Source organism: Henckelia pumila, chromosome 3, assembly GCF_033568475.1.
Source record: "Henckelia pumila isolate YLH828 chromosome 3, ASM3356847v2, whole genome shotgun sequence".
NCBI lineage: Eukaryota > Viridiplantae > Streptophyta > Magnoliopsida > Lamiales > Gesneriaceae > Henckelia > Henckelia pumila.
Window position 1 is genome coordinate 194826614 of NC_133122.1, and position 144179 is coordinate 194970792.

At 33.3% G+C, this 144179-nt stretch overlaps 9 protein-coding genes, 1 long non-coding RNA gene and 1 other non-coding gene across 12 annotated transcripts; 5 read left to right on the top strand and 6 right to left on the bottom strand.

Moving 5' to 3' along the window:
- Positions 1 to 512: 512 nt before the first annotated feature.
- On the bottom strand, positions 513 to 11373 carry LOC140886094 (probable LRR receptor-like serine/threonine-protein kinase At1g56140). Its single transcript, XM_073292599.1, has 24 exons — positions 11004 to 11373; positions 7595 to 7772; positions 7355 to 7426; positions 7152 to 7223; positions 6990 to 7061; positions 6483 to 6554; positions 5956 to 6027; positions 5762 to 5833; positions 5563 to 5634; positions 5396 to 5470; positions 5221 to 5292; positions 4921 to 4992; positions 4750 to 4815; positions 4316 to 4381; positions 4144 to 4188; positions 3935 to 3999; positions 3064 to 3440; positions 2710 to 2902; positions 2458 to 2622; positions 2145 to 2263; positions 1765 to 1981; positions 1445 to 1676; positions 1201 to 1351; positions 513 to 1114 (listed from the first exon to the last, which is right to left on the bottom strand). The coding sequence occupies exons 1-24, from the start codon at positions 11137 to 11139 to the stop codon at positions 740 to 742; spliced, it is 3108 nt and encodes a 1035-aa protein (XP_073148700.1). The 5' UTR covers positions 11140 to 11373; the 3' UTR covers positions 513 to 739.
- Positions 11374 to 36411: 25038 nt separating this feature from the next.
- LOC140892714 (auxin-responsive protein SAUR71-like) lies at positions 36412 to 36996 on the top strand. The gene has a single exon (XM_073301677.1). The coding sequence runs from the start codon at positions 36467 to 36469 to the stop codon at positions 36815 to 36817; it is 351 nt and encodes a 116-aa protein (XP_073157778.1). The 5' UTR covers positions 36412 to 36466; the 3' UTR covers positions 36818 to 36996.
- Positions 36997 to 41861: 4865 nt separating this feature from the next.
- LOC140890936 (nucleolar complex-associated protein 3) lies at positions 41862 to 50976 on the bottom strand. The gene is made up of 13 exons (XM_073299112.1): positions 50756 to 50976; positions 50469 to 50638; positions 50220 to 50386; positions 49388 to 49596; positions 49176 to 49278; positions 48862 to 49025; positions 48372 to 48510; positions 47687 to 47863; positions 47486 to 47613; positions 46593 to 46913; positions 45727 to 45866; positions 45538 to 45635; positions 41862 to 42518 (listed from the first exon to the last, which is right to left on the bottom strand). Exons 1-13 carry the CDS (start codon positions 50911 to 50913, stop codon positions 42042 to 42044), a joined length of 2451 nt encoding a protein of 816 aa, XP_073155213.1. The 5' UTR covers positions 50914 to 50976; the 3' UTR covers positions 41862 to 42041.
- Positions 50977 to 66030: 15054 nt separating this feature from the next.
- LOC140892789 (uncharacterized) lies at positions 66031 to 67637 on the bottom strand. Its single transcript, XM_073301785.1, has 2 exons — positions 67380 to 67637; positions 66031 to 66714 (listed from the first exon to the last, which is right to left on the bottom strand). Exons 1-2 carry the CDS (start codon positions 67566 to 67568, stop codon positions 66184 to 66186), a joined length of 720 nt encoding a protein of 239 aa, XP_073157886.1. The 5' UTR covers positions 67569 to 67637; the 3' UTR covers positions 66031 to 66183.
- Positions 67638 to 82384: 14747 nt separating this feature from the next.
- On the top strand, positions 82385 to 83860 carry LOC140886659 (uncharacterized). The gene is made up of 3 exons (XR_012151622.1): positions 82385 to 82512; positions 82905 to 83094; positions 83727 to 83860. It is a non-coding gene; the product is annotated as an uncharacterized lncRNA (long non-coding RNA).
- A 17857-nt stretch (positions 83861 to 101717) lies between these two features.
- On the bottom strand, positions 101718 to 102215 carry LOC140890275 (uncharacterized). Its single transcript, XM_073298037.1, has one exon. It carries the CDS (start codon positions 102213 to 102215, stop codon positions 101718 to 101720), a length of 498 nt encoding a protein of 165 aa, XP_073154138.1.
- A 3805-nt stretch (positions 102216 to 106020) lies between these two features.
- Positions 106021 to 109514, top strand: LOC140892704 (style cell-cycle inhibitor 1-B). 2 transcript variants are annotated; one of them, XM_073301664.1, is made up of 5 exons: positions 106021 to 106154; positions 107884 to 108122; positions 108214 to 108318; positions 108744 to 108793; positions 108966 to 109514. In XM_073301664.1, the coding sequence occupies exons 2-5, from the start codon at positions 108068 to 108070 to the stop codon at positions 109197 to 109199; spliced, it is 444 nt and encodes a 147-aa protein (XP_073157765.1). In that variant the 5' UTR covers positions 106021 to 106154; positions 107884 to 108067; the 3' UTR covers positions 109200 to 109514. The 2 variants fall into 2 exon arrangements, with proteins under 2 accessions (XP_073157765.1, XP_073157766.1); XM_073301665.1 differs by lacking the exon at positions 106021 to 106154 and having other exon boundaries at positions 107852 to 108122.
- A 391-nt stretch (positions 109515 to 109905) lies between these two features.
- LOC140891377 (putative pentatricopeptide repeat-containing protein At3g23330) lies at positions 109906 to 113327 on the top strand. The gene has a single exon (XM_073299838.1). It carries the CDS (start codon positions 110349 to 110351, stop codon positions 113253 to 113255), a length of 2907 nt encoding a protein of 968 aa, XP_073155939.1. The 5' UTR covers positions 109906 to 110348; the 3' UTR covers positions 113256 to 113327.
- Positions 113328 to 113516: 189 nt separating this feature from the next.
- TRNAT-AGU (transfer RNA threonine (anticodon AGU)) lies at positions 113517 to 113590 on the bottom strand. The gene has a single exon. It is a non-coding gene; the product is annotated as a tRNA-Thr (tRNA).
- A 534-nt stretch (positions 113591 to 114124) lies between these two features.
- Positions 114125 to 127994, top strand: LOC140886367 (ATP-dependent zinc metalloprotease FTSH 12, chloroplastic). The gene is made up of 19 exons (XM_073292912.1): positions 114125 to 114635; positions 114748 to 114932; positions 115792 to 116018; positions 116968 to 117251; positions 117743 to 117820; positions 117895 to 118140; positions 118231 to 118371; positions 118468 to 118635; positions 120325 to 120437; positions 121953 to 122169; positions 122387 to 122458; positions 125111 to 125230; positions 125325 to 125441; positions 125521 to 125697; positions 125812 to 125931; positions 126034 to 126108; positions 126688 to 126795; positions 127033 to 127113; positions 127664 to 127994. Exons 1-19 carry the CDS (start codon positions 114234 to 114236, stop codon positions 127739 to 127741), a joined length of 3009 nt encoding a protein of 1002 aa, XP_073149013.1. The 5' UTR covers positions 114125 to 114233; the 3' UTR covers positions 127742 to 127994.
- A 497-nt stretch (positions 127995 to 128491) lies between these two features.
- Positions 128492 to 131054, bottom strand: LOC140891273 (peroxisomal 2,4-dienoyl-CoA reductase [(3E)-enoyl-CoA-producing]-like). The gene is made up of 5 exons (XM_073299687.1): positions 130763 to 131054; positions 130308 to 130467; positions 129964 to 130133; positions 129665 to 129887; positions 128492 to 128827 (listed from the first exon to the last, which is right to left on the bottom strand). Exons 1-5 carry the CDS (start codon positions 130946 to 130948, stop codon positions 128673 to 128675), a joined length of 894 nt encoding a protein of 297 aa, XP_073155788.1. The 5' UTR covers positions 130949 to 131054; the 3' UTR covers positions 128492 to 128672.
- Positions 131055 to 144179: the final 13125 nt, after the last annotated feature.

Consider the following 144179-nt stretch of genomic DNA (forward strand, 5'->3'; position numbering starts at 1 on the left):
AAAAAAAAAACAGAAGCATTTTTTGTGTTTGGATATATGTTGAAAAAACTAAAAGTGCTTTTGTTTTAATTTTTAAATAGAACTAGAAACAAAAGACCAACCAAAAATTCTGTCTTCTAAAAAAATGAAGTGCTTTTTTAAAACTACTTTTGTAAACAATACGTATTTAAAAAAACACTTTTTAAAAAAAAAAATGTTTTTAGTCTGTTGGCTTCTCCAATCAAATGGACTCTTTAAAGAATGGATGCTCTCAAGTCTCAACATATATGCATATGACCTGATTGGCTGATTCAATGATGCAACAATGTATGTTTCACAATAAATTCTCATAATAAAAATAATAATAATTTCACGCATCAATAAATCATGATATATAATTATCTGAAACAACTCGATAATTTCACAAGAAACCAATCTATTACCACACATGTAACACAATTTAGACTTTATTGATAAGAATCGATCCTATTTAACTAATAGCTTTTGATTATTTGGTACTCAGGTCTCAAGTTTGGATTAAAAAAAATCTCTTCCCAACGGAAAGCGAAAAAAGAATATAAACTATTTCATACGGATGTCTTACAATACATTTTATTCTTTTATGTACACGATCATGTTTTGTACATATTAATAGCTCTCCAATTCTTGAAAAATCATCCTTCTATATATTACAAAACACCCATGAAAACATTAGGAGAAGACAGAAATAGTGTGGAAAATAATTGGAATCGAGAATCCATCATCTGCCCTCACCAATAACCTCATGAAGTATGGGTTTAGCAGGATCTGTGGGTGAATAAGTAACTGAGCGCCCCGACACCATGGTCGTGCTATTTGTCGAATTGAAACGGCTGTTATCCGTGTCTGATACAAATGTTGTCTCATCATTAAACTTCCAGTCTGTTAGATAACTAGGCTTTGTGGCAACAGAAGGCACCTCGACATCTCCAGAAAGCATGGCAACCACACGAGACATAGAGGGACGTAGGCCAGGGGATGCTTGAGTGCATAGAAGAGCTACACCGATGATTGTTCTTACTTCATCAGGGTTGAAAATGTGTAAAGAAGGGTCGACCAGCTCGATTTCTTTGTCACTTTCATGAAGGCTCCATGCCTGAAATTTCGCACTCATTAAGGGAAGCTATATTCGGTCTGCTGATAATATGCACAAAGGTTTGAAAACTATAAGAAGAACAATACCCATTCAAGAAGATATATCTTATCTATTTCCAAACTCGAGTCAGAGTTTGGCCTTCCGCTGATTATCTCCAGAGCTACAACCCCGAAGCTGAATACATCGGCCTTTTCTGTGAGATGTCCGCGCATGGCGTACTCCGGAGCAAGATACCCACTGCCAGAGTTTTTTCATTAAAAAACAATCGAGTTGAGAGACATGCTTTGCCTTTGGGTCCTAATTATTAAGAGAGAGAACTTAGAATCTTACATTGTTCCTGCAACTCGAGTGCTTATATGGGTCTGTTTGTCATCATACAATTTGGCGAGGCCAAAATCTGAAATTTTTGGAGTGAGATCATGATCAAGCAGAATGTTGCTGGCCTTCACATCTCTGTGCACGATTTTCAGGCGAGATTCTTCGTGTAGATAAGTTAGACCCCTGGCCACTCCCAAGCATATGTCATAGCGTGTCGGCCAATCAAGATATAAACTTTTAGTCCCTGTTCCACAAACAGTCAACTTAAATTCCAGTTCAAAAGCTAGCTCTAGTTTAAAATATAATATGAACCTTCAAACATCGTGTTATACCGATTCCAAATAGTAGTTGATCAAGACTCTTATTTTCGAGATACTCGTATACAAGCAATCTCTTATTCCCTTCAATGCAACATCCATACAATTTAACAAGGTTACGATGTTGCACAGCAGAAATAGTAGCAATCTCGGCCACAAACTGACTCTTTCCTTGATGCGATCCCACAGACAATTGTTTAACCGCAACTTCTCTTCCATCAGCAAGTGTTCCCTATTAGCCGATGAAAGAACGTAACTTAAGTTTCTCTGTTCAAGAATAAGATATATTTGTCCACAATTTCATGATTGTGGTGTAAAAAAAAACAAATAAACATAATGTGAACAAGGAAAAACAGAACAAGACATATTGAGGTGACTTAAAATATCATTTTTACCTTGTAAACGGGTCCAAATCCTCCCTCCCCCAGCTTATTGACAGGACTGAAGTCATCTGTTGCAGTTTTAAGTTCAGTATAACTGAACGTGTAAGGCCGTGTATCAATCCCCAATAACTCTGCAAATTCATAGAAACATGTTGCTATCTTTCGGTTTGGCACAATGATGAACTCTTGATTTGGCTATTGATTTTCTTCCATGATTTTAAGCCTATTAATTACTTTTTTTATTGAAAAAACAGGAAAACAGATGCAGGCATCTGATTTGTCCCACGTTGAACTTAAATAGTCTACTGCATTCTTCCGTTCATACCTTCATCCTCAAAGTCTCTCTGCATTTTCCTTCTCCAGAAAAGGTAGGATATCGCAAGAATTGAAAGCAAGCTTGCGGCTCCAACTGCAGCAGAAATCCCCACGATAAGGCCAGTTCGGTTCTTCTTCGGAAGGGGAGGTTCGTTTGAAACAGATGGAACGAAATCTGTATACCATATGGTGGTTAATTGACATGAAGAAATTAAGGTAGAAATTTTACATGGGTAGTCATGTTATAGGGAGTTGTACCTACCTGGAGTTACATTTATTGCTTGTATTAAAGGTCCATAAGTACCCTGTGCAGGTACACAGCAAGTTCCTTTTCCAGCCCAAAACAGATGGATTTCGAGATAGTTTTCCGAAACTTTGGCTTTGAATTCCTTCGGAACAGCTCTTAAAGAGCCAACCTCTTTTTGTATGTCAAAGTCTTTCAACTCTAGATTCCCCTGGAGAACATAAATAACGGAAACAACTAAGGAAAACGGGCACCCATCGATTCTCCCTTCTTTTTTTTTATTTTATTACAGTGGATAAATTATAACTTAGTTCATTAAAAACACGGAAAGAATAAGATTCTTTAGCGGTTTCTTTTTTTATTTTGTAATACCTGGACATATATATCAAAAACACGTCGTCCAAGACTCTTCCAAGTCCTACTACCGAAGATTTCTATCTCTGCAAACTGGAGTTTCACGGTGTAGTTACCATTCTCTAGGCCTAAGCCATAGTATCTTAACGATCCAGGAGAAAGTCGAGCGGTTTGGAACAACTCCGGGTCCAAAGTATTTGTAAATTGGTACAAAGAGGAGGTTTGATATCGTGGATTCGAACTATCAGAAGGCAGGCCAGCATTGCTCACTGCCCATCTGCCGGTACTGGTCATGTAATATGTTGCTGGACCAAGAGTTTCATTATCCCTTTCGTACACAGTCTGGTCGGAAGAACGAATTGGTGGGCCCCCACATTTAACTGAAAAGCTGGAATCTACAAACCACCACAAGAAAAAACGAATACATTTCATTGCCAAAGCAACTTCTTAACATTTGCACTACACTTGGTGATTCATCACAACTTTTGCAGGTGGCAGACAAAACACATCTCCTTCTAAGTACAAAGCAATCGAACAACTACACACTTGACAAAAAACAGTCTAGGAAAAAGTATATTTCCACGTTTAAGAATTATATTGTGAACTACTTAAAACATGAATTTGGAGAACTCGGTTTCTTATTTATATCATTTTTGGATTTCTTGCTTACTCTCCATTTTTCACATCAGAAGTAGGCTGCAGGACATCTCGTATTAACTTCATATAAGTCAATAAGTCTAGCATATCTCAAATTGAACCAAGTCTCTTCCATCCCACACAAAGTTCATAATATTGAATTCACCAAGAAAAATGGATTCATCATCGAACACTTGGAATATTTTGTAATCCGTAACCTCCCTGTAGGTTGAACAAGAAATATGCCACTTACAAATAGGTGATCCTCGTCTGCAAGGAAAATTCCTCTGAAGGCAATCCAATCCAGAAGGCAAAACACTAAAAATCAGAAGAGTGATTAGCAATGATGTGTACGACCAAAAAGATACACAGCAGAATGACCCCAAAAAAAAAAAGGATACACAACAGATGCATAAAAACCAAGGGACAATGTCACCAGAAGCAGTATCTTAAATTATTCACCTTTGGTTGGAACCACCAATCGTGAAGTTGTTGCCAACTAAATTACTACAACAGAAAAAGATAACTATGTCAATGCCAGAAACGGAAGAATTAGAAGGCCACAAAAAAAAAGACCAAAATTGTGAAAAGGAAGAATGTAGAATTTGCATATTTTGGATTTGGCCAATCATACATCTGTAGATTTTGCTGGCTGACCCAAGAAGGAAAGCTCCTAGATAATTCATTGTATGATAAATCTCTGCAAGTAAGCACAAAAGGTTGTAAGGCGTGCATTAATAGCGTTGATAAGTTATACTTTTGCTCTATAGCACAAGGTTTAAATATTGTTGGACCACGTAAAGTAGTATTGCTGTTTGTTTAGAAGCATATTTTGCTTAAGGTTTCACATTTAGGAATGTCAAATATGGAGTTTAAATCTATGCTCAACCATCCAAACATGCTACTGAATACGCAAGTTCTGAACTATTAGCCCGCTTATAATGAGCATGATATAACCAATTGCATCTTGATTGCCACATAATGGTAAGGACTAGAATCAGTGGCATCGAAATGACTTGAAGGAAGACCAATTTTATCTAAGATATTAAAATCTATAAATGAACTAACACATTTTGGAGTGATGAAATCTTTTGGGCTGGCAGCACTCCAGTGAACTTGTTGGAACCCAGAAACCTGAGGATGGCAGAAGGTCACCATAAGTTTCTAATTTTGTTTATTATATTTTATTGGTTAGGAATAGTTGATAGCTGAGCTCGCGATCACAAGTAAATATCTTACAAGCTAGTAATTCTTTGAAGATTGAGAAGAAATTCCGGTAGTCCTCCCGTCAAATTGTTGAAGCTCAAGTCCCTGAAACATTTTTTTTAAAAAAAAAATTGAAAGGATGTCAAAATGTAAGGTTTTGATCATGATTCAAACACAAAGCATACAACATGCTACAAAAAATTATAGTTGTATCAGGGTAATCCCTTCTACAGCATTGATTTGCTGCTCTGAGGACTAAAATATGCTCGGCTGGAGTGACGTTGTTCAGTCTTGAAATGTTTTTGCAAATCATCCTAGAACAGGGATACTTACAGGAGTTGCAAATTGCCGAATTGCCCAAAGAACGAAGGTATAGAACCAGAAACATTATTGTTCCGCAAAACTCTGTGCAACAAGCCATTAATGTTTAGAACTTGCACCCGATGAATCACAGTCAATAACACACCAGGCCATAAAATTGTTTGAAATTATGCCTTTGTTTCCTTACAATGAGGCCAGACGAGTAGGCGTATTTCGTAGGAAATCCAAAGAAGAACTCCCATTAGATATATCGCTTATTCTCCTGAGCATCAAATTCGAACAAATAGATTAACTTCTGCTTAACAAGAAGGAAAATATTCTAAAACACAGGGAAAAAATTTTGGCTCGACTCACAAGTCCTCCAAAGAACTTAAATTGGAAAAGGATGATGGTATTGAACCTTGAAATGAATTTCCCTGAAACCTCCTGTAGAATTTTGTAAAAAGAGCAAGTAACAAATTGTAAAATGGTCGCAAAGTTATTAGCTATTGAAAGTACCAAGAGGTAAAGAGGTTAAATTATCAAGCCAGAAGACAAGTCCAAGTTTTCTCACAGAGCAATGAGTTTCGTCCAATTTCCGATGAAGTCAGGTATCTCGCCGGTAAGGTCATTGTCTGATGCCCAACTGAAACCCCAACATTTATTTCCAGTAAGTGTGATCTTAGAGAGTTGGATAAAAAAAACATAGATTGCATGCATCCGGATCAAAGATGAAAAAGGCGACGGATCATAAATTAGTGCTCTTACACTCTCGCCAAGCTCGTCAGATTAGCAAATGATGGGGGTATCGGACCACTAACACCGGCACTATCAAAGTATCTGGCAAGATGGAAAAACGAAGAAATAAGAAAAAAGTTGACCATGATATTTTTAGGTTGCCACCCAGAGATACATAGGCTTCACATAAAACAATGAAATAAGATAAATAGACAGGGTGTTGTTAGCACTCAGCTATGAAAAAAGCAATCCTTTATGTCTCAACAGATAAAACTTGCATGTTTTAGCTAAATTTTCGTAAAATAGAAATTTCCCAAAACCATTTCTGTCGGCAAGCGTGAAATCCTAAGTCCGCACCTGTTCCTCCATTCCATGAGAGTATTGCAACTTAAGTCAATGCAATATTAATTCATGCAATGAGCGCCAATGGAAACGAAAGAAACATGGAACTTTCCGAAAGTGTTCAATCGTCACTAATATCGTAGATTTAGCCAACTAACATTAAAACAAGTCAAAAACAGTACCATTCAAAAAATGGTGAGTGTTTCAGAACATACATCTGTTCTAATCTTGATAAGTTTCCAAGTTCAGGTGGTAAAGGGCCAGAGAAGTTGTTTGTGCCGAAGGCTCTGCACGTTAGACATAAAAAAATTAACCCCGTATATATGAATAAAAAGTACGTTAGGATTTTCCGATTCTCTAAGCAAATAAGTTCTCCATTATATTGCTGGATAAATTTTGAAGTGCTAGAAACATAGTGTTCAAAAAATGCAATACAAACATGATTTACATGCTTCGACTATTAACTGCAGCACCTATTTACACAAAACCATAGAACTAAAACTCATGTTAATAACTCTTTTTTAGATTACAATCATCGGCTCTTTATATAACTGAAAATATGAGAGATTTGATAGGAAATATTTTCTAAAACTAAATAGAAATGAGCACATATCAAAGATAAATCAAAATTAATCGTATCACATACGATTCTAAAATTGCTCCATGAACACAAGGAAATTACTTCACGGCTCAAACATTTATAGACACTAAAGAGGCCTTACATTGATCTTAGGTCAGACAGTAGACCGAGTTCCTTCGGAAGCTCCCCCGACAATGCATTTATGCCAAGACTCCTAATAATATCAAACGATAATTTTTAAACTTTGTCCAATTAAAAACTGGCAGTTGACAAACAAGATGTAAAGCATGTAAAGGTTGCTCACAAATACTGCATGCGAGTGAGAGTACCGATGGTTGCAGGGATGGGACCTGTTAAATAGTTTTGACCCAAATTTCTGCAAAAAATGAGAAAATGCCCGTTTTAGTATCAGCATAGCACAGAAACAAAATGAGATGTAGTTCTTATGGACCAAAAAAAGGGTTATATAGTTCATTTTTCAGAAACAAATTCAGGAGTTAGCCATACAAATCAGTGAGATAAGTCAGATTCCAGATCTCATCAGGAAAAGGACCAGCAACATCCAATGCATAAACTCTCCTGTTCGATCAATAAATAAGATCATTTAGTCGGTCAGTTTTTGCACTTGGGATGCATAGGACGATATATATCTATCAAACTCAACCAAATAAACAGGAAAAAGGTGACATTGTTCTCAAATGATTTAATTTTCATGCTACGTTAAGTAATCTCAAAGTTTTCACTTACAGAGCAGTAACATGACAGGTAGCACCATTGTCAAAGGTACAAGTACATTTGATACCCGGATTAATGTTCGCTATTTGAGTTGAGTCAATTGCAATTCCGCTACATAACTGGCCACTAATGTTCCACTGATCTGAAGCCGAAATTTGCCATCTCCGGAACAGAGAGTTTATAGCTATTTCTGCACAAATCAGATGAGATCTATTTCATTTCGTTGTAAAAAGTATGTTCTTGATAAGGTCATTGAAAACAAAATGAGCAAGCAGATTATTTTTTCCAGAAATTAATGGCTCATTCGTCAGTGAAAATTTCCCAGCTGATTCCCCTTAACAATATGTCTACGGTTCATCATCACAGGACAATTATGTACACAAACATAGTAGTACTCAGAATATCTATGATAACTCTTCAGTCTTCACTTCTCCGTAAAAATACACAATTTTGTCACAGTGAGACCTTCAGACATGTGAATTCTCCTGACAAAGATGGATGACCAAATTCTTCCCATTGGATTCTAATAACATATTGCAACTAGATTTTTTTGAACAAAATTAAAGCTCTCTGTTATCATTGTTCGGTCACAACCCATGAAAGAAAATATCATTGCGCTTCACAATCACAACGTAAGTTGTCCAAAAATCGTCTTTAGCCATTGGAAATAGTGATCCTAAAAATCCTGAGGCACAGCAAATTGCTGCAACCAGCATAGTGATTAGTGCATGGTACAGGATCACAAGGTTTGCTTGTGTTGTTGCTTCGATTTGGTTATAGATAAAGTTTGAACCAGACCAAAATTTTCAATTTTATTCAATAATGAACCAAATCAAACAATGAATTATTAATAATCAAACCTAGATTCTTGGATAAAGAATAAAATAAAATAACCTATTTCTCTGTTTGGTTGGGTTTGAACTATGGAAAAAAAAAATTCAAATAAATATTTTCTTATTTTTAAAATAAATTCTAAATTCTGGTTATTATAAGACATATCAATATGTACACAAAGACCAAAACATTTGACAAAAATCACCATCATTAATTTTTTTTTCTATCAAACTAATTTAACGTATTTTTATGAAAATTTATATCTTTACATAATTACCATAATGATAACATAAATTAAGGGTTAGTCTGTGTTACATCGGGAGTATTACTCAAACTGAACTTTAACATTTTCTTTCACTTCTTGTCTTTATTATTATCCAAGTAATCTGATATTTATGGAAATATGGATAAATAATTAAAATTATAAATTTTCCTATAAATATGTTTTATTTTATTTTATTTACAAACTCTAGCCCTATAATAATATCTGTGCTTTTAAATATATCTATATATATACATATATATGTATAACATACATTAATATTATTCATAAAAAGGTAAAACATTGATTAAACTTTAAAATACCAAATTTCTAACTAAACTAATATAATATTGGTAGGACCCATATCATTAAGCAATCACTTCTCCACCGAATTGAACAATATCAATGTTTTTAAATAAACCAACTTATACTGTAATAAACCTATAACAGAATATTATGCGTAATATTTTGATTTGTTATTAAAATTTCCTTTCAACTGAAAAATCTGAAGAAAAAAAAACTTCATACATCAAATTCAATTTCTTGTGGAAGTATTAAAATATTATCAAATTTCATCTTTTATATTAGCTCTACCTACTTTACAATGACATCAATTAAATTATGATACTATTAGGATAAAATTCTTAGTTTTGGTAATAACAAACAACATCGAGCTGTTTTAGGAACCATATGCTCTTTTATTGTAATAACAGGTTTCGAGCTAAATGTCCTAAACCCAAGCTCTATTCTCCGATCAAGGTTCTAGCCGGACTACTTGGTTAACGAGCTAGACTTCCTTTATAGAAGATACTCAACAGTTTTTGTACTTCAAGCTGCTTCCGAGAATTAATTTAACATTCATTATTTAATAAAATAGTCTATTATCATAACTTTATCAGCATAATTTTGTCATAAGAAACCTAAATCATATAAAATAATCTATATAAGTTTTTATTTTAATTAATTTTGGAAACATTATATATATATAATTTTTTAAATTTTTTTTCATATGCACGCATCGCGTGCTAAAGACACTAGGTATAATTATTTTTCTGGTTCAAGTATCAAAGTATTTTAGTTAAAACTTTGATATCTTAAATTTTGGTCAATGTTTTACATTTTCATGAATATTATCAATATGTGTTTATACATACATACATACATACATATATATATATATATTTAAAAACATTAGATATTATTATAGGGTTATAGTTTGTAAATAAAATTTATTCAATACAAAAAATTATAATTTTATAAATATTAGATATTCTTGGATTATAATAATAATAAATAATAAAGGCAAGAAGTGAACGAAATTTTAGAGTTTAATTTGAGTAATAGCTAATGTAAGATATTTAGTCACTAAATTTAAATAGACAAAATAGGGGACAATATGTAGGAGAGGATTGCACTAAGTAGAAACCACGTTATTATAGAACATTTTAATGTATTTTATTTGATTGCAAAATTAAAAGGGAAAATTGTTAAAAATACCGGCCTGTTTGCTTTTGGTTTGGTTTCTCCCCCCCCCCCCCCCCCCCAAGTACTCTAAACCTTGAAACAAATTTAGTTTTCTTGGTTTGGTTGACTTAAAAAAATGGTGGAATCGTGATTGACTAAAAACCAATCAAAGTCGAAATGGTTTGATTTTCAGTTTGGTCTGATTTGGTTCGGTTTCGGAACACCCCACTGTCTCCCACGCCTAACCTCAATGTCAACGGTAGGTTTCTTCCACCACCAAACAAAATTGAAAAGAGGAATACATATTATATATACAAACAACTTGACAACATTCGAAAGCTACTTTACTAAAAAATTGGGTCTCGAACTCAAGACTTCGTCCCGCATTTGAGACTTTGGTGTCAGATGAGTGTACCGTACGTCAGCGTTTAAAGACAATATGCCAATATGTAATTTGTATGATCCCACAAAACTGTCTGATGATTATCACAAAATCTTCGAAACTAACTATGGTTGAATTCATTAATCATCTGTTAAAAAAATTTATTTTGCTTTTATATTTTGATTCAAAGATTTGAAGGTACATATGTATATATATATACTTTGATAAATAAACATTTTTATATCATATATATCTTTGTTAATTATAACAAAATATTGGATCTAAAATAACTTAGATACCAGAGGCAAAAAGTTAACAAACCAGAGGAATTATGGAATTGATCATCAAATTTTCAGTGCGGGAAGTCCGGAACCATATAAAATTTCAAGAAATCTTAAAGCCAACAGATGAATTATAAAAATTAAAATTAAAATCAACCAAAATCACAATCCACAGAATACACACAGAATGATGCTAACCTTCCCGAGGATCGATTGTGGCATTAGTACTGACGTTCTGAGCTCGAACTGTGAGCCCGAATGCTGCGGCAGACAACAAGAACAGAAGGGTCTGCACCGGTGGCGCACACCGCCGATTAGATGGCGGCGCCGCCATGTAACAGTGGCACAATTTGGGTGGCAAGAAGAAGAGCTGAAAGAATCGAATGGAAGGTGGAGTGGAGAGATTATTGCATCCACTTTCGAACTTTGGAATTTGGATTAGAGAACAGCAAATCCAACTCAACTTTTGTATCCAAGTTCAATATATATGAATTTTTATTGCTGTTTTTTTAAATATAATTTAAAGAAATGAATTGTTACTGTTTATTTTACTATTTGTGACTGAGAATCTTTAATTTTTTGAATATTTCAATCCACATTATGGTGCTAGCTGCGTGGCCCGTTCCCACGAGGTGCAAGTGCATATTTCTCGTTCAATTTAGCCTCTGAATTTAAAATTATATTATGTATATATATATATATGTGTGTGAAATTCGTCTCATGATCAATTTAAAAATATTATTAAATAAAACATGATAAGATAGGTGTGGTTTAGACTTGTCTTGAGTCTCTTGACCATCTTTTATTTATAAAAGTCTTCCTCAAAATTTAATAATCTGTATATGTATCAGTCAACTAGAAATGTCAAAACGGATTAGTGGTGTAGAGTGGTTTACACTCATCGCGGGACGGATCAATCCGACGGGCCTAACCTATTTTGGCTTTGACAGATTAGTGGTGTAGAGTGGTTTACACTCATCGCGGGACGGATCAATCCGACGGGCCTAACCTATTTTGGCACCTCTGCAGTCAACTTAGTTTCAATTCATTTACATTTTATTACATAGTTTCGACAATGTTTCGAACGCTACGAGTTTCGACAATGTTTCGATAAAATTATGATGTATGGATGTTTAAAATGTTTGGATCGATGTAATTCATTTGCTTTTGCTAAGAGGACGAGTTGAATCATTGCATTAAAAATACTGTAGAAATATAAGTTTCTATAGTTTCAAACAAACATTTATTTGCATTAATTAGCATATGAAGAGTTTTTTTAAAAAAAATTAAAAAATAAATATCTTAATACTGAAAATATCTAAGAGCCATTCTTCTGTCATCTGCACTTATCCCTTTCTCATTTAATTCCTTGTACTTTTCATCAATCGATGCTTGAAAATTTCAGAGATTAATTTTGAAATATTTGTCAAAATTTTGATGAATATATATATATATATATATATATATATAGATTAGATAGATTAAAAGTGAAAAGAAAAAATATATATAAATACACCTCATTGGCCTTGTACGTATCCTCGATTTAGCATCTGACAATTAAACGCCCACATTGAGGGCTTGTCTTTGTTTGAATGTCAAAGATTTTGAACGTAGAAACATATGTACACACGTGCCATGTTCTTTACAAGGCAATATCATGTCATAGTTTACACAATTTGATTTTTTTTTATTAATAATTCTTATTGGATAGGAAGCCCTCTGTATTTTTTAAATATTAGAATCATAATGGTTTGTGTTTGTTTATTCAATACATCTTCTTATTTTATTTATTATATTTTTTTGACTGGTCAAATATATATACATATTTTATCAACATGTCATATTGTTTTCATAGTTAAATTATAGGGCTAACAGTATTGTAGCGATCTTTTCGCCTTCTGCTGCAAAATTGATGGTTGTCTGAGAAGGAGTGATTGTGGTTTTCTATCGTCTTTTGAATTATATAATCATCGAATCAGATGCTATCAACATGGTCAATTCTATTTCAAAAATCAAAGTTTTTCTTTTTTGCATCAGACGCTTTGTTATATCTTTTGTTCGCAACTCATATTTGCGTGCATCGAATTGGACAGTTCAAGTTTGTAAGTGTACTGTCAACCATGTCGCACATCTTCTTGCTTCTCATGGTTTATATCATGGGACAATTTTAGATTTTAAAAAGTCGCGTCATTTGTTTTCGGATCCTTCTTTAAACCACGATTTATTGACTGATTAATAGATTTCATTATCTCTCTTCAAATATATATATATATATATATATATATATATAGTAAGAATACAACATTTTTTTTTGAATTATGTGAACGCAATATTATACCTAATAATAACGATGTAACTCATATATTTTAAAACGTACATCAGCCCAATACTTTAAAACAATATTATTGATCTGAGCAAATGATGCATGCATTATATATAAGTATTAGTTGTAATTTCAAGCATCATACATTTTGTATACAAAGTATAATTAATTTCTAAGTTCTTATTTTTATGTAAAACTTGTTTTCTAATAAAAATAATGATAAGAGTCTTTTTGGTACAAAAAAAAACGACGAATTTAGAACCAACACTGTTTAATACCAAAACTCGTAGTTAATAATTTGAAATGAATGTAAAAATTGCAAAATAAATGTAACATTTGGTCGACAATAGACAAATGCTGAGCAGTCAAAAAAGAGGCCCAAATATCCCGTCAAAAAATAGGCCCAAATAAACAATGGGTCGTGGCTTTAGCGTTATTTTCAAAGCCCAGGCCCGATATCTTTCGTGGTCACCGATTCTATTACAAGAGTGTGGGTCGTGGTAATTCTGTACGTGCCTAAACACAATTGGTCTGTATCTGTTTAAAAAAACATATAACATCCTCTAAAAACAAAATAAAAAACAAAACAAAAAACAAAATAAACGTCAAAAAACATAAAACAAACATATAACGTCTCACGGGGTCAATTTAATTAAAAAGATTTTTGACCGAATCCAATCTAAAAAAAATATTAATTTTTATAACAAAAAAATTACTTTTTGCTCCAGACATGTATCGGCAGCTTGTCTCATATAATCTCCGTTACTTTTCAAAATCTTTTGTTTTTAAAAAACGGGACATAAAACTCCATTGCAAATAGGAAACATATCTCATTTTACAACAGAGTTTTTAGGATTATTCTATGTTACATCTGGATTACTTCTTTTCCATGATGTGGTCAAATGTCAATCATTGGATCATCAACACACATGTCCATTTTCATAAAACAATATGGGTTCCACGTTATCTAATGGTATTGAAATAGGAGGAGAAACATTCTCGATGTAGCATAGACTAACCCGAGTTTTTAAGTGCTTTTAATTTCATTTATAGGGTTCAATGTTTTAAAAAAATTTGTTTTTCACGCGGGTGATAATACAATTTACACCTTTTTTTTTTCTCTTCTTTGGTATTTTTAAAAATTTATTTACCTTTTCATCGCTATATATATCACAATCGATCTGGCCATGCATGCCCCGTTTCGTTTCAAATCAAGTATTTCTTTTCTCTCGGTATGTATTCCAAATTCGAAGAATCAAAATTGTTTGTAAGATTGTTTCTTTTCATTCAATGAACTGAATGTTAATTTTATCATGTTTATTCAATGAAACAAATTTATTGGTGTATGTTAATTACATTGCATAATATTTACTGCAATCCAATGATTATCATTTATTCATTTATCTAAATTTATGAGATTCATGTTTGGCCTAAACAATTTTTTTTTAATTACAATAATGACCATTAGTTTTATCATCAAGATAAGCTGATGTTATAATATATCGAAAATTGTAATGATGTTTTATTATTGAGTGGTTTTTTTGTGAGATGGTTCACGGATTGTGAGACGGGTCAACCATACTGATACTTACAATAAAACGTAATATTATGACCTAAAAAATAATATTTTTTTCATTAATAACTCAAATAAAATATATGTTTCATAAAATTGACATGTGAAATATCTCAGATGAGTTTTCGTGTTATTATATATATATGTGCTTGATGTATACCGAATATATTCATATTTTACGTGAGATTAGACACCTGTACTGGGACAACGAATAAAATGTTTGAGTAAAATAAAAACGGAGAAAGAAAAAAAAAGAAACAACAAACAATTAAAACTTTTGGAATCAATTTGAACATGAAATATAAACAGAACATAAAAATTAATCATATAAACTTATGTGAAAATATGTTACATGTTAATTTTGTGAGAAGAATTTTTTACTCGACCTGATTGATCCTAACGTGTAAAAAAATAATATTCCAAAAAGAGAAACCTACTAAAAAATAAAAATTCGTAGAATCCTAACCCTAGAGCAAAATGTAATGAAATGTGGAGTACGTTTTTTTAGGCCATTTTCCTTCCTAAAAGGAAATCTAAAACCGATTAAAAAAAGATATTTTTTATTTGTATTTTTTCAAAAGGAGACATATTATTTCTCATTCCAACCTCCTGTCTACCCTGCTTGCAGTAGTGTCAATGGTCTAAAACTTGTCTATAGTTTCCTACCACTCTACAATTATATATGAATTATGATTGATGATCTAACGGATATTTATCTGAGAATTGAGCAAAATTTTGGGTTTTAAAAAAAAATGTTCATATGTTGACGCATATCTAATTTAATTATTTTATTTTTTTTCTAGAAAAGGACCCTTAAAATTAAGTGGAAATAAAAGCCTTTTGAATAGGAACAAGAACTAGAAGTGGTCCATTGCCAGTCAAGATGAGTAATGTATACCAACTGAAAAACAAAAATTGGGGACCGAATTGAATTATCTCGCCACCAACTCTTCCTCCACCGTATTGAAGTTACAACAAAATTTTGTAAAACAATTTTACGAGTTTGTTTTATGAGAAGAATTTTTTTTTTGGATCACCCATAAAAAAATATATCTTTTTTTTTTATATCAAACGTTTTACTTTTTATTGTAAATATGAGCAGGTTTGATTCATATTATGGACAAAAATCCATGAAACCTTCTTACAAAAGTGTGTAATTCTTAAATATTAAATATTTCATATACAAGTAATAAATCATGTACTTCTATTTGTGGGATAATGCATTAAAATATCACTATTTCGGTGATTTTCTATTTATGTCTTTCGAATATTCTTTGTGTCATTTATATATATCATCCACACATTACTTTTCATAAAAAAATTCGGGACAAAAATAAAAAATCACGGAAACAATATGGTCATTTTATCATCCGTAATTTGTCTGCTACATACACACTGTCTTTAGCGAATGATAACATCATATAAATATATATATATACACTTTATTCTCTATAAAAATATGAATCATCAAAGTCGTGAGAAAGAAACGATAGGTAGTTTAATTTGATCAACACTTGATCGATAATCATGTATTCAATTCCTCCAATCAATACTTTTTCGGATGAACCTGTCACATAAAGCACAATTTATCTAGTGTTTTGCATGCTAATAGATCGATCCCGAGTTTTACCTAGTTTGTTACAAAAGGAAAGGATAGCAGTTGCCATTCCACTGGAAAAAAAAAATAATAACAATAAAAAGAGCCTTACAGTTTAGGCAAAAGCAAGCTGAGGCTAGGTAGGCCCACGAAAAACACGGAAAATTTAATAATAAAAAAGAAAGCGTATTTTTTCTGGGCCGTTGTCGGGGAAGAAATTAAAGAAGAGAGTAGGGCGATAAATGGGCCTGCTAGGCCCACCAATTTGTGGATATCCGTGTCATGTCCACACTTACACTCAGCTTTTTATTATTATATTATTATTATTCCAGCGCGACGAATAAATAATTATTAAATAATGTTTGAATTGGGAAATTATTAAAAAACAAAAAGTAAAGTGGTCCAAGCGTACGACATGACCGTACGGCGTATACGGACATGCCGCGGTTATTAAATGCAATTAAATGTGGGTCCCGCTTCCCACCCCACCTTTTACTTACTTGGTGTTCCGTACGGTGTACATTTGGGTACAACTTTTACGTGTTGGTTCCTTTCCTTTGACTGTTGGGACAGTTGAACGTGTAAGGAACGAGCCATCAACGAAATTTAATACATCTTTATTTATTTATTTATTTATTTTATTTTTATTTTTATTAATTTATAAACTTAGTGATGCCATATTAATTTTCCTAGTAAAATAAAATGGTGAGAAATTAGTTAGCCATAATTTATGGGATTAGTTTATTATAAAAATGGAATTTTCTATGTTACTTTTGATGTATTTCCCCTCCTCTAATTATAATATGACGAAATTTTAATGTTTGGATCACTTATATATGATGTCAATTTCTATTAAAATATAAGAAACTCGCGTGATCTAATGATATTAATTCGTATGTAAAAAAAATTGCTTTTGATGGATTATATACTAACCCGATAAGGATAAGAAGTAAGAAAGTACGAAGCATAATTGAAAGATCATGTTGTGCACATTTTTTTTAAATTATTTTCTTATTACATTTGATTTCTATCTTTGGAGTTTTGCCTTTCTTAGACAATTGTTAAAGTTGGTAATATTGATTAAATCTGATACGAAATATTCAATATCTAATGATATTTTGTTTCCCTGATATGTAGGTTCTTATTTATGAAAACAATTTGAAGTTCTATTTAAAGGAGTGCATAGGATCGATCAAAGAAGGCAAGAACGAGAGAGACAATCAAGAGAGAAGAGAGTGAAATATAGAGAGCAAAATACATAGAGAAAGTACTGAACAAATTCTAAAGTATTGAAGATCAATCGTTGAAGAATTTCTGAAGTGTTCATCGCTACTACACTGTTTTGCCGAGTAGTGTTGGAAATACTGAAGAACACACGAGTGAAGTGTTGTTCAGAAAGTGTTTCTTTGGTTTTCGTTTTTCGGCTTAGTACTTCCTATTGATGTTTTATTCTAGTTCTTACTAGTTTTTAGGAAGTCTTTTATTTTCTCAATTTGTTGAGAAAAATAGTTTTTCATAAAACAATCACTAGTTGATTTTTGTAAACTAATTTTATTTTTCTAGTGATTATTTCGCCATGAGGCATCGCGCAAGTACTTGATACTTGTGCATAATTATCTGTGTTATTGTTTACTTTTGCTATTAGTTAAATAATCTGCTGCACAGTGTTATCGTAAAGTGTTGACAACACTAACAGATAACACTCACTCAAAAAGTTTTCTGATATTTCTGTGATTTTAGACTGTCCAAACCTAACAATAATATTTGATATATAGTATGTAAACATGCATAATATAATTAATAGGGTTTAGGGTTCTTGCATGTATTATTTTATTTCAAAATAAATTACAAAAATATACATATTCATTATTCCAAAACCTAATTACGAAAATCGAGTTTTTTTTAAAAAAAAAATTATATCAATGAATGCATTGGTGCGTGAGTATATATTATACAAATTGCATAATACCCTAGATATATACTAGCTAACTTTGTTTTTGGTATGACCATGCATTTTTCAAATGACGATTCTATGTTCATCTCAACAAAGAAAATAAATTTTCAAATTATCATAGTACCCTCTATCTCACAAAATAAATTACAACATTAATTTTCTACAATAGATAATGTAATTGCTTGATTGTTTTTTTTTTCCCCTAAAAACCGATGGATAGCAAGTACATGTACTTTTTTGCAAGTTGTATAGCAACATTGGATTTGATAATGGGGCACACAACAAGTGGTATATAGGTTGTACCATGTATGTTTAATTCCTAATTATATAATACTCTCGAATTGCATGCGTTGTGTGCTTATACAATCTATTTTTATATAGACATTATGTGTTTGTACAATTGGTTTTTATTGAATAATTGTAAAAAAATAAAAAAAATATTAAATAATTGTAAAAAAAAATTAAAACAAAAAACAAATAGCTAGTCACACCAACGTACCAATTTGGTGTAGCCTCACACATAATAAAATAGAACAGATAATGTTTGTTGATGCAAATCTTTTTGGTCCCTTTGCTTTCGGCCACTACTTTTTAGAATTTGAAAACAAAAGCGGTGAGTTTGAATGGGATCTGAGGAGATCCACGCCGATTTGATAAGATTGTTCCATTAAAAAGAACTGAATCTATCGATGAATATGTTTCAGTATTATTTCACGAGATGTTATTATGAACAAGACAACTTTTTTTTAATGAGATGAGGATCTGCAGTCGCTACCTTTTCGTGTGCATTGGGTCAACTCTCGAACTAACACAATAGCATGAAAACTACGCTAGCCAGGTAAATCGTATCATGCAAGTCTCGTGCGACAGTTTAGTCAGATAAGATATTGATAAGGAAAATCGAACTCCTGACTTGTGATCAAATGTTCATCCACTCCATCTACTAAGACACCCCATTGGAGACAAACAAGACAGTTTTTTTTTTCTAAGACATGATGTTAAACGATATAGGGAATAACATAATTATTTATAACTATATTAATTATTTGTATAATTTTTAAACAGATGTTTGATGAAATAAATATGCGCAGTCGACTAATGCATTTTCATTACCACTAAACGATGTTGATTTTTCAAACGTAAATTGGCGAGATTGAGATTCACACGGATAGTAGAGCATTATTATAAGTAATTTTATTTTATTAAAAAAATGAATTTAGTAGTAAAAGCATTTAAAGACAAGCATAGGACAAAGGCATTAGAGGTAGGTACTTTGTTACGGAAAATGTACCCCAATGACTTTACTTTCCGACTCCACTTCGTGATCGGTCATCCTTTCACTAAATTACTATAAATAATGCTTAAAGGCATAATGTTAGTTATTATTTTTATTAATTTAATTTTTATATATAATAAATTTATTATAGTTAGGTTGTTCACGGCTCTGTATTATTTTGTTTTTCGTTAAAAAAAAATCTAATAAGGTAGATCTAAAATCATAACTCCGCAATTGCATGGACGTACGAAAACTTCACGAAGAAGAATTTATATATGATCGAGAGCATGGGCGGAGGCACCTATTCCCTTAGGCCCCCCAACCAAAAAAAAATAAAATAGTGTATATATATATATATATATTGGCTTTGTTTGATACTCTCTTTAATCGTCTTTAATGGGTTGTGCATCATCTCTTTTAATATATAATACATTGGCTTCCCAAATAAAATAAGATAATTTATTTTAAGTGCCGATCAAACTCTCTTTTCTATGGGATATTTGATTCATTTCTTCTCTTCAACTCTTCCGAGTAGCCGACCAACACAGTGACACACAATATCCAATTAAGATTTAAGGTCGTTTTGCCTTAAAAAAAAAGATTTAAGGATATTTCGTAAATGATTTCAGGTTTTCTTTTGTGTATTTTTTCTTCATATCGTGTATTTTAAATCATTTTTTCTCAAAAAATTAGATTTTGGTTTCTTGAGAGCATATATTTCTTAATTCTTCTCTTTATTTTTTTATTATTTTAAATCTTTTTTTTATTTAATTATGCGACAACACATTTGATATCAATATTAGAAATACTAAAATTTATTGTAAAAAATGAAATTAGCATTGTTAATTTTTTCGTCTTTGATTATTTTTGTTTGACTATTTCTATCTGTTGAATAATTGGTCAAAAATATTTGTGGATATCAATGTATTTTTACTATATTCATGAATCATAATGTAATTTAATTGATAAAGATAGAGTAGATAGTGTTAAATAAACTAGCAAAAAATTGAATGCAATGAATCTCGTTTCATCTACTAAGTTTTATCCAAAAACTTTGCAGAACATGAGATGCTGCAATTAAAAATCTAATTTGAGCATTTTGATCATGTTCGACAACTTCCTTATATCAGAACTCAGTCGAAACTTATTTAAATGTTTAGATCTTGAGAGAGATTTTGGCCTAGTCCTCCTCTCTTGTTTTTATTTTTTCATTTCTAATAATATCTCTCTTTTCTTTTCTTTTTTTTTTTTAAAAAAAGTCAAAAATCTATCCGCATGTGTTTACACTTCCAATTTCTTCTTTGTTGGCTTCCCTCTCACGTGATCCTGGCTTCGCCCCTGATAGAGAGAAAGAAGTTGTCACTGATTTTGAGTTTGAATCCGGTTGATATAAAAAGTGTTGAAGAAATATGAAAAAAAAAAATAGATATATAGTCTAAAAAAATATATCTAGACGTTAGGATATGAAGATACACGAAGACAATCGAAAAAAAAAAGATAGATACATAGACTAACGAAAAAATTGTCCAAGCATTAGGAGGCGAGTGATCATCTGATCTAATGCTTTTTAGAAACAGTAACTTTATGTATTCTTTAAAAAGAAAAGCTATAACTTTATAAAAGTATATAAAATTAAGAGAATACGGTACAGTAGTTTTTAAAGTAAGTTTGAATATTTGATTCAAAAATCAAACTTGTTAATTTGAAGGGACGAAATCCTCTGCTACACTTGGTGCTACAAACCATGCTACACTTTACTAAAAACAATATCGTTTGCATAAATTATTAAACATTAAATTCATTAAACAATATGGATGAACAAAATATAATTAATCATTGATAAAATTTTCGATTCACCTATTTTTTAAATTAAAAAAATCATCAATAAATTGTTTTAGTCATTTATCGCTTGGGACACAATTTATTGTCTATTTTAATTGAAAAAATAGGTGAATCAAAACGTTTATCAATGATTAATTATATTTTGTTCATCCATGTTGTTTAATGAATTTAATTTTTAATAATTTGTGCAAACGGGATTATTTTTAGCAAAGTGTAGCACGGTTTATAGCACCAAGTGTAACAGAAGATTTCGTCCCAATTTAAAGGGCCAAAATAAATCATTAAAAAAATACTAAATTTGACGTACAGCTGGCTAGGTGGCCCACCTTCTTTCTTTCTTTTAAGAAAAATAAAATGTCAAGTAGGACGGCTCTAGGAGGGTTGAAACGTCACACTTAAATATTTACTTTTAGTCTTTTAGGTTATGATATTCTATTTTGTGTGGGAAATAAAATCAACATTCCTTCAATATGTTAAGTAAGAATGAACTTAAAATCGATATGTGGTCTAGATCTATGGCTCATGGAGTGTCATTGTATCATATTGATTTTTAAGTCTTGTAGTACTCAATATTATAGGGGGAACCGAAAATTCTTCCGGATTAAAATATTTGAACCATAGATCATATTATAAATAAATTATGATTATAATATGTAAACATTTTTACCGTTTTTAAATTCCATATTTCTACGTATTCACATGTAATGCTTTCTCATTACATTCAGCATGATTATATCTTGACATCGTTTGACTCGTGAGATTAGATAATTGAAAGATAAGTTTAATATAACTATTTAAAATCTAATTATTGATGATGAATATCCTCCTTTGCATCTAAACTAGGCCTTGTATATTTATTGGGTATATATGTTTTAAATGATTTGTACATAATATTTTTTTTCATCTTTATAATTTATTTTTGGGGTTAAATTTAAGTTGATTTATAATATATTATGAAATAAAAAATATATATGTATGGTCAAAATAGCAATTCATCATATACACAAATATATACTTTATAAGCTAACTCTAACGGCACTTGAAGCAATATATTGAGAGAGAGTAAATTTTTTAGACGGTTTCACAAATTTATATATGTGAAACGGGTCGATTAGATTCATATTTGCAGTGAAAAATAATTTTTTTGATATAAAAAATAAATTTTTTCATAATTTGAATCGGTTCAAAGAATCATCTCATAAAATTAATTCGTTAAATATTTATATAATTACAAATGATTAATGTACTATGGACGTATTTACCAAGTGAAATTAATTATATATACATAAATAATACTGAGATTATTAAACTAATTTTATAGGATGTGGGATAATGATGGATAATCAATAACATGTTTACTTGGGTTGATCAATTTTGTTATTGAAATTATGATTAAATGACGAGTTACGATTTTGCTCTTTGCTTATAATATATAATTTTATTTTTAGTTTATATTTGTATAATTGAGATTGTGATTTTTATTGAAAATTTTAAATTATTATTAATCAACGTGTAAATTTTTTTAACTGACCAAAATTATTGATTATAAATATTATTTATTTTTTAAAAAAATTAATAAATTAAGTAAAAAAAATTCGATGAATAAGGATAAAATCCAATAAAATGTATTAATCATATCTTAAATTATTAGAATTTTTATCCATGTTTTTTTAATTTTAAAATGTATTTGTCATATATTAAAATCAAATGAAATGTATTAAACATATCTTCAAGTATTTGAAATTTTTATTCATGTTTTATGATTTTTTTAAATGGGGTTTTCATACATTACTTTTTTGGAAAGTAAAGGGTATTAATGTAATTTTTCTCAATTGGAAAGATAATTATTTAAAAATAATTATTTATCACACTTTTTATTTGTGATAAATCATCAAGGTTTAAATTTTAAATTAGGTAAATATATATGAGCTTTATGAGTTAATATGTGCCCTAAAAAAACAAGTAAACATAAGATCAATAAAATTAATAATATAATTATGTGTTTATCATAGCAAGTAAACACAACTTATAAGTTATATGTATACATTGTCTATCAAGCGAAAACAATCATCCAATGCATAGGCATTTATGAAAAGGATCCGATGAAGATTAGAAAAGCTAATCATTGGAATTTGGATGTATTTTATAATAGGAAGGTGTAAAATGATCACAAACTAATTGATAAAATTTATAAGTTTGTATTAAATTACATGGATGACTATGTTACTTCTATTAGTGAGCTTCCTTGTCTAATATATTGCCATCTCACCTACTCCATAACTCACCCCACTTTTACGCCATAAGAACAAATTATTGGTTATTAAATGTTCTTAAAACACTTAATGATGTTTATCATGTCGGAGTACAAAATAATACAACTACTTTTGTTTCAAATAATGTATATATATACACTAGTGATGCTCTGCATTACGTTGTGCGCTTGTAGAAAGGTTATTTGGGTATTAGTTTTTTAATTTAGTTAATTTTTCACAAAACTATGAATAATTATATTGATTTTTTTGTGATTTTTTTGCTACAATTTATAATTAATTTTTGGATAATATGTGGTTTTTCAAAGAACAATATTCAAGTGAATAAATCAAGCATATGCGTAATTTTTACTAGAGATCAAGACACATATGATGTATGTGTAATATCTATACTATATATAATTAAAACTTGATGCATCTATTGTGACACCTACATCAAATTCTATATATGTAGCCTATAAAATACACATTCATTTATATTGTTAGAAAACAAAGACATCGAAATGAAAATTATACTCTCTCTATTATTTGCGGTGTCTCAGGCTTCGGATAAAAAAAAATTACATAGTAAATATTTATTGAAAGAACATGTTGTGCACATGTCTTTTAAATTATTTTTTTATTGCATTTAAATTCCATATTTATAGTTTTGCCTTTCTTAGAACATGTTTTAAAATTGGTAATATCAGATATATCTTGATTCGAAATATATGATTTTTGATGATATATTGTTTCCATGCTTTGTAGGTTCTTATTTATGGAAACATATTGAATATCTATTTATAGGAGTGCTTGGACCGATCTGATAACACGACAATCAAGAGAAAAGAGAGTGAAACGTAGAGAACAAAATACATAGAGAAATTACTGAAGAAATTCTAGAGTATTGAAGATCGATCATTGAAAAATTTTTGAAGAGATACTACTGCTACGTTGTGTTGCCGAGTAGTGTTGGAAACACTGAAGAACACACGAGTGAAGTGTTGTTCAGAAAGTGGTTCTTTGGTTTTCGTTTTTCGGTTTAGAACTTCCTATTGATTTATTATTCTAGTTCTTACTAGTTTTTAGGAAGTCATTTATTTTCTCAAACTGTTGAGAAAAGTAGTTTTTCGTAAAACAATCACTAGTTGGTTTTTGTAAACTGATTTGATTTTTTAGTGATTATTTCGCCATGAGACATCGTACAAGTACTCAGTACTTATGCATAAATATCTGTGTGCTATTTATTTTTTACTGTTGTTTATCTATTCTGCTGCATAGTGTTATCGTGAAGTGTTGACAATACTAAAAGATAACACACACTCGAAAAATTTTCTGATATTTCTGTGATTTCATACTGTCCAAACCTTACAATTGGCGTCAGAGACATTCACTTGACGATACTAAGTGTGATTCTGTTTTTGTGTTTGACAGGACATCACAGTGGAGATACCTTATTCAGGAACTGCTCAACGCCCTCCAATCTTGGATGGATCCAACTATTCTATCTGGAAAGTTAGGATGCGTGTCTACATCAAATCGATTGATGAAAAGGCATGGCAGCGTGTGTTACAAGGCTGGAATCCACCAAGGAGAACTGATGGAGAAGGAGATTTTCTCCTCAAATCAGAAACGGAATGGAATGCCGATGAAACTGCTGCTTCGAATATGAACAACAAAGCTCTTAATGCTATATTTACTTCTCTTGATTCTAATATATTTTCACTTGTAACTAACTGTGTTTGTGCTAAACAGGCTTAGGAAAAACTTCAAATGCACTGTGAAGGATTCGATAGTGTGCGTCGAACCAAAATAAGGATTCTCACTACTCAGTTTGAAAATCTGAGAATGGAAGAAAGTGAGACGAACGATGATTATGAACGCCGCTTGAGGAAGATCGAGAATGAGGCAATTGATCTTGGTGAGGATATTTCAAATGAACGCCTGGTGAGCAAAGTGTTGAGATCACTGCCCGAAAGATTTCAAATGAAGATTTGTGCTATTGATGAATCAAAAAACACATCAATTCTGGGTTTGGATGAATTGATGAGTTCTCTTCGAACATATGAGTTATAGATGAATTTTGAAAAAAAGGACAAAGGTAAGTCTATTGCACTTCAAGTTTCTAATGACTCATACAATGATTTTGTTGATCTGACACAGGGAATCAACAAGTCTGACTTAGGAGATAATTCAATCGCCTTTCTTACCAAACAATTTGGTAATTACTTGAAGAGAATGAGAGATTTTAAGAAACCTGGTCAGAAACCTAAAGTTTTGAATGCTCCTACTGTTGGAAAACCATTGAGGATATGCGGACCAGAACAGAATACCATCCCTTCAAAGAGTCAAAATCACTTTCAGAAAGAAGGAAAAACACTGAATATCTCAAAGAAGTTTGAATCTGTGAAATGTCATGAGTGCACAGGCTTCAGTCACTATGCTAATGAGTGCCCAACCAGAAGATGTATGAAGAATTGTATAATGACTAGATATTAAGGAACAAGACAAATTCTGCTTTAACAAAGGAGAACAGTGAACTGAAAGCTTCAGTGGCTATACTTGAAGTTGTTCTGAGCAAGAAGGATTTAGAACTAGGCAAGGTCAAAGAAGAGCTTGGAAGAGCCAATGCAACTCTTGCAAAGTTTAATTCAAGCAAGACCAAGCTGGATTCAATTCTGATGATGGGAAAAGATGATAGAGCTGGTCTAGGATTTCATAATAGCAAGTTTGAAGTTGGGGAGTCATCAAAAACTATTTTTGTCAAAGAGAACAGTAAATCTGCTAGCGTTCCTATTGCAATTCCAAAGGAAAAACCAATTCCATTGAAGGCACAAGCTCCTGTTCAGAAGAAAAAGCAAAGGAAGCGTAGGTTTGTTTGTCATTACTGTCACAAGCAAGGTCACATCAAGCCTTACTATTTCAAACTCAGGTATGACTATATGTACTGGAATTCCAGGCAAGAACTGTCATCAGTGTTGCCAACACTGAACCAGAACATTGCCAGGAGGAAAAATACTGAGAAAAAGGTTTGGGTACCAAAAGCTAAATCCAGTTGTAATGTTGTTTATACTTCCTTAAAAACTAATGTTGCAGGTCATTGGTACTTCGATAGTGGCAGTTCATGCCACATGACAGGATTGAAGAAGTATCTTTCTGACTATGTTGAATAGGATAAAGGAAAAGTGACTTATGGAGGAGGAGCCAATGGAAAGATTGTTTGAAAATGCACTTTGAATGTAGAAGGACTGCCTAAGCTTCACAATGTTCTACATGTTGAAGGATTAAATGCTAATCTTATTAGCATTAGTCAACTCTGTGATGATGATCTTTATGTTAAATTTGATAAGAATTTATATCAAGTTTTTGATAAAAGTAATTCGTGTGTTTTGACAGGGTCTAGATCATCGGACAACTGTTATCAACTTGGAGAGGAACTTGCTTGCAAATTCACCAAGGTTGATGATTATGGCATCAAAAGTTGGGACATGCCAACTTCAAAGCATTGAAGAAACTGAACCAGTATGATGTTGTACGTGGGATGCCAAATTTAACTTCTCGAGTTCCATATGTGTGTGGAGACTGTCAAAAAGGTAAGCAAACTCATGTGTCACATCCAGTGTTACAACACTGTGGGACAACACGATGTCTTGAACTCCTACACATGGACTTAATGGGACCTATGGAGGTTGAAAGCTGTGGAGGTAAGAGGTATTCATTTGTGTGTGTTGATGACTTTTCAAGGTACTCATGGGTAAGTTTTTTAAGAGAAAATTCTGAAACTTTCGATGCTTTCAAAAAATTGATAAAGCAGATCACTAATCTGTTTGCTTTGAAGGTTATCAGGATTCGAACTGACCATGGTAAGGAATTTGAAAACTCATTGTTTGATCAATTTTGTGAAAAGGAAGGTATATCACATGAATATTCAGCACCTAAGACACCTCAGCAGAATGACATTGCCGAAAGGAAAAACAGAACCCTCCAAAAGATGGCAAGGGTTATGTTAAGCTCCAAAAATATTGCAAGAAGATTTTGGGCCGAGGCTTTAAATACTGCATGTCACATATCCAATAGGGTATATTTAAGAAAATGTTCTACTATGACATCCTATGAAATTCTCATGAGAAAGAGGCCTAACTTAAATATTTTCATATTTTTGGATACATATGTTATGTTTTGAATGACAGGATGTAGTTGGCTAAGTTTGATTCAAAAAATGATAAGTGTTTATTTCTTGGATATGCTTTGAATAGTCGAGCTTATCGTGTGTTTAACTTGAGAACTAGAACTATCATTGAATCTATTAATGTGGTATTTGATGATTATGCTGATCTGAAGGGGAAAACAATTGAAGACAATATTGATGATCTGCTAGATACTGTCTTTTCACAGACTGATTTCAGTGTTGTCAATAGTGTTGTCCCTCCTGAAAAATCACCCAGCACAACACTGAGTCCAACACTGAATAAGAATGAACAGAGTACAGAAGAACAGGATGATTTTGAAGATGAAATACGAGATGCTGGACATGATGTACCTAGCAAGATTCAGAAAAACCATCCTACTTCACAAATCATAGGAGATGCACAAGGAAGGATGCAAACCCAAAGAAAGGAAAAAGTTGATTATCGAAATATGAGCGGGTTAGTGTGCATGACTTTCGCATACTCTCAGGTAAGACATTCTTGCTTTGTGTCTAGTATTGAACCAAAAAATGTTGGTGAGGCTTTAAAAGATGAGTTTTGGGTCAATGCTATGCATGATGAACTTGAACAATTTGTTAGGAATGATGTGTGGATCTTAGTTCCTCCACCTGATCATAGTAATATCATTGGAACAAAATGGATTTTTAAGAATAAAACTGATGAATCAGAAAATATTGTAAGGAACAAGGCTAGGTTGGTAGCTCAAGGGTATACACAAGTTGAGGGGGTGGACTTTGATGAAACCTTCGCACCTGTAGCCCGAATAGAATCTGTGAGATTGTTATTGGCTATTGCATGTCACATGAAAATGAAACTTTTTCAAATGGATGTAAAAAGCGTATTTTTGAATGAAATTTTGAGTGAAGAAGTTTATGTAAGACAACCTAAGGGATTCGAAGATCCACATCATCTTGATCATGTTTATAAGTTGAATAAAGCCTTATATGGATTGAAACAAGCACCTCGTGCTTGGTATGGAAGGCTCACAGAATATTTGCTTGACATTGGATTCAAAAGAGCTGAGGTAGATAAAACACTTTTTGTTCAAAAAGTACAAGGTAACATTCTTATCTGTCAAATCTATGTTGATGACATAATTTTTTGTGCTTCATCTCAAAAACTTGTAAATGATTTTGTTGAAAGCATGACTGCTACCTTTGAAATGAGCATGGTAGGTGAGTTGAATTACTTTATAGGATTACAAGTGAAACAAATGAGTGATGAAATCTTCTTGCTAAAAACTTGATAAAGAGGTTTTGTACTGATCATGTTCGACATATGAAAACACCAATGGGAACTAATGAAAAACTGTGCAAAGACAGTGTTGTTGACAGTGTTGACAACACTCTGTACAGAATCATAATTGGTAGTTTGTTGTATTTAAATGCAAGTCGACCTGATATTATGTTCAGTGTGTGTTTGTGTGCCCGATATAAATCTGATCCTAAAGTCACACATATGAAAGCTGTAAAACGAATTTTGAAGTATGTTGTAGCACTTTAGACTTAGGGTTATGGTACACTAAAGAAACCAATACTAATTTGATAGGCTATAGTGATGCTGATTGGGCAGGGGATGTTGATGAGAGAAAGAGCACCACGGGTGGTTGTTTTTATTTGGGTAACAACTTGGTTTCATGGTATAGTAGGAAGCAGAACTGTGTGTCACTTTCCACTGCTAAATCCGAATATGTGGCAGCGGGAAGTTGTTCTCAATTAATTTGGATGAATCAAATGCTACAAGACTATGATCTTAAAAGTGAAACACCAATTGTGTACTGTGACAACTCAAGTGCTATAGATATATCAAAAAACCCAGTACAGCACTCTCGAACTAAACACATTGACATAAGACGTCACTTCATTCGAGATTTAGTTGAGAAAGACATGATCCATATGGAGTTTGTTGGGATCAATAACCAACTGGCCGATATTTTTACAAAAGCATTAAACTTCAAGAGATTCTCCAGTCTTAGAAAATCTCTCAACATATGTTCTTTATAAGCACTCACGGTTGCTGTCCTTAAGTGTTGCCAACACTGACGGATAACACCAAACATGATTGTGCATTGTTATGACTTTAGGCATACTGCATATTCATATTGTTCTATGTTTTGCACTGTTTGATAATACTGGCTGATACTTTGTAGCTCTTCTGTCAAAGTTATTTTCAGAACACACTTGCCATGAAAATATGCTTTAAACCACGAAGTAGTTGAGGGATGTTCGTGTATTCCATGATCTTGTCCCATGTGAAAAGTGGTTTTAAAAAATTAAAAAGCATGGTTTGATAAAATTTCAGTGACCAATGTCTTGAAAATAAAACTAAAATCGGAAGAAAATTGGAAAAAGCTACCTAAGAGAGTCCAATGAAGACCGTTCTTTTAGTGTGCAGGCTACCACTTCTGAATCAAAATAAAAAGAAAAAACACATGGCTCTGGAAGTGTGACAAATTCAAAAGTATTTTGAAGACTACAATGTTGTTGGAAAGTGTTGCCAATACTAGTGCTTAACACGTGCTGCACACACTTTGCATGCATTATTTTTGATCTAATCTCATTACATTCTATTTTAGACATAAATTAGGTCATGCATTTTGCATTTATTGTGATCATATCGTGCTCAGGGTTAATAGTTCAAAGACGAACAAAAATTGGAAAAATTGTCCAACTTGCTGAAATTTGAATTGATTGAGATTGAATATGTTTCAGTGGAGATAAAACTCGATGTGGAGTTATTTATTTTTGGGGAATATTGATATATTCTTAAGTAAGAGTTTCAGGGTATCCTTAATTAATCAAATTTAATTTCCTTAATTAGAGAGATTTCGTGGTAAGGGGGAGACTTCACGTCCTATTTTGGATGATCCAGATTTCTCATCTGGAGATGATTCTACGGATCAGAATTTTGAGGTGGTTTCTAGGACAAAAACAGTTGTTGCTGAAAATGTCAAATCAAAGAAAGGAGTTTCATCTAAAGGTGATGATTCTTCTGATGAAATTTATACTGATGTAGCTTCTACTGAGAAAGAGTCGTCTAGTGCTGCTATTGTTGATGATACCACAAAGTCAACCACAGAGGCTCCAGTGTCTACTGATGAGGAAATTTCACTGGCCACTTTCATGGCGAATATTCGGAAAACCAAGGCTAAACCAGTTGCACCTTCACAAGTTCCATCTGATGGTGATAAACCAGATGCTGAAATGTTGCAAGAGTTTGAGAATAACCGGCCCCAGAAGTCTGATAGTTCATCTTCTTCAAGTTCTGAAGAAGAAGACTATGAGGATGCTGCTTCTGATGGTTCTGGAAGTTCTGAGGAACAAGTTGTTGATGACAGTGTTGCCAACACTGATGACAACACTGCTGCTGAATCTGACTCTGATATTGATCCTGCTATGGCATACAATCTTCAGTTTTATTCAAAGGAATCTGCTGATGAATGGGAAGCTCTGTCTGGAAAAGACTGTTGGGAAGAAAGAAATATTGATGAAGTGACCTTCGAAAAGCAGAACTTCGTGACTTTCTTGAAACAACATAATTTATTTTCTACTGTCACCACTGCCGGACCATTTTCAAGAAGAGCTGTGTTAGAATTTTACTGCAATCTGAACATGAAGACTGAAGATGAAGAATCATTTAAGTTTGAAAGAGTGTACATCCGAGGAAAGGTGTATGATTTTACTCCTGTTTTGATCAATGAGCACTACAATACTCCTGACATCGATGACGATGCAGTTACTGAGGATATTGATCAAGTCACTAAGGTGATCACTGGAGGGATGGTTCAAAAATTTCCACTGCACCCAGACAGGTTGTCAGCTGCAAAGCTTACTTCTTTCTTTTTTGTGCTTCACAAAATTGCAATCAGGATTTGGACGTCATCTACCAATACAACAGTGGTAACTAAGCCACAAGCCCTTGCGCTGTTTGCCATTGGAACTCAAGCTCCTTTGAACTTTGGAAATTTGGTGTTTGAAAATATTATGACCTTTCGAGAAGGTGGTTGGAAAGCAACTAAGTTTTCGTTTTCTTCATTGATCTATGGTATGCTGGAATCTCAAGGCTTCACGAAAGAGGATGGTGAAGAATTAATTGGAGGAGATGAGCTTATCAAGATCGCACCTAGTTTGCTGAAAGGAAATATGATGATTGATCTACCATGGACTGGTGCTGTACTCAGTGTCGCCAACACTGAGTCTGTTCCACCCATGACCATTCATAACACTGCTGTGATTATGTTGAATTCTACTGCAATTCGTGCTCAAATAGCTCATGCTGAACTAAAAATTGCACAAGCCAAAGCTGATCTCGAGTACTATGAAGCCTTAATGGCTGAGTACAGGATTAAACTTGGAATACCAGGGCCCTCTGGACAAAAAAAGAGAGTAGAATCAAGTGTTGAGCAAGCTGAAGAGGCAGATGATTAGATGTTGATTAATCATAATTGGTTTTAGGATTTTTTTCTTATCCTTATCTTTTATTTTTGTTATTTTGCTCTAAGTTCGAAATATATTTCTGAGTTGATTAGGTTGTGCTCCTTATTACTCTCTGATATGATATTAAACTATTTGCTACTCTGATCTAGTAAGTGTTGAGAGTTGGTGTTGCCAACACGACCGCACAACACTGTGTTCTGAGATGATTAAATTCAGGAGGAGCTTTAGTGCATAAGATAGGGGGAGTTATTTGCACTTGTTTGTATATTTTATCCAGAAAGGCAAAAAGGGGGAGTTTGAAAGAACATGTTGTGCACATGTCTTTTAAATTATTTTTTTATTGCATTTAAATTTCATATTTATAGTTTTGCCTTTCTTAGAACATGTTTTAAAATTGGTAATATCAGATATATCTTGATTCGAAATATGTGATTTCTGATGATATATTATTTCCATGCTTTGTAGGTTCTTATTTATGGAAACATATTGAAGATTTATTTATAGGAGTGCTTGGACCGATCTGATAACACGACAATCAAGAGAGATGAGAGTGAAACGTAAAGAGCAAAATACATAGAGAAATTACTGAAGAAATTCTAGAGTATTGAAGATCGATCATTGAAGAATTTCTGAAGAGATACTACTGCTATGTTGTGTTGCCGAGTACTATTGGAAACACTGAAGAACACACGAGTGAAATGTTCTTTAGAAAGTGGTTCTTTGGTTTTCGTTTTTCGGTTTAGAACTTCCTATTGATTTATTATTCTAGTTCTTACTAGTTTTTAGGAAGTCATTTATTTTCTCAAACTGTTGAGAAAAGTAATTTTTCGTAAAACAATCACTAGTTGGTTTTTGTAAACTGATTTGATTTTTTAGTGATTATTTCGCCATGAGGCATCGTACAAGTACTTAGTACTTGTGCATAAATATCTGTGTGCTATTTATTTTTTACTGTTGTTTATCTATTCTGCTGCATAGTGTTGTCGTGAAGTGTTGACAATACTGAAAGATAACACACACTCAAAAAATTTTCTAATATTTTTGTGATTTCATACTGTCCAAACCTTACATTTATATATAGATATGTATGCACTACATGATATTAATTAGTTTTACAAAATTCATCTCTTTGTTTCGGACAAAGTTTGGGCACGCTTTTTATATGCACGACAGGTTGTAAGTTGAAGAGGACGATGACACTTTTGGAATAATTTATGGATCCGTCATTATTTTTTTAAAAAAATAAAAACTATTTTCAAATACATTTACAATCACATCAGTTCGAACATCAGAAACAACAAACATAGGAATACAATCCACAAAATTCAATATATTTGTGTGTAAATTTTGATTTTTATAAATATTATAATTTAAAAATAAAAAAAGTTTAGATTTCAGGGTTGTTACGATATCGAACAATTGATATAAAATTTGAACCTCGATATCGACGAGTTAAACCGATGAAATTAATCGCTTTTAATTGATTTTTCTGATTCATCTATTGATTTCAATCCAAGGCCATATGTTAGTTACCTCTTAATGTGGGGAATCTGCAACTGTCAAGATTCTGTAGAACACAATCATTAACAGATTTTCTAGCAATTTTTTTATCCATATATTACTTACTTCCCTCTACAGCTCTACTGTATTATTAATTAAAGTCAAACTCATTAAATTGACTCATTTTTATATGCTGGTGAAGTTCTTCATATTTCAAAAACACAAAACAAATTAATTTTGTGAGTTATATTTTGTATTCTAATTGTGTTTTATTGTAAATATAAGCAGAGTGAATTTATCCGCGAGATCATCGCACAAGAGACTCACTCTTTCAAAAAATATAATTCATATTCTAAAAATTTATACCCATTATTTCACGATTCTTTATTTATCAACATACGTATCACACACACTATATATGTCACAAAATGCTAGCATATACACATGTTAAATAATAGGGAATAATTACATATTTGTAAGACATAAATGGAAGAGATAATTAGCAATCGAAATCCTTTATTTTTAGTCGGATTGAGTGATCCTTTAACGAACCTTTTTCGACGTTGTCTCAAATTATAACCACGCTTTATTTTACTTCTTTTATTTGTTAATGTTTGACAGGTGATATAAAATATATGAAAATTATGGATGTATAATATGAATGATAAAAAAAAAATCAGTCGGATATATGTCATTTATGTGTGTGCGTCAGTGTGTGTCTCATATTACACGAGTAGGATATAATAAATTATCGTTTCGTCCTGTCTTGCTAATTCGTTTTGACAGTTTTAATACCCATAAACACTTTTGCGAGCAAATTGTAGCCTAGAGAATTCTAAAACACACATCAAATTTTGCAAAATAAATATTTTGACGATTTAAAATAGAATGACTTATAGAGTGGTATCACTTCTATACTAATCAAACCGGCCTAGACGATGAATATTCTAAAAGGGACCGGACCGCTACCCGCAAGTGTGTCCATGCACTACTATTTCAATTTGTAGGAAATGGGGAAGAAAATTCCACGCACAAATTGGGAATTAAATTCTTCTTCTTGTTTTTTTTTTAAAAAAAATAATATTTCCGTTCACTATATGGTTGAAAGAATGAACATTTTCCAGGTTAGTTCCCAAGTCAAATTAGGCATTAACTGTTACATTCTTTATATGCGAATACTTTGAAACTAACGAAATTAATTAAAAAATTAATGGCCGATAGAGAGTACGTACTTTGCATATATATTCGAAACAAATATGGATTGAATAACATGTTATGGGATATATAGTGGAGAACATATAAAATATATATTGGAAATATTAAACAATCTGTCGAAAATGTCCGTGTGATATTTTTTTAGAAGTACTAATTATGAAAAGTTAATTTGATCCATATTATGATTGTTTAATAAAGTGAACTAAAATACTAAATTAATTAAGTACATTTTAAAACAAATTCTACATCGAACGAAAATTTGGTAGTTAGTTGTATTATTCAACTGGAGAGAAATAGAGTATGAAATTTACACACTATGACTTAGGGAAATATTAAATGACAAGATCGACTCCCTACTCCGTTAATACCGTGCAATTTCAACTGTATTGTCCTTTCCGTATATCACATTCTTCCTTAATTTATTAATAATTATTTGTGTGTGTGTTACGAATTGACTTGACCGTTCGATTAACATGTACAATGAAAAAGATTATAAATTTGTTTTACAAAATTAACCAATGAGATAATCTCGCATGAGTTTTTATGTAATTATGTGTAAACCAGAAATACACTTTATCGAATTTTAATAAACATTACATTTTTATTTTCAAGAAAACATAACACAATTTCAACCAAAATAGTAAGACAAAATTTTTATGCAATCCAACCGTTCATATAAATTCCACAAAAATACTAATCGGATATCAAAGTTCATGCAAACCATAAAAGTTCGTTACTCGACTCCTTACCTATTCGGTTTTCCGTTGCCCACAGGAATATATGCAAGTTGGTAAATTATGAGGTGACGTGAGAAAAGATTTCTTAACATTGCGGGTTCGATCTTCGCGTTGAGCATATTCCCTGCTGAAATATTGTGTGGTATGCTCTGGGAATTGATCATGTTGCTCCCTCCCCCAGGTCCCTGCCGCTCGTGCACATCCCTCGATTTAACCCCCACTGAACCAATGGACCTTTAACTCATGCAAGATAGAGTCTCCTTCAGCATTCAACCCTTTTTAAAAAAACTAAATGTCCGTTACCCATTCCACCCATTTAACATTATCTTTTCCACTCTACCCGAACAAATTGAATTCATATGAGATATTGTATTATCCTGAATTAATAATTGTCATCTTTACCCTTGACAAATGACACATAACATACATATACATATGTATGCATATATAATTTGTTGGGGTTTAATTTAATAAATATCTAATATCTGTCAAAAAAAATATATATCTAATATAATAAAATTGGATTGATGTTGGAATGATAAAAATGGGGGGCAAAAAGACATTTATTTTGTTTTCCCAATTTCAATATAATCGAATTAATATTTTGATTTTACTTTACCCAAAACAACAAACAATAATTGTACCTGGCAAGTACGCCTACCTGTACCCTTCCCCTCCTATATATCTCTACGCTCCCACACTTCTCTCTCTCTCTCCTCTCCTCATTTCACTCTAACCAAATCTCCCACAGATGAAGAAACTGCTGCGAAAGTTGACCAGAGTCGCCGATTCGTCTCACTACTCTCCGCTTCGGGCGGAGTCTTTGAGGCGGCGGGGCGGAGGCGGCGTTCCGGAGGGGCATTTCCCGGTGTACGTCGGAGAAGAGATGGAGAGGTTCGTGGTGAGCGCGGATTTCCTGAATCACCCGATATTCGTGAGGCTTCTCAACAAATCGGCGCAGGAGTACGGTTACGAGCAGAAAGGAGTCCTCCGGATCCCCTGCCACGTGTTCCTCTTCGAGCGCGTGCTCGAGATTCTCCGCGCCGGCGGAGAGGCGACGGACCTGCCGGAGCTCCTGAACCTGATTCCGGACGAATTGTGACAGTGTTTTTCCGATCAAATTTTTATAAACAGTAATTAAAGGTAACTAATTATATTTAGATCGGTTCTTCTTCTTCTTCTTGTTAAATTTCCCCCCGCCCTCTCCTTGATTTTTTTTTGGTTTGTAAATAATTTGTGAGTGGAGGAAAGAAGAACACCGTGGTTTGTTGTTTAATTTCACTGATTTTTGTGCATTTAGATCCAAAAATGCGTGTAATTTTTTTTTTTTGTTGTTGTTTGAATTTGATAATGAAGAAATAAATGCGAAAGGGGGGAATAAAAACGTAGCATATGAAAGGTATGAAGATATGTTTGGAGACGAAGTCGGTAAGATCTAATGTAACGCCCAGCAGCAAACCATAAATACCAGTTATTCTCCACTGTACGGTCCCCGATATTTTTATTATTTCGTTTTTTTTAAAAAAAATTAAAAAAAAAATTCGATTCAATTTATTTATTAATAAAAATAGAAAAAAAATATCACGCGGAAATTCGTCTCCGGGAAGAGCAAATTGCGCAATTTTTTTGGGAGTTTGTATATTATGAAGTTTGGGATTTCAAATATATACTAGAAATAATGCAGGTGTGCACGTTTTGTTTAATTAATTCGCGCGTGTTTAATTAACTGATGTATTCAATGTGAAAATTTATGAAGAAATTTTTTTTTACCCTCAAAATAAGAGAATAAAACTGTTAGGTGAGTGTACTCAAAAAATTGCTAAATGGGGGTTTTTTTTGGAAGTTAATACAATGAATTACACTTTTAATGTGAAACTATACCTTCTACGATATGATTATAATTGTATGAAAATGGTCCTTTTGTCGAACAAGCGTGTTGGGTTTTATCGCGATGAGATAAAAATTTAATGAGATTTGAAAAAGAATTTCCATTTGATTTGAATGAAATGGCTAAAATTTTCTCATTCGATAAAAAAGTATTGATAGGTATAGATCGCAAAAATATTAAGATTCGTAGTTATTATCAATGACTTTAAATTTAATGAAATTGGAAAAGATATTTATGTATCAAATACTGAAAGAACACGATTCATCAACTCAATCAAATATTAACTTACAATTTTGTGTAATAATTATTGATAATACATCAATCAACTTTTATTGAATGAAAATGATAAACACAGCTTAAAGAAAATGTTTGTGTTTAATTAATAAACGTTTGTGCTCATCTAAATCATCTATTTAATTATTTCCTAGAAAGCAAGCATGTCCCTCGAATTTAGAGAATGCAGAGGTTTTTGTATGTTGAGTATATACTATATATAGACCATTTCTTAAAAAATTAAAAGAAAATATCAAAATTTTATGGTCCAAGTCATATTAATCATATTTCATTTAATGAAAAATCTTATCAGTAGAGCGAAGAATATATAATACGTAGAAAACAGAGTGCGAATAATATCACAATCTTAATAACAATGAAATATAAAACCGAAGAAAATATCATGTAGTATGAAGCAGTTCTGAGGCAATCGATATGATAGCAAATTTTGAGAAAATAAGAGTTTGAGTTCCTGCTCTCTTTCAAAATGGATCCAATAATAAATATATATATTTCATTGTGTTGTATGTTTGGATGAACTACGATCATCGAATTTTCGGCACATCGAAAATTATAATTTATTTCAGTTTTATTAGTTTGAATAAAATACCACAATGTTTGGATAAATTTTAAAATAAATGATTATAAATTTTTTTTTTACAAAATTTACATTATTATTTGAATAGGATGAATGAACGAATTCCGAATCCCGAGGAGAAGAGGACGCTGTTTGTCAAACTGAAAAGGGTATTTTGGTCACGTGAAATGTTACGGAGGGAATATTTGGGGCATCCATATGAATATCTTGTACGGTAATGCTTCGTAAAGTCATGGGTAGGGTCTTGCTTAATAGTCTCGTGGAATAAGTAAACTATTTCATTACATTGTCTTTGTTCGCTTTGATATGCTTTTTATCATTCTATGTCCTACTCAATGTTTAAAAAATGGAATTAAACGGGATTAAACATGAAAGACAATGAAAACGTTAAAATTTGGGTAAAAAAAAAAATGGTCAATTTTATGTTGATCATATTAAACGAGATTAGACTATACATGATTTTTTTAAAAAAAATTATTTATTTTAAAAAATTATATCAATTAAAAAATTTCAAAATAAAAATCATTTTCTTCAAAATCAAAGGAGTATAACACCTGGTCCTATTTCTCTCAAAATTTTTCTCTTCAAAATTCAGTGTTATATGCAAGATTTAAACTTTTTGATGAGGTTTAGTTATAGACACTGCTAAAAATATATTATTTTGAATTTTTTGTGCTTTTAAAAATTTGAGAAATTATGTATTACTAGTGAATTTATTATATATATGTGTATTTAACATATATATTAGCATGAGATAATTAAAATTTTAATAAAAATTTATAACGTTTATTCACGTTATAACTTGTATTAAACAAGTTTAAACTTGTAAAATTTCAAACTTTCGACATTTAGTCACGTTTCATGTTTTTTAGAACCTTGATCCTATCTTTCTTGTTGCTCATACTGACCTTTTTCTTGACACTTTGAGCCAAATTTTTGCTCCTACACAAACCTTGTTACGTGACTTACGTCGGCTTTACATATATATGTGTCGAGATCGATGTTCTGATCTACTAATTCCGTTTTATGTTATTTGGGTGAATGCGATTTGTTTGGATGTTGAATATACATTTCACTAAAGCTACATATAGATGAACACATTTGAGAATTCGTGTGAACAAGTGACATTTGAAAGCTTTCGATCCAATATACATGATATCATGTAGTAAAAAGTAATAAATTTGAAATAAAAGATAATATTTTTTATAGATTGAGTTAGATCGAATCGGAAATTCGTATCACATAATTGACTAATGAGTTTTTGTTTATGAAAATTTTGAACGGCTCGGTATGACCAATTTGTTAATTTGTCATTTGTTCCCTACCAAGTTTTGTTATTTCTAATTTTGCTCTCATTAGTTAATTTATTAAAAAATGCTAGATGTACACCTTGTAATGTACACCTTGGTTTACATCCTTACTTAAAATTTTCCTAATTTTTCTCATTAATTGCAAAATACCCATGATAAGAAATAAATATCTAGTTAATCAAGGAAAGTTTTATAATTAATAAGGAAGAGTGTAAACAAAGGTGTACATCGAGGTGTACATCTAGCATTACTCTTATTTATTATATGACTCTGTCATTTTGATAATTATCATATTGCTAAAATTCTATAACGTATAAAATGCCGATACTATCATGTTCCACGATAAATTACAAAAGTGATTTTAATGAGAAGGTCATTGTTAAAATCACTCTAATCACTTATTTATCAAACACTACCCAACTTTGATTTTTAGATTTTCACATTTGTTTTCAAACACTACCAACTTTTGATTTTTCTTAACTTTTTTATAATCTATAAATTAATCACTTCTACAAAAGCACAATCTATTGCAAACACTCTCTTAATAATTGTAAAAATACTATTTGTGTGGCCTCCAGGCCCCAAAGCGCTATCCGAGTTGATGAAATAGGTGAACGATCGATCTATGATTAGAAGTAATTCGATTTTTCCTATATGTCAACATTTTTTTCGGACAAGTCTGTCACATAAGATTTTTTCGGTGTGGTTTACTTAATTAGCATAATTTAGGTGTTATTGCGTTAGTCCGAAAACTTATCTAATGCACACAAAAAAAATGAGAATGTGAATTCCTACATCGTGTAAAAAATACAATTAGTGTGATAGGTATTAGGTGCATTCGTGGATTAAACCATTAAACAAAAAGCCAAAGCTCCAATTAGATGCGACGTTTTTTTATTTTGTTGTTCCATATAATGTCAGTTTGAAAAAGCGTGGCCTTAATTAACGCAGAAGCCACATGCCAACTACTAATCTTAAATCATTTCTTAATTTAAAGTTTTAAACATATCATTAATGTATTCCAAAATTATAAATACATTTGTTGCGACGTCAAATCTTAAAGTATCTGCTGCGTATCCAACACGTTGCTATGAATCTATGATGCATCCACAATCAATACATAATAATAAAACAAAATACATGGCTTGATTATAACAATAATTACAAACACACAAAAAAAAAAAAAAAACAAACTCCGAAATAATTGTTTAAATGGTTAATTTTGTGGGTCAAGTCGGACTCATAAAAAAAAATATTATTTTATATATCAAAAATATAATTTTTCACTGTATATGTGTTTAGTTGCATATATATTTATAATATTAAATTAGATTTTTCGTCTCACAAAAAAATCTAATTTAATATTATAAATATATCTGCAACTAAACACTATTACGAACAGTTCTTGATAGGATCCACATGCCCCATCTATTTCTCTTTTACCCCGATGGGTGGAATCATGAAATGGTGAGGTGAACATTTGTGAGATGGGAGTAGACATCATCTGCTACCGACAAAAGCGTAACTTTTTACGTTCAAAATTTATCAGAAAGTTCTTTTTTTTGTTTCCAATTATACAAGAGAACATGATCCTGTTGAATTAGGTGAAGAAAAAGCCACGGTGTCTAATGTTTTGTGTTTTTGTGCTAGCAAACTTTGTTGGTTTTGGTAATAACAGAACATGCTTAGGTAAAGAGTCGTTACAACTTAAAACAAAGACATAAGAGCGATGGAATTTATCTTATGTTAGGTACCCAACTTCATTATATTGATGTCTTATCAAGCCACAATAGTCTTTCATATACATGTTATTATGTATGGTGTCCTATCCAGCAAGGCTCTTGAGCATCAATGAAACGACGTCCGCTCATTGGATGTATAATTTTCACATGTTTCATCTTATCCAATAAGAAGACACCGATGAAGTGGTGCTCGTATAAATGAGCACAATAAGTATGTTGCAGCATGCATATATACATATATATATATATATATATATATGATTTCACATTTAACGTTCTCTTTCCTCTCATAGAGTTGTGGAACAAGCAAAAGCTTAACGTATCTTAAGAATAATGCATTGTTATATCCTAAATCACCTGTCATACAAAAAAAAAAAAAGGGTTCAAAACTGTAATTAAACCAGTTCATGTTGAATATGTAAAGTTTAATTCCACTAAAAAGCACACGTATCAAATAATGTCACTGATAAATACAACACTTGCGGCCAAAAAATTGATAGCTGCCTATTAAAGTTTTACCTCGCACGTGACCTCGCTTTCCTCTTCTGCTTTTTATAACTTTCATATAGATTCAAACAGAGTGTTGTTTGGTCCAACTCAGACTTCAGTCTTTCGCTCTCTTCAATGTCACGAAGCAGCAAAAAGTGCTCCGAAAGCTTCTTCCTCACCTCATTCTCGGCAATTGGATCCATCAGGTCATGGTCAAATGCAGATTTAACAGGGATGTGATCGATTGCCTTCCGTTTCTTATTGTTAACTCGTTTTGTATCACCAGAGGGCATGATGGATTTGTTTTCAAGTGATAATTCAGCATAAGCTTGTTGGGGAGAGACGTGATGATAGACCAGGTTATTTGAAGAGCTCATATTTGAGATATTCGAAGACATTGTTGCAACTGCTGGATGGTAATGTTTTGTAAGAAGGTTCAGTTCCCAAAGAACTGAAGCAAGAGCACCACTACGGTTGGGGTCTGTTGCATGAGGTTGATATTTCTGCGGTTAAAACTTCTGTGAGAAACATAAAGTGAGGATAGAACAGGAAAGTGCTGACCCCATGACCCAAAATTAGAGTACACATAACAGCTGTAATACAGAAGCCACTACTGAAACTACACCTATTATTAACCATGTAACTCGCGTAAAATCGCAATGCCATATAGGACAACCAGAGAGGTTGTTGCTCGAAAAAACATCAAATAGAATTAATCTAATGCAGCACATTTTCTCGCTAGCGAAGGCCTTCGGGTAGAGAGTAATTTAGAATTTGTTGATTCAATACCCCGGGGGCTGTGTTAGGCTACTGGTTACTTGGCCACAAAATTTAGATCAAAACACCTAGAATTAATATTGGAAAAACAAACTTGAACAACCCAGAGATAAATCTCTGTACATAAACCCTAGCTAAAGCTAGTATTTCCCTAGCCAAACTGCTAGTTACGATCTTCAAAGAAAGCAACCGAATGAATGAAAAAAAACTCCCTTCCTTGTGCCATTTATCTATTGCCCTGTATAAGACACTCTTGGGCTATTTAGATCTAGGCCCACCATCTATACTCTTCTAAGACTCTTGGGCTCTCTTTAGGTTTGGGCTCAAAAATATTAAAGGCCAAAGCCCATAACTGTATTTGAGTCCCTAACAATACCATCCTCCCCAAAAACAGTCTTGTCCTCAAGACTGAAATTTTGAACCAGCTTGGATAACATAAATTTGTCTGTCCAGGTGGACTCCTCAGTTGAGGAATCTTCCCAGCGTCCCAAAACTTGCAGCTTTTGCTCATGCCTTAGTTGCTTGGTCTGTTGAGTTAAAACCAGAGTGACTCGAGAGCCCGTTGGTAACTGATGCGTATAGATGCCCTCCCCTCCCTTGTCAACCGGTTCTGACCCAAGTTGTTTCCACTTCCCTCTTCCTTGCTCTTTCTTTGTCATCACAGTGGCATCTACCAACCTAAAATTTTTCCCATTTGTCCGGAACACGAAGCTGTCCACCTCGATCACCTCAGTTGCCACTCGTATTTGCAACCCATTACATCTCTTACTCCCTCTATATTGACACCCAGCACCTGCCCATACTCTATCCATGTTTGCTTCATCAAAAGATGACCCCCTTATATGCAAGTTATCCATAGAACTAAAAGTCTCATTCTCAGCCAATGTTTGGTTCCGTATCACTATCATGAAGTCCACCTCATCTATTTTCATTAGGGGCAGTCCACCTCTGCAAGCCTCCGTTCCACTTTCCAATCCGTCGTTTACCCTATTCTCATGCCCATCATCATCCTCGACCCTATTTATGAAGTTTCTGTCAGTGGTCAATCCCAATCTCTGAATCACGTACTTAGAATTATAGGTTTGGCTTGTTCCAATATCTTCCCTTGCAAAAACAGAAATTCTAACAAGCATACTAACTAATATCCCAACAATAAGTAGATATGTACCTCCCACTATTGTCATCTGTTGATCTAGCAACTTGAGGTTGCATTCTACTGGTTTTTTAGTACTTAATTCTTCAACCACAGCCTCTGTCCACCCTTGTTTGGGCAGCTTCTTCTCGACTTCTTTAAAACCTATACGCCTTATTTTTCCTTCTTCAATTTCTTTGTACTGTACCCGATTCTCTGTTCTCAAACTTCTGTCAGTTCCAATAGAGGTTGACCCACTGTCACACGAGCGCGTTCTCTTGAAGATTAAGGTTTGTGAGTTAGCGACTTCTCTCTGATGATCGCGCGGCGATCTACTGATATCCTCCATCTCAGGCCTCAATGCCCAAATCTTTATAGCTGGTCCAGGGGCTTCTGCGTGTCTCCAATTATCAGGTTTGGGCCTAATAGAAAGGCAGCCCATGTTTGTTTCTTCAATAAGAGCCCACTTCTGGGTAGTCCAAACCCTAGGTAGCACAATCTGCAAGCCCACGATCGGCTCCCCTTTCTTGGTTTTTCCTTTTCTGGATCTTTCGTAGTCCAAACCCTAGGTAGCACAATCTGCAAACCCACAATCGGCTCCCCTTTCTTGGTTTTTCCTTTTCTGGATCTTTCTTTTTAAGCCATGGGAATCTTTGGATCATCGATCTGATTGCAACTCTTGGATCGGTCTCTGAGGTGAGTTCCACCACGTTCCCTGAAGCCCAATTGCGGAGTACATCAGTGACGTTGCTGTAGGAGAATTCTGGGCGTCTACTCCTAGATCCAAACTCATCCTTGATGAGCTTCGTGTACTCCACCTTCTCGTGTGTGACTTGTTGGCTCTCTTCCTTCAGATACAGCTCCTTCGATGATTCATGTTGGCCAGAGGGTGGGTCAAGGGACGCATGAGAGCCAGGTTGGTGGCCGGAATCCTTGAATCTATCGGGCAGTAACTTATCCACAAGAGAAGTTATGTAGTCTAGCTTTTTGTGGACGGAATCCATTTCCTCCTGAAGCACCGAGATTGAGTTTTCGAGAATCTCAATCCTGTCGTCCGAACGAGTAGTGGCCATGGTAGGTCGGACCAATAGTTAGGCTACTGGTTACTTGGCCACAAAAATTAGATCAAAACACCTAGAATTAATATTGAAAGAACAAACTTGAACAACCCAGAGATAAATCTCTGTACATAAACCCTAGCTAAAGCTAGTATTTCCCTAGTCAAACTGCTAGTTACGACCTTCAAAGAAAGCAACCGAATGAATGAAAAAAAACTCCCTTCCTTGTGCCATTTATCTATTGCCCTGTATAAGACACTCTTGGGCTATTTAGATCTAGGCCCACCATCTATACTCTTCTAAGACTCTTGGGCTCTCTTTAGGTTTGGGCTCAAAAATATTAAAGGCCAAAGCCCATAACTGTATTTGAGTCCCTAACAGGCTGGGTGGGGTGAGTTTGTAATGATGGATATGTCTATCCGTTAATGGTTAATATACTTAGCTTTAAAAAAAAAAAAAAAATCACCCCAAACTTAAACAGGATAATACCCAGTTTCTGCCTTTTTTCCCAAGAGAGTTTAATTCTACCAGAATAGGAGAAAACAAGGGGCTTACAGCTATTGCACCAGCAACAGAACCACCTCCAGCATCATTTTCCAACAAATTACGGCATTTGACATTTTTTTGAAGAAGAAGTTTTATAGTAACCAAAGCTGAAATTGTTCCAAACAAAGAAGATGACATCACAATATGTCAATTACTTATGAATGATGGTCGATGTATATGTTGACAGTTACAACTAACCAGCCATAGACTCAGCTGATCCAAAGCACAAAGAAAACGTAGCCAAGCGCTTAATGAAGGCTGCGGCCCTTTGCATATCATGTTGTCTATCATCACACAGCATTATTTTTAGAGCTTCAGCAAGAACTTCTCCCTCATCCCTGCGGAAAATTTAAGAACATCAAACAAACGAGAAAGTAGCTTAATAAATTAAAACAAAGAAATTATGCTCCTCCCTCCAAAATCTCCAAAGTCTTTCTCCATCCGACCTTCAGATTAGATGTTGTAAGAAAAAAAAATGAAAACAAGCAAGTGAAAAAGGCCCAGTGCACTGTCAACCCCATAATCAGAAGAACAGTATAATTCACGCGAAAATCATTTCCGGAATAAGATGAAAAAAAGAACTAACAGAGGCAGCCATTGCACAACTAAGAAATAACAGGATAGATAGATGGAAGTGCCTTCACTTGTCATTTGAATTGCCACAAACTCATCTAAAAAACTCTTGAATTATTTTCAGGACTTAAGGAGGCAACAACAATAACATTAAATGGAAAAACTAAGCAAGAACAAAAACAAAATCATTAACACTTGACTGATGATTAAACTTCTTATATGTGTCAATGACACTGCACCCTTTATGGTTTCCAATGGTTTAAATGCCTAAGCTAATAATCATTTAAACTAAAGATGACTACGGTTTCCTTCCATCCCCGGCCTATAACCCTCCTTTACAAAGTTACCTGAAAATGTAACTTGGAAAAGGAAAAAAATAAATAAAAGCAATGAAGGGTGACAATGCGGCAATGCCCAAGGATCAGACAATGTTTTTGTAGCAAGGATGTACAATATAGGTAAATTCAAAGAAAAATATTGCAAGTGTATACCTTCCTGGTCGGTACTCTAGCATCAAATTGTAAAATTGGGTAAAGAAGTCTTGCAGATCAACATTAAGAGCATCTAAATTGTTCCTCATCACTTTGAAAGCAACAATGCAGCAGCGCAGCCTTTCAGAAACCGAAAATTGAAAAGAATTCTTCGATGAATCTCCAATCTTGCTGCTATTTCCAGCAAGTTTTCGCAGAAAATTCATGAGATCGGACATAAAATCCAAATCGATTAGATGAGAAAATTTTCCAATCCCATTCAAACATGGAGCAAGCAAGGGATGGCTCCCAAATCCACCAGGCACCAAAGTAGCCTCTGTTCTGAGAAGCAAAAATATTAACATAAGTAAAACAGCACTCACAATGGCCAAATTATTTGCCCAGTACTTAAAAACAATATAGTGGATAAAACTCTATTCTTGGACTAATAATGTCTGATGTGGTACGCACTGAACTTTCACATATAAAACAGCTCCATTTTAGTAGGTGTGGTAACCCAAACTATGATACATCATACTTGTGGTTTTATATTATTAATACAAAAGTATTATACTTGTACGCAGTATATTTCTCACATCTAAAGGAATTCTATTTTAGGTATTATATCCCCAAATATAACACCAACAATAATGAAAACCAACTAAAATTTGAAGTCGGTCAACTTCACAAGAAGCACAAGAAACATTAAATATGCCACAAGAAACTATTTTAGAAGCAGCTTCCTAAAACTAACAGAAGCATTTACACTTCAAACGTTTCTGTTGTGTCAACTGTAGCAATCTAAATACAAAAATCAGATAATGAAGTATCAAATCTCAATGCGAATAAAAAATTAGCAAGTTATGTACAAAACTGTAGTGGTTGCTACCATGTCTCTGAAAACATATGCTTACACTGGCCGCACAGAATGCTTTAAGATGCGGAAGAATGTTTGAAATAAAGCTGATAGTGTCTCTGATTGCATCCTTCTTTTCTCTTGTGGGTCTTGAGCAAATGAAGCAGCTTTGAAGTCTGCATTAACCTGTCATGATCTCCACATAAAACATAAATGAAAAGAAGCAACAACTTTAAAGTTCCGAGGGGGGATGATATACCTCCTCCCTCGTCTTTGACATTGTCTCCTTCCTGGTCTTTTTCCTTTCATTATCGGGCATCTGATTTGACTCGTCAACTCCCTTTCTTTTCCTAGATTTTTTGCCTTTGGATCTGCTATCAGCATCTGATTTTTCTGGTTTTCCAAGATCCTCGTCAAATGACAGAGACATAAAAACCTAAAGGCAGAATTTCAACTTGTTCATTATCGTAAGAAAAATGATGGTTGTGATCAAATAAAATATGATTCTGTGTTTTCTCAAAATAAGATTTATCTGGCTGAAATATCCACCAGTTTCTTACTCATTTCACTTCTGAACTATTTTAGATGGATACCCCCATAACAAGCACAATATGAAATATTAGTGTTAACAAATCAAAAGGGAAAAAAGCATTAAGGACACAGACATACGAAGATAGTTCTGTCTAAAAACACCTAACTATACATAGCGTTTTCTTGGAAGAAACTCATCCACATGAATTCACGCAAAAGTCAGACGACTTGCTCCACACATATGTTATTTTGAACTTTGAATATCAGAAAGGTGGAGATGAAGATGGTAATTTTTCAACTCCTCATAATTTTGCAAGTTCTACTGCAATGTCAGCAACAAAATATGAACAATGTTACATTGTTAACCACTAAGCAAGACTGTAAATTCCAAAATCATAGAATATATTACTCACTTCAATAGAATCAGGATGTAGCAAGCAGTTGTGAGCTTTTACAAGTTCGGCAATCAATTTAACAGCCTCCACGGTAACCTCACCGCCATGTTTCCCCGCATTTATAAAAAGTGATTTAACAGTTGAGCAGCTAAATTTTCTGCACCAAAGCAAGAGGCACATGCACTTTCAGACAAGGGATTAAGCAATACGTGTGGCATAAAAACTAGGGGGCCAAATGGTGAAATGAAGGCTCACTATAAAGAGGGCAGAACGAGAATCGTATTTTGCATGATCTTTGGAAAACACTACTGCGATATCCATTCGCAGGTGATACTTGAAATCAAATCAATCAGAGATGAATAAGAAAAAATAAGGTTTTTGGCATTCTTTATCAGTTAAAGATGTATCACTGACACTATTCAATGGTAACTTGCAAGATGTGAATGAACATCCCATAATGTTCCATTGTAATGATAACACAGTATTCTACTGCAAAACACTATATTACCTTACAACATCATCTTGAGAGCTTATATTGCTCACAACAGCAGCTAACAAGCTCTCACGAAAGTTAAAATGTGGTACTGCTGCAAGCAAAGTACATAAACAATTAGCAGCCACTCGCTTATAAACACTTTGCTGTTGTAGTGCAACCAACTTCTGAATATATGCCTGACAATAAAACAAGTATTATTTTAGAACACTATATTGGAGTCGGGAGAGGGTGTAAGGGTCTTTGCCTTATAATAAGAAATGCGTTCCTGAGAGTGCAGATGCATGCTGGAAATAGGATGCTAAAAGGAAGGAGGGGTAACATCAAACCTTGAGTGCAGACAACAAAGTAGACTCATAAAACCGCATTTTTTTAACAGCCTTTGAAACCTTCATTTCTTGTTCCTTCTCGGTCGGCAACCGGATCCGGTAGCTGCAGCGGGAGGTGACAAAGCGAGGTTATGATTTATGCATACCAAAATGTAGAAACTATTCACAACAAGATGGTAAAGATGATTCTTAAGAAACTGCAACTTTCTCACCCTGGAATGATGTTTTTGAAAACAGCCAATACAGATTTTAAAGCAAGTACGACAATGACACCATCTCCATCCTTGGAAATTTCCAGCATCTCCTTCAGAGACTTAATATTGGATTCTGGATCTGCAAGTATGGCTGTTCCCAACTCTGCAAGTTTATATTTCTTCATATCTCTGGTTTCTTCAGCGGAAAGATCTTTTTGTACCTCATCCTACACACATTAAGTATTGTCACTATAAACAACGGGAACTTGCTCGTAGTAGATTGTTAGACATGGCTATGATTCCTGTTACTACAGTCGAACAATATTAAATTATTAATGAATCAATCACTTGATCTTAAATCGCAGTGGGGCCTTTATCCTATTCAAACAACATACACTATAACCGACGATGCCTAAGATTACTTAAACAACCGCTAGTGATTACTTATTTAACAGAACATTACATGATAAAGTGTGTGGCAATACAATGTGACCAACAGAAGAAGCGCTTCAGAGTTCAAGCAAAAATTAGTCTAATGATAACATTGAAGGAAAAGGTAACAGTGAATAAAAAAATAATCCCATTGTTTTGCGTAAATATGCATCAAATCAACGGCTTGTGTAGCTCTTCAAGCCTCTGTACTGTCAGGGCTTGAAGTTCAAACTAAAACTAAAGTTCAGTCAGGATACCAAGCACATAGAGAAACAGATACCTTATCCGAAACTAAATGAGATAAAAATCATTTTCAGTCATTTAACTTTTCTATGCAACTTCATTTTGGTAAAACCAAGATGCTGAATATTACTATGTCACTACTGCACAACCGAATGAAAAAAATCTGCTTGCATACCAACACTTCGGCTTGGGGTGCTTGCCACACTTCCTCTTTCGATTGCTTCTTTGCCTCTTTTCTCAATTTCTTAAGCTTCGCACGCTTTTCCGCTTTGGTCAGCTTCAAAACACCAGTAATTTCAGCTTCTTTCGATTCGGCGTCATCCCTTTTCGAATCCTTCTTAACTGTCACTTAAACAGAACGATATAGCAGCAATTTAATCAGCTAAAGTAAGAAAATTCACAAATAATTGAATAGAAAGAGCACCTCTTCGATAGTAGAGTTCTCCATCTAAAGTTTTCACCGGGAGCACGTCAACTGGATCCACCTCGAGTTCACTCTCGTCTTTCTCTTTATTTTTCAATTTCTTCCTCAACCGTTTCTCATACAAAGCCTCTAGAGCTCCCTCATTAGCATCAGCCACCCGTGAAACATGCCTAATTTTTTTTTTGTCAAAACAATATCGAAAACAATTACTAAAAACTAATCAATTTTGTAACCTAACTAAGTAACTCAAAGAGTGATGAATGCACCAAACAACCAGAAATGCGTACTTGGTGATAGAATGCGTGTCTAATTTGGAAACGAAACCAGCGTATTCTAAATTCTCGTTGATGAACTGTAAGTCCTCATCCGAAACTTGGATTTCTTCGTCCGGAACCTCCGGTGGCAGCTCCGGCGGTAGAACTGTCTTCTGCTTTTTCTTCCCCATGTTCGCTGTCGATTATCCACGAATTGGGAAAGGCAATTCAGCGGTAGAATGATTTGAATGGGGCAAAACCCCTAAACCCTACCGAAAAGGGCTACTGATAGTGATAGATAAACCAAGGCCCGTTCGGTCCTCCGGGATCCGGTTCTTGTTGGACTCAATATTGGTGACCAAACTTGAACCCGTGAAACATTTAATAATGGGCTGTTATTTTCTTACGGATTTGGGCCTTTTCAATTTACTGTATTTTGAGAACAGGCCCATATGGAAGTTCTACGTAAAGGAGATCTATAAAAAATGCATTCTGTTTTATTTTCATAATTATAATTAAAAATTTTATATGATAAAATATCATATCTGTAGTATTTTTAAAAATTCTATCATTCTAATTTCTATAGTATTAATTCTCTATTGAATAGACTTAAATTTTTGTTGTTTTTTTTAATAAATTAATTTGTTTTTTCATATGAATGTCATTTGCTTAAATTTTCTTTTTTTGGTCATGCAACAGTGACGAACTCTATTATGAGTTATATAAGTCATCGGTGTTCTAAGTGGACGGTAGTTAAAATATATATAAATATATATATATTTTTTAAAAATTTAAAACGATGTATTCATTAAATATATCATATACGCACGGATAAATGTGTGATAACATATCCAAGTTCTACAAACCACATTTTATTGCTTCTTAGTTACTTATTAAAATTATTTTTATAATATGGTCATATGGAAGCATGACGTTTGGTAGAAATTAGTTTTTTTTTAAAAAAAAAATTATAATCTCTCTAATATTAATTGCATAATTTATATATGTGTGTGTATGTGTGACCAAACAAACATTAATTGGCAGTACTAGCTCGTTAGGTAACTCAAATAAATATATAAAATATAATGACATATACCTCATAATATTGAACGAGGAGAAAACCATACATCACTTTCAACAACGAGTACTCGAGTAAATCAAAACCTTTTTTTCTATCATGTATATTTACAGGTGACAAATTTAGTTGTTTCACTTGCAAAATCAATAAGACATAGCTCCGATGAATACGACTTGAACTTGGTAAATGCGAAAATATTTTAGATCTTTATATTTTATAAGCTGTTAAAAAATATTGGGGTTGTCCTTTCAAAAAAAAAAAATATTGGGGTTGCCATAACATATTTAATTGTTACAGAACTTGGTATAATATTTTACAAGATCAAAATATTTCAATACGTTTTATCATGTTCCAAAAGTATATCCCTAAAATTTAATGTTATATATTGGATCTCAAACATATGTTCAAACGTAATTATCTTACACCATATTTACATAATATCGTGTATTTTTTTATAACGACGATAAAAATATCAATATTTTTAATTAAATTTGATTTTATTATTTTATCCAAATATTTTATGTATTTATTTTTGTAAAATAAAACTTTGCAATATATAAGCGTACAAACAACTTATAAGATACAAAACCTCATAGACTATTTAAAATAAATTTACAAGCACCCGCTTAATATTTTCTTATATACCATATTAATTAAAAAAATACTCAAGTTTAATTTGATAATTTCAAGTAATTGTATATGAATTGAGTAATCTTCAGACACTTCTAATTCCATACCTATATTTTGTTTACCAGTTCGAGATCCCAATTTGTAATCCAATCGGCGGAAGAGGACCATACAATACATACGTACCATGTGTGTATATATATATATATATATATATATATATAATATATCGTGTTTTGATTTCTTATGCAATCATCGTGGACATCTACATAAGCATCGATTGATGTGACATTCACTTATTGGATATATAAATGTTACGTCAGTTGGTGTTCATGTATGTGTCCAGAGGAACATCCAATACATACGTACCAAGTATATAGGGATAATAGCCAAAATAGTTATGTAAGTTTGCTTGCTTTGTGATTTGGTCATGTAAGTATTCAATTTGGGTTTGGTCTTGTAAGTTTAGTTATATTTTGGTTTTTAGTCCTTTTTCATTTAAGCAATGTTTTTATAACTGAACCGATGATCAAACCGATCTAACTTTAAAAAAATGGTTCAACTAATTGGACTTTTTAACCGAACAATCGGATTGAAAAATCATTTATATAATATAATATAATTAATAATATATTTTAAATTATAAAACCTAAAGAATTTATATAAATAGAATATATATATATATATTTATCGTAATTTGAAAACTTAAATAACTATAAAAAAATATTTAAAAAATTATAAACTATAATATTAATAAATAATATTCTTAACGAAGAAAATATTTCAAATATTTATGTATATATATAATAAAATATTAAATTAAAGTTTTTAAATAAAAAAACTAATTTTTCAAAAAAAAAAACCGAAAAATCAATTTTCTGGTTCTTGATCAGTTCTGTCAGTTCAACCGTTGAAACGGTTTTTGGAAGTGTTTCGGATCAAATTAGTGACTGGTTCCGGGTCGAACCGGTTGAACCAGTTGGTATATTCCGGTTTTGAAAACATAACATTTAATTGTTGATGTCACAACACACACATCATTATTATATTTCTCAATGTCACTTAAGCATTTTTACATGTCACGTCAGCATTTTCTGATGTCACGTCAATATTCTATGAAAAAAAGACTAAAAAATAATTATAACTTAACTTATAGGACCAAAACCCAAAATTAAATATTTACAGGACCAAAACACAAAATGAACAAACTTAGAGGACCATTTTGACTATATTATCCAAGTATATATATATATATATATGAGTTCTTTTATGGTGTACAACAACTATGTCCAACTTCGTGCCCACCATGTATAAGTCAACTCACCAATTGTGCTGGTCAACTCACCTATTGTACATGGTGAGGACGGAGTTGGACATAGTTGTTGAGCACCATAAGAAAACTATATATATATATATATATATATCGAGTTTTGATCTCATTGGCAATGCATCATGGACGCATACATGGCTACATGAGCACCGACTGATGTGGCATTGACTTATTCGATGTACAAATGTCACGTCAGTAAATGCTCATGTAGGTGCTCATTTTTAAAAAATATAACTTATTTCACCACTATGTTATACAAGCTTGACACATTTACCTCCTCTAACGGGGGTTTTTATGCTAAATTTTTGAAAACATAGGTCTAACATGTTATTAATTTTATATATAGTACATATATATATATAGAAATTTTGAGCTGCCCAACCAATGATGCCCAACTCGTTTCCGACCACCAAAACCCTGTACCGTATTTTAGTTATGCGAAAAAAAAAAAACTAAAACCCAGAAGCAGCTGGAAAGTTTATATATATATATATATATATATATATATATATATAGTGTTCACAGTAATTGTTTAAAACATGGAATATATATACCTATCTGTAACCCCACCAAATGTATACTTACTTGGTAGTGCTACTGTATTCATGAAACCTGGGATTTTATTACTGGGTTTCTTAATCATGTGTTTTTTTTGCAATTTGCTCATAATACAATTAATACGTACGCCATTTATGGATGCTACCTTTTATGGTTGCTTCGTTCCTTTCAGAAAAGGACTCAACTCAAGCGTATATATTTCAGCTATTTTAATTTATTATTATCGTTATTTCCTTAAATTATTTAATTTAATTCGAATAATACCAATTATTTATATTTATAATATATACCATCCATCCAATAATAGAATTATGGATAGATCGACACTCATTGGATAACATGAATTTGGACCATTTTCTTACGAATTTAATTCGAACTCAACTGTTTTATGCATGAGGACGATTATTTATCTCGAAGTACTTTTTAGGATAATGGAAAATTATGTTTAATTAATGGCTTAAAATTAATATAATTGAATAAAAATAAATAAATTACAAAATGTAGCCTGTCGTAAAATTAAATGAGTTGGGATTGGGATAAAGCTACCGCGTACCATTAATCCGTCTGAATAAGGCTTGAATGGCTACCATTCAAATACTAACGTATGAATAACTCTAAAACTATTATTTTATATATTATATATTTTAATTAAAATCAAAATGTCAAGTCTTTTCTTATCTTATTATTATACCCAATTAATGTGTGTTGGCGTTGCCTAAAACTCCGTTGACCTCGGGCGTACGTGGTTTTAATTAAGATGTGGAGTATATAAGAATAGTTTTTATGTAAAAAAAAAAAAAAATTCATTCCATCACAAATATAATTAAAGATTTACCTTTTCATCCATTTTAAATAGTCTAGTTAATAGTTTCTATATTTAAGATTATTTATATATTATTTTGACAATTTACTTTCATCATATATATATAGACATTAACTATTTCAACAATATTTTTATCCTATTAAAACATTCATTAAATAAAGATAAAATTGGAAAATTATTTTTAAAATCTACTTTTTTAATTACTTTTCATAATTTGTGTGAGTAGAATTTTTTACCTATAAAGTATAAACTCGATGTATGAATTTTATTTTAAAAAATTAATCTAATTCAAAAATATTATAATATTTACAAAAGATTTCCATATTTTCACATGTTCACGCATGACGCATGTTAATTTTATTTTGGAAGGGAACTTTTATCTTCATCTTACCATATAATTTCTCCGGTACTCTACCCCTTTCGGGCCAAATTTATAAGAAATACAAATTTAAACCTGATTTTCTCAAATAAAATCTTAAATTCATATATGCTTTAACCTAGGGAAAACTGAAAAGGTTCTAAATGGCCAAATTTTCATTTTTAATGTAATAATAAGGAGGAAAAAAGAAGAAGATTTTTTCCCTTTTTTTCATGCATTTGTGTATGAGAAATATATGTGACTCAAAATTTATAAAGACCTGATTTTTGAAATTTTAACAAAATATTATTTCCCAAAATACGAAATTGTAACAATTCTCCTTTAAAAAAAAAAAAAAAAAAATGTAAACTCCAAGAGTCAACCCCCCATCATCATCATCATATCTTAAATAAACGAGGAGTCCAGTAAATCACGGAATCTCTATATTTGGACCAGGCATGAGGCATCAATTCCTTTAAATAGAAATTATGGATTGTATGTTGCATCTTAATAGTTAAGTGCGTTGATGAGATATTGCTGGCATAAAATTAATATTCTCACAATATATTCAATGTTACAATTGTAATTTGTCTACGTGAATTACGTACATATATTTTTATGTATCTCGTAATAACAGGGAACTTTAAGATTAAGACTTATTAGGACACTAGTCATATGATAAAACGAACAAATGCGACAATAACATATATCGCATTTTTTAGGGTATGGATAAAAACAATTTTTTCAAAGAAATTAAGATAATTTGGTGTTGAACTATCGTTTTAAGAATCGTATTCAGTTCAAACTAATTCGATATCAACTCTGATCGAATCATTATGGCAAAAAGCCCCTTATCATCCATATAAAATAAAATCATTAAAAGTGGGTTGGAATTAATTGATGCTGTCTCTGGTTGATGAGACTCGCATAACCAAATTTTAATTCAGGTAATTGGATCAGTGTGAGAGTAATATCCTTATGTTAGCATGAACACGGTTGTCGCGTCTTAACCAAATTTAATCTCTCATCGTCCAACCAAACTTGAATGTTTGTATTAAGATTTCGGGTTATTACAATTAATTTACATGCCCTAGCTAGCTTAGATCGGTTCTCTTGATGAGGAACGCAGAATTAGAACATCGATATGATTTTTTAACCATGGATTTGAAATTTTTAAATTTTTAAACATATTATGATCAAATGTTCATCATCAACACTGAGTCTTATATCGTTATATTATCCGTAATACCAGTATACCACGGGAAAAGGTAGAAAAATATTTGTTCAACCCATTATACTTAGGGGTGATTTTTCGGTATATCTTACTAAAAATATTGGTATGAAAAAAATTCATACCGATACCGAAAGTAAAATTCTGAAACTTTGGTACGAAAAAAATCCATATTGATATCGTATAAATACCGAAAAAAAATTCGGTATACCGAAAAAATGTCTGTATATCGAAAAAATTTCGGTACGATATGACAAATTCCGGTATTTCGGTACGGTATGTCAACCCTAATTATACCCACAAATCACGATGGAAATATCGTTCAAATGGAACTAGCCCATCACTATATTGACGGGATCACCCATTATTAACTATTATAACATTTAAAACGCTTTGATTATACTTATAATCCCATATATTATTTGTGTGTGTGTTTATTTTAATGAAAAAATGATAAATTAAAGATAAGTCAGAGCGGGAACTATATATATCTGTCGACAAATATAATAAATGGGGGTTTAAATGAATTTTACCATTGGTTTGATCTGAAATGGTAGGTGTGGTAATTTAAAGGAGAGGTGTTAGATAAACAAAAAAATTTATGGAATTTATTGTAAGTTAGGTACATAATGGCTGGGTCGAATAAATGATCATTGATTAGCTTCATGAAGGAAGCAAAAGAATTTAATTGCCTTAAAAACTTTAGGTGGAGTCTGTTTTCAATCATTTATTATAAGGCAGTGAGCTTTAATTCAAGAAATTTATGTCAATTGAATAACATCAAAGCAAAAACTAGTATTCTTTCCTCATAGCTTCACTTATGGAAAATTAATGTGATAATATATATAATGCAGGGATACGTGTCGTCATTATCTGCTACAGAAACCTTGTCAATATATCTGTCTCGTATAGTTACGCTCGTGTGTATTTTCACGCATATTAAAAAAATTATTCGAAAAGTAAATTTTAAAAGAAATTTTCGGTTCTAGCCTTTTAATGTTTTGATCGGATAGAAAAATTGTTTGAAGTAGTTAATGTATATAGCGACAAATGTATATCGGTAAAGGCTAACCAAACTGTTAAATAATTTAGTTTTGATGATAATAACCACTAGCATTACCAGTAATAGCAGATACTTTCAGTAGTAATAAAAAACACGTGAAACGAATTCAGCAGGCTAAGTTCAAATTATATTACTATCAGAAACCAGTAGGCTAAGTCGGGTTTTATCACATTATCCGGAGACTTAATTTCAGTAGATCACTTCAAGAATAAATTACCAGTAATCAACTCATCAGTAGACACCTCATTTATTATCCGTTCTGATCGCATAGTACACTTCATTAATGCCGCGAACTAGCATTTATAGCGCATTTATTGCACACCCTTTTTGAAGTATGATAGATCTGATGTACTAAAAAAACTTACTCCTCACTTGTAGGCACAATAAATGAAAAAGTTAATAGAGTCGTTTATAAAGTTGGATCAAATCTATATATAAAGATCTTTGGCTCATTCGAAGAGTGTACCCAACTGAACACACATATACAAAGACCATTCGCCTTCAAGAAAATATACACCAGTCTCAAATACTCTCGAAGAAAACACTCAGCACACTCAACATTGTTATATGAGATCCTTAGATCATTTTGTGCACCTGATTCATTGTATCTCATGGAGTATACATTTTGTAAACTTTTGGAAGAAGTTCTTTCAAAAGTGAGTGAGTTATAAAAGTGTTGTGTAGACTAAGAGTTTCAATAGGTAGTGAATAAGTCCTACTAAAATGAGTTTGTACCAGTGAGTGTACCAATTGGAGGTGCAATCGAGTCGAGCTCGATTATCATACTACTCGAGCTCGAGCTCGATCGAGTAATGAATTTCATACTCGAGCTCGAGCTCGAAAAATAAACTTATAGTTCGAGCTCGAGTAATTAATAACAATAATATTATATATATTATATATATATATATTATATTTATTTATATAATTATATATATATAGTCGAGTAGCTCGCGAGTTACTCGAACACACACATATACTACTCGAGCTCGAGCTTGAGCTCGATTATATATTCGAGTTATTCAAGCTCGAGCTCGGTTTGATCGAGCCGCTCTCGAGTTACTCACGAGTAGCTTGACTCGTTTGCACTCCTAGTACCAATCAAAGCTTCTAGTGATAACTTATGGAAACAGAAGAAGGGGAGACGTAAAAGATTTTATCATTTGAACTTCTAGAACAAATCCGTCTCTACTGCTTTACTTATCTTTGAGCTACAGCAATTTCAAAAGTATGTTTCCGTACTGTACCAGTAGACTACTGCATTGCTACCAAGAACTAGATTTGCCTGTTTTACTGCTAAAATCAGTTTCAGGCTCGTAAAGGAAAAAAAAAGTTGGGATTGTTTATTCATCCTCCTCCTCTCTAAATATTCCATCCGATCCAAACACAAACTAACTAGATCAAACAACACAATATCACCAATTTGATGTACGGAAGCTTCTCAAAAAGTCTCTTTCCAGTTTTATTTTTTAAAAAAAAAAATTGTGCTTGAATTGATTTTGCCTGAATTATGTGATACATTTATATATCAACTCGAAATATTCTCTATACTATTTAAATGAATTTTGGTGAGACTATTTTTAATATACAAATTAGCAATGATCAAACGGTTGAGGTATTGTCTTAAGGATCGGTTCAATGATTTGATTGATTTAATATAAATAATTAATAATTTGATTAATGTAAGATAAATAATTAGTATAAAGATAAATAATATGATAAAAAATGTGAGATTAAATAAAATACGTTATACATAGATTAATAATATATGAAACCAAACGGTTGAGGTATTGTCTTAAGGGATCATTAGTAGGGATGGCAATTTCCTCCGAACTCGATGGGGAACCCGATATCCGACCCGAACGGAGGAGGGTATGGAGGCATTTTTTTGACCCGATTAAATAAATGGGTAAATGGGTATGGGGATCTCGTAAATGAGGATGGAGGAGGATGTAGTGACATCCTACCCATACCCGACCCGATACCCGATTATATATATATATATATATATAGAGTTTCTTTCAAGTGCCCACCTACTATGCCCACCACCATGCCCATCAATGATGTGGCATTATTCTATTGGATGTGATAAAGATGTGATAAACTGTAGGTCCAATAGAATAGTGTCACATCATTGGTGGGCATGGTGGTAGGCATGGTAGGTGGGCATATATATATATATATACATACATATACATACATACACGTATTAATTTATATTAAATAAATGCTAATTTAACTTTTTTTTGTTGAATTATGTTAGTTGGATGAAATAATAAAAATTATTAATATAAAACTAATGCTATTTTTTAGAAGTTTTATTTTTTATATAAGTCTTTGGTTGTAAATTTTCATCGGTGTTTTATTTTTTTATTATCTTAAAAATTTTGATATAAAAATCTAGTAAATAAGTATAGTTTTATCAAATAATTAAAATTTTTAAAAAATTATTTTTATGGAGTATATACAATAAATGGGTATATGGGTAGGATATGGATATCCGATCATCCGACGGGTATGAGGATGGAGATGAAATTAAATATCCTATGGGTATGGGTATGGGGATGGATTTAATAAATGGGTATGAGAATGGAGGCACGATATCCTACCCATACCCGACCCATTGTCATTCCTAATCATTAGACTTCCGGAAAGCCATTGAACTTGAGCAATGCAACTATTTTTTTTAAGTTTTTATTTTAGTGAAAGAAACTATTTAAGATGTTAGGAAATTGTGATATTGATGTCCTAAGTGTTCTTAAAGGGGGAAAAAAAGAAAATAAAAGAAAACATACTTCGAAAAATTTTGCATTCTCGCGGATAATATTCAACAACAAAAAAATGCATTGATAATAATGGCTTAGTACATAGGGTTTGTGTTATTTGATTAATTTTCATTACTCCCGACATTTATGACGAATAAAACTATGTTTAAAAGTCAACAGTTTTAGGTGAACACTCGCACAATCAACCCGTGTTTGAGAATTATTTATAAATTTGACTGAATAATAAATTAAGAAGTAGAAGTTTGACTAATTAATTTTTACTAGCCAGATTGAAAATTTTCTGAGTCATATAAATGTCCAAATCCAATTACGATTACCCTAAAACTAAAAATAGGCACAAATATTATTTTCAGAAGAAATTGTGTCCGTACAACTGAGATCTGATGTTTATTCGAAATATGAGTTCGTAATTTCAGCTCTAATTTCAAAATTAGGCAAATATTGAGATATTTATAAAAACTATATGTTAATGTGTAGAATCGAGCGCTTGCTGCCAAGGGCGGAGCCAGAATTAAAAATTACCTGGGGCTGGCTCCGGCCAACGTCAAACTATAAATTATATAATAAATTAAATAAAAAAAATCAATATATGTTTTTTGTTTAAAATTAAGTTGATAGTTTTTATTCTTTTAATTTTATGATTTATCCAGTTGTAAATTCCAAAAAAAATTCAAAAAAAAATTATTTTCCAAATTTCACAATTATTCAACTTTTGGTTTTTTTAACTAAAAAATCGCAATACAAGCCCAATAATAATTTTATATCAATATTCTCAAATATCGCAAACAATAGATTATTTTCTCAAAATTCACAACAATATATTTTTAGGCTAAAAATTCAAACTCGAAAATTTATTAAATACATCACATTGTATTAAAAAAAACAAATACATTGTGTTCCGAAATATGTAAATAATAAATCAGTTATATATTTAAATAATCTAAAATTTTAATTTTAATTTAAAATAATTGTTTAGTTATAATATGTTGGTAGCTTAAAACCTTCTGTTAATGGGAAAAAAAAGCCTCAACAAGTAAAATTAAGGAGATTTCGGTCAAATTATGTGAATAAATTGACAGAAAAACTAGCAAATAAATGTTTCAATATAGGATGTATTCAAGTTGAAATTTGAAAATTGTATGATTCATTAACATATTAATTTAATTTAAGAGATTTTATATTTATTTTGTAAATGATATAAGGGCTAGATGAAAATTTCAATTTTTTACATGACATTACAAAACACAAAATAATAATAAAAAAAAGCAACACTATTTTTTTTAATTTAGGTGGGGCTGGAGCCCACCCTAGCCCATAGGGTGGCTCCGCCCTTGCTTGTCGCTTTATCAAAAGTTATAACTGGTGATAATAGTGCAACTCAAATCTTTTAAACCGTACAGCAACCCAAACGCTATGGTTTGATTGTTATACAAGAGCAGGGACAATTATTGCACCCCAACAACCTTTTTTCCAATAATTGCACTCATTGCAATCAATGTGAATTAAATACATGACCTTGGCTCTGATATCAATTGTAGAACCGAGCGTTTGCCGTTTTACCAAAAGCTATAGCTTGTCGTAATAGTGCAACTCAAATTTTTTAAACCGCACAGCAGCCCATGCGTCATGGTTCGATTGTTATACCATCAGGGACAATTATTGCACCCCAACATAATATTATTTATATTTTTTGAAATGCAAATATTAATTTTACACATCTCATATAAATCGAGACGCGATTATAATCTATGCTGACTATCATTTAGGTAGTGTTTGCAACCTTTAAAAATAAGTGATTATGGAGATTTTCTTAACAAATTTTAAAAAAATCTCCATAATCACTTATTTTTAAAGGTTGCAAATACTACCTTAGTTTTTTTTATATCCATCGGAGATTCGAACTTGTGATTATGAAGTTATCATGTGAATAGTTAACGATTATGTCATGTCCACGAGTTTGTCATTTTAAACTCGAATGACCATTGCCCGTTCAAACTACCCAAGCTACAATAAAAGCCACATTTATAAAAACAACGAACTATACTGAAATAATTAAAATGAAAAGGCCTTACTTGCTAGTTGCTCCATGTAACCAAAATTAAGACCTTATTAAATTTTAATCAACCCACTAACGGTGAAGGAATATCAAAGGGTGGTGCCAATAATTACAAAATCAGAAAGTGAATAATTTTTTAAGTCTGAACAAATTAAAGAAAGTTGGAAATAAAATTCTAAAACTAAAATGTATTAGATAAATTTATTTTTTTCTCATATATGTTCATCTCATTACAATTCAAGTCATCTATATTGTCAAATAAAAGTCTTATTTTTTTTTTTCAATTTTAATCTTTTTTAAGTGTGGAACTCATGACGCATTGATTGACGAAGAAATGGGGTTGATAATCAGCACTTTGATATATTTTTTTTAAAAAAAGATTAAAATTATCAAAAATTGAAAATCATATTACTAAAATTAAAATTAGACAATTCATAATATCAAAAGCGTAAACATCAATGACTAAAAGAATAATTTTCTATGAAATATTGGATAAATCACCTCGTTGACGATAAATCACGAAATATATAAATGTGATATTATTTGCATGAGATTATCATGTACTTTTACTTTTATGATCACAAAAAATACAGCTACCATTCCCTGGTATTCCTTTATATAACATAGAAAGAAATCAACATTAAAAGAATCAGGTAACATAGTAAATATTATCAAAGAAACTTAATGTGATTGTTCCATAATTAAGGAAATCAAAAGTAAAAGCAAAATAATAAAGTAATAATTTTTTTTAAAAAATGGAAATCCAACAAAGAAAGCACATTCAAGCAAAGCATTAATTCCAATTAAAGTTTTGGCAGTCAAGTGTGTATATTTCTGAATTTCCAAGTACTTCTATTGAAAAATAATAATAATTAAAGTGGGTGTGAATTGATTCAGAGATGGTAGGAACATAGAAATAATTCCCATTTATTATTTGTTAGGTGCAAATATCAAATGCAATAGAGTAAATGCCGTAGTAATTTGCCTCATCAAGCAACCATACAGCATTTAATTAGTCCCCCTCTTTGACAATGCTTTTATCTGCATTTTCTCCTATCATTCATTTATGGCATAAATAAATGCATCCACCACATCACATAATTTATCTAAGAGCTTAGCTTGTGGATTCAAAAATATCTCACAAAAAATAGTTTCAAAAGGTTATTTTGTTCGAGCTAGGGAATGTTATGTTACGACTAGATATCGAACTCGAAATTTCATCTTAAATTTTAAATTTTAGCGTCAGATAAATTATAAGTCATCGACGTAGATTCCCAAATGAATGTGGATAAGTTAATTGACAACAAAATAAAAACCAAGAAAAAATCTCATCTTGATTCTTGACTAATATAGATCCGTGCATCACATTTATATTGTTATAAAAATTCATATGAGATGATTTCACGTGTCAATTTTATGAGATAAATATTTTATTCGACTCGATCTGTGAAAAAGTATTACGTATTATGTCAAAAAATATTATTTTTCATTGTAGATATGGGTCGGGTAGACTCGTCTCATAGATATAGATCCGTGAGGACGTTTTACTGAAGACCTACTAATTTTCACAAATGAGTTATGAAATGTTCCAATTTGTGAGACAAATCTCTTACCTGACCCGATTTATGAAAAAAAAAACTACTTTTAATGTCAAAAATATTATTTTTCACCTCATATATAAATCAGGTCTATTAATGATATTGTCTTGAGACTTGTTTTTAGATTTAGAGTGTATACAACTCATTGCATATTGATGCATGATTGTAAATGCAAGAATATTTATACATGACAACAAATTCAATTGATATCAAGAAAACCAAGAAAAATTAAATCAAATATTGAACTGTACCATATACATCATTTCTTGTCATGAAATTCAGACTTTATTTCTATCACATGATACAGGAAGAACATTCCGGTCGTACATGAAACATTATAAGACCAGCTTGAACAATGTTTTAAAACAAAATTCATAGCACGAATCTTAGGGAGTGTTTGCAATAGATTGTGGTTATGTAGAAATAATTAATATATAGATTATAAAAAAGTTAAAGAAAAATCAAAAGTTTGTAGTGTTTGAAAACAAATGTGAAAATCTAAAAATCAAAGTTTGGTAGTGTTTGATAAATAAGTTATTAGAGTGATTTTAACAATGTCATTCTTATTAGAATCACTTTTGGAGAATCATAATCAGCGCATGACTAGCTTTTGGATTTCAATTAAGTTAAGCATAAGCTAACACATAATCTAGGTTTAAGAAACACACAAAAATAATTTTTTAAGCCAAAAGCTAACAATCACTTTTTTTTAGTGATTGCAAACACTGTCTTAGGGAGTGTTTGCAATAGATTGTGCTTTTGTAGAAGTGATTAATTTATAAATTATAAAAAATTTAAGAAAAATCAAAAGTTGTTAATGTTTGGAAACAAATGTGAAAATCTAAAAATCAAAGTTGAGTAATTTTTTATAAATAAGTGATTAGAGTGATTTTAACAACGACCTTCTTATTAAAATCACTTTTGGAGAATCATAATCACCACATGACTAGCTTTTGAATTTCAATTAAGTTAAGCATAAGCTAACACATAATCTAGGTTTAAGAAACACACAAAAATGATTTTTTAAAGCCAAAAACTAACAATCATTTTTTTTAGTGATTGCAAACACTCCCTTAGTTGGCAAATGAAATCTTGAAATTTTGAAGACTTTATAGCATCTCCAACCATCCTCTATTTGCATCCTCCATTTTGGAGGATGCTACAGTGATCCTTCATATTTGGAGGATCACTGTTCAAATAGAGGATGGATTTGGAGGATGACATATTTACGAAAATGCTATCCTCCAAAATTATTTTTTAGACCTTGAAAATGATGAATTTATTTTTTAGTCCCTATTTTAAATTATTTCCAGTTTCTACATTAAATATTACTTGGTAAATTGGTCTAATTATTTTAATATAGTTGAAAAACATATTATTTAATTTTTTTATTATATAAATATATATGTTTTAAAAAAATAAAATAGAAAATGGAGTATTTGGTAATATTTAGAGGATATGGGATATGGGTTAGGAGAAATTTTTTGAAAATAGAGATCACGAATCTTTATTTTAGATGATAGAGTATGAAATATAGAGGATATGGGTTGGAGATGACCTTATAAAATAATTGGAACCTTAACAGTTTTACTAAAAGTTATAAATAATATTAATTATACATGCAACTCAAATATTTTAAACCGCATGACATCAAAAACGCTAAGGTCATCGTTTTTCTTGACCGGGACAATTGCCCAACATAATCATTGTTAGAAGCTGAGAAACATGTCGAAGCAAGATAGACAAAAAGTGGCACAAAGTACACGTAAATATATATATTCATTCACAGCTATAGTTTATTCTATATACTGATGCAAAGAAGAAAAAACCCGAATCAAAAATAGTTTATACACAAATTCTGTAAATACCTTATAATTAATAATATCCTTTAAATTATCTATCAATCTTTACAAAAAATCAGAACCACGCATCTAACGGCTAATCTTCAATATTTCAAATACACATATTCAGATCGATACGAGGTTTCTTGACTGCCACAGGCACTGGCACTTCACTGTTGCATCGAGGGCACCTGGGATTACTCTTCGAGATCAACACATAAAGAAGACAACTCGGGCACCCCGCGGCGAACGACCCCGAAAACCTCTCCTCGTGATCGAAATCTCGGTCTTGGATCGAGGACGAAGAGTTCGACCGCGGAGAACAAGATTTAGACATCGACATAGACATAGACATCGACACCGAACGCTTCCTGATCACGGTCTCTTTCTCTGCCCTCTCGAGTGCTGACTTCACCTTGTCGAGAGTGCATATGCTCGAAGACGAAGGAGATGTGGATGCCGACGAAACAAGCTTCAACTCTAAGGTCGATTCGTCGAAGAGGTTCAATGTCTGTTTCGACGTCGGAGGGAAGTTGAGGTCTTGAAACTTGGTGAGAGCTTTGCTGCTAATTTGGGGCTTGTTTTCTGAAGTTGAAGAGGAAGAGTTTAAAGAATTGCACCTTTGAAGATACACCTTGCCCGACTGCACAAACAAACACAACAATTAAGCAATACACAATGACAAATTTTGCACATCGGAAAACCAAATCTATCGAGCTGAATTTTTAAAAAAATTTGGTTTAAGGAAAATCTTGAAATGCTCTAAAATTATTCTTCTCATCTCATCTTCTAAAGGGAAAGTGAATTACAAACATCAAAATCACTTTAACTTGTAAAATCAAATCATCAAATTTAAAATTCTAATTTTCTTTTGGAAAGAAACGGCTTAGCATTAAAGGGCAACAAGGGGAATAGATATGTAATTAATATATATAAAGTTCAATCAGATTCATTTATCATTCACGAAATCTCAATCAACAAAAGAAATTAATGTGGTAGTTAATATTGAACCACGAGAAACTTAAAGGTAAAAATAATTGACGATCAATCACCCCCCAATCCATGAATATTACCACCATATCGCAATAAATCCATTAAATGCACACACTAATTATCTCATAAATCAAAATCAAAATGTAATCGAATATATGATTAGCTGGAATGAACAATTTTTAAAAACACACAGAGAGGCGCTGAATCTCAATAATCATACCCAAATCAAAACCCCCAAAAAAATCATCATCACAAAAAACAAACCAAGGCTAAAAAAAAATCCCGTGTAAATCAATTTTAAACAAATGATTATACCTTCAAATCGAGGCGTTTCTCCCAGCCACAGGGCACTTGTAAATCGAGGTCCAACTCCTTGGAATCCGGTGTGCAGCACCCACCGAGTAAGTCCCGGGTGATCGGGGCCGTCGATTTCCCCGCCGATGTTGACTCCTTGGAATCGCCGCCGTTGATCACTCTGACCAGAGAGCTGACATCAGCGGCCATCCCACGGAAGATTTTGAATTCTCCCAGTTTAACAGAGAGAGAGAGGAGAAATTGGAAGTGATGGGTGAAAAGGAAGAATACAAAGCGAAATGGAGAGTGTGAGATACATATATATACACAAGTGGAAGAAAGAAAAGAGATGATTTTTTGCAAATTGCAATATTCCAAATAATTTAAATGGCAATAATGAAAGAATTTATTAATGTAATCTAGATTTATACGGGGAAATTTTCTTTCTTTTTTTTATGGGAAGGGCATTGATTATTTTATCATAAATATTTTGGAGAAATATTGGGTGCCATTAAATGCATTTCAATTTTTTCATACGGTATTATCCTTGTGTATTTTACTAATATATTATGTTACGTAGAATTCTAACATGATGGTAATGATGGATACAATTTTATATCAATGTTTTCGACGAAAAATAAATGATTAATACTGAAATTCGTCGATCAAAATTATAGATGAAAACGAATTATTTATGTATCTTATACTCTCTCGGCGTCAAATTCTTCATCCGTCCCACTTATTTACACTGAATTTCATTTCTCATATTTAGTTTTGTTTTCCATACTATTTTATCACTCTATCCTTATTAAATTAAAATCATTGGCTATTTGTAAAATCTTTTTTTATCGTATTAAAACATTCATTAAACAATAACAGAATAAGAAAGCATTTTATTAAATTAAATTTACCTTCCCAAAATACTATTACATTTTCTTTTTCATTCCTCCCAAATACATAGTCCATTTTCTACATTTTAATATCATGTATGTATTCATTTACTAATCTAAAATCATCATTAAATACATTAACCACTTCTAACAAGTTTTCGATCCCACAAAAAACATTCAGTAATTAAAAGCAAAATAAAATTTTGGTTCCAAAAATTAATTTTCACACAAACAATGGCGGAGCCAGAAATTTTAGTCTAACCGGACTAAAATTCTAAACCCTCGTATACTTTAATATTTTAAATTGAGCTACCCGGACTAACACCACATTAAACCAAAATTATTCAAAAAATTTATATACAAAATTCAAAAAAAATTCAGGCCACCCGGGCTAAAGCCCGGGTGCCCTTAAACGTGGCTCCGCCACTGCACACAAAAACCTAAAAGTAATAAAAAAAGACAAAAATTTTTATGAGACGTCTCAAGGGTTTTTTTAAATGAGTATCTTATATGAGTTATTCAATAAAAAATATTACATTTTATGTCAAAGGTATTACTTATTATTATAAATATGGGTAAAGTTGATTATCTCACGAATGAGACCGTATTAATCTAAAAAAAATTGGAAGAAGAAGAAGATTTGGAGAAGGAGAATGTGGGAATTTACAAAGAGGCAATAAATGCAAAGAGGAACACAAAAAGAACAGCTGTGAATTAATGCCACGCTCAATACAAAGACCTTTTGGCTTCCTTAGATAACTCATTAATGAATGCTTTTAATTTTCTTCAAAAAATTTCGTATCCCTCTGTGTTTATGATTTATTGTTCGCATTCATTTCCTTTTGTTTTCAGTATTTATTGCTACCCGACTTTAGTTGGGAACTCTAGCTTCTTGCCCCTCTTTCCATCTCTCATTTCTCTTCTAAAATTGAGTTAAATTGTTACCCCCCTCAGCTTGCTATTTCAACTCTTAATATTATTTCAATTTTCTGTTCTATTTCCTCCTTCCAATTATATAGACTTATTTTTTTTACACAGATTAAAAAAAATCATCGAGAAACCAAATTTTGTACAAACTTTCCATTTTATCCCTATTTAATGTATTCAAAAAATTATTAAAAAATTATCAAGATGTAGTTAATAGGAGTATAATAGTAAAAAATTATAAAAAAATATTACTAAATATGATATGTGTCTATATATTTAGAACAAACAAAAAGTAAACGTGACATGTATTAATTCACATTTGTTTAGCATCATATTTGATAATTATGAGATATCTCGTTATTATATAATATAATAGTTGACATGATGAATAAGCAACTTTTTCTATGATTTTGGTCATTTATGTCGTTGGATTTCACTTTTAGTGTGTTATATTGTTTTATTTTGTGATTTTGATAATTTCTCCATCGTGACACTGAACCGATGTCGAAATAATACTTACATGTACGGTGTCACTTCCACATTTTCAATAAAAAAAAATTTGCTAAGGATTGAAATATATAAGAAAGTGAAATCGAACAAAATAAAAGACCGAAATCACAGTGACCTTTTCTAAATATAATTGACATCAAACAAGCTAACTCTCATGTTTTGGAATCATACTTTTAAATTTTATTACTAGTACTCCACTTTCCGTATTTAGTATTATCTATCTATTCTTTTACCAATCTATCTCCATCTTTAAATATATTAACTACTTTTAAAAATTTGTTTTACCTAAGACATTCATTAAATAAAGGTTAAATTGAAGTTTTCTTTCTAAAGTATGATTTTCTATTGACTTTTTAAATTTGTACATGTAGCACATTCGATTCGTCCACGTACCCACAGCCGCTGAAAACCTTACGAGGCCACCGGCCACGAGCTTAAAACATTAGAAATATTTGATAATTTTTTTTTTTCTTGAGCATTGAATTTAACTTCGTTAATTAAATACCTAAATTTTGTTGACTTTTATTACCAAATAGTTAAGAGCTAAGATATTATATATAATGCATCTTCAGGTTTGGCTATGCTAAACTGGATTGTTATTCCGAATCTCACGCTATTTCATACATGACGTTAGTTCACACGATCATCTGAATAAATCCCACGTGTTTTGTTATGAATTCAGATAATCATATGATCAAAATCATGTATAAAAATACATCAAAGTAATATAAACGATGTAATATATAACGAGAGCATATTATATACATTTGCTAATACAATCGTGTTGGTCCATTGTTTCTTTCTTCCCCCACTTTTCTAAATGTTGGTCTCCTAAAAAAATAATTACATCATGAAACCAAAATAATACAAGTAACTATTAAGCTGTCGTGGTCGAGCTAATTATATGAAGTTAAAAGAAAGATTAATTGAGATATATATGTATTAATTCAGATGACATGCACTCATCTCGAGTGTGTTAGAAGTACACCGTAATTATTATTAAAATTGTATAACTTGATATAAAATGTATTTGAAATCCACTTCAATATTTTCCATCAAAATATGTCAAATAATTTGAAATCAAATGATTTGATCAGTATTAAAAAAATGCAATACATATGTGTCTCGATATTATTACCAAACATATGTCCAGATTTAATTACTACAAGGATTTTATAGATTAATTTTGTTGAATTCCATCCCGAAGCATTAATGTTAAGCGGGTCAATCAAATTTTGGAAACAATTCATAGTTTCCTTCCTTCCCGTTTAATGCATGGTTATGTTGATTATTTGTTGGACATTAATTGGAAAATGACTAATCACCATAAATCAATCAATTTCCTCAAAAAATAAAAATCTATACCAAAATTTATATGATTCTTTCATGACAGGTTACACTTCACATCCCCGTATTCTAAATATTTCTCATGTATTTTTCAATTTTATATTTCATCGATCCGTTTCAAACATATAAATTTGTTTGTTTCTCGCAAATTTTGAAAACAAAACTTGTCAAAAAACAACTTTTATTATCTTCATTTAATTGATTCAAAAAATGGTTTTACATTTTCGAAAATCTGTTAATAGAGAAGTATATTGGTAAAACCAAGAAAACATGGTATTAAATTAAATTTTTTTTTGATAATTATTATATATTTGAAATGGACGAAAAAAAAAAGAATATAAGTCTTATAATCGGGATAGGATGGGAGCTAATATTTCAATCAACCCCGCTCCATGCATACTATAAACATTATAAATATTACTGGTGGAAGAGCTCTATAGTCTATAGTCAAACAATATATATTAGAAAAAAATGGGTCCACAAATTGTAATGGCAATGGAGCTTAAATTAAATTGCGTGTAATAAATTAGTGCAATAAAAGAAGGTTTCCCTTTTGACCGAAAATAGAGAGGAGATCGAACTAATATTGGTTGAATGGGGAAATAAAGGCAGGAGTCCAGTTGTGAACTATGTAGATATATATTTAGGAACTGAATTTTGTTAGTTGATTCTTCAAATCTGGACTTGGTCATTTTCAGTTTGAATGAACTTTAATTCGGTGGTTCTCATATATATATATATTTTTTTAAACTATATTTTTTTTAATGTGAGAAGTACTATTCCAGCGATATTAATCATAAATAATACTTACTTTGGATAAGTGCTGGTGCATTAAATTGAAATTGATTAACACGTTTTTTTAGCCCTTACTCGAGATTTGACCAAGACTTAAATTCTTCGTTGTGAGCAGCATCGCGGCATTGCCTCAATTACTGGAAGAGCACACGAGGATGTCTCACGATGCAACCTTGTGATACGAGGTTCGGTTACAGATTAGCCTAACTTGAGACGAAATTTTTTCTTATACTAAACATAAGTGTTTTTCAACCGATGCTTAATTTACTCTGATGTTCCGAGAAAATATATATGGATCAATAAATAGAAATAAGGTAGTCGAGTCGAGCAGCTGTGGAATCCCACGATCTCGAACAAACCACTTGTCCGAAATCAAATAAATGATCGTTAGAAGCTCATTAAGTCAAATTATGTATCAAATATGCGTTGAAGAATGAACACAAGTTACATTATCCAAAAAAAAATAAAGCTCAAACCTAATGCTTATAAGAGAAACGGGTTATCAAAAGTCCAAGAGATAGATAACTTTGTCACAACGGAGGGATAGAGCAATCACTTACCCGACCTCGAAAAGGACACCCACTCCTAGCTCTAATCGTGCTCTATGTGAACTTGACATAAAGAGTTAAGAATTTTTCCCAAAGGCCAAATCCGAATTAAGCCATTGGGCCAACAGACATGCCTCATAGATCTAGAAATTTAGGCCCATACCTTTTTGGGCTTGGTTTACCTCCGAGCCATTTTGTAACAAAAACTATGGTTGACCTAGCTAGGTTGCTATGTAGTTTGGGGCAAACGCTGATCTTGTATGGGCCAATACATAATTTATAAAAATGGGATTGTGAGATATTTATAAGATAAGAATAAGAATAAGAAAGATAATAAAACAAAAGATATAACAGAATAGAATTTAAAATTTCTAACTCAAAAAACTTAAAACGGATTTCGTTTCTACATTATAAATAGCCAGCTTGCACTAGCTTATGATTGTTGCTGTTGCCTCTAAAAATTATTTTCCAAAAGAGAGAAATGTTCGGTGCAAGCATGGAAGAGTTGTAAATATCATCACCCAATTACGGTTAGGGACTTGGCTTAAAATCTTGTTTCAAGATAATAATTATACTTGAGTGTTGTTATTGTGAAGATACACTTGATTTTTGTCAATTCTCCAACCGATTTGTGTCATGAATATCAATTAATATTCAAGGACGGTGTTCATCGATCGATCGGGTCTTAGTTTATACATGTATGTATGCAGGAACGGATCCAGGAATTAAAAATAGAGTGGGTTTAATCTTAATTTAATAAATTATATATTATTATAAGAAAACATAATATATTTTATTTATAATATATTTTGAAACTCATTTGAAATTTTCATGAATTTAGAGTAATACAACAATAAATAAGACTCAAAAAGTTTCATTTTTTTCAACCACTACAATTTATTTTAATGCAATAACAAATAATTTCATTATTCAAGTAATATATTTTTCTCTCAAATCTTAAAAAATATCACTTTTTAATACATTCATATCACACAAGTATTATAATTTTAAAAATTAATCTGAAACAAAAAAACTTTTTATTTGTATCTGTATTTAAGACTTGAGAAGTTGAAGTCATAAGCTGAATTTTATAGAAAAATTTTAAACAATAAGCATACAAGATTTAAAATTTACTACACTATTAATTATTTTTGAAATTAATTATAAATATAATATATATATATATAAGGGATAATTATTTTAAAATCCCTAAACCTAAACATAAATTTTTCCTAACTCCCTACATTCAAATTTCTTAGTTTGCACTCCCTAGTGGTCCCCAATTTTGATTTAAAATTTTATTTAACTAATATTTTGTACTTGACATTGTTTTACCTATCGAACCAGTTCATGTTATGAAAAACTCTTGATTGCGCAAGGTTTCCAGCTGATATACTTTAGATTAGGGTCCAACATGCTTCCGTAAAGTGAATCAAATTTAAATACCTCTTTGACCATAATATCGTCGGGTCATACCTACCAAGTTTTACGAAGTGCTCCTCACACTCCAACCACGCAGTCGCAACAGATGATTTCTGCACAAGCTCCTTCAACGACATCCAGCACGGCCTTAATTCGTTTTCTACCTTAAGACGTATGATATATAAATTTAATTATAAAATATAAGCACGAAAGAACAAGAGACTTTAGAAAATTTATTCAGACATAATATTATTACATAAATCAACTCCTTTGAAGAGGAGAAGACAATTTGTTTAGCTACTCATAGTAGCCTTGTTTTTGAAATACATAAAAAGAAAATTTAATGCAAAAGAGAGAGAAATATTACAACAATTTATTTGTAAAAAAACTGAAGGGAATGATCGATGTCTTCAGCTTCCTTGAACACTTGTATTTATAGCTGAGGTTCCACTCGTTTCACCGAGAAACATCAGGGAATCTTACAGTAGTCTTGTATTTCTTTATGCCATTATTTATGGCATCTTTTACTAGTGGAGGATGCAGATGACTTGTATTTTTTATGTCATTATTAATGACATCTTTTACTAGTGGAGGAATCACATGTCTGCCACTTTCTTTTAACTTTATTCTCCTCACATGCCTGCTTTATTGTTGTCGGGGCATCTTTTGCTTTTGAAGTAGGCCCCTGTGAAAACGCATCTTCAGTGGTCCTTGTCCACCTTTGCTTGTCTCAAAAAAATTCTTCCGATCCGTTCGAGGTCTAAAGGTTTTTCCAAATTCTGGCTCCTTCTGATTTGGGCATTCTGGGCAGATATTCTCTGACCATCGTCCGATATGAGTCATGTTACAAAATTTTCGGCGAGTTTCTTTACTTCCCGGCAGCTTGTTGTTCCACAAAAGATTTCTCTTTTTTTCGAAGAGTTCTTCTGCAAAGGCTGTAGTTTTTCCTGTCATTGTGTTTAACAGGAACGATTCATTCACAGAATTTTGATAAAATTTGAATGGAAACTTGACTTTGTCCATCTTAGTAAGACAGACCCAAATACCCCATGCCCTTCTGGTTGAGATCTCATTTTCCCCGAAAGTGGACACCAAGGGTATTTCTTCAGTTTTAGGATCCTTGATAAATTTATGACTATTTATATTAGGTTTCCTCAGATTGATGAAATAAAAGGGTTCGTGTGATCCTTTCACTGTTGGTTCTGGAGCTGCACTAAAAAAGTATAACTCAAGCACATCTCCTCTGGACAAATGATCATTATTTGCCCATATTTCTTGAACTGCTTCCTGGATCCATTTTGGTAACTGTGATATCTCCGGGAAGCTTGGTGACGTTGTATAAACTGAGGCCAAGGCTCCAAATTCATACCAGAGTTTTACATCTTTAGGATTGACATTGTTTTTGTAAGATCCGGAAAATCTTCAATTATTAATTTCGGGATTAGAGATTTAAATGCCGAATATGAGAAAATATTAATTGGAATATTTATGGAAATTAAATATTTAATTTTCGAGTTGAAAATATTTAATTTGAGAATTTACAGTTTTTGAGATTTAAATTCCGGGATTCTTAAATTAAAAGATTGAAATATGCGATTTGAATATTTATGGAATTTGAGATTTAAATTCCAAGTTTCGTGAATTAAAGAGAATTGAATTCAGAGGTGAAACTCGCGCAGAAGGCAATTTGCAAATATCGCAATTTTAAGGCCGAAATGATTTAATTTTAATCCGAGAAAATTTAATTTGAGAATTTTTAGAGTTTAGAATTAAATTCTAATATTCTTAAATTAATAAGGATTGAAATTGGATTAAAAGATTGGCCGAGGACTAAATTGCAATTTCTGAAGAATTCAGGGACTAAAGTGCAATTTGAATATATATCTGAAATCCCACTTGATAGTCAGCAGCAAAAAACGTGTAAGGCAGTAGGAAATGGGGAAGAACATCAGCTTAGCTTCCACGCCATTTTCAGCCCTTAAAAAGCTTCGATTTTTCGATATCCGTCCGTCAGAATTCCGATTTGAACATATATTTGCGATCACCGCTCCGAGAGCTACCTTTTGGTACAAATTTTATTGAGTTCTTTCATGTTTGATATTTTGGGTTGAATATGGGATGCTATTATTTTTGAATATATATGTTCATGAGTTAGCATCGATGATGTATTCGAAGACGGAACGGAAAAAGACTATTATTCAGATTTATTGTGCATTATTGAAGTTTATTCGAAAATTCTGAATTCTGAATATGTGATGGAACGTGTATGTAAATGTGGATATGTTGAGGAAGATGATGAGAATAGATTGTTATATTAGTTTGGAATTTGTTTCGGTTGTCGGTTTTTATCCGTTGTGCCGTTGATTCGCAAATTGTCAAGCCTTTGTTCTTGTAAATTGAATGCAGCATGATTGGAGTTGGTATTGCATTTGTTTGATTGTTAATAAATTCATTTCAGAATTGATTTGATATAATGCTCGCCGACTCGGGAATTCCGTTTCGAAATTGGAAAATAAATGATCAAGTTTGAAGAAGTTGTGAAGCTACTGTCCTTGCCTTGAATTGTCAAGAATTGGAATAGCTTTTGATATGTTGTTTTGAATGATGATTCCAGCAACTTGAAGTAGTGTCAGACTCAACATTGACAGGTATAAATAGCAGCTATCCAGATTGGATAGAGCCCTCGAGATAGCTGCTAATCTCGAGTAAAATCACATACTTATTTGCTATTGTTTGGCTATGTGTTTATGTGATTTAAATGACTTAGTTGCTTTGTTTGATTATTTGATTACATGTTCAAGATGTGTTTTATAGCTTTTAATGCATACAGATTATGTTGCATTCATCTTGAACTCCAGCCTTAATAGCACAGAGGGCAGCCATCGCCTAGAGTGCAGATGACGTTTGGAGAGCTGTAGTGGGTGGCATGGAATATAGATTTATTTTTAGAGTCAGCTTGACTCATGGCACAGAATGTGATTTATATTCAAAGCCAGAAGACTCACTATAGTTGCACCAAAGTCAGAGGAATAAAATACTTGATGCTGCCTCGAATGGGAGTGTCGGTAGTTTGAGAGCTATTTTATTCCTCGGGATCCCAAAGAACCAAGCTTTATTGATATCAGCTTTGCTAGCCTATCCTTCAAACATGCATTGCATTTATTTTTATAGCATTAGATGAGATGCTCTTTTTATTGCATGTTTTGTTATTTATACTGAGATTTATTCTCACCGGAGTTTTCCGGCTATTGCTATGTTTTGTATGTGTGCATTGCAATAGGTGGGGCAAGAGCTGGTCAGACTTGACATGGATAGCTCGAGATAGAGTCTTAGCACGTGGTGACTCGGGTTTTTAAGCAAGAGAACATGTATTATAGCTGGTAGAACATGTGTTAGCTTGATTTACGTAGAAACATGTTGTACAATTTCATGCTTTGGACTAGTTTGTGTTTCGGTAATAATTGTAAAACTAGTCTACTATGTTGGAGACTTAGTATATATGTCTATACCTGTTTTGAAATTGTTATATCATGCTTATGGTATAGATTTGGCATGCAAATACTTCTATAGAGTTGGTTTTGACAGCAAAGAGTTTTGCTGTATTTTTTTTGGAAAACCATGCTCGCTCGATCGGGTGATAATCACCGATCGAGCGCAACCCCTTTATTTGCAAAACAGGGGAATTGAGTTTATGGCTCACTCGATCGGTTGAAGTTTCCCGATCGAGCGAGGCCATAAATGTTTGGAACCCGAGAGCATGGTTATGAATCCCGCTCGATCGGGTGTTTTTCACCGATCGAGCGAGGCACTGTTTATTAAAATTTTTTTTTTTTACTTTGCTCTTGGTTTATTTATTTGATGCTTAATGAATGTTCATTGTTCATTAATTGCCCTAAGTTGAGATTAGCAACCCGAGGTCCCCACAACAGGTGGTATCAGAGCGTAAGATTTCTTGGATTAAGATAGAAGTTGAGCGGGGTAGATCGAGTCGCATGCATGTATTGTATTGCATAGATGAATGCATTACTTGATGTTATATGAATTGCATGCGAGCATGATTTACTTTTCCAGAAATGCATGCTGTCTTGATTTAAGAATGACATGCTTCAATGTTTATGTGTTTACATGATTATGTGAAAGCCTATAAGCATGTTTTATTTTAGGAAGCATGTTTTATTTCAGTATGCATGAATAAAATTGAGATTATAGCTTTGATACAGATTGTATTTTATAATCTCTGTGTTGTTTACAAGATTTTGTTTTAAATTTTGTAATATTATGCTTCGGGTGAAGTAAGCATCCCAGAAACTTAGAACCCCAGATTGAGCAGAATGGAATTCTTTGGGTGAGGTAAGCACCCAGATTAAATAGATCAGTATATCCCAGGTTCTGTAAGAACCTTTTAATGAGCAGAACAGTATACCATAGAACAGTGGATACTACATTAATATTGATGGAACTATTTCTACAAAGATTTCAGATGTATAATCCATAATGTTGAATGGTACAGAAAATGTTATTGCATGTATTAGTTGATTCAAATGGCTTGATAGATTGTTCGAGTTTTTGTTTAAATACTCAGCATGAACATAGAATTAAGCTAATTGTATATCAACTTCAAAATTAAGCACAAGATGGTGGATTATTACAGAGAAATTTGTAGAAAGCATAGATATGTTAATTTAGTGACAGATGTTGTGAACAGAATGTCAGTAATAGTTCCTTTTCGCAGCAGATAGAAAAGATAATACAACAGAATATGTCTCGAAAGCAGAATATACCTAGCCAACAGTATATGTTACTCTGACAATGTTCAGGCCATTATTGAACTAGAAATAGATGTTTGAGTAACCAAAGAATTTTCTGTAAGCTATAGAAAGGGCCAAGAGATAGTGACAGTCGCAGTAAAGAATAACTGAGGTTTAAGAGCAACAGATGAAGAAATATGAAAGTTTTCCTCAATTGTTTGTAAACCGAGACAGATTAGTCTAGTCAGAATGCCGAGTATGATTATGGTTCTTGCACTCATTTTGGAGGGAGATATCCTAGCAGAGAGTGTAGTGGAATTTCAGATAGATGTCAAAGATGCAATCCAAGCAGATTAAGCGGCTAGTTAAATGAAGATCAATCTCAGAGATATACAGTGGCTCAGATGAATATTGCACTTGGACAGAAAACTACAGGTACCATATGTATTTTTGTTTTGTTATTCCTAACCTGTGTTGTTGTTGATGCAGGATCTATATAGTGCAAGCTAAAAGTTGCAGTGAATAGAGAAATTGAACTACAAATTGAAAGAAAGCAGATTGATTATGATTGTGTTAGTACTTGGAATCTTGATTGATGTTTGCATGTTAGATAACTATGTATGAACCAGGTACAAAATAGCAGAAGTAGCATAAGATTGATTGCTAGAACTGAGTAAGCCAGATTAATCAAAGCAGAAAGTGCATATGAATATGATGTTATACTATGGAATTTTGAATTCAAATTCTTGTTATTTTGGTATGTATTCAGTTTAAATATAGAAAAGTTCCAAAATAAGTATATTCTATGCACGAGTTGTGATGAGCATTAAACCAGCATTGGTAGGTATGCCAATGGTTTTAATTCCGGATATGTGTTAGCTAAGATTGTGAACTGTACCGTCAGTCGAAAATTGGAATTCATAGAGATTTGATCAGCTTAGGTATTTAATAGTCTAGGTTAAATAGCTCAGATAATGATAAGAAAATCAGTTACAGTTGAGTTTTTTTTCTTTGATTATGCTGAAATTATTACATCAGATTGGAGATATAATTCTTGAATTATTGGATCGTGATTGACTCTTTTCTGCATAGAGTCTGTGTTGATTTACTCATTCTGAGTTATGCGATGCAAGTGAGTTGTTTTCACTTTGTAGAGTTTGTTATCCAGAAGATTTGATTTTGGATGACCTTGATTGAGAGATTTTCTCAATCTTGATTTATTTTTTTATTTGAGAATTATGAATCCTTGATGAATTTTTCAGCGTATTCTACAATGACTCGTAACTGATAGATAAGTATAATATCATCCAGAAATTTTGGGTTGATAGTATGAATTGTCAGCAATTTGGGAAACAGAAAAACAGAGAATTGGATTAGTACCTGAATGATTGACTACAAAATTCTGTGTTTGTTTTTTATTTGTATTTGTGAATAAATGCATATCTAACAAGAATTTTCAAGCAATGATGAGCAAGATGTGCTTAAGAAGAGTGCGTAAACACAGAAAGTCGATCAAAGCATTAAGATGCCAGTAGAGAATGTCAGATCAGGACATAAGGTGAAGCTTCAGATTAGAATGAATAGATTTTGTGTAAATACTTATATGATTGTGCTAGATACTTCAGAAAAGAGATATCAGATTCTGAAGTAAATGCTCAATATTAAGTTCATTATCTATTCAATAGGCTTTATGTTAGAAGAAAAGAAAGCAGATGTGACAGAAATGATATGTTTTAGCATCACAAAGTATAAAGAGTTTCAGTTGACTGAGTTGCGAAGCATTAACCAGATGGTCTCAGTAATCGGTTAGCAACTCCAGTATTTTACCAGCTTATGTTTGTGAAACTATCAAGATCAGTACGAATTGTGATACAGACTGTGATAGTTAGTTGCAGATTGCATAGATATGTTCTACAAGATGACCAGATAGTTGCTATGCAGGTCAGAATTATTTTGAAATGACATGGTAAGCCGAGCATGATGGTTTCAGATTGAAAACTTTAGGTTTACTATTGAGTTTTGGTAGAGATTGTCAGAAATTCTGAATACTCTTAGATGTGAGAGTATAGCATATTGTCCTCAGCCTACTGGATAGTTAGATTATACTAACTAGATTTGGAGGATAAAATCAGATTTGACAGATAATCAGATTGGATTATCTAGATTGTAGCATATGTTCAGAATTGTGGTGCAAGATTTAGGCATTACGTGATTATATTGATGATCAGCAGATATCAAATTGATATAGAAAAAGTTGTTTCAGAATCAGTAGCAGATAAAAGAGATATAATTGCTATTCTTTTGCGAGAATATATTTTAGCGGCCTCAGATATCAGGCTAGATTTAATCAGAAAGGTGATACAGAAAGCACAGATTGAGTCAGAAGATACGAAAAGCAGTAGAAACTCTACAGATTCAAAACGTCGATTGAGGTTTCAGATCTGGAAATGATAAGCAGAATGACAGTATAAATGTAAGACATGATGTTTTGTCATGTCAGTATAGAGAAAGATTTAGTAAAGAAGAGAAAGTCGTCATCAAAGTTGAATGACATTGTATGAGATTTCAGACCGAGTTAGTGTTTTCATTAACAGCATTATTCTTCTTTGTTCGATCAGATTGATCAGCTATGTTCCAAGTGTTTAAGTAGAGAAAATATCAGTCAGATATTAGTTATGTACTTTAAACAGCAGAATTAAAGTGAGTAAGAGCCTGAGCTAATGCAAGCAGTCCGAATCAGAGTTTGATTGGAAACAGAGAAGCAATTCAGAAATAGATGTAATTACAGCAGCTAAGCAAAGTACATGACAAGAAACACAGAATGGATGAAAGAATGTAAGACTAGATCTGAAGCAGATAAAGAAGTGAAAGAAAAGAATCAGAACTGTATGACTGAGGTAAGAATCGTTTTTATATTTCAGTCAGTTTAGTATATTGAGGTATCAGATTAATGCAATGAGATTCTTATGAATAAGCTGAAGAATATCAGCTAGAATTTTATTTGAATCTAAATTCGTTAAAGCGAAAGTAGATATGACTTTGAAGTCCTTAGCAAAAGTGATCCAGACTTGGAATCAAGAAGAAGAACAGTTCAGATGTAAGTTACTGTTATGACTTCATAGCAAAGATTAAATATAATAGAAGAAGAGATCAGAAAGACGAATGAGTTAAGATATCAGAAAAGATATCTAGAGCTTATTCTAGCAATAAGTAGTACTTCAGATAGCTATATATATTACCAGATTTCGTAATGTGGATGAATGCGATTTCGAGGACAAAATCATATCTTAGTGGGGGAGAATTGTAAGATCCGGAAAATCTTCAATTATTAATTTCGGGATTAGAGATTTAAATGCCGAATATGAGAAAATATTAATTGGCATATTTATGGAAATTAAAGATTTAATTTCCGAGTTGAAAATATTTAATTTGAAAATTTATAGTTTTTGAGATTTAAATTCCGGGATTCTTAAATTAAAAGATTGAAATATGCGATTTGAATATTTATGGAATTTGAGATTTAAATTCCAAGTTTCGTGAATTAAAGAGAATTGAATTCAGAGGTGAAACTCGCGCAGAAGGCAATTTGCAAATATCGCAATTTTAAGGCCGAAATGATTTAATTTTAATCCGAAAAAATTTAATTTGAGAATTTTTAGAGTTTAGAATTAAATTCTAATATTTTTAAATTAATAAGGATTGAAATTGGATTAAAAGATTGGCCGAGGACTAAATTGCAATTTCTGAAGAGTTCAGGGACTAAAGTGCAATTTGAATATATATATCTGAAATCCCACTTGATAGTCAGCAGCAAAAAACGTGTAAGGCAGTAGGAAATGGGGAAGAACATCAGCTTAGCTTCCACGCCATTTTCAGCCCTTAAAAAGCTTCGATTTTTCGATATCCGTCCGTCAGAATTCCGATTTGAACATATATTTGCGATCACCGCTCCGAGAGCTACCTTTTGGTACAAATTTTATTGAGTTCTTTCATGTTTGATATTTTGGGTTGAATATGGGATGCTATTATTTTTGAATATATATGTTCATGAGTTAGCATCGATGATGTATTCGAAGACGAAACGGAAAAAGACTATTATTCAGATTTATTGTGCATTATTGAAGTTTATTCGAAAATTCTGAATTCTGAATATGTGATGGAACGTGTATGTAAATGTGGATATGTTGAGGAAGATGATGAGAATAGATTGTTATATTAGTTTGGAATTTGTTTCGGTTGTCGGTTTTTATCCGTTGTGCCGTTGATTCGCAAATTGTCAAGCCTTTGTTCTTGTAAATTGAATGCAGCATGATTGGAGTTGGTATTGCATTTGTTTGATTGTTAATAAATTCATTTCAGAATTGATTTGATATAATGCTCGCCGACTCGGGAATTCCGTTTCGAAATTGGAAAAGAAATGATCAAGTTTGAAGAAGTTGTGAAGCTACTGTCCTTGCCTTGAATTGTCAAGAATTGGAATAGCTTTTGATATGTTGTTTTGAATGATGATTCCAGCAACTTGAAGTAGTGTCAGACTCAACATTGACAGGTATAAATAGCAGCTATCCAGATTGGATAGAGCCCTCGAGATAGCTGCTAATCTCGAGTAAAATCACATACTTATTTGCTATCGTTTGGCTATGTGTTTATGTGATTTAAATGACTTAGTTGCTTTGTTTGATTATTTGATTACATGTTCAAGATGTGTTTTATAGCTTTTAATGCATACAGATTATGTTGCATTCATCTTGAACTCCAGCCTTAATAGCACAGAGGGCAGCCATCGCCTAGAGTGCAGATGACGTTTGGAGAGCTGTAGTGGGTGGCATGGAATATAGATTTATTTTTAGAGTCAGCTTGACTCATGGCACAGAATGTGATTTATATTCAAAGCCAGAAGACTCACTATAGTTGCACCAAAGTCAGAGGAATAAAATACTTGATGCTGCCTCGAATGGGAGTGTCGGTAGTTTGAGAGCTATTTTATTCCTCGGGATCCCAAAGAACCAAGCTTTATTGATATCAGCTTTGCTAGCCTATCCTTCAAACATGCATTGCATTTATTTTTATAGCATTAGATGAGATGCTCTTTTTATTGCATGTTTTGTTATTTATACTGGGATTTATTCTCACCGGAGTTTTTCGGCTATTGCTATGTTTTGTATGTGTGCATTGCAATAGGTGGGGCAAGAGCTGGTCAGACTTGACATGGATAGCTCGAGATAGAGTCTTAGCACGTGGTGACTCGGGTTTTTAAGCAAGAGAACATGTATTATAGCTGGTAGAACATGTGTTAGCTTGATTTACTTAGAAACATGTTGTACAATTTCATGCTTTGGACTAGTTTGTGTTTCGGTAATAATTGTAAAACTAGTCTACTATGTTGGAGACTTAGTATATATGTCTATACCTGTTTTGAAATTGTTATATCATGCTTATGGTATAGATTTGGCATGCAAATACTTCTATAGAGTTGGTTTTGATAGCAAAGAGTTTTGCTGTATTTTTTTTGGAAAACCATGCTCTCTCGATCGGGTGATAATCACCGATCGAGCGCAACCCCTTTATTTGCAAAACAGGGGAATTGAGTTTATGGCTCACTCGATCGGTTGAAGTTTCCCGATCGAGCGAGGCCATAAATGTTTGGAACCCGAGAGCAGGGTTATGAATCCCGCTCGATCGGGTGTTTTTCACCGATCGAGCGAGGCACTGTTTATTTAAAATTTTTTTTTTTTTACTTTGCTCTTGGTTTATTTATTTGATGCTTAATGAATGTTCATTGTTCATTAATTGCCCTAAGTTGAGATTAGCAACCCGAGGTCCCCACAGTTTTTTAGCCAAACCCTTGGATATATTCCTGCAATATCAACCCTGTAAGTGTTCGGGTTGATTTCACTCCTTGTATTCAATTTCTCCCACCTCTGTTTGTAAACCTGGAATGGAGAAATAATAGATGGATTAGTATCAATCTTAGATTTGCCCTTGTCAATGTTGGGCCTAAGATTGATCTCTTCCTCTTTTACCCCAGAGGCAGAGGGTTGACTTGATGAGTTTTTCTCATCAATTGTTGCTTCATCCAATTCATCAAAAGCTGATGGTAGATTAACACTTGTGTCTTGGGTATTAGAATTCCCAACATCTTGTTCTACAACCAGTGGTTGTATTTCTTCTTGTAAAACCAATGGTTTAATCGTTTCTTGTTTATGAGAAACCAATGGCTTCTCTATAGCCCTCACAATTGACCCTTGAATAACAGCCCATAATTGAGTTTGAGCTTGCAAACATCCTGTAATACGATTAGATACTTTGATACGATCAGCTTGTTGTAACGTGCCAGCCATTTCCGCATTAATGACTAACTGGTTGAACTCGGTTTGAAGCAACCCAAGGTGTTCCCTGAGGTGCCTCTGCATTTTCATGATGGAGTTCAAGTCACTACCTTCCATCCCTTGTTAAGAAATCTGCAAGAATATTTTCATGAGATTTAATAATAACAATATCAAAAATATAATTCTCATATAAAGCTTGCCATCTTAATAATCTAGCCTTCTCTGGTTTAGATTCAATTTCATTCTTTAATAAAGCTTTTATCTGAGTATTATCAACTTTTAAGGTAAATTTTTTAGCAAGTAAAAATAAAGGCCATTTTTCAAAAGCCTTTTTAACTGCGTAAAATTCCTTTTCGTTGATATGCCATCTGATTCCCTCAGATTCTGTAAAAAGGCCGCTACAGTATCTGCATGGTACTTCTCCATTTGGAGTGAGCTTAGTAAGGACTGCTGCCCACCAATCGTCGCTGGTATCTGTAAATAATACCGAATCATCCTCATCAACTGGTATAGCATTTTTGGGAGTTTCTTGCATATCTCCTTCAGTTGGTTTACCCCTTTAGTATGGTCATCTGTCCATATAAACCTTGCGTCCTTTTTTAACAAAGGACTGAACACCTTCCTGTACATCGCAAGGTTGTTTATGAACATCCCTGCAAAATTAACCGCTCCGAAAAAACTTTGGAGTTGTTTTACGTTTTTGAGTTTATTTGGAAAATTCTGTACCTTTTCCACAATATGGGGCTGTAGAATAATTCCAGATTCATCAATCTCTATGCCAAGGAATTCGATTTTCCTTGTTGCTATGACTGCTTTCTTTTCAGATAAAACCAGTCCTTCTTGTTTACAAATTTTAGAGAAAATCTCTAAGTGTTTAACATGTTCGTCTATGTTTTTTGATGCTATAAGAATATCATCAATATAAACAAACATAAAGTCAAAATAATATTTAAACAGATTATCCATCTTTCTTTGAAATATCTGGGGTACATTAGCCAATCCCATAGGCATAACTTCCCAAATATAGTGTCCTTGTGGAGTAGAAAAGGCTGTGAATTTCTTAATGCCTTCTTCTATTCGAATCTGGTAAAATCCAGACTTACAATCAAAATTTGAGAACACTCTAGCATTTCGTACACAGCTAATTAGATGTTCTCTACTGGGTATGAAGTACCCATCAAACTCCAGGATTTTATTAATACCTTGGTAGTTAATAACTAACCTGGGTTTCCCTCTTTTTATTTCACAATGATTTCTGACCATAAAACCTGGGCTGCTATATGGTAAAACTCCTTCTTTGATTAGACCAAGGTCCAAATGTTTCTTGATAATCATTCTCATATCCCTTTGATCTATTATGTTCATTGGGATAGGCTTATATCTGACGAATTCATACTCTTTGCCTTCTTTTAGAGTAAGACTGGCTTTGAGTTGATTTCTATCCCACCATGCCAAAAGATGCTCGTTGTAACTTTCTTTGAGCCTTTTTTTTACATCTTCAAGGGATATCTTATTTTCTAACTCCATATCTCTGTGATTTAGAGTTACCTTGAGAAGCCCCATATCCTCTGTTTGGAGTTCTTGTTCTGTTGTTATTTTCAACATGGTTTCTCCAAACCTTCGTGGATCTTTTATTTTTGGGTGAAAAAGTTGTCCTTTATCACCACGCTGGCTGCGAAATATTATCGGCAATTGTCGATAAAAAGCAACCTTGAGTCTTTGAACGATAATTTTATGATCACAAATTGTAGTGAACATAAGTCTTCTTGACTCATTATCTTGTGTGTACTTCTTAAACATTTATAAGAAGTTATTTCCTAACAGGATATCAGCTTCTGTATCATGGAAATATATTGGTGGTGTCTTTACCTTGTACCAAGGTGTTTGACCTGCTCCTCCCATAAGGATCTCTGCTTGTTTTATTCCTTTGTAAAGAATTAAAATTCTTCGAGAGAAATCTCGTCCAAAATTTTTTGGCAATTCTTCTTCACATTCTTCAGGGAAGACTCCTCTTTTTGCTGTATAAATTCCTGCTCCCGAATCAATATAAGCTGCAAAGTATTCAGCCTTATATTGTTCATACAACATCCCTATCGGAATGTATATGGAGAAAGGACTTGTTGTCATTTTTTAAAGGAATTACTAAATGGCACTGTAATTTTTAACAGACTGTGTTGTAACTCAGTAATTCGATTAAGACTATTCACCTTTAGTTTTCCTAGGGCCTCAGAAGGTAGAGTATGGTTACTCCTTTTTACCTTTTCAATGCGTTCTAGTAAATCATGTTTATGACTTACTAATTTCAACAGTTACTTCTTCCTCTGTTTGTAAACAGAATTTTCGAATCTGATTAAGGGATTGTCCCTTATCCAATTCTCTTGGTTTTCCATTTCGTAGAATTCTTATTGAATCCTCCAAGTCTTTTCTTTTGCCATGAACTCTATTACTTTTTCAAGGCGTTTCCATGGTTTATGGTCTTCCAGAAATTCTAGGCCAAGAATGAGCTGATCTACTTCTTTTCCTGGAATTCCACAGATTTGAACTTCCAATTCTCCAATATTTATCACTCCTTGGTAAGTTCCTTTTTCCTATTATTCCAAATAGTAAATAGAGTTACAAGGAAACTGGTTCCAATGACTTGTAATTTCGAATACTATTTTCACTTCTTTCCATCCTTCTGGAGATCTAAGTTTTCCTATTATAGAAAACTCTTTTTCCTCTGGTGGAATTTCTTGAATAGGAAACTTGTCCCATCTCCTACTTGTCATTCGGTCTCCTTGGAAAGATAACCTTCGGGGTTCTATTTTAAGGTCTTTGTATAGAACCGGTCTGTCTTGAATTTGAATGTCTGTTTCCTGAATTAAAGGAAACTCGATCCTTTTCGGGTATATTGCTTGAGCGGCTTTCCCAAAGATATCTGGAATTTCAATGAACTCATTTCTAATAAATAATTCAGAATGATGAGTATTAGAAAGAGCATATGAAATTTGATACGTAATAGAATATGACCTATTACCTTCCTTCATTAGTCTTTTTTCTTTGAAGTTTTGATGCAACGTCAAGGCTCGACTAAAATCTCTATCAGCTAAATTGTAGGCTATTCTTGGATAAATAACTCCCATAATTTTTTCTGCACACAAATTTCCCGAGATAGTTCCTAGAACCGCATCTTGTATATTCCCCATTCTTTTATCCCATACTACGATATATATGGGTGAATCTATTCCCTCTTTAAAAGTAGCTTTGATCATAATCTGGATTGCTCCAATATGAATCCAAGACATTGTCTTTGCTACCTCTACTTTTAATTTCTGTAATTCTTCTCGAATTTCTTCAAAGGGAATTAACTGCATCTCAATTTGATTACTGGTTAATTCCATAGGGATCACCATTTCCCTTCTGGATACCTTATAAATCAAATTATGTCTTCTTTGTCTTAGCCCTAGGTTTCCTAAGACTCTTTCAACTTGTCCTGCCAAAAATCCTTAGTACTTCTGTAATGTTGGATTTTCTCTCATAATCCTTTGGACCATATTATGAGATATCGTGGTTTGACTAAAGAACCCAGCCAAACTTTCATGTGTTTCATGCCGAAACACTTCCTCTTTACTCTGATTCTGATTCATCCTCAGAAACTTATTGACTAAACAATATCACTTCTTCGTATATACTTTCATCTGAGGGGATATCCTCAAATTGATATACTTGAACTAGATCTTGAAAAAAAAACCGCATTATCCATATCTGGTGTTGCTTCAAAGATTTTAACTCCCTTTTTCTTCTTTTCTGGAAATTTGTAGATATATGTCCTCTTGCTCCACATGTCCTGCAGTTGAAATCCTTGAAACTTTCACTTGCTCTTGTATGAGTTCTTCTGAAAGTTCTTCTTGATGGTGTTCTTTCCCTGCTTTGTGATGAGCCTGTTGCTGGAGATGTTCTTGTAGGTCCACTTCTTCTACCCGATCTATAGGATCTGGCCTTTTGTTTGGACCAAAATGTTCTTGGTTTTCAAGAATTTTTCATTCTTTTATTATAGGGATTATTTTTGAATTTCTTCCTTTTAAATCCCTGTGATCTGCTTCTAATGATCGTTGGAAGATTATTTTTTTTACAACATAAAGGTGTACGTTTATCTATACCCCTTATTTTCTTGTAGTTCTTCTGTAATGCTGCCATATGACACCATTCTACCAATTTTCCTTTCAAAAAAGAGGCGCGTCTTGCCAATGTATCAAGATTACCTGAAACGTATTCTTTAATCAGCATTTCTCTCCAGGGACTTGACATTTTTGCAAAAAATAGCTGAATAGCTACATTTTCTTCGACTCCCGAATTCCATCTGTATTTAGTGAATAACGTAATGTATTCATCAACTAAGCAGATATCATGTAACTCGAGGCTATACAGAGCTTGAGTATATCTTCTTCTTTTCTCTGTATCTTGATTATTGAAATAGTCTACCCCTATGAATTGTGCTTTAAATAGGGTGGTCATTCTTCCTCCAATCTCGCTGAGGGATTCTCCTACTAAGATAGATTCCTTAGTTTTTGGCATAGTCATCTCCCAAGCTATCTTGACAGATCCCATTAGACTCATTTCTAGAAGTTTAATGAATCCTTTTTTATTGAGATCTAATGTTCCTGCTGCTATTCTCATAGCTGATGTCCAATCATCAATGAGATCTTCTCTGTTTTTTAATTCCAGAACATCAAGGTTTAACATAACCCCATAAGGATGTATCGGGTCTAAAACAATTTTTCCATAAGGAGTTTGATGTAGTGTTATCTTACTCCTTCTCGATCTGGTTCCTGCTGGATGTGAATTTTCTCCCACATGGAACTCACTATGTGGTTCTTCTGTTTTAACCACACATCTTGGGGAATTCCCTATTGGTTGTTCACCTTCAGGGAAATTCATTTTTAGATCTACTACTTTGAGATTCGAAAAAGAATCCGCAAGATCTTGTAGATCCTCAAGATTTAATCTTTCGAAAGTAGTCATCAGATAGTGTTTTTCTCTGATACTGCTTTTATAAGATTAATCATCATTTCATCATCAGTTAAAGGTCTTTGAACCATTTTGGTTTTACCTTTCTGATGTAACAAAGGTTCGGTACCAAACGAGAGTGGTAACCTTCCTCCAGTATTTCCTTTTCTAGAACCAAAAATGTGTTCTAGATTTATGATTTTAGTTTGAAGATCCTTTAGAGTTCCAAGAATTTCTTCTTGTTTCTTAAGGATTTCTTCAATCTGCCGAGGTATTTCATACAGCTGATTGCTGTAATATTGTACCGTCTTTTGAATTTCTCTAAGATCTCCGAAGAGTTTAGAGGAATCTGAAGTAATCTCTAAAAATTGAGAGTTAGAAATCATCTTTCTTTATCCCTTCAAAATTGAGAGCATTAATAACAACCTGTTGTAAGGAATCTATCGTGAATAGATTAACTTGTTTGTAGGATTTTGTATAAATAAAATCCTCTTGATTCAAACATTCGTTTGAAGTCATCTTTTGTGAAAAATCTTCTCCTCAACAAAGGAAAGTATGAATTAACGAATAATAAAACGTCTGAATAATTAACATAAAGCTCTGATACCATTTTTACACATAATTCTTTGTACCGAAATTAAGCATTAAAACATGAAATATAAGCACAGAGATCCTTAGATCTAAGTATAAAACCTTAAGATCTTAGCACAAAATAACCCATATTGAATACAAGAATTAATTATTAAAATAATCAAGTTTTGTGGTCTTAGGGAGTTCAAAAAAAAATCTTAAAGGGAGGGGTTGGGAGAAAGAAAGGTTTGGGTTTGAGAATTTATTCACAATTCACTCTATATATATCTCCAAAAAAATGGGTTGTGCTATAGCCTAGCACAACTCATACATAGATTCGTCCATGTATGTATGTATGCGTGTGGTTTAAATATCGTGTTATTTTGATTCGAATCAGCAATTCGAATTTTCTTGCATTAATTGGTTTTCTTTTCTTCTTTTTTTTTTCATCTCAAACAACACATATAATGGTTTGATGGAAAAACTGTGTGTTTTGTGTGACTAGCGATCAAAAAAACTGTGTCCATGTCATGTATATCCATGTGTTGGTGTTACTGCGTGATGTGTGCATATGTTTTTAGTACACACTATACAATATGTATGTATTTATTCTTTTGGGTGTTTTGGTCCGATACATAATAAATACAAAAGGGTTTCATTGTTCAATTAGAGCATCCGGTTTTGGGTTTGTCCGTAGTAACTAGTAGCTAGGTCTGTGACTCTCTTGTGAGTCGGGTCTAATTCTTCGGTAATTTAATTTAATTCTAATCGTTGTTATTGTTGTTATTATTATTATGACTAATTGTTTATATCACGATAATCTGCCTTCCAATAAGCTTTTAAATATTTCGCCCACCAAAATATTGAAAAGATCAAAAGACTCAGGAAGAAGAAAAAGGATGGATCGATGACCGCCTTTGCCGTGTTTGCAATATTTTCCAATTGCCATCCATTCTTGATCAACGATAAGAAGTCCTCGTTTTCTAACGACGGACGACTGATAGAAAGGACTATCTAATTCACCTCATGCCGTGACAATGGTATGTCTCTATGGTTCTTGCACTCCGTGCTACATGCCTCTCCTCTGTGTGTCGACAAATACAATTTACGGCCTTCCTAGATGTTCACTACTAAAAAATAGTTTTATAGAAGCGGTTATTTTAAGTTTTAGGAGCGGTTTTCAACCGCTTCAACACTTTTACCATCGGTTGCAAATTCGCTCCTCTTATTTACGCCTTTATATCTTATAAAAACGTTTTTTTTCAACCGTTGGTACAAGTTGAACAACCGCTTCTATTGTTGGTTGTAAGTGCGGTTTGAAACCAGTTATATAGGTCGTATATATAGCAACGGTTTGGAAGTGCTTATGTAGTTGTGCATTTTGGAGCATTTTCAAAGCGTTTTAAAAGTGTTAAGGTGTAAGAATAGTCTTAAAACGCTCTTACACTCCACAAATATATGAACAATTTTCGAAATGGTATCGATGCTAGCACTTTAGGAGCGGTTTAATATCGCTCCTACATGCCATCAATATAGGAGCACTTCGAAAGCATTGTTGGAGCTAGAAATGCTGAACGATGTCAAACCGCTTATAAAAATGTTGGGTATAAGAGCGGTCCTAAACCACGTCTACGTGTCACCAATATAAAACCTATTTGCAACCGCTATTGATGCTTATAATTTAGGAGCGGTTTCAAATTGACACTACATAAACTCGATGCCGAAACGTTTTCAAAACGTTGTTGTAGCTAGAAATACAGGAACAATATCAAGCCACTTTTGAAATTTTTTGGTGTATGAATGGTTTTCAACCGCTCTTACATGTGTATATGGGAGTCGGAACTGCGTTGAAGCAATCTTGAGTCCGAATTTATTGGAACGATTTCCAATCTTTATTGAATATACACTAGTTTTAAAAACTCTTTAAACCACTCATGAAGCCGTAAATTTAAAAAGATTATAAGATCGGTTTTATTGCTATTAATATAAGATTTGTTTCAAATCGTTTGTGAATCAGTAGATGTAGAAGTGTTTAATATTCCGGGAATTTAGAGCCATTTAAAAGACATCGTTTAAAATCGCTCTAAAGCCAATTTAGCAATATTTAGTCTTTTATTATATTTTTTCAAACAAATACACATTATTTCAAAAAAATTCATCTAACAATAAAATAAACTAATTAATGTACGTCATCAATTAAACAATAAACATTCATATTAATATTTCAATCCATAAAATAGATATAAAATTTATCAAACAACCATTATTAGCAAAAACAATAATATTCAAATTCTTAATATAAAATGTGTAAGTTTTTCAAATTCAATTAATAAAATATAAATGCTCCTCAAATTCCATCTAATCTCTATCCGACTCTGATAATGAGAGAGATCTACGATCACTTTCGTCGGAATCGAGATGAAAAAAAATTAATATCATGCATTTCTAAAAGAATTTGTAAATTAAAAAAAGAAATAAAAAACACATAATCGTAATAACTTAATGGTTGATAAATCACAATTCACGTACGGTCATGAATTTTAGAGTCGAAAAAAATATTTTGAAAATAAGATTTTTGTGTGCATATAGCAGTGTGCTGACTCTTTGCAAATTTTAACTAACATAGCAAAATACTTATACATACATAGTCATATAAAATAAGAAATATGTGTTTATTCCCCTTGGGGGTCAACCCTTTAAGGAAATACTCCCTCCGTCCCATATATAATGTCTTCTTTGGATTTTTACATAGATTAAGAAAAATTTATTGGAAAATCAAATTTTATATAAACTTCCTATTTTATCCCTATTTAATGTATTAAAAAATGATTGCACAATTTTCAAGGTGTAATTAATAGGGGTATGTTAGGAAATGAGTGTAAAAAAATATTACTAATTATGATATATGACTATATATTTGGGACAAATAAAAAAGGAAACATGGACATTATAATTGGAACAGAGGGAGTATGTGTTTATTGATAATGATCTGAATATGAATTTAAAATATAAATTTAAATATTTGTTTCTCAAAACAGTGTAATTATAAATATTAAAAAAAAATAACATACAAGAACATTTGTTGAAGGTGTTTTATATAATATTTTATAATAAAACATGAAATATAGTATGCATATAAAATGGAAGAGCGAGTTACTTCATCTAATAAATAATACATAACATACAAAATAACAATTAGTTTGTAGCAATTCAAATAACTTTGAAAAAAATTCACCATGATATCATCACATAGTTTAAAATTAATAAATATATATATATATATATATATATATATATATATATATATATATATATATATATATATATATATATATATATATATATATATAAAAGATGAACAAATTACCTCCAAAACACAAAAGAGAAAGCAATGTCAATAAGAAAGGAGAAGTGAATGCAAAGAAAAAAAAGTTCTCGAGAAAAATAGAACTCTCGAGAATTAAATAAATAGAAACGATGGACGAATGAAATGATAAAGATAAGAACGGTTTGAACTTTGAACTACCGCCAAAATTTTGGAGGACTTATCTCTGGTACTTTTGGTAGATGATTACCTTTTAAATTGTTGTTTAATCACAACTGATGTAGCACAAAATTAAAATTGAGATAATTTAAAATATAAAATCAAAATGTTAGGCGGCAAATGTTTTCTCAATACCGCCAAATTACAATTATAAAATTGAGATAATTTAAAATATAAAATTAAAATTTGAGGTACCAAATTCATCATCTTATTATTTTAAAAAAAATCAGATGATGATGATGATGATGATGATGATGATGATGATGATGATGATGATAATGATGATGATTATTATTATTATTATTATTATTATTATTATTATTATTATTATTATTATTATTATTATTATTAACTAATAAAAGAACAAATGGTTTCCCCATTCAAATCACGTCTAGAAATTATTAATAAATTGTTTAAATTTATGTATAGCATTAATTACTTTCAAAAAATATATAGCATTAATTAATTCGGAGTTATTTGTACCAAGTAGTATAATGTCAATAATTACAAATTTTCATGTTACTTATTATATTTATATATGTTATTTATATTTTTTTGAGAATTAAGTTTTGAGCATTAAAATTTTGTTCTATTTTTTAAGAATTATATTGGATAAGTTTAAATAAAAAACAAAATTTTAAATTCACAATAATTCAAGATCTTTTAGGCTATGAAATTTTATTGTAAGATAAAAATCAGTAAAAACATTGCTATAATAGTTTAAATAATAAATATATAATTAGATTTCTTGCGAGACGGTCTCACATATTTATATCCGCAAGACGAGTCAACCTGATCCATTAGAAGAAGTACTAATAGTTTTTAATGAGTTGGATCGATTTTAAGAATATCGTTGCTAAAATATTCATTATGAGTAGTTTCAAGAGTACTCTTTATAATTAATTATATCGATATTAGTGTTTTATAAAAATAATCTACAGTTTATACCAGGTGATATTAAAGTATTCAAACAATTTATAAACCGATCCAAAACAATAGAGCAATCAAAGTGGTTCATACAAAATGATGCTAACAATTATTCTACAGGCACATTTGCGAAACCAATCCTAAGAAATAGTTCAAAAAATGGCTCACAGCACCGGTTTCGCGAAAATCATCGTAAAAAATATTAACTACAACCAGTTTCAAAAGTGTTCCTAATAGTTATACGATGACGATATTAAAAGTATTCAAAAGGTATAATTCCAAATCAATCTTAAGCATATAAAAAAATAAAAGTGGTTAAATCACTATTAAAAATATTCAATATGAGTAGTTTCAATGGTGCTCCTAATAGTTAAATCAATAGGAATAATTTATAGCAGTGGTTTATACGAACCCGTATTAAAAGTATTTAATATATGTACAATTTCTAAAGCAGTGCTTAAAAAAATAGAGCAATAAAATAGGCTTAGCGCACTGGAATTGTGTAAAACACTGTTAAAAAATATTCACTAAGACAATTTCAAAGTGTTCTTAATAGTTATATCAGTAGGAACAATTTTTAGAAGCATTTTTTACAAACATTACTAAATGTATTCAATAGGTACAATTTTCAAAATAATCCTAAAAAATAGAGCAATAAAAGCATTTCACATCACCAATTTTTTTTATAACTGCTGCTAAAAATATCCGATATGAGTAGTTAAAAAATGCTCCTAACGACTATATCAACATGAGCTTTTTCCACCGGCGATTTTATACAAACTGTTGCTAAAACATTTTTAACAAAGGCGTTTACGAAACCGTGCTTAAAATTGTGATATCAAAAACACATTCTAACAATGGTTTATACAAATCGGTGCTAAAGTATGTGTGTGAACAAGAGTGTTTAAGAAACCCTCAAACCGAGCTTAAAATTAAGATTGCTGGAGCACTTTATAGGAATGGTTAATAAAAATCGGTGCTAAAATGTGTTCAGCAAGAGTTTCAACAAAACCACACTTAAAAATATAACATTAGGAGAGTTTTTCAGTAGGGATTTATACATCTGGTCATAAAATGTGTTCAACAAAAGCGTTTAAGAAACCGTGATTAAAAGTAAGACAATATAAGAATATTCTAGGAGCAGTTTATACAAATCGGTGCTAAAATACGTTCAACAAAAGCACTTAAGAAACCGTGATTGAAAGTACGACATTAAGTACGTTTTCCAGCTGCGGTGTATACAAACTGATGCTAAAACATATTCAACAAGAGAGTTTAAGAAATCATGCTTAAAATTACGACATTAAGAACATTTTCTAGCAACGGTTTATACAAACCGATGATAAAATATGTTCAACAAGAGCATTTAATAAACCATACTTAAAAGTACGAAATTAGAAGCGGTTTAGTTAAAACCGATTCTATTGATTGCTTTTCAAGAGAGGTTTTGCAAACGTCCCTGAAAAACCACTTCTAAAAACCATTTTTTTTGTAGTGGTTTAAGTCAATATAAACTGAACAAGAACACAAGAGAATTCAACAAAATTTTAGAAAAAAAATTAGTTTTTACTCTAATTTAAGTAATTGGGGTTGTTTTTACGGATGAAGTTCCACCCTTATTTATATTACTCGACTTTTGGAATGAATGAATAAGATCTAAGCTATCATATGCTAGATATTTAGTCTCCATAATATCTTCAAAATATGTATACTGTGGAATGTTAATTTTAGAGTGCACACATACGACCTTTTACATATACTCATTTAAAGGATAGTTATAGAACATTATAGACAATCTTAAACGATTATTGGATGCCAAAGATATTCTTGAACACTCTAGAGATAGTCTCGTCATTTTTATCAAGTTCTTGAATACAATGTCTGTCGGAACCTTCTAGACTCAAATTAATCAAGTGAGGGGTAGACCATGGTGGAACATTTTGATAGGACTTGATACTTTCTTTAGCCTGAAATGTATGTTGGCTCAGTTTTGGCCAGTGACATAATCCTACATATATTATGATCAATTATGTAATATACTGATATAAATGAAAAACTCATAAATAAGAATGAAAAGACACCTAGAAGTACAACTTTGAATGGTGAAGACCCAATTTGTTATTGGGGAGATGGGTTTGTTAATTTGATTATGCCGGTTTGATAAGATAACATGTGATACTCACTAAAATTAGAGAGTCCAATCCAATATCTGAATCCAACCAAAGCCCAAATTTTCAAGTCGGATTGAACCTGAAACCAAGCAAAGAGTGTTAGAAGGGGTCGGGATGGTGTCTCGGCGTAGTCCCTCAGACGCTAGTCAGAGTCAGAAAATAAATAAGTGAAGAAGAGAGCTAGAGCGCCCCTCAAATGAAAGTGAATGAGTTATAAATGAAGTGAGCAAATCCGATATTTATAAGAGAGCAATTAAGAGACCACACATATTTCGTAGGGGACCACGTGAGTGAGATTCACGCGTTTGTTCATCCGAGACGCGCCCTTCTAAGAAGATCCAAAGTGTGACCTTGCCCTTGAGTCGAGGCTAGAGCTTAAGGGGCCTCGCTCTTGATACGAAGCTTAGGCTAAGGGCTCCCACCTCATGTATGCTCTACCCTAACTACTTTCCTCTTTCATCGTAATCCTCAACTCCTAGGCTCATCCTTGGCTTCCCAACTCCAACGTCTTGTCTACTCTCATGGGCCAATATTACCCCCTAGAGCAGGACCTAAGCCTTAGTTCTTAGCTATGAACTTGAATTGGGCCTAAAAATGTAATGGGCACACTCGTGGGGTATCACCAGTCTCCCCCTCCCAAGTCGAGTTGAATCACATGTTCAAAACTCGATTGTTTGAGTTCCATAGCTGAATCTAGATTTTAAAATTTTAAGCACGGATCGAGCTATATATTTTGTCATTTTTCTTAGAAATCTTTTCATTCCTTAATCTTTTGTCAGCCTCCACCCCACCCTATTCACCCTCACCCAGCTCTTACAACATAGCTTACACCATTGTCTCCTCCCCTCTTAAGCTTCGTCAACCCTTACCATCCTCGCCTTCCTACCCTTGTCCGCATGATTTGAATCTCGACTAGCTTATCCAACTTCCTCACCCACTGCTCGACCATTTGCTTCACTTAAGAATACTAAAATTTTTGTTTGACTGCTATGTCATTCATCAATCACTACTAAACAAACTCCTCAACTAGGCATTGCCTCAGTAGAAATTTGACCAATCACCACTAACTCCTCTACTAGACATAGTCTTAGTAAGAAAATTAAAATTTTCATTTGAACATCTCTACTCCTCTACTAAGCTTAGCTTAAGTAGGAAATTTGAAATTTTAATACAGACCCTATGACAGGGAAAATACACATTTTATTCTTCTCCTCACCTCAAGCTCTTCTCCTAAACTTTAACCTTAAAGCAAAAATGTAAATGTTACCATCATCGCATCAAGCTCTTCAACTTAGCCTTACTAAGATAAACATGAACCTCAATATTCACCCTTCAAGCTCCTCACCCTCCTTGCTTTAAGATCTTCTACCGAGTTCTAACTTAGCTGGAAAATTATGAACCCCCACTCTCTATGCCTCAAGCTCCATATCCCAAGCTTTGTATTTTTTTTTATCCTCCTTTGCATATCTTAAAAAGTATCGAAATAGTACAAGTGCGGATAATAGTTTTCAAGAGCTTTCACACAGATCAAGCTCCTCTACCTAGGGCGAGCCTTGGCAGGAAAAATACAAGTTTTATTCTCACCACCTCAAGCTCCTCTACCTAATGCGAGCTTTGGTAGGAAAAATACAAGTTTCATTCTCACCACCTCAAGATCCTCTACTAGGTTCCAAACTTAGTAGGAAAAATACAAACTTCACTTAACCACCTTTTCCTCAATCTCCTCTATTTTACCTTAGTCATAGTATAAAAAAAATAATAAAAACTTCAATTTTCAACCTTCCAACTCTTTTACTTGGTCTTAGCCCTAGTAGAAAAAATACAAACTTCAACCCTCCAACTCATCTACTTGTCCTTAGCCCTAGTAGAAAAAATACAAATTTCAACTTTTAACTTTTTAACTCCTCTACTTGGTTTTAGTCATAGTAGGAAAAATAAAAACTCCACCTTCTAACACTTCAACTCCTCTATCTAAGACTTAGCCATAGTAGGAAAAATATAAATTTTGTCCTCATCACCACAAACTTCTTTACTTGGCCATAGCCATAGTAGAAAAAAATGTAAATATTCACCTTTAATCTCACAAGCTCATCTACCTAGGCCAAGCCACAGTAGGAGAAATATAGACTTTCACCCTCCACCATTCTGACTCCTCTACCTAGGCCTTAGCCACAGTAGGAAAAATATAAATATTCAACTTCCATCATTCTACAAATCACCAAATTTGTATGCTTTTCCACCTCCCCTCCTCTACTAGGGCGAGCATAATAGAAAAATATAAACTTCAACCCCCAAACATCTAACTCCTCTACTAGGTTATAGTCATAGTAGGAAAAATATAAATTTTCAACGTCCACCCATCTAAATCATCTACTTGGCATTAGCCATAGTAGGAAAAATGCAAATCTTTATCTTCCAATCTCTAACTCCTCTACTTGGCCTTAGCCACAGTAGAAAAATATGTAATTTTTCATCTTCCATCATCTAACTCCTCTACTTGGCTTTAACCACAATAGAAAAAAAATACAAATCTTCACATTCCAACCTCTAACTTCTCTACTTGACCTTAGCTATTGTAGGAAAATATACATTTTTTCACCTTCCACCCTCTAACTCATCTACATGGTTATAGTCATAGTAAGAAAATATATAATTTTTCACCTTCCACTCTCTAACTCTTCTACTTGGCCTTAGCCACTGTGGTAACCCGTATCTTATTTTATGATATTAAAAGGTTAAACTTGATTAAGGAATTTTATTACGATTAATCTGACCAATAAATCGACTCCAGAATGTCAGAAAATGGTTCAAGAGTCAAAGTTGACTCAAGTAGTTCGGAAGGTCCAAACGTGAACAATGCGAGATTGTAAGATCCAAAGTGATCAGACCAAGCGATGCAGTTCGGAAGCGAGATCGGAACTTCCGAACTAGAGATCTTTCGAAGAGTTAGGTCATGCGCACTAGTGATGTGTCACCAGTGTGTTGACATGCAGACACATGCATGAGTTCGGAATGTCCGAAGGGTGAGATAGGAGCTTCCCAACGACAATTCGGAACGTTTCATGGATGCAGAGATCGGAACTTCCGAACGAGGGATCGAAACTTTCGAACATTGCCTATAAGTAGGAAATCCGAGAATTAGATTTCTTGCTTATTCTCAAGTTCTTTCCCTCTTGTCTTGGTGTTCTTGGGTGTTTCTAGCCATCGAGGCGAGGTCCCGGCGGTAGTGACTAGCGAGACGCTTCCAAATTCGTAGTGGAGTTGTGCCCCGGAGTTAAGACTGACGACGGATGCATGTATAACCCTATTAGTATTAGGGAGTATCTACTAGCTTAGTTAAGACTTTTAGATCAGTAACAGTGATATGGCAAATATATGCTCGTAGGATTGGACCGTAGACTTGTGCTACTAGTACTGGCTTAGTGACTTGTTGGCAGTACGTAAGTACTGACTGAGATGACCCGCTAGTTTGCTTGCTTACATGTTGCATTTTATGTATCATGATACATGTTTTTACTGCTTTGATATATTATGTTTCATGTGCATATTCATGTTGAGCCGATTCTCCTTCGAGGTAGCCTTTGTAGTAGGGTCGTTCAACCCTATATTTCTTGATTATATTGCCTGACATCGAGAGACGCTGTTTTGATGGGGATTGACTCTATGTGATCTAGACGAGTGTGTGGATGTACCCATCGGAGTTGACCCCAGAAGGTACTATATACTCATTGGCGCCTAGACTGAGCAAGATTTGTGATAACGAGTACCCAGTCATTTTCATGCATCATACTAGGTTTGTATACTCGTGCTTATTTTATTGATCGTAGTCGCTCAGGTCCATTGTTTTGTTCTCGGACACCTTATTCGATGGGACATATCTCAGGTTGGACGAAACTGGTGAGCCGAGGAAGAGTTGAGAGCTGGAGCAGTGGTTTTCGTGATTTCTTATAGTTCAGGGGATTTGATACAGTTCATTCGATTTGGTTGTATAACAGTTTTATTGCCTTCGGTTTTTAGTCATCGGTTGTATTTCTTCGATTTGGTTTATAAGCCTGGTCTTGGTTTCCACTATTATTTCTATTTATCGCTTTGCTTAATTTAATCACATGCTTAATAAGGATAATAGTAGATGATCCGGGTAGGGTCACTACAGCTACAGTAGGAAAAATACGAATTATAGACGAAATACACCTAAAGTTCCCGAGGACTAGGGACCCGACAAAACCATCATTCACCCTTCGATCAAAATAACACTTATTACTTTATAAAGAGAAATTTATTTAATTTTATTTCAAACGATCACAATAGTAATAATTAAAAATGAAACACATCAACGATTAATTTAAGGATAATACTTTTTAAGGTGATAAGCATTCTAAGACCTCTTCAAAGTCCATCCATGTGCATCTCCCCAGTAGTATGCTCAAGAACTAAGTTTCTCCTCCCAGGACCCCAATTCTACTTCTTCATTCTTTTTCCTCCTCCTTAAGTACTTGAATTTCTTTTTCAGCCATCCATAACATACTTCTTCCTCTTTTTATCATGTTAACCTCCACCCGCGCTCTTTTTCCTCCCTATTTCACCACCCCATCATAACATTGGCGTGCCACCCTATGATCCCCACGCAAGACCCCAACTTCCCTCTCTATCGAAAACTTGAGCTTCTGATGATATGTAGAAGCGATGACCCCATAGGTTGAAGAGCATGGTCTGTGAATCCGTTCAAGGGTGTAGAGATAGACTCTAGTTCAAATCCTTCTATATTTATCTGATCCAAAGTATTTCTGAATAAAATATCTTCTGAACTCCCACTATCAATGAATATCCTTGTTATATCATAATTCACAACTGTAACTGTCACCACCAAGGCGTCATTATGCGGAGCCACAACACCTCGAAGGTCCTCAGGTCCAAAATTAATAATGAGGTCTTGTGTTAAATTCAGTTCCTTTGACATCTCAAAGTTTTCCATCCTCTTACCACGTGCTTTACGTGCTCGCCCAGAATCACCGTCGGTGGCACCTCCTGAAATCATATGAATCATACCTCTCGTACGATTCTTAGCCTCGTTTATCCTCCTATTTTGTTGGTCAAATACTTGAGGAGCACCCTGACCCTCTATCTCCGTTCTCGGCTCCTCCATTCTTTGATTTATCCAAGGAGGACCCCAACTTCGCCTTGGGAGAAAATAAAACTCTTGATTGCCTCTTGGCAGAGTTCTTGACTTCTTTCCCTCCTCGTAGGTGGAGGCAAATTAGAGCCTTCATCAATCCTTTGCAAAATTTCTTTCCTCCTTCCTTGTTCGTCCACCTTCATCACCTTGTCACGTTTTCGAGCCAAGGGGACATAAGGTGAGAACTGCCCCTTACCTCAAGCTCGGTCATCTTCTCTTTCTCCCATCTCTTGCTTTCTACATCCCTTATATGCCCCTTCCACGTTACTACCTCCTTGCCTTTGCTCAGTCCTCCTATGTCTTTAAGCGTATTCTAGATTCACTTACTTCTCCGCTCGTGCCAAAAGATCATGTAGCTTGATAGAGACTTCTTAACCTGATACTTGGAGAATTCACCTCTTTTCAACCCCTGGGTAAAGGCACTTATCAGTATATCAGGATTAGCAATCGGAACTTCCATAGCCGCACCATTAAAGCGTTAGATAAATGCCTTCAAAGTTTCCTAGTCTTGTTGCTTCATCACAAACAAACTCAAGTAGTTCTATTGGTACTTCTTGATACTAGAAAATTGATACATGAAAACCACATTGAAATCCTAAAAAAACCTTGTGGAACTGGGCTTCAACGTATTGAACCATTGCAAGTCAAACTTTACTAACGTGCTCAAGAATACTCGACACTTTATACCTTCAGAGTATTGATGCAACGAGGCGGCAATCTAAAATCTTCCCATATTCTCCTCTGGGTCCGTACATTTATAATATTCTCTCACGTTTGGCTTCTTGAAACTAGCTATAAGTTCTTCCTCCAAAATAGCGAGGGAAAATGGACTTTCCCTCTTAAGAGTCGAACCCTTGCTTTCAAGTTTTCGTCTCAACATCCTTATCTACTTTCACATTTCCTCATCTCAATCATCCATGCCCGGAGGGGACTGGGTTCCTCCTACCTGACTTTGCTGGCCTACTGCATCTTTACCTTGCATTGGCACTCGCACTTGCTCTTTCCCTTGCTCTTGCTCTTGTTCTCGATCTCGGCCTTGCGAGGCTTCCTGATTTTTATTCACGTCCTTTTCTACAACCTTAGTGATAGATTGACCCAACTCTTCCAAGGTCATGTTCCCCACCGTAGTCCCTAGGAGGAGGCTCCTCCATCCTCGGCCCTAGGCAAGATGAGGTAGTGTGAGCTCTTCTAATTTCCCCCCTTCCAACAATCTCTACATCTTAACTCAATGTTCCCGCAGATGGTGCCAAGTGATACTCACTAAAATTGGAGGGTCCAATCCAAAATATGAATCCAACCTAAGCCCAAAGCTTCAAGTCCGGAGTGAACCTAAAATCAAGTAAAGAGTGTTAGAGAGGGCCGAGAGAGTGTTTCGTCGTAGCTCCTTTGACACTCAAGTCAGAGTCGAAAAATGAATAAGTTAAGAGGAGAGTTAAGACATCCAAAAAGGAAAGTGAATGAGTTATAAATGAAGTAAGCAAACCCAATATTGATAAAAAAGCGAGTATGGGACCACAAAAATTCCATAGGAGACCACGTGTGTTAGATTCACACGCTTTTTCATCTGAGACTCGCCCTTCTAAGAAGATCCAAAGTGTGACCTCACCCTTGAGGTGAGGCTAAAGCTTAAGTGGCCTCGCCCTTGAGACGAAACTTAGGCTAAGGGCTCCCACCTCAAGTATGCTCTATTCTAGCTACTTTCCTCCCCCATCGTCATCCTCAACTCCTAGTCTCATCCTTGGCTTCCCAACTCTCAAGCTCATTTCTAATTCCTTAGCACACCATTCAGCTCATCTTCACTTTCGTCACCTCCATTGGCTACTATTGGTGTAATTTCAACTATAACTCCAACATATCTTGCCTACTCTCATTCTCATGGGCCGACCTTACCCCTTAGAGCTGGACCCAAGCCTTGGTTTTTGGCTTTGAACTCGAATTGGGTCTAAACATGTAATTGACCCACTCATGGAGTACCATCACATAAGAATTTCGACCGAGGAAATGGTTTTTGGAATAATTATATATGGCCAAATAAATTGTCATGATTCCTTTATGAAAGATGTTGTGGGCGATGAGTGGTAGACTTGGACCTAGATGGGAGATTCTAGGATCTGCTTTAGTAAGGTACGAAAGTATTTATTTGAGATACCGAGATGAGTATGTATCTATTATGTGTTTGCATGAATTATGTGATTGTATGTTTTTATATGCCTTTATATACATCATGTCATTATTGTATGTTGCATACATGAACATATGAAGCCTTTACCTTAGAAGTATCCTATAATAGTAGGGCGCCCGCTCACCCTACGAGTTTGTGGATGGTTGAATACGATAGTCTTGTGCCAGGTCACCATTATGGTTGGACACTTGTACTAGTATCAGGTCACCATTATCCACTGGGTATATGAGCCACCTCCTGAGGCGACGACGCAGCGTGCTTATACCCTGGGCCCGGTCTATGAGATTGTTTCTTGATCTGAGTGTCTTGGTACCCAGTTTATTTGCATTCATGCGCAAATAATAGTGTATACTCATACTCTCGTACTGACCATGTTAGGCTCACTTTCGGTTATTTATGTCCTATTCCATGGGGCAGTTGCAGGTGGTTCTCCCGGAGATAAGGAGGATAGGTGGTGGCCAAGGCTGGATAAGGGTTGACCACTAGGTTTTGCTTACCTGGTATTTGATTTACTTTAATCTAGCAGTTACTATGATTAAGATTATTTTATTGATTAACTGCATGCTTAAGTTCTGATTAGTAGGTGATCACAACGCAGGTCACTACATTAATACTATTATTGCCATTAATAATATTATTAGTTTCCTTTTTTTTAAAAAAAAAATATTAGTTTATTTTATTATTATTCCCTATTATATATTCTTCAGATTATGTATTTAATTTTATTATTCGTTTTATGATTTATATTATCGATATCAAATCATTTTCTTATCATTCAGTATTATATTTATTACGATTATTATAATTAGCATTAATATAATTTCTATGTTTATCATTATTATATTATTTTATTAAACTCTCATTATTATTAATATTTTAATTTATCATTATTCATATTAATATGATATTATTATTATTATTATTATTATCACGATGATCAATTAATTATTCCTCGTGGATACATAATTTTATTATTCGTTTTTATGATTCATATTATAAATTTCAAGTCATTTCTTATCATTTAGTATTATACTTATTACGATTATTAATATAATTTCTACATTTATAATTAATATAATTATTTTAAATAATTCTAATTATTATTAAAATTTTAGTTTATTATTATTCGTATCAATATATTATTTATTATTATTATTATTATTATTATTATTATTATTATTATCACGATGATCAAGCAATTACTCATCAAGAAAATAAATAATGCATATATAATAAAATAATTTTATTTCAATTATTTTGGAAAGTGATTCTTATATATATTTTTTAATTTGCAATATTTCATTGAGATGATGGATTGAATAAAGGAAGAGTATTTTTAGATTATTAAACTATAAAAATATTTAATAATTAAAGCTATTTTTAAAAATACACCATTACCGTGAGCTAGAATAAGTAAATTATCTTATTATTGAATTCTCGTTAATATTATTATTAAACTTTATATATTCTGTTAATAACCCCATAAATATTTCGAGTATGGCCGCTAACCAAAATATAGAAAAGATGAGAAGAAGGAGGAGGGGGAAAGGATCGATGGATGCATGGAAGACTCAGTATCATCATACAATTACGGTTGGGGACTTGGCTTAAAATCAGATCCATGCATTTGATTGCAGATTTTTAAGCCATTTTTCAACCGTATTTGTATTATGAATATCATAATTCAAGAATGTTATATTAATGGCACTGATGCGATCTGCACGCAGGTATGACTTAATTTTTTTGCTTTTCTACTTTTTTTCCGAAAGTTGTTGCGAGCGGAAATCTGATTTGTATGTCTCGAAAAAGTTTCGGTTTCGAATAAATCTCGTGTGGTTTTTTTTATTCAAACCGATGTAATCGGGAGTTTCTTTGATTTGTATCTTTCGAAAAAATTTCGGTTTCGAATAAATCTTGTGTGGTTTTATTCAACCGATCGATGTAATGGGGAGTTTCTTGAGGCTGGATTAGTCGCCTTCATCATTGCCTTGGTGTACACATTGAATTCTGGAGTCTCTCGTACTGCTATATACCTGAATATGTGTTTCGTCAATGATGAATGATGTTCGAATCCATGTCGAATTTTATTTTATTCTGTTAATATCTTGGATCTTGATTTGAATAAAAATAATAATAATCTTGAATGGAATGAAATATACCACCGTTTTTTTTTTTTCATTCCTGTTGGATTCCAATAATTGTCTTATTGGATTTTGCTTCTATTCCGGGGAGATTGTTGGCTGCAATAATTAATTGTCCCAACCGAATAGATTAATTGAACCATGGTATGCAAAAATTTGAGTTTTTTTTTATAAAATTTGAGTTGCACCGTTATCATTAGATATAACTTTCATTAAGGCTTTGGCTGATGATTCAATTTTTGAGATAGCCCTGCCCCTCATGATTGGTGATGAACAATTTTATTATATATATTTTATTATTATTATTATTATTTTACATGCCAATACAACTCTGTTTATGAGAATGAGATAATGATTTATGGGTGAATTGGTATTCAGTCCCTAAATCCAAAAGCAAATTAAGAATCAGTCACTTGTCAGAAAAATTTTTTTTGCACTCCCTGGGCCCACATTATTTTTTTCGGATAAAATTAAGTACAAAACATTGAAAATATGGTACAAATACAAGATATTTGAGCACTAATTGTTCAAGATCGAGTACAAAAAATACAATTTTGAGTATAAAATCTAAACATCTTTATTAATGTGAACTTGCAACATGTGTTTGAGTACTCAAAAATCATATATTTGTACCAGATCTAACACATTGGGTACTCAAAAATCACATATGCGTACCATATTTTCAATGTTTTGTACCGATTTTCATCCAAATAAGATAAATGTGTTATTAATATCAATATTTTTTAGTACTCAAAAATCATATATTTATACTAGATCTAACACAATTGATACTCAAATATCATGTATTTGTACCATATTTTTTATGTTTTGTACCAAATTTCATCCGAAACAAAACATGTGGGCCCAGAGAATTTAAACAAAGTTTTTTTCTGACAGGGACTGATTAACAATTTAAGTTTAGATCTAGGGACTGAATTATAAATTACTCATGATTTATTTGTGAGTGAATTTTAAGTTTAAGTTTTCAGTTTGATGTCAGTAAAATGGTTCTTATTTAAACTGGAATCGGATAGGAAAATTTGGACAATGACATTGAAATATATTAGAATACGATTCGATTCGAATGGATAGTTATCAGGGGGATATATATATTTTTTTCAATTTTATTCATTTTTTTAATGAATTATTATGTGTTGCACTTTCAAAGTTTTTAATGGCTCTCAAATTCCTAGATGTATAATTTATAATTATTTTATGTTAGATTTTTTATTTAATATATGTGAGATTTTGATAAATTAAATTTTTGTGTTAAATTCTTCATGTGAAAAGATTTGTTGCAAAAATTTTGTTGTAGCGTCACTCTTGTCTACATATGCTAAATTTTTTGGGAAAAGAAAAGTATAAAAGAGGAACATTACCCGGCGATCGCTATTCACTACGCCCCTCCGAAGCTCAGTTTTTTTTGGGTTTAATATAAAAAAAATATAAAATTAGGGTTTACATTTGAAAGTGGGGAGAGCAATCAATCTGCTTTAGCAATGGGTAAATTTAAAGACGACGATAGGCTCAATAGGTCTTCTCCTTCTCCGCGAGGTGCGTATTTTGATTCTGTCATTACTGTTGAATTGCTTGGTTGGTATTATATTTTTTCCTTGGATTATGATATTTGTCGAGTTTTTGGCAGATGAGTCGAAAATCAGAAGGCGAAGAACCAACGATGACGACGAGAAATACAGATCCAAGAAAAAACACAAATCTCATAAGTCTTCTGAAGATCATTCGCGTAAAGGTGTGTTTTTGCTGTCCATATTAAAATCTTCACTTCAGATGCGGAAAAATGTCTGTGTTGCTGTATTAGTGAGTTTTTTAAAATAATAATTTGCGGATTCGCAAGCATATTTGAATTGATTGGATGAAAATTTGGCTTATCCTGATTCCCATGATGTCAAGTGTTGGAGTTCATTTAAACAGGAACATTGTTCGACACCATTTGTTTTATTTTTTTAAATTTTTCTTGTTCTCTGACTTATTTTGAGTCAATAGATATCGTTCTGGTTTGTATATTAGTTGTTAATTTGCTGAAAATTTTTCATTTCATTAATTTTACATGGAATTAAGATTTTTGCAGTAGGATAAACTGTTCCAAAATTGAATTTTGATTGCTGTTTTTATCATGATTTTTCGGTTGATATTGTCTGTTTGGTATTGTTTCAGATAAGAAGTCTGGTAAGAAGCATAAAGATAAAAGCCGCAAGAAAGATTCAGTGAGTTTCTGTATTATTCGTCCATCACTTGTATGGTATATAGTATAGACTATAGACCTGTGTCGAAAGATGATGACGACTATCTCTTTAGTTAGTTGCTGTCAAAGTTTCATGATATTCTACTTGATTGTTCGAGTCACCATATATGATTATAATTTCATGATCCTCACAGAAAGTAAAGTTTCAAGAAATTTCGGATGAAGACTACTTCTCCAGAAACAATGAATTTGCAATGTGGCTAAAGAAAGAGAAGAACAAATATTTCTCGGATCTATCATCAGATTCTGCACGGAGCCTGTTTTCAGAGTTCGTGGCAGAATGGAACAACCAAGAACTCGAACCCCAGTACTACGAGGGCGTTGTGACAGGACCACGGACGTCGCATAAGTGGAACATTAAACGTTAGTGAAGGATTTAAACTGAGTTACTCAGGATTTCCGACCCTGCGAAAAGAGAGAAATTATCGTATGGCTTACACAGCTTGGCCAGATTATAATGTGCAAATGTTCCTTTTCTGCAACTGCTTCTGCACTCTGGGAAGAAGATAACCGTGGCCGGAGTGCACATCTTTGTATCTATGATGCATGATATGCAAGACGAATGTTAATATTTCTCTGTAGAATAACCGTGTTTTTTCTTTGGGTGCAAAATCGCTGTTAAACAATCGGAGAGTCCAGAATTTTACGAGCTTGATGTTCCAATTTTTCATCATTATTTTGCTCTATAAGGGGCCTTAATCTTGTGTCTATGCCTCCATCTACTCCGTGGGAGAGGTTGAAACAAAAGTGGTATCACTTGTTTCTCATTCCCTTTCAAATCTGATCAAGATTTTAATCGAAAGTAATCGAGGTTTCATTGCCGAAGAAGTGCGTAGGCTTAATGCAAACCTCAAAAAATCCCCAGGCAAGAGACGCATGCAAGCTCATTTTCAAGTGTTCGGCTGTACAAAAGTCATTGGCGAAAGTAGTTTCAGGCTCCACATTCATACCTGAGCTAGTTTCAGCGCCAGTGAAAATGTTGAGATTGCAACCAAAGTTTCAGTTTATAAATATATATAAAACAAAATCATGATTTAATAAAATAGGCCAAAGAAGATTACAGTGTGGAGATAAGTGAGTTTCATCTCACAATTCAAAACGGTCTTCATTTAAAGGTCATTTGCAAACCCCGTATTTTTTTTAACAGTGAATACTGATTAGCCTCATCTCTCCCGCCGACTCTGTGGTTCAATTTTATTTTATTTTTTTTAAAAAAAACCCGATTTCCTTCAAGTTCTCCTGTTCGAGTGCTTCATTGTTCATTCTATTGATTACTGTAATTTATCAGTAGTTCCTTGATTTTATTGATTGTATCTCTGTGATCCGAGCTGGCACGGTATTGCACGAACAAGCTATCGGCTTTCAGTTTTGGGCCTTTGTTCAAGTTCGAATTTCTTGCTTCATCTAATTTGCAGCTTACTCAATGCCGAAGAGAACATACAAATCATATTATTCAATTCCTTGTAAATCACCCTCACCCAGAAATTTCCGGGTTTCTCCCAAGAGGGTTTTCGCAGATGAGCAAAGAAATTGTGGGGAAGTCTGTGCATTCAGTGTGTATGAAGGGATGGACTCATATAAGCATATTTCATACAAACACGTTGATAAATATGTACTCAAAATTTGGGAATATCACTTCTGCCAAACACGTGTTCGATAAAATGGGTGAGAGAAATGAAGCTTCTTGGAATAATATGATTTCTGGGTACGTGAGAACTGGATTTTTTCAAGATGCTGGTGGATTGTTTATTGAGATGTGGGATCGAGGAGTTGAATTGAATGGGTATGTTGTTGCTAGCTTATTGACTGCGTTCAGCAGGTCTAAAAGTATGTTTCTTGAAGGATTTCAGATTCATGGTTTGGTGTTGAAGAATGGTTTACTGTATGATGTTTTCGTGGCAACGTCAGTCTTGCATTTTTATGGTGGATTTGCTCTTGTGTCTGATGCGCAGTTGCTCTTCGAAGAGATGCCTGATAGAAACGTGGTCTCGTGGACCTCTTTGATGGTTAACTTGGCAGATGATGGATTATTTTATGAAGTTGTTAATTTATATCAAAGAATGAGGCGAGCAGGAGTTGGTTGTAACCAGAACACATTTACTACTGTCATCAGTTCATGTGGATCGGTAGATGATGAATTTTTGGTTAATCAAGTGCTTGGTCATGTTATCAAGACAGGTCTTGAGACTAATGTTTCTGTTGCCAATTCTCTAATATCAACGTTTAGTAGTTTGGGCCAGATGGAAGTTGCTCGTTATATTTTTAATCGCATGGATGGACGCGACATTATATCATGGAATTCGATACTGGCGGCTTTTGCACATAATTTGGTCTTCGAGGAGTCACTTAGATATTTTCACTCAATGCGACTAAATCATGGTGAAATAAATGAAACCACGCTTTCCACAATTTTATCCGCATGTGGGTCTGTGGACAAATTGAACTGGGGTAGAGGATTACATGGTTTAGTTTTGAAGCTTGGATATGAAATGGAAATTTGTATATCCAACACTCTTCTTAGTATGTATTTTGAGAGTGGAGGATACGAAGATGCAGAACAATTGTTTCACGGGATGCCAGAGAAGGATTTGATATCTTGGAATTCCATGATGGCTGGCTATGTTTTGGCAGGCAAGTGTTTGGAGGTCTTGAGTGTGTTGGGTGTACTCCTACGCGAGAAAAAACTCATAAATTTCGTTACTTTTGCTAGTGCGCTATCTGCATGTGCAGATAAGGAATTTCTGTCTGAAGGGATGATAGTGCATGGACTTGTAATTGTATCTGGACTCCATGAGAATTTGGTAGTTGGTAATGCACTAATTTCCATGTATGGAAAGGGTGGCATGACACACAAAGCCAAGGGCGTATTTGATAAGATGCCTGAGAAAGAGCTAGTTACTTGGAATGCCCTGATTGGTGGTTTTGCTGAAAACGGAGAGGGTGATGAGGCGTTGATAGTTTTTAAATTAATGAGGGAGATGGATATAACTTCTAATTACATAACCCTGATAAATGTTCTTGGATCTTGTTATGATCCATGTCACCTTCTTAGGCAAGGAATGCCCTTGCATGCACATATTTTGTTGACTGGATTTGATTCAGATGAATATGTGAGGAACTCACTTATTTCCATGTACGCCTGTTGTGGAGATCTTGACTCAAGTAACTTAATATTTTATGCATTAGTCAATAGGACCCCTGCAACTTGGAATTCTTTGGTTGCCGCAAATGCTCAGCATGGTCAATGGGAGGAGGCTCTGAAACTTCTTCTTGGGATGCAAAGAGCTGGAGTGAAATTTGATCAGTTCAGTCTGTCTGCAGCCCTCGCTGCTTCTGCAAATTTAGCTATCTTGGAGGATGGCCAACATCTCCATGGTTTAGCAATCAAACTTGGGTTTGAACATCATCATTATGTCGCGAATGCTACTATGGATATGTATGGGAAATGTGCAGAAATTAATGATCTGTTGAAAATGCTTCCAGAGCCAGTAACTCGATCAACATTATCATGGAACATACTGATGTCAGCCTTTTCCAGGCATGGTCACTTCCTAAAAGCCAGAGAGACCTTTCATGAAATGCTGGTGCATGGATCAAAACCTGACCACGTCAGCTTTGTTGCGATTCTATCTGCATGTAGCCATGGCGGTCTAGTAGACGAGGGCCTTTCATATTTTACTTCAATGACATCTGAGTTTGGTGTTTCAGCTGGTATAGAGCATTGTGTCTGCGTTGTCGATCTTCTTGGACGATCGGGAAAATTTGCTGAGGCTGAATCTTTTATTAAAGAAATGCAGGTCCCACCTAATGACTTTATCTGGCGAAGTTTGTTGTCCGCCTGCAAAATCCATGGTAACTTGGAAGTGGGAAAAAAAGCAGCACAACATCTTCTTGATGCAAACTCTTCCGACGATTCTGCTTTTGTTCTTTATTCAAATGTCTGCGCAACATCAGGGAAATGGCACGATGTTCAGGGGCTGCGAATGAAAATGGAAACAGAAAACGTGAAAAAGAAACCAGCCTGCAGCTGGCTTAACATCAGAAACAAAATAAGCTCATTTGGGGCAGGTGATCAATCCCACTCAGAATCTGAACAAATATATATTAAATTGGCACAGATGAAGAAAGAAATCAAGGAGGCGGGCTACATTCCAGACACAAGCTATGCGTTGCATGACACTGATGAAGAGCAGAAAGAGGATAACTTGTGGAAACACAGTGAGAGGCTTGCACTTGCATATGGTTTGATCAGTACACGCGAAGGTTCAACTCTTCGAATTTTCAAGAATCTTCGAGTTTGTGGTGATTGCCACTCCGTTTACAAATTTGTAAGCAGTGTAGTCAGTAGGGAGATCATACTGAGGGACCCCTACCGGTTTCACCACTTTAGCGGTGGTAAATGTTCTTGCGGTGACTATTGGTAGCACTATGTTCACACACAGTCTGATCCTACTTGTTAATGGATTTTTAGGTTCCATTTTCCCCTGCTATGATCGTGCAATTTTTTGTTTAAAACTACTCTTGACTAAAAGCTTCTGTTTCAGTTCCAATTTTATTGGATGTTCGGGATCATACTAAAAAGTTTATGCGTTTGATGATATGTTATTTTTTAGAGTGTAGCTCTGGATTTGCATGTGTCCGGATTTAACTGCAGAAAATTCCAAAAAGACTAAAATACAATAATTTGCTCTCGTTGAGAGTCGAACTCAAGACCTCCCGCTTACTAAACGGGTGCTCTAACCAACTGAGCTACGAGAGCTTGTTGTTATGTTTATACTCTATTTAATATAAATAATAATTACGTATTCATATGTACCATAGATAAGAGTTGTCATTTTATTGAAAACAATTATTCGACCAAAATAAAATATTCAATCTCCAATCCGATTGCATCCCATTTTGCTTTACTCAATCATCTCATTTATAATTCTCTCCCTAGTCGATGATGTTTTTCTTTCGGGTTAATCTTTGTGCTACAAAATGCTTGTAAAAGTATTAATGAAATCAAATTTAATATTATTTTTCTTGTTTTTACTTTCTTTCTTTCTTTCTTTCTTTCTTTTTTTCTTTCTTTCATTCATTTTAATATTTTTTTTTGAAATTACCTTCATTTTAATTTTATGTTGGAATATAGGTGAAGAAAAGGTTAGGATAGTATGGTCATATTACAACTCCGGAGGAGTATCTTATTTTGTCGAGAAATACGAGGTGACAATTATATTTTTGAAAAGTTTAGGGATTAAAATGATAACAGTTTATTCAATTTTCAGATAATGCAATGAAATGTGCTCAGCTGACCCTCTAAAACCCCTTCGGATAGTTCCAGCTTCACCTCCGGCGGAAACGACGGCGCCGAATTCCATATCTCCAATTCTTCGAACTTCAATGTCATAAAATCAATAATGGAATTGACGAGAACCCAATTCAAGCCAAACCCACTTCACTTTTATCCGGATAATCTCTTTCTTCTCCGAAGAATAAGCATTCGGGTATCACCTTTACGCTGTTGCAGACCGAAACTTTCTCGCCAAAAGGGTATTAGAATTTCAGCTTCTTCGTCGGGAACTAACCCGAGTGAGCCCGAGGGATTCTCCTGGCTTCAGTTTTCGCAGTCCATTGGTCGTGGTTCTCAAAGGTTTTTTCAGAAATTTGGCGAGTCAGTTAAGAAAGAAACTGGCTTTAGTATTGAAGAAGCTAAGGTGAGCGCTAAAGAGGTGATAGACCGGTTCCAGATTCAGTTTGGACGAGTTAACTCTGAACTGCTGCCGCAGTTCGTCGATTGGAATAAGTGGGATTATTGGAAGGTGGTGTAGCTTTTGATGCCATTGTTTCTTTGAATTATTAATTCCATAAAAAGTATATTATTTATGAACTATTTAATCGTGAATGATATTATCTCGGTTTTGTTGTTGTCAGGATATAAAAAATTGGGAACCAAAAAGAGTTGGTGTTTTGGTATTATACATTTTTGTCATGGTTTTATCTTGTCGAGGAGCATACAATATGATCCGAGCTCCTATTATCCAGCGTGAAAGAAAAGAATTGGCAGAGGCATACATGGAGGCATTAATTCCCGAGCCCAATCCTACTAATGTGAGGCAGTAAGTTATTTTTTCATCCATTATCTGGTAGTTCAAATCTTAATTGTACGTGTGTTTGAGTAGAATATTAAGTAATTTGTAAAACTCTTAATATGTACTGTTTTCACATGTTAACTATTTTTTCTGTTACTTATGAGCTTAAATTTGTGGATATCAGTCAAATTCTATGGCTAAAACTTCAAAGTAGTGACGATAAGAAACTCTCAATTGAATCACTTTAGTTTTTAGCATTTCCTGCTCTTCCATTTTATGTGAAACCGTGCCATGTTTAATGAGTTTCAGAAGTTTCCAAGATGATTATGCCAAAACTGTACTCATTTCAAGGAATTACGTTAATTGATCCTTCAATGCCATGTGGCTCGCGCCATGATCAATATGCTGCAACTGTCCCAAATTTATCCTGTTGGTTTTGTGTTGTATACATGTCATACGTATTATGAGGGTATTTTGATATAACACAAATAGGCAATTGGCATTATTTTTATTGGTTTAAGATGCGCGTTGGATTCTATTGTGTTAATGTTCAGTTCATCTCCCCATCAGAAGATGTTGGGGGAAATGAGCTGCCAATTGGCAATTGGATAACTGGTCTCAAATGATCTAGAGCATCAATACAAATGGGTCTTGTTTGCAATGATTCTCCTTAGAGAAGTTTTTTACTCATACTAAAATATATTCATGCTATCTGGTACGAGCTTATGTTTCATGACTGCAAAATGCATGGAGAATGGAGATGTGATTACAAATGTAAACTTACAGTTTCCTTTGTTGGTCATCTTGATGTTTAAATACTTGTCCCGGTTGCCGATGAAGCCCTGACATCTTATATCACTCTATGTTGTATATTTCCTTCTCATAGATTCAAAAAAGGCTTGTGGAGGAAGACAACTCCCAAAGGTCTCAAGCTCAAAAAGTTTATCGAAGCCCCTGATGGGACACTTGTTCATGACAGTTCTTTTGTTGGGGAAGATGCATGGGACGATGACATTGAAAAGGCCCAAGCCAGTGTAAAAGAAATAATAGACAATGACATAAAATTGAATGAAGAGAATAAGAAGATTTTAAAACAAGGTTTAGGTTTATCAGGTTCGTTTTTTTCCTCGATATGCGATGGGCTCAAAAAGTTATCCTTACATTTGTCCTCCCTTCTCTGTATGAAATGCTTTTGAGGTGAGGAAAGCACACATTGTATCTGCTGGGCACTATCAACTCATATAGACTCTTGCATTAAAGAGTCGACAATAGAAAGTTTTATGCATATATTGACACCAAGTTTCCCACTTGTTTTAGCTCAAGAGAAAATAGTTGTGCTGTAAGTGGATTGATTGGAGATGCTTGGTAATTTCTCTTGCTTTAGAAGGAAATGATTCGGAAAATTGGCATATTTATATGTTGCGTAATGCAAAATACTGTTGGTTCATTTGGAAAACAACTGAGCCACTTGTACAGTTGGTGGTGTCATTTGTTTCCACAAATATTATGAGGAAGTTTTTTTTTTTTTTAAATGTTATTTCACCCGCACAAAGCACTTACGTTATATGCTTATTTGTTTATGTAAAAGAAAATTTGATTATAAATTACTGGTTAGAGTAGCGAGAGAAGAGAATAGAAAGACAAGAAACTCAAGAAACGGAATATATTCTTATTGTTTCAAGGATAATAGCGGGTACAAATAAATAGAAAAACTAGAGACCAAATCCAGGGATAATGTTAGAACCATAAATCTTAATTAATCGTCCAATTTCACCTTAAAACCAGAATAAATCAGAATTTCTCTGAACTTCCCTGATTTATGATATTTTCCTATTTGATGAAAATCAATTGACTGAAAAATTGTTAACAATCGTTTATTTACGTTTTATTTCTCAAAAATGCATGTTTTGTTTGAATGTGGCTCGTCTCCATAATTTGTGTTCTTAATGTATTATAATCTTTAATTGCAAGCTATTGGGATTCTGAATGCTTCATAACTAGGAAAAAAGTTTTTGTGCATTTATTTATCTCATCAGGCGCCTTTAACAGACTTCTTCGACAGTGGTGAAACAGGATTCAGATTCAGGAGGAACATGGCGCGATAGACTTACAGCATGGAGAGAAATTCTTCAGAAGGAGAAGCTATCAGAACAACTCGATTCATTGAATTCCAAGTATGTTGTGGAATTTGACATGAAAGAGGTTGAGAATAGCCTCCGCAAGGATGTCGTGGAGAAGGCCAAAAATGCACATGGAGCAAGGGCATTGTGGATCTCCAAAAGATGGTGGCGCTATCGTCCAAAGCTTCCGTACACGTATTTCCTTCAAAAACTGGATTCTTCTGAGGTAAAATTTTTTTTTTTTTTATAAGAAACAAATTTAATATTAAAACTTAATAATAGTTACATAGGAAGGTGGACCAGTGGTCCACTAAATCCCCTATACAAGATCTAGGAAAAAAAAATGTTAATATTCACATCTGCTTAGAGTGATTACTTTACTAGCGTAAATAATAATTTGTGTCGGTATAATTTAACTATGGGTTTGTCCCTTTCATAGTTTTCTTGTCTATCACTTGCCACTATTTACTGCAAAAGTTCAAATTGAAATCTCCAGACTCCAGCAGTGTATTGCCAAGATACTTCCTATATTATATATAAGTATATAACTACAGTTTGGTAAATGGGTTTCTCAACGTCTGTTGTGATGCACTGTTTCTAAAATCAATAATAGAGGAATAGAACTTTTCTGAAAGTATATTATATTCAAGTGATAATCTTGGTTTATGAAAGACCCTCAAGTACCATGTTGCCATGTAACTAAAGTGTTTTTGTCAGGTTGCTGCAGTTGTCTTTACCGAAGATCTTAAGAGACTGTATGTGACCATGAAAGAAGGATTCCCTCTGGAATATATCGTGAGTCCAATAATCTAGCTGTGCGCTAACAGTTGTTTTTCTTCATGGGCTTACATCTGCTGTTGTCTGCCCAGGTTGATATTCCACTTGATCCATTCCTTTTTGAGGCAATATTAGGTTCTGGAGTTGAAGCAGATCTTCTTCAGAAGAAGCAAATACATTATTTTTTGAAAGTTGTATTTGCCCTCTTGCCAGGAATACTGATCTTATGGTTCATAAAGGAAGCTATAATGCTGCTTCATATTACTACAAACCGTTTCTATTATAAGAAATATAACCAACTTTTTGATATGACATATGGTGCTGATAACTTTATTCTGGTACGTTCTGTTGTTTCTTGGAGTTTGTGTTGCTCTAGATCTTTTTTTGCTATTTTTTCTCCTCTTGAGTTATTTTGATTTCCCACTCAGCCAGTCGGTGAAGGTGGTGAAACAAAGTCAATGCATAAAGATGTAGTACTAGGAGGAGATGTCTGGGATCTTCTTGATGAGTTGATGATCTATATGGGCAACCCGATGCAGTATTATGAAAAAGATGTGAAGTTTGTACGGGTAAGCTAAGATTATTATAAACATTTATGAAATTGCATATCCTAATATTTTCATTAAAAAAATGTATTTTTCGCCATCTTATTATGCGCATTTCAGGGTGTCCTTTTGTCGGGACCTCCAGGGACAGGCAAAACCCTCTTTGCTAGGACACTAGCAAAAGAGAGCGGGTTGCCTTTTGTTTTTGCTTCTGGTTCAGAATTCACAGATAGTGAGAAAAGTGGTGCTGCAAGAATTAATGAATTGTTCTCAATCGCGAGGAGAAATGTAAGTTACTCCCTTCTAGCTATGCATGACAATCCTTCTTAGTTGGGGATACAAATTAAAGGTGCTGGATTCTTAACGAAAATTATTAATGGACGGTTAAATTTTTTGTGGGACTATTTGACATCGTAGTTTGGATATTTATTATTTAGATGAATTAATATTAATATTAAGAAGGTGCGGGTGGTGTAATTTTGTTTGGTTTTATTGTTGTTTTTCTTAGAATATATTTTTTGGAAATGTGTTTTTGGATATTGCTTCGGAGAATATGATCTATGTTTTGATTTTACTTCTGATGAAGATATTATTATACAGTAAATATCACGTCAAATAAAAATATAATGTTTTTTTTAATTTTTTATTGGCATGGTGTACGTAAAAAATTAATATGCAATGTATTGGATTAGAATAATATAATTGTAGAAGTATTTTTGGAGAACGACAACAATTGAGTTAAAGTTAATAATTAGTTAATTACAGTCGGAGATGCAAAATAAAATTAAATTTTGTATTTTGGAAAAACTTGAAAGAAGTTTATATTTGGTTTATTTTCGGAGATGGAAAATATTCCACCAGAAGAAAACTGAAGAAATTCAATGCTTTTCATAAACAAACAGGGATCAAACATCGGTTAAGATTTTGATTTCTTTCCGAAAATTTGGTTGAAAATAGCAAATACGTTGTGTATTGGTTATTGTGAAAAAACACAAGGAGATTAACATGAGACATTTTCACACTGGTTTATTATATGAAGCTTTAACAACTTATTTTGGGTTACCCGGTGCAATCAGCGCCTCACAAATATTTGAAACATGTTTGGGTTATGTAGTGTTCAACACTTTGAGCAGTGAAACTATGGAATCAATAGAACTTGGAAAACCAGCGCTGAAATAGTCTGTGAACACAGTTCCTCAAATTCAAGGAATTTGTTTCCCTTTAAATTTTCCGTCAAATCCTCTTTCCACCTTCTGAACCAGGAGCAACAAACGATGAAGAATAGGAAAAAAATAACATGGTTCTGTGATGCATTATAATTTTACTTTTAGGTATGGTTTGGTAGGTATGATGAGATAAATAATACATATATAAGTAATATAATGTAATAAAAAATAAATAAAAATGATAGTGAATATAGTATTTGATTTGATTAATAGATTATAGTTTATTTGATTTGATTGATTAAATTTTATATAAAAATGATAAATTACCATTTTGCCCTTTTAACAATAAATAAAATCTGAATAATATTATTTATAAGGGGTAATATAGTAATTTAAATTAAATGATTTGATTGATGTAAGGTAAATAATTGATGATTTGATTGATGTAAAATAAATAATTAATAGATGGATAAATAATATGATGAGAAGAACGTGAAATTGAATAAGATGAGTTATACACAGATTAATAATATAGGCTACCAAACGGAGCTTTACTATTAACTATATCCATAATTACTTACACAATCAAGCGGCATCAATAATTTGCCTCATATAGAAATTGAATGTAATGAACATAGTCTTTGGGACATGTGACACAAAAGAAACTTACAACATGTTGGGGTGAATTTTAAGAATGTGGGCTTGTGTGCCAACACACAAGTGTATCATACATTCATACTTATGATTGCATCCAAACATTTATAAATATTATTAGCTTTTGAAGAACTGTATCCCTGGACTCTTTTTCCAGGCTCCTGCTTTTGTATTTGTGGACGAGATAGATGCTATTGCTGGAAGGCATGCCAGAAAGGATCCACGTAGGAGAGCAACATTCGAAGCACTGATCGCACAGCTGGACGGAGAGTAATAATTTTTTTTTGAAAATATTACTCTAATATTTTTAGTTTTAATGCCGAGGATATAAGTTTCATTGCATGGTTAAATCACAAATGCCTTTATCCGGTTTGGGAGTGGGAATTAATTCCCAATGCCATTTGTGATTACCAAATGTGAGTATACCACTGGGTTCCATTTTGTTGATATGGAAGACGGGAGAGAAGAATCGCGAAGTCTGATTCTAAATTATGTAGTTGGATGTAATTCAGATCTGTGTTTCTGGCAACTGTGGCAGGCAAAATGTACTCTGCTGCCTGGTTTTCCTCGAAGTACATGGCAAATATTATTTGCCAAATTTGCTCTGAAAGAAGATAGCAAAGTGTAGTTCATTTTCTGTCTTATGCGACCTAACATTTTGGTCTGATTTATCTTGTTCTGCAACATAGATTCTCTAGTGTGCCCTTGGCTAGCTAGGTGAGTTGATGAGAGGAAAAGAAAGTACACAATTAGAGGGGAAAAAAGATTAATTAGGCATTGCTTGATTGAAGCAAAATGACATGAAAATCAAAACATTATATATAAAACAGGTGGATATAAACTCTTTGGAAATCTTTTGTATATTCACTTTAAAAGTGCTGTTAATTACTGCTGTTTGCCTGGAACAAAACTATGTTGGTTAAACATTGTAATCCAACCAATACATTACCATCTGTATTACTTGTGCCTGCAACATGCATCCTAATGTTACCACAAAACTTTGCAGTTTCATATGACCTTTCTAGATATCACTGCTCTGTCACCATTAACCTGTGTGTCGTTCAATTTTATCGACTGGGCATCACTGCTCAGTCACGATTAGCGTTTCCCTCCTATCAATTATGGATTACCGTCTTAACATTATTCATTAACATCGGTCTCACCACCACTTTTTTCACAGCTTCTTCGGCATTTCCTGGGCAGAGTGAATCAAATGCTTGAAGTTCTGACCGTCAAGTTTGCTAGTTTCTTTGTTTTTCGCCTTTCTTTTGTTCCTTGTTGAAATTTTCTTCAAGGAGAAAGAGAATCTTGTGCAGGAACCAGCCTTTATTCAATCAATAGTATATGAACCCCCATATTTGTTATTGATATTAAAATGTTGAACTTGAATATGGACATGGTGTCTTCTCCCTATACAAGATATGTAGTAAGAAAGGCGAGATGTTTTCTTTTTCTGCGTAGATTGGGATAACCTCCAATTTCAATGTTGATTTCTAAATGTGGAAATTTTGTTCCGTTTTGTACACTTGCAAATGGCAACTGATTTAGAGGACCAACATGTAGTTGGTTGAATGGTGTGCGTTAAGTATTAAGTGATCTACGGAGTATACATCTACTTGTTCTAAATCTCATTAAAAAAAAAAAACTTGTTCTAAATCTATGGCCACTGTAGTCTTTTTTTTCAGCATTTTCTCATTGTGTCATCTACATTTTCTTGGTTTATGTCGCTACTGAGTACTCATTTATTTTGTTTTCTGTAACTCACAGATAAATTACTGTCTGCAGGAGAGAAAAAACCGGTGTTGATAGATACTCCCTTCGGCAAGCTGTTATATTCATATGTGCTACTAATAGACCTGATGAACTAGACCTAGAATTTGTTCGCCCTGGACGCATTGACAGGCGTGTATATATTGGATTACCTGATGCAAAGCAAAGAGTACAAATATTTGGTGTTCATAGTACTGGGAAGGAACTTTCTGAGGATGTTGACTTTGAAAAGGTTCATTGGTTTCATGCGGTCTTTTATTTTTCACATTTTAAATTATGTTGGTGATTTAAAGTTTTGGATTGTGTGTGAAAACCTTTACCAAATTGTAGTTTCTTAGAAGGATACTTACTGAGCCTACTTCTCTCTGGTAGGTTGGAGAACCTTCTGGTACTGCCAGAACTTAATAACAATTCTTGCCTTTTTGTTGTTCTTTTTCGCACCTCTACAGGTAGTTTTCCGTACTGTTGGATATTCTGGTGCGGCTATTAGAGATTTAATCAATCAAGCAGGAATAATGTCTGTAAGTTCTATACACTTAGGCACCGTTTGAAGTGACATATTATTAATCCATTGATAGTTTATCTTATTCAATCTCATGTTTACTCTGTCATCTTGTTTATCTATCTACTAAATATTTATCTTACATAAATCAAATCATTAATTATTTATCTTACATCAATCAAATCATTGAATTTAAGTTATTATATTATCTATTATTCAAATTTTATTAATTTTTAAAAGGACAAAATGATAATCTATCATATTTTTCCTGAGACATTGGAGCTTGTAGATGGAAATTCCAGTAATGAACTCCTGTACTTTATTTTTATTTTTAATTTTTAATTTTTGTCTCTTGTGAGAAAATACATTATCCATCTGATAAAAAAAACATCATTGAGTCCCTGCCTGTGCGTTATAGTTGGCCTCGATATCCAAAATTTTAGTAAGATGAACACAACTGTTGTTTGAAGAATTTTGTACTCAGTCCAAGAATCACCCCTAAAACCAATTTATCGCCCCTGTTCAAATCCTTATCCCATGAAGAAAGCTAACCATCTCTATATATAGTCTATAAAGTTTTTGGTCGTCCTTCCCAGTATCCAAGTTTTTGCTTCAGTGTGCATCACATCTCTATCTGTTTGTCCCAGCTCTGTTCAGGTTTCTCCTTCATGTTGGAATTTCCTGTTGTAATTATATAGTAGTTCCACTGGCATCTTTTGATAGTTGTCTTCTATCCATTCTTTCCAGCCAAGGGATGGCGCACAGAGTGACTTATATCCGCTTATTCACCTCTGCTGCCTTCTTCGATTTCTTTTCTGGTGAACTTTTTAAAATATAAAGTTTTAAAAAATCCTGCCAGCTTTGGTGGGAAAAAAAAAGATCATCTCATTGACTCATACTCAAATTTTCGATCTTATGAGGAAGTGAACTTTGATATGTCACACTATTTAAGCATCTTTATTCTATAAAGTTTTTGGTCGTCCTTACCAGTATCCATGTTTTTGCTTCGATGTGCTTCGTGTCTCTGTTAATTCATCCTAGCTTCGATTCTTTCTGAACTACTCATTTTCAAATGATATCCACATTGTTCACAAATATTCATTTTTGATTTCAAAAATTTCTTATAATTTAATATCTAGTCGGCGTGGGACATCTTAACGCACCCCCTCACGGTGGAGACATTTAACTAGTGACCTAATTATGGGCAGTCCAATACATAACGGTGAGTCTGATACCATTTTAATATTATGGACTTGGGCTTAACTTATAACTCAACCCCAAAAGACATCTCAAGAGGAGCATTGTCCAGGTCTATATATGCAACTCCTAGGAATTCTATCTAACCGATACGAGACATCTTAACAATATGTATGTTACACTATTTAAGCATCTTTATCAATGATTCTGGCCGTCCTTCCCAATATCTATGTTTTTTGCTTAGATGTGTTTCATGTCTCTGTTTGTTCATCCCTGTGGCAGTTATAGACAGATCTCTCCTTCATGTTGGAATTTCTCCTGTTGTAATTATGCAGTAGTTTACCCGGCTTTCTTTTGGATAGTTGTCTTCTTTCTATTCCTTCCAGCCAACTGCCAAGGGATGGCGCACAGGGTGACTTATTACTGCCTATCGACCCTTGCCGCTGTCTCCGACTTCTATTTTGGTGAACTTGTTAAAATATGAGATTTTGAAGAATCCTAAATTACCTCTGTAGTAAAAATTTCTTCACCTCATACTCAAATTTTCAATCTTATGAAGAAGTGGACTTCGATATGCCACACTATTCACTAAAAGGTTTGCTGAAAAGGCTTAGTTCCAAAAATTGTGCTCTTGGAGGTGTGTTATGGACCCAAATGTTACCATATCTGCTTGCATTGGAAAAATATTTCCTGTATTTCAAACACCATTTTATCCATAGCTTCGACCTTAGCTTCCAAACGTGTGCTGGCCATTTTTTTGCGTCAGTTTTGGATCTGATAGATCGAACCAAATGTTATGTTCTTCACATATTTTTTATGGAATTTAGAATAAGGAAACAATTGAAAGAACAAAGATATAAAAAAATTGTATTAATATTAAATACGAATGATGCCCGAGTATATCTCTCCTAATACAAACTAGTAAACACACTCAACATGCAAAAAAAAAAAAAAAAAAAAAACTGAATGACGTACAATCTCCTCACTCAAACGGGCTTTATGGGCCTCTCTTATTTCACCTAACTCATACATGCTCAACATTGGGCCTATATTCTTTGCAAGGGGCAAGAACATTTGGGTCCATAACAGGGTGCACAACACCCATCACATGTGAGTTGGGCATCAGAGAATATGTGAGGAGTTAATGGACAAGATGTATTCATGCAATTTGATCGGGCATTAAGCAACAAAGGCCTTAACTGACACTTCAACAAACCTAATGAAATATATGATGTTTCCACTTTCCCACACTAGTGGTTTTGAACATATTCTCTTGACTTTGGTACCATGTTGAATCCAATTTATTACAAAAAACTCGAGCTTGTGGTAGGCGGCACATCAATAGCTTTATAATTTAACAAGGTTATCATAACCTTTCACCCATGTTGGAAGCTTCTGTTTTGAACTTCCACACCTAGTATATTCTTTGTCCTTGCTGGTCTACGCTTTGATTTTAATTGGTGGCTGAGAACAGGTCAGAAAAGGGCATTCTAAAATCTACCAGCAAGATATTATAGATGTGTTAGACAAGCAACTTCTTGAGGGGATGGGTGCGCTTCTCACTGAGGAAGAGCAGCAGAAATGTGAACAAAGTGTATGGTTTCTTTTTTTTTGCACTTACTAAAGTTGTGGATAGCATGTAATTTATCATACATATGATGTTTTACTTTTACTCAACATTTTAATAGGTATCCTTGGAGAAGAAAAGGCTTTTGGCAGTGCATGAAGCTGGTCACATAGTCTTGGCACACTTGTTCCCACAATTTGATCTGCACGCATTTTCTCAGCTTTTGCCTGGTGGCGAGGTATAGCATAGTGTCAGTAAAGAATTTTGTTTTTCCGCATGAATCCTGAATGACCTTTATCTGTTGTTTAACTGAGCAGGAAACTGCTGTGTCTGTTTTTTATCCTCGAGAAAATGTGGTAGATCAAGGTTATACAACCTTTGGTTATTTGCAAATGCAAATGGTGGTTGCTCATGGAGGGCGTTGCGCCGAGCGCATTGCATATGGTGATGACATTACTGATGGAGGAAGGGATGATCTGGAGAAAATTACGAAGGTAACACAAATACGTGGATCTCACATTTAATTTTGACATCGATGCCGGATCCGTGAGAGTAATGCTTACCAAGTGTACAATTCTTGAGAATTCTTCGACTTAATCCTGTGGCAGATTGCTAGAGAAATGGTCATAAGCCCCAAAAATCCTAGGTTGGGTCTCACTGCTTTGACGAAAAGAATTGGGATGGTTGATCGACCAGATAACCCAGATGGTGAGATAATAAGATACAAGGTAATTTTTACATGATTAGGTTACATATAGGATACGATGTGCAACTATTTTGTTTCAACTTCCACTCAAGCAAGTAATTTCTTGTTTGCTTTTTGATGACAGTGGGATGATCCTCACGTGATTCCTGCAACTATGACTCTTGAAGTTTCTGAACTTTTTATGCGGGAGTTGACGAGGGTAATTTTATTTTACCATGATATTGTCTTTTCTGCTAAATGTATAATCTCGTTGCTTGAAATGCATGTCATGCTAATTTCCTTTTGAAGCGATGCTTTCTGAATTGCTGGTTATGGGAGACCATGATCTATACGCAAATTAACCAAAGAAGAGGGAGACCAACGAAGACTTGATTGACAACATTTAAATATAAATGATGATATGGTAGGGGATAGATCACAATGACGTAGGAGGATCCACATAGCCGACCCCACCTAGTGGGATAAAGGCTTGATAGTCGTGTGTTGAATTTCACTTTTCATCCAAAAAAAATTGATATTTACTATTGAATAATGAATGAGAACATTATGCTACCATGAAAAAATGATGTGAATGGTAATAGGATCAACAATTAAGATTGATACAAAAAAACGTATGATCAATAAGGGTAAAATTGAAAGATTTGAGTTATTATATGATCCGATATAAAACACAAACCAATCGAAATGAGATTGAAGGCATATTTTTACTTTTCTTCTTGTTGAATTTTTTTTCCTTGTGTATTTTTATTGACACCTTGAATTTCATTGCTGAAAATAGTACATTGATGAGACTGAAGAACTTGCTATGAAGGGACTGAGGGACAACAGACACATTTTAGACGTGATTGCAGAGGAACTATTAGAACATTCAAGGATAACAGGATTGGTACTGTACATTTTTCATATTCTCATACAAAAATAAATGAACTAAATGAAATCCGTTCTCATCGAGTCTGTTACCTCACAACCTAGCAAAATTGTAAATTTGCACATTTCTGAAAAATGGGCAAAAATATTTACTCAGAATTCAAACTCATACAATTGCTTAAACCATAGATTCTTCCCCTATTTTGTTGAGCTAGAAGTCATCTGGTAATTTTTTTCATGCGATATTGCTTTCCAGGAAGTAGAAGAACGAATGAGAGGGTTATCACCAACTATGTTTGAAGATTTTGTGAAACCATACCAGATTGACTTGGAAGAGGTATTGTCGTTCTGTTATTATTTCTTGATATCTTAGGGTTCTGAAAATGCTAATGCTTCTATGAATAGTCTTCTGTACAACCATTGCTTTATTACGCATGGAGAGAACAGGTTTACTTGGATTTCTTTCTGGCTTCAAGATCTTGTTCTTGAATTGGAGTGGGTGTGGCTTATTAAATTACCTTATAATCAGTCTTTTAGTCCTACAAGTGGGACAAAGTGTCACACCTTCGATTTTCATCAATTGCAAGTTAGTTTAGAGGGTGATTGCCGAGATAAGAATTGTCACCTCTATCTTGTATATGTGACAAAATGATGAAACCAATCGTTCTAAGCTACTGTGCAATTTAGAATATTTGATAGCTACTGTCACCAGCATTTCATAACTTTTGGTAGAGAAACAAATATTTGATCTTAACAAAATCTCTTACTTTCATAGGTTATCTTGCCATCTAACAAATTTTTGTTTCCTGAAAATGTATTTTTCTCTTGCATAGTTTCTTGTAATAAATTATCTTCCTTTCTGATTTTTTCCCCCCTTTTATTAACAGGATGGGCCAGTTCCTCACAATGATCGCCTCCGATATCAACCCCTTGATATCTATCCTGCACCAATGCACAGATGTTGAACCATGCGGGGGAATTGAAAACAATTTTGGGTGGAGACGTATCTGATTTTTGGTGAAAAGCTAATCAGTGGTCAATTAGTTCCGGTTAGGGATGTAATTGAATCGAGCCGAGCCGAGCCGAGCTCTTGAATATTTGAGCTTGATTCGTTTATAATCGAGTTAGGCTTGAGCTTGAGTTATTTATTTAACGAAAATATTTGTGGCTCAATTTTTATCGAGCCTAAATTATGATTTTAGATATTCATTAAAAACTAAATTTTATATTTAAAGAAAAATATAATATTTTTATTAAAATTTGTAATTTTATTATAATAAATAAATTTAATCGATTTTTTTATATATTTGTCATTAATGAAATTGTAAAATCTATAAATCAAATGTCAAAATTATTGTTTTTTTTTATTTGAAAGCTGACTCACGAATCCATTAACAAACTAACGAGTAAAGTTTGAATTTGGTTCGTATATATTAATGAATCTCATTGTACGAACTCAAATGAACTTTTATTTAATCAAACTTCGAATAACCGCAGGAAATTGACAATGGCATGGCAGAGACTTGAATGTTACCTGGTAGACAGATCACAGAATTTACCAGTTTGACCTTTGCTTGTGCACTTGAATTTTTTATTTGCTTATCCAAGTCACATGTAAATTGTATCTCCATTATTTCAAAAAAAAAAATAAAAAAAAATCATTGAGATCCATATGCTTACAGCAAAATGGAGCTACTAAACACTTGTAATTACACCCAAAAAAAAAAAAAAAAAAAGCACCTAAAACCATTATCAAACAAGATCAATTTTCTTGATGATAAGATGAATATCTTGACAAATTTGTTCATTGGTAAAGTTTAATCTGTGAATGCTGATTTCATTGAATACAGATGGCCTTACAAGTCCATAATTTATGTAGTATGTTCATTAGCTGGTTTAAAGTTTGCTAGTAGGAAGCCCGGTTGGGGTAGCACGACTTCTTTTCTCCACGGTTCGAGAGAGCTGTTTAACAGCATCTTTGGCGAGATGGCGTGGTTTGCTCAACCACAGTCCTCCATCAACAGGCATTGTGGTTCCATTGATGTACTTGCCTGTGCATATGTTCGAAAATCGTCGGTAGATAATAAGGTAGTGTCATCAGAATTGCAGCGGCAACAGAAAAAAATATATTAAACAAGGAACTAGACGAAAATTCTATTCCGAGACTAAAATTTGGAACCGAGTGATGGAATTCTATATCATCTTTATGCTAGTCGAGATTGGTTCAGACACCAAACCACTAGCTTTTGCTTCTTTTCACTGAAAACTCACAAAGATGATGTTTAATGAATTACATAAGCAAGTCTAGAGATTTAAGATCAAATAATATTTCCTGGAATTTGAGTAACTTAACTCCTAGTGTTCATGTCTCTATATGGTTGACCCAACCTTAGAGAGTGCCATCATACTCATTCAGAAACGTGGGGTGTTTGTGCAATAAAGCAATACACAAGGTTATCTTGCAAACATAAAGTATCAAGAAATGGAAAATCATGCACCATTGCACTTCTAGAAGATGAGAAATTTTGCTGTTCATACAATCCAAAAGCATGGATGGCAATGGCTTCAAGTCAAGGTTAAAAGAACTACTTGCCTGCAGATTATAGTACAGAAAAATAATATGAAACTGTCCCATGATATCCCCCAGGAACAAAATATGAATAATGCTTCCACTGGATGTCTTAACACCAAGCAATACAATTTTAGATTTCTGACAACAAATGCATCCATCATATGAAACTGATGGCTAAACAACATATTTATTGCATACAAAAGCAGAAGAGAACATCACAATGCATTGATGCATACTCTGTTTCATTTCAAACAAGAAGCCATATCTTGAAACATTGGTGTCAAATAGAATAAATACGAATGATGACATTACTCACCAGCATCTGAGGCAAGATAGACAGCAGCCATGGCAATATCCCACTTCTCACCAACTTTATATAGAGGCATATAATCTCTGGCTTTGCTATTCATCTCTGGAGGCACGAGTTTACTCAAGCCTGTGGTATCTCCAATGGGGCCTGGTGCAATACCATTAACTCTAATATCATAGTCCGTCCCCCATTCAAGGGCTAGATTTCTTGTCAGGGCATCAATAGCTGCCTGGACAGAAAAATGGGACAAAAAACTTATCAAGAACATCAAATTTCCCGAAGGACAAGCAACAAATTTCACAAACCTTGGCTGCAGATACGTGGAGTTGATACCAAGCTGCCGTGTAATGCAAAGTGGCACTGATATTTAGTATAAATCCTCCGTGTGCTGAACTTCTTCCAGGTCCACCTTTTTTTAGATACTCAAGTGCTTCGTGGCACATTGTGAATGTGCCAACCGAATCAATATCCATCACTGCAGAATGCAAGTGCAATCACATAAGTTTACATCAAAGTAGAGAGTTAATATACATTGAAGGGTAGCTACTTTAGTTGTTTTCAAGAATAGGACTACACTTCACAAAATATGTCAAATTTGAAATTTAGCAGCAACGTTTTTCCATCCAGAAACAGGGTTCCACATTCTTACCTGTTTTAAAGCCATTAGGAGAGAGATCCTCAGCTGACACGAGAAAATTGCCAGCGGCTGCATTTACAAGAATGTCGAGCTTCCCGAAATGCTTCACTGTCGCCTCCACAACTCTCCGCGCGTCTTCTTGTTTCCTAACATCCCCAACAAGGCCAATCGCCTGTAACAGAAGATAAAGTATTAATCTGTCGACATCATTCAAAATGAGATCTTTAAGGTGGCATTTAATATTATCCTAACAACATCAAATTAAGCGAGAATTTCCGCCCAAAAAAAAAATTGAAAATGAAAATTTCCGATAAATTTTCAGCAAGAGGCGAAAGTGGTCACGAGGATTGCATATATCACAGAAGAATCAACACATCCAGACACGCCCAAATGAATTAGGGTTAGAAAAACAAGAGAATCTTCACAATCAAGTTTAAAAACGGGGGAAAAAAAGAGTGAAGAATTACGGGGATGCCGAGGGATTGGAGGACGGAGACGGCGTCGTCCAAGACGTTCTTGCGGCGGCCCATGATGGCTATGGAAGCTCCATGCTTACCGAACTGGGTGGATATCTCGAACCCGATACCCGACCCGCCTCCGGTCAGTAGAGCCACCTTGTCTTTCAGTACATCCGCTCTGAATGGAGATTCCATTTTCGATCGTCACCACCTACATTCATTCAATCAATCAATGGCCTGCCTCAATTTATCCCTCTCAATTTTTATTGGTCCGGGTTAGGACCAAAATTCAAGAGAATTTCTCCCAAATTGATGTTGTCAAATATCAACTATTGGATCATTGTGTTAATTTTTATAAAAATTTATGGGTTCCACATGATCTAATGGTATTGAAATTGGGGAAGAAACACTCCCTATATAGCATAGACTAACTCATATAACTTGTTTTGTTGTCCGGTGTTGACATGCAATAATTGTCCGTAATTGAATTATTTGAGCAGCTAGTGGTAGTATGTAAAAGATTGGAGTTGCAATTTTTATATAAAATGGCAAACTCAGTCGTACAGTTCAATAGCTTTGCTTTATAATTTTAGACTTGTTTTCAACATGACTAAATTGTTACATCTTTATAATTTGTGTGAAGCGTCGTATCAACATTCAAAATGGAACGTTACTAAAATTGTAAAGAAAAATAAAATTACAATATTAAAATCGAAATTACAATATGTATGTATATTACCAAAAAAAAAAAAAAAAAACCTTTAATTTTCACTTAAAAATAAGTCAATACATAGGATTTTACGATTTCCGTGGGTACTAATACGGTAATACCTATGTGGACTTTCCATGGGTACTAATACCTATGTGGACTTATTTACATGGATACGATCATACGAACATCCAAGTAAAACTTATTTAATGTCATTTAAGCGTATTTCGGTGTTAACTAAGAGGTTTAATTCAAAAAGGACAAAAACGAGAAAAAAATTAAAAATCTTTTTTTTTACGGTAATTAAAATTAGTTATAAAGACCAATATTTATCACTTTTCGAATTTTCTCCATAATTTTTAGACTGGATACTTTGTTAGATGTTAATGTTATTACTTGAGCGAATTATAAATAAATAAATAAATAAGGAAGAGAAGATATTACTCGACACATTAAGAACAAGAATAATGCTTCCTGCCGGCTGCAGGTTCACACCTAAAAAAAGAATAATGCTTTCTAGTTTTTAATATTTAATTTTCAAATTTATATATTTATTATTATTGTTGTTGTTGTTATTTTACTATCCAAACCATTTTTCTATGTTCATAAATTATAAATATTCGTACGTAGCTCGTATATATGTTATAACTAGGCATAAGCACGTGCGTTGCACGTGGTAAAGCAATGAAACCGATATTTCATATTAATAATTATATTATATGTTAAAAAAAATAAATCGGTCAACTCTATGTTGAATTCAGCTGAAAAGGACAATAGTTGAATTTAGGCAAAAAAGACGATAAATAAGAGAATAAAAATGATATGAGTCTTTATTTATAAACGAGACACGTGTTAACGTTTCTACTGTATGATTGTTCAAGCAGCAGCGGGTTTCTTGTTGTAAGACGCAGTCATTCTGTTAATTTTTTTTTTTGCCCCAAACTTTGTGAATTCGCTTAATTAAATTTATCGTTATTCCTTTTGTCAAAACTTATAGGCTATAGCACACCAAACATAAAATCGAATATTAATTTAAAGAGATAATAATATTTATAAATTATAATAAATGTGTTAACCTCTCACTATACTGATACAAATGACTTAAAAATAAAGTTCTAAAAAGCGTGAATTGTGATGAAACATCACGAAAGTTTCAAGCATTAGAAAATTAAGCGAGCTTCATACGAAATTAAGCATGGATTTTTTTAGTTTTATTATAAATCTAATTATATCAAGTAATTAATAGATTAAATAATGTATAAACTTAAAATTGAGAATAAATGCATAAATTTTCAAGTTATAAAAACATGAATATCAAAATTACTATTTGTGTGGAGAAAAAACATTAGTAGAAAATAGTGTGTAAAAGAAACATAGACGTTTAAATAATACATCATGTAACTTTTTTTTTATCTAACTATCTATATACTGTTTTGTAAGATTTATTGAAAAAGAGTGTAAAAAAACAAGAATATTTAATTAAATTCATGATTACAACTCAAATAGACTCAAACATTTATAGTTTATCTCAAATATTGGACTCATCATGTAAAGAAACGTTTAATTAAATTCAGAATATTGCTTTTGCTACTATTTTTCATAAGCAATTATTATATTTTTTGTAAAGTGTGAAGAAGTTATTATACGTGGAAATAATCTTTTCCAAAATTTTTAATATTGATTATCATAGTGTGTTGCTTGCTAGGAGCTTCAGTAGTCAAAGGTAAGATTAATTGTTGAAGTAGATTTGTATAACTTCTATGTCAATCAATTTAGATATTGGAAACCAAAACAGATGAATATGATATAATTGATATTTTTATTTAAAAATATAATTTAAGCATATAATTTATGGTTAATAACTACAAGTAGAATAAAAAAATTAGAAAATTAGAAGATCTGAAAAAAAAACATATAATTTTATTTAAACATATAATTTGTAGCTAATTACCACGAGTAGAATAAAGAGATTACTTGTTATGCGGTTTAAAAGATTTAAGTTGCACTATTAGCACCAGTTATAGCATTTGATAAAGATACAAGTTTTCGGTCTTATGATTATCTTGTAATATTAACAAAAAAAAAAATTATTGTGCGATAAATGATTAAATATATTTTGTAGGGAAAATTAAATCAAATAAAAAAAGCAAATAATAAATATCAAATAAGAAAAAAGAGAAAATAATAAATAGTATATGTAAAAATATTAAAGTGTACAATAGAAAAATAGTGTATAAAAAATAAAAATATTTAAGATAATTCACAATTGTTACTCATATGTTTATAATAGTAATAAAATAGATATTAGATAGATTATAAAAATTAAAATAAATAGATATTAGATAGATTGGAAAAATTAAAGTACACTATACAACTTTTTATTTTAAGTATTCATATACTATCTTATAAGACACCGTTTAGTTTGAGTGATAGGATAATTAGTATGTATAGTATGTAGGATGGTAAGAAAAAGTTTATAGATAAATATTATATTGTGATAACATATATGTGGTTTGGTGTAAGTGATTAATATAGATATATAAATTGTATTGTGTTTAGTATAATGTATTGGAAGTGAATGAATTTCCTGAATTACCCCCTGCCTACCAATATTAAAATAGGTTAAATTTGTATTTTCTTGTATAATATTTTTTTTAGTCTTTTGAATATTTTTTAATTTTACTTGGACAATATGATGAGATTATTTGTTATTTGGTAATTTTTAGTTTGCCATCAATTTTATTTTCATTTTATTATATTTGAGTGTACTGTTGGTGAAATCATATAAGTTACATGGTTTCGATTCTCTAGAAAAACATAAAAAACTAATCTATATTAATTTTTAATTAAATTTTCTAAGTTAACCAAGCTAACAAAAATAAATGGATACCAATAAATTTTAAAATGCATGAAATAGTCATATAAATTCCACGTTTAGCCTAGCATTTTCAGAGATGAATTGAAAAGGGCAAATGAGTAATTGGACGCTACCGTCCAAAATCTATGATGTAACTTAGGAGTAAATAAAATAATATTCAAATAATAGTTAGATATCCCTTCATGCATTAAAATAGTAGGCACAAGAACCCTCATTAAAATTTAATATAATGCACCGAACCAATCACAAAGTGGGATGAATAAAATAAAATAAAAATCATCTCTAACATCGAACAGTGTCTAAGGCACTGTTTGGTTTGAAGTATGATATAAATAATATATAGATAAGTAATATAATGTAATAAAAATAAAAAATAAATGATAGTTAAAATAGTATTGGATTTAATTGATAGATTATGGTTTATTTGATTTGATTGATTAAATTGTATATAAAATGTTAAATGACTATTTTGTCCTTTTAACAATAAATAAAATAAAAATTATATTATTTATAAGGGGTAATATAGTAATTTGAGTTCAATGATTTGATTGATGTGAGATAAGTAATTAATGATTTGATTGATGTAAAATAAATAGTTAATATATGAATAAATAATATGATGAGAAGAACGTGAGATGAGATGAGATGAGATGAGTTATACGTACATTAGTAATATGGTGAACAGAACGGTGCCTAAGAGTATTATTAGTATTACATGTACTTGTTTATATGTGAATTATAATATCGAATAAAATAAATTAGAAAGTATGGTAAAAAAATGTAAGAGAATATTAATAGTTTTTTTTTATATTTGAAAGATTGCATGATATACTTTTTAAATAAATGAGTGCATGATAAATAAATTAGTTAAATGAAGAGTCACATAAATAAATTATTTAAAGAAAAAAACATTAATTATTTAATAATGAGAAAAAGGTAGTCAAGTAAACTAACAAATGAACTTACATAAATAAATTATTGAAAGAGAAAAACACATTAATTATTTAATAATAAAAAAATATAGTCAAATAAATTCACAAATGAACTTACATCTTTATATATTGATAATGATAAATAGTAGATGAAAAAATATGAAAGTGTATAATAGAAAATTAGTGTGTAAAAAATAAAAATATTTAAGTTAATTCACAATTGTTACTCATATGGTGGTAATAATAGTAGTAAAATAGATATTAGATAGATTAGAAAAATTAAAATAAATAGATATTAGATAGATTAGAAAAATTAAATTAGTGCACTATACAATTTTTTTTATTTTAAATATTTATATACTATCGTTTAAGAGTATTATTAGTAATCCATGTTCTTGTTCATTTGTGAATTATAGAATCGAATAAAATAAATTATAAAGTATGTTAAAAAGATTTAATAGTCACATAAATAAATTGTTGAAAGAGAAAATTACATTAATTATTTAATAATAAGAAAATGATAGTCAAGTAAATTCACAAATCAACTCACATATTTATATGACGTTATTATAATGAGATGTCAGAGGCTCTTTTTATATAAGAACATGATATTATATATTAAATATATACAAAATAGAAATATGTACTTAAATCTATCTATCTATATATCTATCTATCTATCTATCTATCTATCTATTATATAAATATGTGAGTTTATTGTCGTGTGTCTTCCCTTAATTTTTGAACTACGTTATGACTTGATCTCTATATTGGGTACGTAGGCAACTTAGATTACTATTTTTATTACTTACATATATAAATATGTGAGTTCATTTGTAAATTTATTTGACTACCCTTTATTATTATAACTATAATGATAATATATTACATATATATATTCTATCTATTATGTATCTATTTTTATTACTTACATATATAAATATGTGAGTCCATTTGTAAATTTATTTGACTACCATTTTCTCATTATTAAATAATTAATGTGTTTTTCTCTTTTAACCAAATTAAAACGAATACGTGAAGACCATTAAAAATATATATAATGAGAAGCAACTCACGGATTGGAGAAAATACAGGGACTCGGAAGATGAAAAGAGACAGCAACAAAACAACCAGGAGAGACAGAGAGAAACACATACCACTCGAGAAATGTAACCAACAAACATTATTACCCTGGTAATGGCTAGAAGAAAGGAGAAGGAAAGAAATGGAAGGAATTAATAGACAATAATAAATTACATGCTATTAAGAAGAATTTGACAGAGTAATTTGAAGGGTAAATAAATAATACGTGCTATTAAGAAGAATTTGACAGAGTTATTTGAAGGATAAATAATTAATTTCACAATTCAAACTGGCTTATTTATAATATAGATAGATAAACTTGATAAATATTTTATAATATTTGTATATATCTATTACTGTATTAAACGGGATTATCTGGCAAGTGTGCTCGATAGGATTCAAGATACGATATATATATATATATATATATATATATATATATATATATATATATATATACATGTCTCGATAGAATTCAAGATACGATATAGTACTAACGCCTCAAGCTCATGTCAATTATGTCGTATATTCATTTTTTTTGAAATTCAATCAACTGGCATGCCTGCAGTTAAGGTTTTCGACGGGGACTTGTGAGTGTGAGTTTCTAAAAGGGTTTAAAATTGCAGTAAAAAATAGATTCCGCTTGATACTAAAACAAAAAACAAAACTATAAAAAAATAGTAATAACAAATTATTTAAAAATAGAATTCAATGGTTGGAGTTGATGCCAAAATAAACAGGATTGGAGATGCATATATTCCTAATTAATCATTTAATTCGGAGTTGGGAGTTGGGTGTGTGTTCTTTAATTCCCCATACAACGTGTTGCGTTGCATGTAATATTGTTTAGGACATTTGTCGCAACATACTGCACAAATGGCCCTTATAAGTATTGCAAGGAGAACTAATATATATATATGATGGGAATGCATTGAATCTGAATTATATATACGTCATGGATGTTAAAGGGTTTACTTCCTTTCTTGTTCTTGCGCTGTTGTTCTTGGCATCTCGTAAGTCTCACTCTCGATTGTGTGTGTTATATATATATATATACATAATCATGGGTAGTACTTTTAATTTAATCTTGGGTTTGAGTATATGAATTAAAGTTGTGTGTTGTGCATGCATGCAGAAGAGACAATATTAATGGTAGGAGGGAGGACTTGTGAGTCCCAGAGCCATGGGTTCAAAGGGCGATGTTTGAGCGACCACAACTGCGGGCTTGTGTGCAAAAATGAGGGCTTTTCCAATGGATGGTGCCGAGGCCTCCGCCAACGCTGCTTCTGCACCAGGCCTTGTTCATGAAGATCATATATATGTTTGTCACTTATATATATGGTGTTGAAGAATAATTAAAGCTTGAATCTTGTTAATCATGTCTACTTTTATGACATTATTATCATCATATTTTGTGTGGTTCTGGATCGATTTGGTTTATCATTTTATCATGTATAATTAAAGAATGAAAATTGCTATCGTATTGCAAAACATTGAAACTTGCAAAAACGTACAATATATATGATCAAGAAATCTTACGAAAACTGAAATTTGAAGAATTAGACGGAGACTGTTAATTAGCTTGTGTTCGTACTTCGTCCTTGCAAAATAATCTAACACAAAGACAGCGCGGTCGGTGAACATTAATTACGTACAGCTACAAACGTTGTAAAAAGCTTACGTGATATCTTGGTGTTGAACTAGGCTTCTATCAGATTGAATAAGAATAGAAAACAGATCGGATCGAAGAGTACAGATCAGATGAGCTCGGTGATCAGATGAGTTCATGGTCAGATCGAATATTGGGATCAGATCGAAGTAATGTTCAGATGAGTGTTCGTATGAGTTCATGCAGATCGATTTCTCAAGTACTGCATGTAACTTGATTAGAAGTCAGATGAAGTGTCCAAGAAGCTGTAAGCTTGAAGGCAGATCGAAGTACAAGAGCAGATTAGACCGATGAATGAAGACTTATCGGATTGGATCATGTTGACTTTACAATTGAGCCATAAGTTATTGTTGACCTAAAGCCCAAGATGAAAGTCGGTTTAATTCTCTATATAAGCAGATGGAAACTGGCCGCAACAAACACAACAGAAAATCAAATTCTTCAGAATATATTGAGAGAAGAAAAGAGAGATTTCGGAGGAGAAAAACTAAGCGAAGATTGTGACGGAAAAAATTCAAGTATTCAACGCTTGAATTGAGTCTGTATCTAGCTTGAGAGTTTATCTTAGTTTATCTCTGTAATAAGTTCTGTTGATTGAGCTTGGATTGTTCTGTTGGTGATTAATAAAGTGATTGTGTTGCTCTCCCGTGGACGTAGGCAAACCTTTGCCGAACCACGTTAACACTTGTGTTGTTTATTTGCTTTCGCGTGAGTTGTGATTTGATTTGTGTGCGTTGCGGGATAATAATGAATTATGTCCCTTAAGTTTCCTTAGTTTCCCAAAAATATACTAACACTTTATTTGTTCTCAATTATGTCCCTTTTTTTACAAAAATGTTTTCTGATATGTCCTCCAGACTAAAAATTTTCTATAATACCCTTAGATTAAAATGTCATTTTAATTCATCCCTTACCCTTAGATCAACTATAATACTTTATTGGCATATCATGCGCCGATATCTTTACTCTTATGCATTAAAATGTGTTCATCAGAAATACGAATTGTTCTAAAAGGCATCGGCTAGATCCGCCTAGGTGACAACGGTTGTTCACCGCCTCGTTTTTTTGCTAGGCTATGCCGACGCCGCTTAGAAGGACAAATGAAACGACCCTAACTCTATAATTAATAAATAAATATGCGAAATTTTTTTTTTTATACTTACTAAATATAACATGTACATACATGCCCATACATATATGCACAAAATAAAAAGATTTAAAATAAATAAATAAGTTAAATAAAAATGCATTCTTTAATAAAATAAATATCTGAGTCAAATAATGAATTAAAATACTGCATAAATAAAATGATTAAAGTTTGCATGCACTGAAAATATTTAAATAAAATATTCCAAATCACAACCACTGAAAATAATTAAAATGTATAACATGCTGAAGTATTCAAAACATGCAATGTGACTCAGAAATCTATCACGGTCACGGGGATCACTGTCAGTCTGCTCATACGTCCTCGCCTCCGGTGGGTACTACGTCCTCTACGTACTCACCTGCACCATACCAGTGTAGTGAGCCTAGAAGCCCAACATGCTAACATAACAAGGAATTAAAATAATTTAAATCACTTTAATACTAATACATAACATATACATGAATGCGCATGATTAAAATAACATCATGACATAACATAACTTAAATTAACTTAAATATCATAATCATACATAATACATAAACATTGTTGAGCAAATTATTTTCTAACATCGCATGGTTGTATCCATAGTGTAACCTTAAATCATACATCAAATACTGATCAGCGTGGAAACCAACGTACGTGGCGGTGACGAATCACCTCTTAAATTGGCAGTAAACTGCCCTTCAATAGTTCACATATGGGGACGAATCCCCCTCAAATTGTCACACTACTTCAACTTCTAACATAAAATTATTTTCTTTTGCTCAACCTTAAACATTAAATCATGCATAAATTATTTCATGAATGCATGTACTTAAATAAAATGTGTGTCCTTCATATATATTTAATTTAATTTCATACTAACATATAAATATAAAAATAATCTTCAATGCATAAAAATAATTAAATATATATTCAGGACACATGCAATTTCTCATGGATTGTACTGGACTGCTGGCCCTAACACTCAAGCCCATTTACTTAAATCTGGCCCATTAATACTGAGCCTGGCTCAATAACATACTTAAGCCCAATAAAAATTATTTTAAGCCCAATTAATTAATTAAAGCCCATTAAAACCTTCATGGCCCAATAACAACCTATTTTGGCCCAATGGGCCCTAAAGCCCAAAGATTGGCCCAATAACTTCCATGGGCCCTAAAGCCCATAAAAAATTAGTGGGCTCACTTAATTAAATTAATTAAGCTCAAATACTTAAATTTAACCCAAAGTAATTAAATGGAACTCAAAACATTTTATTTCAAATTAAATGGCCCAAAAACCAATTAAATCATAAAATACTTTAAAATTAAAAAGACTCGAGCCCGGCCCACCAACCCGGACCCGGACCAACTTAACCTGACCCACTAACCTACTGACCCGACCCGGACCCCTCAAACCCGGTCCAGACCCAAAACTAGCCCAAACCCGTGACCCCCCTCCCTTGCTCCCTCTCGGCCGAGAGCAGCAGGTCTTCACGGCCTGCTGCCGGCCAGCTCCGGCCGCCCCTGGCCGGAGCCCCGCCGCCCAGACGTAGCCCACGTCTGGGCGGTCCCGACCTGACCCTAGCCCTGACCCCATGCATTCCCTAAACCAAACCCGAGCCCCTCTTCCCTCGAACCCTAGCTGCGCATCCATGGAGGCCGAGCTGCACTTGGTGGTTTCCTGGGCTCGTTTGGCTCGAGCCACTCGAGCCATTCGAGTCTAGGCCTCCCTCACGCATCCTAAATTCACTTGACCAGCAGTAGTACGAATCATGGTTAAGAAAAACATGAATATGATCAAGAAACGCAAGAACTCACGCATAAAACCCGTACTATTCTCGTTTTTTTCTGAAAATTGTTGGAACAATCTGATGTCTACACATTCACACATATAATTTCTGATATGGCACGAAAATAAAGAGAAAGAATCATGCCTTGCACCGTAGTTTGAAGAGAAAGTAGTGCGTAGAACGATTCCGGGACGACGCGGCGATGACAACCGGCTTGGAAGCTTCAAAATCGAGCTATGGAGGCTGAAGAACTTGAAGAACACGATGGAGATGGGGGTGAGAAACTGATGGAGGCGGCTGAGTGAGTGATCGGTTGAAAGGTTTGGGTAGGATAGGTTTAGGTTTAAGTTTTTAATTAAAATAGGTTTTAGGATAATTGAAAATATTAAAAAGGATATTAAATATATAACTTAAAAACTCTAAATAAGAAGTAAAATCTGATAACTAAATTAAAATCCCGAAATATTAAATTAAGGGAATTTTAAAAATACTAAAAAGTCATTATTTTGGCTTATTTTGAATAAAAACGGACTCCTAAAATTATATAAAATTAAATACTAAAAATATTGAGGAAATAAAACTCAAAATAATATTTTTGGGCTCTAAAAAGACTCATAAAATAAATTTGATAGAAAGTTGTCATCTCGTCCGTCCACGGTCCCGTCAACGCGATAAAATAATTCAAATACCAATAATTCATGAAAAATCACTAATTATGGGTTAAATACTTAAAATAACTTAAATCATGCACAAATAATTTCACATAATTATTTAACCCATAATCTAAAATTCTAAATAAATAAAATCCCTAATTATGCATGCGAATTTACGTATTAAAAGTACCGGGTGTTACAATTCTCCCCCCCTTAAATTGAATTTCGTCCTCGAAATTAAAGTACTTACCCGAACAACTCTGGGTAGCGAGTCCTCATGTCTGCCTCGGTCTCCCAAGTAGCTTCCTCCTCCGAGTGATTCAGCCACTGGACTTTGACCATCGGTATGACCCGCGTCCTAAGCCTCCGCTCCTCCCTAGCCAAGATCCGTATAGGCCTCTCCTCAAATGCTAACTCCGGTGTCAACTGAAGAGGCTCAAAATCCAACACATGCGACGGGTTGGAGACATACCTTCGAAGCATGGATACATGGAAAACGTTGTGCACTGCCGCTAGCCCTGGTGGTAGAGCTAAACGGTAGGCCAACGTGTCAACTCTCTCCAAGATCTCGAATGGCCCTATATACCTCGGATTAAGCTTGCCTCTCCGGCCAAATCGCACTACTCCCTTCATAGGTGACACCTTCAGGAATACGTGATCACCTACAGCGAACTCCAAATCTCGTCGTCTGGTATCTGCATAACTCTTCTGACGACTCTGAGCAGTCCTCATCCGATCTCGAATCTGAGTCACAATGTCAGCTGTCTGCTGCACAATCTCAGGACCAAGTAAAATCCTCTCACCAACCTCAACCCAATGCACAGGAGATCTGCATCTTCTCCCATACAATGCTGCATAAGTAGCCATACCTATAGACGACTGAAAACTGTTGTTATAGGTAAACTCCACTAATGGCAGTCTAGTCTCCCACGAGCCCTGAAAATCGATGACACAAGCTCTCAGAAGATCCTCGAGAACCTGAATCACTCTCTCAGACTGACCATCTGTCTGGGGATGGAATGTTGTGCTGAACAAAAGTCTAGTCCCCATAGCTGTGTGCAGACTCTTCCAAAACGCGGATGTGAATCTCGGATCTCTGTCTGACACAATTGACACTGGTATGCCATGCAACCTAACAATCTCCTTGATGTAAAGCTCTGCATACTGTGTCAATGAGTAAGTAGTCCTCACCGGCAAGAAATGAGCTGACTTGGTGAGTCTATCCACAATCACCCAAATCGCTGTGCAACCTCTGGCACTCCTCGGTAAACCAACCACAAAGTCCATCGTAATATTCTCCCATTTCCATTCCGGAATAGGAAGAGGTCTAAGAAGTCCTGCTGGACGCTGATGCTCTGCCTTGACTTGCTGACAAGTCAAGCACTCTGACACCACTCTCCCGATGTCTCTCTTCATCCCGGGCCACCAATACAATAGCTGCAAATCTCTGTACATCTTCGTACTTCCGGGGTGAATGGAGTACGGAGATGTGTGAGCCTCTGCTAAAATCTCAGCTCTCAACTGATCGACGTTCGGTACCCACATCCTACCACGGTACTGAACAATACCATCCACCACTGTATACAAGAGGTTACCCCTAGTCTCATCTCTTTGTCTCCATCGCTGCAACTCCTCATCAGTAGAATGTCCAACCCTGATCCGATCTCGCAGAACTGGCTGCACCGTCAACACTGACAAGCTCGGTGCATGACCACTCGGATAACACTCCAAGTCAAATCTCTGAATCTCGCTCTGTAGTGGTAACTGTACGGTCAAACATGATACCACTGACGACTTCCGACTCAAAGCATCTGCTACTACATTAGATTTACCCGGATGGTAGCTAATGTCACAGTCATAATCCTTCACCAACTCCAACCATCTCCGTTGCCTCATGTTCAACTCCTTCTGGGTGAAGAAGTACTTGAGGCTCTTGTGATCAGTGAAAATCTTGCACTTCTCGCCATACAGATAGTGCCTCCAGATTTTCAAAGCGAAAACCACTGCTGCTAACTCCAAGTCATGCGTCGGGTAATTCTGATCATGAACCTTCAGCTGCCTCGACGCATACGCAATAACCTTGCCACACTGCATAAGTACTGCGCCTAAACCCAGCTTAGACGCGTCGGTGTACACCACTAACTCCTCGTGTGGTACTGTCACCGCTAACACCGGTGCAGTAGTGAGTGCTTCCTTCAGCTGATCGAAGCTCCTCTGACAGTCTGAACTCCAGATAAACTTCGCATTTTTCTTGGTTAAGGAAGTCAAGGGTACTGCAATAGAGGAAAAACCCTTGATGAAATTCCTATAATATCCTGCCAAACCATAGAAACTGCGAATCTCCGAAGCATTCTTCGGAATACCCCAATTCTGCACTGCCTCAACCTTCAACTGATCAACTGCAATCCCATCTCTCGAAATAATGTGGCCAAGAAATGCCACCTGCTCAAGCCAAAACTCGCACTTGCTGAACTTGGCATACAAACGATGCTCCCTCAAAGTCTGCAAGGCTGTCTGTAGATGCTGTGTATGCTCCTCAATGCTCCTAGAGTAGATCAAGATATCATCAATGAAGACT

What these genes read in the sequence shown, in the direction of transcription:
- LOC140892704 (XM_073301664.1), top strand. Translation starts at nt 108,068, where the DNA reads ATGGGTAAATTTAAAGACGACGATAGGCTCAATAGGTCTTCTCCTTCT. An exon ending in GTCTTCTCCTTCTCCGCGAG is followed by an intron (nt 108,123 to 108,213) that starts GTGCGTATTTTG and finishes AGTTTTTGGCAG; the next exon opens with ATGAGTCGAAAATCAGAAGG. An exon ending in TGAAGATCATTCGCGTAAAG is followed by an intron (nt 108,319 to 108,743) that starts GTGTGTTTTTGC and finishes GTATTGTTTCAG; the next exon opens with ATAAGAAGTCTGGTAAGAAG.
- LOC140890936 (XM_073299112.1), bottom strand. Translation starts at nt 50,913, where the DNA reads ATGGGGAAGAAAAAGCAGAAGACAGTTCTACCGCCGGAGCTGCCACCG. An exon ending in GACACGCATTCTATCACCAA is followed by an intron (nt 50,639 to 50,755) that starts GTACGCATTTCT and finishes AAAAAAAATTAG; the next exon opens with GCATGTTTCACGGGTGGCTG. An exon ending in TCTCAAGATGATGTTGTAAG is followed by an intron (nt 48,511 to 48,861) that starts GTAATATAGTGT and finishes GCTTTGGTGCAG; the next exon opens with AAAATTTAGCTGCTCAACTG.
- LOC140892714 (XM_073301677.1), top strand. Translation starts at nt 36,467, where the DNA reads ATGAAGAAACTGCTGCGAAAGTTGACCAGAGTCGCCGATTCGTCTCAC.
- LOC140892789 (XM_073301785.1), bottom strand. Translation starts at nt 67,568, where the DNA reads ATGGCCGCTGATGTCAGCTCTCTGGTCAGAGTGATCAACGGCGGCGAT. An exon ending in AGAAACGCCTCGATTTGAAG is followed by an intron (nt 66,715 to 67,379) that starts GTATAATCATTT and finishes TTGTTTGTGCAG; the next exon opens with TCGGGCAAGGTGTATCTTCA.
- LOC140890275 (XM_073298037.1), bottom strand. Translation starts at nt 102,215, where the DNA reads ATGGAGGAGCCGAGAACGGAGATAGAGGGTCAGGGTGCTCCTCAAGTA.
- LOC140886094 (XM_073292599.1), bottom strand. Translation starts at nt 11,139, where the DNA reads ATGGCGGCGCCGCCATCTAATCGGCGGTGTGCGCCACCGGTGCAGACC. An exon ending in CTTCAAAGAATTACTAGCTT is followed by an intron (nt 4,816 to 4,920) that starts GTAAGATATTTA and finishes TGCCATCCTCAG; the next exon opens with GTTTCTGGGTTCCAACAAGT. An exon ending in TTTTTGATATATATGTCCAG is followed by an intron (nt 2,903 to 3,063) that starts GTATTACAAAAT and finishes TATGTTCTCCAG; the next exon opens with GGGAATCTAGAGTTGAAAGA.
- LOC140891377 (XM_073299838.1), top strand. Translation starts at nt 110,349, where the DNA reads ATGAGCAAAGAAATTGTGGGGAAGTCTGTGCATTCAGTGTGTATGAAG.
- LOC140891273 (XM_073299687.1), bottom strand. Translation starts at nt 130,948, where the DNA reads ATGGAATCTCCATTCAGAGCGGATGTACTGAAAGACAAGGTGGCTCTA. An exon ending in TCCTAATGGCTTTAAAACAG is followed by an intron (nt 130,134 to 130,307) that starts GTAAGAATGTGG and finishes TGCATTCTGCAG; the next exon opens with TGATGGATATTGATTCGGTT. An exon ending in CTATCTTGCCTCAGATGCTG is followed by an intron (nt 128,828 to 129,664) that starts GTGAGTAATGTC and finishes ACATATGCACAG; the next exon opens with GCAAGTACATCAATGGAACC.
- LOC140886367 (XM_073292912.1), top strand. Translation starts at nt 114,234, where the DNA reads ATGGAATTGACGAGAACCCAATTCAAGCCAAACCCACTTCACTTTTAT. An exon ending in ATCAAGCAGGAATAATGTCT is followed by an intron (nt 122,459 to 125,110) that starts GTAAGTTCTATA and finishes GGCTGAGAACAG; the next exon opens with GTCAGAAAAGGGCATTCTAA. An exon ending in AGCAGAAATGTGAACAAAGT is followed by an intron (nt 125,231 to 125,324) that starts GTATGGTTTCTT and finishes ACATTTTAATAG; the next exon opens with GTATCCTTGGAGAAGAAAAG.